Source organism: Anomaloglossus baeobatrachus, chromosome 7, assembly GCF_048569485.1.
Source record: "Anomaloglossus baeobatrachus isolate aAnoBae1 chromosome 7, aAnoBae1.hap1, whole genome shotgun sequence".
NCBI classification, from domain to species: Eukaryota; Metazoa; Chordata; class Amphibia; order Anura; family Aromobatidae; genus Anomaloglossus; species Anomaloglossus baeobatrachus.
The window spans coordinates 134979760-135123938 of record NC_134359.1 but is presented as its reverse complement, the minus strand read 5'-3'; positions in this window follow the sequence as shown (position 1 = coordinate 135123938).

Below are 144179 nucleotides of genomic sequence, written 5' to 3'. Positions count from 1 at the left end.
TGATGGGGACCTTGTGCCACACACACACACAATCATCCCTGATGGGGACCTTGTGCTACACACACACAATCACCCCTGATGGGGACCTTGTGCCACACACACAACCACCCCTGATGGGGACCTTGTGCTACACACACACACACAATCACCCCTGATGGGGACCTTGTGCCACACACACAATCACCCCTGATGGGGACCTTGTGCCACACACGCACACACACACACACAAAATCACCCCTGATGGGGACCTTGTGCCACACACACACACACACACACACATACACCTTTCACATCATTCCTCCCTGTGACCTCCGGTGGGCGCTCCAGGCAGCTGTGCTGCATGCCATCCTCCCCTGCGTCCGCTTACACTCACACATCCGATCGCTTACACTCACACATCCGATCACATACACTCACACATCCGATCGCATACACTCACACATCCGATGGCATACACTTACATACACTCACGATATCGCACATACCTGTACAATCGCGCGCACACACTCACAACATCCGGAGATATCACATGCTTCCCATGTGATCCTCTCGCAGGTCCTGGAAGCTCACTGCACAGCATCGCAAGCGCCGACACACACTCACAATCACCCCTGATGGGGACCTTGTGACACCAACCCACACACCCACACACAGCAGTGGCGGGCAGAGCTGGGGGAGCTGCGGCAGCGGGCAGAGCGGGGACTCGGGAGAATGGAGGGAGGGGAGTGTCATTGGAGACGGTAACGGCGGGGGGGAGGGGCGGCGGCAGTAGCTGGGGCAGAGCAGGGGCTGGGGAGAACGGAGGGATGGGTAGTCATCGGAGACAGTAACGAGGGGAGGGGAGGCAGCCCGTACTCACACATCCCGGCGAGTGACAGGGGTAAAGTGGAGCAAACAGCACATGTTGTGAGCTCCACAATAATGGCGCTGGTCTCCTCCCTCTGTTGTGTTCTGGACAGCCCAGGGGGCGCATCCAGGTCACAGCAGACGCCCACTGTAACGTATGGCATGGGGTCGGAGCCCGACTATCAGAGTCTATGCACAGGGGCTGCCATAAAGGAAGGAGTTACTGTCGTTACACAAACAGAAAATCCAGCATGGCAGCCCCCAGTGCCTCCAGTAAAATAAGAATTACATAAAAACTAAATAAGCTGTGATTTTCATTTTGTATTAGAAATACTTGATTTCATAACCACTAATTTTAATACAAAAATAAAAAACCACGATACCTTCCCTTTAACCACAGTGTTCCTCTATCTTACACTTGCAAGTCATCCTAGTAAATCTTGCAAAGGAATAAGGAGGAATACCTAGATCATCCAATGTTGGATTTTTACAGGCTGTAGAGAATAAATCTGCAAGTGTAAGTACTACACTTACACTGTCTGCTTAAGATGGATGTGTGGTGTAGAGCTGTGGTGCGTAAGCAGCTTTTCTCATGCAGGAAGGGGAGGACACAGACACATTCCTCACGGGGGGGGGGGTCTTATTTCCATAATATGAATCTTTTTTTAAAAACAAACCAAAACATCATTTATCCCGTGATGTGGTACATGTGAAGAGGCATTGCATACATGTAATTCATATATAAAACATGGTAAACAAAATAAAGTAAACAAAAACCTAACAATAACAGTTTCATACAGAGCGTAACAGGACCCTACCCTCAAAAGTTTACAATCTACAGACAAGGGTGTCACAGTTGAAGATTGTGGGGACAAGGGGTTCGCTGATCCCAGCACCTGCTTCAGCTGGATATGCATCCAATGGCACACATCCAACTTAAATGCATTGTAGTACAGAGACAGTATGGATCCCTGCGCTATAATATAAGCAGTCGGCCAAACAGTAGCCAGCAGCTGACATCGGCATGTATGTGACTGGGGATTCATGACAGTGACGTCATGAGCCATGGCACAAGCTGATGTCAGCTGCCGTCATTGCTCTGGCTACAGAGGAGGACATCCATGAACAATTAGCAGGATGCACAAGCTTGCTTCACTGCATGAAGTGTGCAGGCACCCCAGGGAAAGCCATTCACAGTCCTGAATGGCTTTCACTGCAGTCAAAATAAAGTTTTTGGATGTAATGTGTCAAATGACAAAACTCCTACATTCCCCTCCCCCTGGAAATTCTTTATTTATGGCTGGCTATATGTGGGCACAGAGCCAAACTGCCCAATCATTGACTTTCATTACACTCTTTACTAGAGTTGATCACTTACAGAGCATCTGACCTGTTCGACTCGAGTACCGAGCACCCAAGCATTTAGTGTTTGCCCATCTCTATGAGTAACCTCCTGACATACTGTTTTCTTCCCCAATATCCTGTATACAGTGGCATAACTAGAGTCCGAGGGGTCTTGTTGTAAAATTTGTGCCTTCCTCCCCACATGTTGGTCAAAAGTATTGGTCCTTGTAGCGTTCTAAATCCTACAAAGACAAATTAGTTGCTTCCCCTTCATTATGTAGTAATGTCCTCTACCCTGTTCTAATGTCCTCCCTCCTGGGCCCCTTCTCGGTAAATAGGTCCCCCATCCTGGTAAATATGTCCCCCATCCTGATATATATGTTACCTTCCTGGTATATATGTCTTCCATCCTAGGCTGCATCCTAGTAAATATGTCCCCCATCCTGATATATAAATCATTCATCCTAGGCCCCCATTCTGGTATATATATTTCCCATCCTGGTATATATGTCCTTATCCTGGGCCCCTTCCTGGTATATACAGTCCCCATTCTGTATCTAATGCATTAAAAAAAGCAAAAGTATTCTACCTCAAATCCCTCCGCTCCCACTTTGCTGTATTTTTCCTGCCAATAGATGCAGAAATGGTGCAGAGATTTCTGCATTAAAATACTCAATGTGTGCATATACCCTATATCAGACTAGGTCACTTGCTTTAAGTAGCACCTGTAGACAAGGGACAAAGAGTAATTTTAATAAACCTATAAGACATTGCATTTTTCTATTCTCATTACTGGAATTTAATTTTTTAATGCTTACTTTATCCTGTATAATTAACAGTCATTTTTATGCCAATTCCTAAAGATAATTAACTTTGCTAGTATCATTTTCAGGTTTTATGTTCTATGCACAAAGCCAGAAATTGATTCTTAACTTTGTTATCTTAAAGGACTAGATAAATGGCAATGTATTTCTTAATTTGGCTCGAATCTCCTGAGTCTCTGCTTTGAACCAGATTTCTACTCATCCTAAGAGAAACAGATGTTGAAAGACAAAGATTAGTTGAAAAAATAGCAACATTGAAAAGATTTTTATTGTAACTTCTGGTAAAGGTTAATATTATTATATTAGCCATTTAAAGCCTTTTTAGACCGTTCTTGATAAAATGAATATCACGCTTCAAAATGTATAGTCATTGCCAAAAATACTGAGTCTTACACAAATTTTGGTTTTCACGTAGTTTGCTGTTATAGTTTTTAAAGTCGCAATTTGTATTAACTCTACATTGTTATGAAGAGTTCAAAATTACTTCCCCTGAGAATCACCTTCAGCACAAAACCTCCATTTCCTCTGAATTTCAGCTCTGACACAAAATAACCTGCTTACATAATTTCAGCAATCTTCTTTTCTGCTCAAAAGAAAGTGTTAATGAGGACAAGGCATCTGATATCACTTTGTTAGGCCTCCGACACACTCATGTGAAAATCACGCATGTGCCGTGAGACACGTATTTACCCTGCGTGTTGCGTGTAGGTAAGTACGTGTCTCTGGTACGTGCGGGCCACGTGTGTTCTCCGTGAGCTATCCGCGATAACACACGGAGAACCGGTAATTTGCATACTCACGTGATCCTTCCTGCTGTCCGTGGTGCTGATCTTCGGCTCCAGCCCTGCCGTCTCCCCACTGCTGCTGTCGGCGCGGCGGTCGGCAGCAAGTGACAGCAGCGGCAGAGACAGGAGTGTTGGAGAAAGTGAGTAACGATTTTTTTTTTTTTTACTCTGACGTGTGTTTTCTCCGGCGCGTGTCACATGGGACCGCATCCACACTACATCCGTGTGGTACGGGTGCGGGCCGTGTGACACCCGTGCTGCCGGAGCAACACGGACATGTCAGCGTTTTTAACACACGGAGACACGTAAGTTCGGAACGGACACACGTTCCGTTCCAAAATACTTACGTGTCTCTTAACCATAGGGATTACTTAGGTCCCCGTGTGCACGTGTCTCCGGTCCGTGTAAAAAATGGCACACACGGCCCGGCGGCACGTGAGTGTGTCAGAGGCCTTAGACAGATTGCATTACAGGAGCAGACTGGTTCCTGTATAAGGAGGATTGTGCTATAAATCATCTTCTGTTAAACATGGTTAGCTCCAAGGACACACCTGCAGTCATCATTGCTTTACATCATAAGGATTTTACAGGCAAGGACATTGCTGTTTAAAAGATTGCCCCTAAATCCACCATTTATGTGATCATCAAGAACGTCTAAGAGAGAGGTTCACTTTCTGTGAAGAAGACTCTAGGGGCCAAAGAAGGTTCAGCATGTGCCAAGACTAAAGAAAATTAATCTACAGGATTTGTTCAACGCCAGTGCAGAGCTTGCTCAGCAAAGGCAGCAGGCAGCTGTCAGTGTATCTGCATGTTTGGAGCCCCTGAGGCTTCAGTCACCACAGAGTATTGCGGCTCATTTAAGTTGCAGTATTCGCCTCGAGGTAAGGAGGGGGTTAAACATGGGTGTTCCACATTCACACTTTACATATAGTTTAGGAGCCTTCTGATCAAAACGGTGCAACCTAAATAAGGGACTCAGCCACCTGTATCAAATGAACTGGCTTCCAGTGCTGATGACCTCCCCTGGCAGTGATGCAGGAGAACCCTGCTGCCACAAGTCCCTGACCGGTATGATGCCGACGGGCAACCGACCTGCCGGTGCTGCAATAAAGTTGGACACTTTGCCAGTGGGTGTGCATTGAGTGCCCAGTGCCAGGGGGTTGGGACCAGCCCTCTGGCACCACCAACTGCCAAGCAAGCATAACTGTTTTTCTTTTCCATATGCAAATGTTGATATTGATTGCATGATGATACTGCTGACCGGTAACTGTTGCAAATGCTTGAAACTGTTTATTGAAGGTGCCTCCCGTAAAGGGAAGAATGTTGTTTTATTTGTTTAATGCATACAAAAATATTGTGGTGTGCTAATCTTGTTTAGTTTCAGTCTGAGAGTGCTGCCATTTGCTCTGGGGGAATGTGGCGCCCCTGAGGCTTTAGTCGCCACAGAGCATTGCAGTTCATTTCAATTGCAGTACTTGCCTCGAGGTGAGGAGGGAGTTAATCACCGGTGTTCCACATTCACACTTTACATATAGCTCAGGAGCCTTCTCTCTGGGAAGCTGTGCTAGGGTAGGCAGGGGGTTGGTCATCACTAAGTATGGGAATTCCCTGGTCACTAGGACAACCAGCTGGGGGGTGGGTTCCACTTGGCATAGAAGAGGAGCAAACACACACAGTCTCTAGTCAATCTACACGGGACACCAGTTCTGGGACACGACACCTTCATCATTTTTTTCTCTCCTTTGGATGGGGCCTGGGGCTTGGAGCGGAGCACTCAGCCAGGTTCCTGATGGCAGGAAGGGCAACTCTGAAAAAAGACTTTCTTCTTTCAAACACCGGTGACTTCTCCTAACTTATCCGAGGTCGACGGAGCCCATCACAGCGGGTGACCAGTACTATCCGGGCGAGCGGCACAAGGAGTGAGTAAAAACACCTGGAACCGCAGCCACTGACTTGGACTCTTATTACCAGCACCGTCACCCGTGCCTCGACTAAACACCATCACTATTACCCTCATCATCCTCCTCGGGGCCAGCTCCACCTGTGGGAAGCGATACCATCTCTGGCTGCTACTACCAACCGCTTGGAGGACAGCGACAGCAGTGGCGGCTAAATCCCTGGCCGCATACCACAGGTGGCATCACAACATTCATCCTACTACTATCCCCATCATCTTCCCTCCTTATTGGTGTACACCTTGGGGCACAAAGCCGTGCAGGCCACCGTGACATCCCAGATCATCGCACCAGCCCGGTGCTGAGTAACACAGGTACGAGACATCTCGTGCTTGACGACCCCTTTGCCCCCTGGGTGCTACACATGCACAGTGAGGTTTAGGCTTTTGTAGACTGTCCTGGTGACAAGAGGGGTAACAAAGAAGTGACTTATTTGTAAGAAAAGCATGTAGGAAAGACTGACATTCTGCAGTAATTGAACTGCAAAGTTATTTTCTCTTATGAACTATTTGGGACATCTGAAAGAATTATTGGAGGAAAAAAGGTGAGAGATACCATAGATCCTGTGCCAGTCCAACAGTAAAGCATCCTGAGACAATTCATGTGTGACACATTGCAGACGTTTTGAAAAACAAGAGTCAGCTGTAAATTTTGAGTTTTTGCATAATACCTGGGTTAAAAATGTGTGGTGAATATATGTGAATTAGAGGAAGAAGAAAGTAACAAAATTTGGCTGAACTGACTAATTTTCAGAATTTGGCATTGTATGTGACATTGTTACATTGTAAAATAGGATACATGTGATATTACATACACTAGTTGTGCAACTTAGTGTTATATAGTATCTGCCTCTACTATTTGATGTTTGCCATGGACTTGTTGAAATATAACCTGATGTTCATTGGGTTACTAGTACCATAGTAGTACCATTACTTTATATCTAGCAATTTGGTATCAGAATCTCTCATGTCCCGACAATAAAGTATCTTTGATTAAAGTGGTAGCTGTTAGTTATTCGCTTTCAATTCCCTCATAATTTGTCAGCTTTCAAAAGCAGTTCACAATTTTTACTGCAAATTCCCACAGCACATTTTTTTTAACACAGTTCCATGTGCAATTAATGGCCTTACATGTGACCATCCATCTCTCAAATCTACTCATCTCTATCAGCTTGATTCTATGCTATGCAATACTATTCAACCTTTTATTCTTTTCAAGACTCCAGTGATTTGTGACCTACCAGCAGCTCCAGTGTTTTATGGATTATGCAGGAGGTCCCAACTCAATCCACCTCTATGACAGCCTTGTTCTAGACTCATTCTACCTAGAAAACACCCTCAAAGGTGTCCAAAAGGTGACAAACAACTCACAACACAACACAAACACATGGGAAAGTGACAAGGACATATACTAATGCGAAAACAAAAGAGCTGGACAAGGAAAAAGAGGAGGAGACACAGATATATGAGTATATGCAAGGAAACATCGATGCCATTACTGTGCAACTTGAGCCCTGCTCATGTTAGGCTTCCAATTTGGATAAATTGCCTGAGCTCGCCAAGAACGCCTTGGGGATCTTGTCGTGTCCTGCAGCCAGCGTTCTCTCGGAACCTGTCTTCAGTGCTGCTGGGGGTCTGCTGGTAGATAAGCACACGTGTCTGTCCACTGACAATGTGGACATGGCTCTCAGAGGACTTTTCTTCCCCTGGCTCATCCAGGGGAGGCGAAAGGCATGCGTATTTTTGAGAGTGCTTCATGCAAAGCATCTTTTTCATTTTGAAAAGGGGATCAACTGATGCCAGTCAAGTGGGGTGTGTGTGGCCCAATTAGTGGAAATGAGGGAGACTGTGGTTGGAGTCCCCTCGCTTTGTTTCTAAAAGAACCAAGATGAACAAGTCATGGCTCTCAGAGGACTTTTCTTCCCCTGTGTCAGCCAGGGGAGGCGAAAGGCACGCGTATTTTTGAGAGTGCTTCATGCAAAGCATCTTTTTCATTTTGAAAAGGGGGATCAACTGATGCCAGTCAAGTAGGGTGTGTGTGGCCCAATTAGTGGAAACAAGGGAAACTGTGGTTGGAGTCCCCTCGCTGTGTTTCTAAAAGAACCAAGATGACCAAGTCATGGCTCTCAGAGGACTTTTCTTCCCATGGGTCAGCCAGGGGAGGCGAAAGACACGCGTATTTTTGAGAGTGCTTCAGGCAAAGCATCTTTTTAATTTTGAAAAGGGGGATCAACTGATGACAGTCAAGTGGGGTGTGTGTGGCCCAATTAGTGGCAACGAGGGAGACTGTGGTGTGAGTCCCCTCGCTGTTTTTTATATGATTTTCGAAGTGCATGACATGCCTAAGAGGTTTAGTTTCAGCATCTCAAACTTGTTGGCTACAGAAATGCTGCCTTTACACCCTTTTGTCACCGAGGATTTTCGAGACCTTATGCCCATTGCAGTACCCCAAGAGCCGATGGCCATTTACCACTCCTTCTCCAAGAAAGGGGTGCCCGCGCTAACACAGCAGGTCTCACACAACATCACCGCTTCTTTGAGAAACTCTGTGTGTGACAGGGTGCATTTCACCACAGATACTTGGAACAGTAAGCATGGACAGGGGTGTTACATGTCGCTGACTGGGCACTGGGTAACTATGATGATAGATGGAGAAGTGTCTGCTGTACAAGTCTTTCCGTCCCCACGAGTTGTGTGTTTCAATCCTTCCTCTGTATGTACAAGTTCCTCCACTGCTTCTGCCTCATCAACCTCGTGTTGTTCCTGCACCTCAGCCCAAACCCTGTGTGGTCAGGCCACCCTTCCTTGTAACTGCGCCCAAGGAATCCCACACACCTCCTTACTGTGCTGGCAGCAGAGCTCAAGGCCATCAGGCGGTCAAATGTTTACTTTGAAATGTAGGGGAAATGTGAGACACCGCAGAGGAGTTGTGGACGGTTAGCTCTGTAGAGTGAGACCAAGTTTCATCAATGGATGTTTCCACTCAACAAGTAGCCAGGGAATGCCGGGTGCGACAATGATGCTAAACAGTCTGCGGCCCTTCTTCAGGGCAATGTGACACACGTGCCTTGTATGGCTCACGTGTTGAATCTGAATCTCCAGCAATTTTTAAAACACTATCCTGGCCTACATGTCCTTCTGTCGAGGGCACGGTGTGACGCCTGCCTTGATCGACACACTCAGACGGGCTGTAAAGGATAGGCTAGAGGGAACCCACTCACCAAGCTGGACCCCCAGAACCCTGAAACCCTTTAATCCCTATACAGTGATGTTGAATGACACAGGGCCTAAGTTGATCAATACCTGTGGAAGGCTGCAGTTCCAGAGAATAGTAGTCATGCAGGGTCAAAACATTAATTAAGGCAGAGGAACAGAATGGGAGGGACAGGACTTAATCAGAAAACAAGCAGAGGTGAAATGCAAATCGGCCAAAACCTAAACAGCAAGCAGGAAAAGTAGTCAGGTAACAAGCACACAAACTCATAAAACTAAACTGGGGGTAATAGTAACCAGAGGATCATAGCTATGTCTGGCAGTGGTCTTCAGACAGGAGGGGCCTAAAAAAGGGTGTTGTGTCTTCCCATTAGTTGTAGCTGAATGATGGTACTTCATCTGTGAGATACCCACCACCTGCATTCAGCCATTGGTTCTGCATATGTCAAGGTAACGCATCCCATTGGGTGAGCATAACCTGCGTCCACCTGCGCCACTGGCGTCGACTCCTCTCCCATCATCAGCACTATGAACGAAAGGAACACGTTGTCACCTTGCGACAGGAGTACAAACTGACGTAGCGGACTACATTGGTGACTTAACAGCTGTGTGCGGCAATGATGCAAACATGTCTGCGGGCCTTCGTCAGGGCAATGTGACACATATGACTTGTATGGCTCACGTGTTTAAGCTGATTCTCCAAAAAAATTTTAAACAACATCCCGGCCTACATGGCCTTGTACAGCGGGCATGCTTGCTATGTGCTCACTTCCATCGTTCGCACCCAGCAGCTCAATAACTTTCATCGCTCCTGAAGTCTTAAGGTCTGGCGGTTAAACGCCTGAAATGCGATGTTCCAACAAGCAGGAATTGGAATCTGCACATGTTGTAGCGTCTGTGGCAGCACCGCAGAGTCCTGCTAAAATGCGTTATAATGTATACCCTGGGCTAACTTGATCCAGAGGTGGTGCAGATCACGCTGCTGGAGTGGTGTCAGATCAAGGACCTATGCACCCTTCTACACAGTTTACAAATGTCGACGAAGATGTTTAACACTGGCGATGCCATTCTCAGCGTGACAATTTTGGTCATCTACATGATGGAGCACACTGTAAGCATTCTTCAGAGTCAGGTGTTGGTCCAAGAGGAAGGGAGGAAGTACTGGAGGAGTCATATGCGGAAGGGATAACAAGATCTACAAGGTCCAGACGGTCAGCGGCACCTTGGCGGCAGTCATGGTACGGTGGGGGAGAGGGATTATCAAGGTATAGTATCAGCAAAACAGTTGAGGAAGGTGCAGGAGCCCAGGAAGAAATGGAGGACGAACTGGTGATGCACATTGAAGACTCAGCAGATTAGTGAGAGCTTGCTCACATTTCGGTTGCACGAGGTTGTGGGGAGAGGGCAGAGGAAGGAGGCACGATTCTCACCTCACCGCCACCAAGACACCAAGGACTTGGTCCTCCTGGATGCTCAAGACACATGAGCGCCTTCTTGCTGCACTACCTACAACATGACCCTCGGATTGTGTGAATTCCAAGTCATGCTGGCTACTGGGTTGCCACACTGTTAGATCCCTGGTACAACACAAAATTTTGCGAAATAACTCCTGCCATAGAAAGGGACGCACGTATACAGGAGTATCAGCAGAAGGTGTTACGCAATCTTACATCTGCTTTTCCACTAAACACCAGTGAGTGAATCTCAACGCTTTTTCATCGATAGGAGGAAATAGTCTTACTTGTCCACATCTGAGGGACCGAGGGCTGGCTGCTGTGCTAAGACGGCGTTGAGTACGGTGTCTCTGCAGAGTTGCATTTTTGGTCATATACAAACTGAGTTGAAAAAGGACAGATGCTGGTGGAAAGGGGAACAGGTGTGTTGGAAAGGGTAAAAAAGTTTGTGTCCGATGGTTTGGTGGTTAAGCAACAGTAACATTTGCTGAAGAAACAACATCTGTTACGGTGGGACTGGCAGATTTGGATAAGGTGGTATATACTATGTTACCGCTATATAAAAAATATTAAGAAGAAAAGAAAGAGAAAGGTAGATATCCCAATCGCCATTCGGTGTCCACCGTGCTCACAGATGGAAAAGGAGAGGTTGGCAACTGGAAGGTTAGGTGGAGGATACAGAGCAGGTTGACTCTGAAACAAATAGTGGCCTGAACCGAGTTAGACGCCACTCGGATCTGGAGACTTGGAGCCCTGTTAGCGTGACAAGGTCCACACGACCACCCAGCCCCGGAACTCCCTGTTAACAACACAGGGGCCATTGGTTACGCTGTCCGTGTGCGTAGGGGACACACCTGTGGACAGCAGGTGCATCAGCAGCAGCAGGCCTGTTTATGCCACTGGGCTGCACTAGCAGGACTGGTAGGACAGGAGCTGTTCTTAAACGTTCTGCGTTACCAACTGTGGTGGCGGCCTGCATCGATGACCTATCCCTGCCTACCTCTGGCCTAAAGCCGCAATGGGTTCAACACATGGAGGTGTGCTCTTTCGGAGCATAATAGAACACTGGGCACCTTCTTGTTGGTTCCAGCCCCTTTTATAACCTGGGTCCGCCCCAAATCAGGGTGGACCATAATGCACCTCCTGGAGACAAAAGCAGAGTGACACGTCATGAGTGGCATAACTAGCGTCCTATTTTGAACCGCCACTTGAATGATGACCTCATGGCTGCCACAACCAAAACACCTCAACAGTTATCGTCTGACCAACAACAATGAGGTGACAAGTCATAGGGGCGGCCCTCTACAAGCCTGTTGGGAGTGGCCTGGCCAAATTGTCAGGACACCTGATGCCCTGTAGTCTATATAGGCCCCCCACATCGGGGGCAGGGCCAAAGAGTTCATTACCCGACCTAGCCTCTGATGCATTAAGTACCTGAGCATGCTCAGTAGCATGAAATACAGTTTCTGAAAAAAAGACTATCCGCTTCAGCATGCTGTCTAGGCACAACACAGGACTTAGACCCGGCACGGAGTGCAAGTACCTGTGCAAAGAGGCTTTTCTCAGTCAGTGAGAAGCCCCACAGGTGTTGTGTTGGTGCATTACCTTCAGGGACTCCACGTGGAGAAAGAGTCTGGTCACACTTAGGTTGCTTCTTCATATGTATTTTCGTGACGCCATTCTCGGTATTGCGGTCAGTGGGGACCGCCACTGCAGTGTAAGGGGCCCCCTTTGGCTGATGTTGGGTGCAGTTAGTTTTAGTGGCCTCCCGAGAGTGAGTCAAGCACCAGGGCCCTGTGTAAATGTGTTGAGCCGTAGGTCACAGAATGACTCAGGCACATTCCAAACGAGCATGCGCTGTAGCCCAAAATTAAGACTTTGCCTCAGGAATGACACAGACAGGCAGAGCATGCTCAGTTGGCGAAACACTGGAGTTAGGCTGCGGCTGGGGTAAATCGGCACACAGGAAGGAGCAACTGCGGAAACACTTTGTTCAATTGTGAGGGGAGTCATCTTGGAGTTTGGTGAGGAGTACCGTAACGCCAGTGAGCAGCATCCTGTGCCACAGACCAACATTCTTCCGGTGCTGTCTATACTGTTTACCATGATAGGAGCGTAAAGTCTGTATTTATGGCAACTGGACATCACATTACCCGGGTACGGTAGGCTGTGCCCAGACAGTAATGCGTGCAAGCAACACTTTGTTTTATTATGAAAACACATATCTGTTCTGGGTAGGACGACTATATAGACAATAAGACTTGCTGCCTCTGAACTGTCAAATTGTCACGTACAGTTTAAATCATAGAGGGACAGCGACACATGTTTGCATTGAAAGTTGCTTTTCAATATTTCCATGACTGTGTTGCAGAGCTGTGTGGTTTGCATTCACACTGTTATCATCTGCCTTATCTGTGAGGCTTCAGCTAACAAGGGTATTCAGGGGGGGTGATGTGTTTTGTCTATGTTTAGGTAGATAACTGGGAAGCTCTTGTGATGCACCACTAGTAAGTTGTCTTCGCACACACACACACACACACACACACAAACACACACAAACACACAATTACTGCTGCTACGGAGAGGGATTAGCAGGTAGTAGGCAACTGAATAGATTGTTCTATTATTTCAATTTAATGCATGGTTCTTATTGTTTGTTTTGGGAAAGTGAAAGAATCATTTATGAACCCAACTTTGTGACTGTGCGTCTGCTAGTGTGAACAGTGCTCTATGCAAGCCACCAGTGTGCAGTTTTACCATCCATCCATCACCTCCTCCATATTTGGAAGTGAGTGTGAATGGCTCCACCTGCACCTGTGTTGCCTCCACCTAGTGGGGGTTTAGCTGTATCCTGCTGGAGTAGTAGTAGTCTTTTGGCCTGAGCAATATACAGCTGCAATTCCATCTTGCTGTAAGTAAGTAATGATATTTTCTTTTTTGCTTTTTTATATTATATATAGTGTAGAGACCTACAAGCATGAGGTTCCCGTGACGAGGGTTGTAGGGTTACAACTTATGGCCATAACGCTAACAAAAAACCTCAAAAACTTTTTTGTACAGGATACAGCCAGGCCCCTTTTTGTTAGGCCTTGCTATCAGAGTTTCTGTCCCTACGTAGCGCGCAGTGGGGGTACGGCTTGGCAGCCCGCCTGATCTAATAGTATGGGCGTCACCTAAAAGGCTGCGGGTTTGTGACTGTGCGTCTGCTAGTGTGAACAGTGCTCTATGCAAGCCACCAGTGTGCAGTTTTACCATCCAGCCATCACCTCCTCCATATTTGGAATTCAGTGTGAATGGCTCCACCTGCACCTGTGTTGCCTCCACCTAGTGGGGGTTTAGCTGTATCCTGCTGGAGTAGTAGTAGTCTTTTGGCCTGAGCAATATACAGCTGCAATTCCATCTTGCTGTAAGTAATGATATTTAATTTTTTACAAATGGAGTACAACAGCCACTTTTTGTATGCCACTAACTGGCAGCATTTTTTGCTATTATTATAGCTTATTAAAAACAGAGCAGGAGGGTGTAATGCAGAGGTGCTGGAAATAGCTTGGCACCAGTGGGGCACAAATGGAGTACAACAGCCACTTTTTGTATGCCACTAACTGGCAGCATTTTTTGCTATTATTATAGCTTATTAAAAACAGAGCAGGAGGGTGTAATGCAGAGGTGCTGGAAATAGCTTGGCATCAGTGGGGCACAAATGGAGAACAACTGCCACTTTTTGTATGCCACTAATTGGCAGCATTTTTTGCTATTATTATAGCATATTAAAAACAGAGCAGGAGGTTGTCAAGCAGAGGTGCTAGAAATAGCTTGGCACCATTGAGGCACAAATGGAGTACAACAGCCACTTTTTCTATGCCACTAACTGGCAGCATTTTTTGCTATTATTATAGCTTATTAAAAACAGAGCAGGATGGTGTAATGCAGAGGTGCTGACAATAGCTTGGCACCAGTGGGGCACAAATGGAGTACAACAGCCACTTTTTGTATGCCACTAACTGGCAGCATTTTTTGCTATTATTATAGCTTATTAAAAACAGAGCAGGAGGGTGTAATGCAGAGGTGCTGGAAAAAGCTTGGCATCAGTGGGGCACAAATGGAGAACAACTGCCACTTTTTGTATGCCACTAATTGGCAGCATTTTTTGCTATTATTATAGCTTATTAAAAACAGAGCAGGAGGGTGTCATGCAGAGGTGCTAGAAATAGCTTGGCACCAGTGGGGCACAAATGGAGTACAAGAGCCACTTTTTGTATGCCACTAACTGGCAGCATTTTTTGCTATTATTATAGCTTATTAAATACAGAGCAGGAGGTTTTCATGCAGAGGTGCTAGAAATAGCTTGGCACCATTGGGGCACAAATGGAGTACAACAGCTACTTTTTGTATGCCACTAACTGGCAGCATTTTTTGCTATTATTATAGCTTATTAAAAAAAAGAGCAGGAGGGTGTCATGCAGAGGTGCTGGAAATAGCTTGGCACCATTGGGGCACAAATGGAGTACAACAGCCACTTTTTGTATGCCACTAACTGGCAGCATCTTTTGCAATTATTATAGCTTATTAAAAACAGAGCAGAAAGGTGTCATGCAGAGGTGCTGTAAATAGCTTGCCTCCAGTGGGGCACAAATGGAGTACTACAGCCACTTTTTGTATGCCACTAACTGGCAGCATTTTTTGCTATTATTATAGCTTATTAAAAACAGAGCAGGAGGGTGTCATGCAGAGGTGTTGGAAATAGCTTGGCACCAGTGGGGCACCAATGGAGTACAACAGCCACTTTTGTATGCCACTAACTGGCAGCATTTTTTGATATTATTATAGCTTATTAAAAACAGAGCAGGATGGTGTCATGCAGAGGTGCTAGAAATAGCTTGTCACCATTGGGGCACAAATGGAGTACAACAGCCACTTTTTGTACGCCACTAACTGGTAGCATTTTTTGCTATTATTATAGCTTATTAAAAACAGAGCATGAGGGTGTCATGCAGAGGTGCTAAAAATAGCTTCGCACCATTGGGCACAAATGGAGTACAACAGACACTTTTTGTATGCCAGTAACTGGCTGCATTTTTAGCTATTATTATAGCTTATTAAAAACAGAGCAGGAGGGTGTAATGCAGAGGTGCTAGAAATAGCTTGGCACAAATGGAGTACAAGAGAAAGTTTTTGTATGCCACTAACTGGCAGCATTTTTTGCTATTATTATAGCTTATGAAAAACAGAGCAGGACGTTGTCATGCAGAGGTTCTAGAAATAGCTTGGCACCATTGAGGCACAAATGGAGTACAACAGCCACTTTTTGTATGCCACTAACTGGCAGCATTTTTTGCTATTATTATAGCTTATTAAAAACAGAGCAGGATGGTGTCATGCAGAGGTGCTAGAAATAGCTTGGCACCAGTGGAACACAAATGGAGTACAACAGCCACTTTTTGTATGCCACTAGCTGGCAGCATTTTTTGCTATTATTATAGCTTATTAAAAACAGAGCAGGAGGGTGTCATGCAGAGGGGCTAGAAATAGCTTGGCACAAGTGGGGCACAAATGGAGTACAACAGATACTTTTTGTATGCCACTAACTGGCAGCATTTTTTGCTATTATTATAGCATATTAAAAACAGAGCAGGAGGTTGTCAAGCAGAGGTGCTAGAAATAGCTTGGCACCATTGAGGCACAAATGGAGTACAACAGCCACTTTTTCTATGCCACTAACTGGCAGCATTTTTTGCTATTATTATAGCTTATTAAAAACAGAGAAGGAGGGTGTAATGCAGAGGTGCTGAAAATAGCTTGGCACTAGTGGGGCACAAATAGAGTACAACAGCCACTTTTTGTATGCCACTAACTGGCAGAATTTTTTGCTATTATTATAGCTTATTAAAAACAGAGCAGGAGAGTGTCATGCAGAGGTGCTGGAAATAGCTTGGCACCATTGGGGCACAAATGGAGTACAAAAGCCACTTTTTGTATGCCACTAACTGGCAGAATTTTTTGCTATTATTATAGCTTATTAAAAACAGAGCAGGAGGGTGTCATGCAGAGGTGCTGGAAATAGCTTGGCACCATTGGGGCACAAATGGAGTACAACAGCCACTTTTTGTATGCCACTAACTGGCAGCATTTTTTGCTATTATTGTAGCTTATTAAAAACAGAGCAGGAGGGTGTCATGCAGAGGTGCTAGAAATAGCTTGGCACCAGTGGGGCACAAATGGAGTACAACAGCCACTTTTTGTATGCCACTAACTGGCAGCATTTTTTGATATTATTATAGCTTATTAAAAACAGAGCAGGAGGTTTTCATGCAGAGGTGCTAGAAATAGCTTGTCACCATTGGGGCACAAATGGAGTACAACAGCCACTTTTTGTATGCCACTAACTGGTAGCATTTTTTGCTATTATTATAGCTTATTAAAAATAGAGCATGAGGGTGTCATGCAGAGGTGCTAAAAATAGCTTGGCACCATTGGGCACAAATGGAGTACAACAGCCACTTTTTGTATGCCAGTAACTGGCTGCATTTTTGGCTATTATTATAGCTTATTAAAAACAGAGCAGGAGGGTGTAATGCAGAGGTGCTAGAAATAGCTTGGCACCAGTGGGGCACAAATGGAGTACAACAGAAAGTTTTTGTATGCCACTAACTGGCAGCATTTTTTGCTATTATTATAGCTTATGAAAAACAGAGCAGGACGTTGTCATGCAGAGGTTATAGAAATAGCTTGGCACCATTGAGGCACAAATGGAGTACAACAGCCACTTTTTGTATGCCACTAACTGGCAGCATTTTTTGCTATTATTATAGCTTATTAAAAACAGAGCAGGATGGTGTCATGCAGAGGTGCTAGAAATAGCTTGGCACCAGTGGAACACAAATGGAGTACAACAGCCACTTTTTGTATGCCACTAGCTGGCAGCATTTTTTGCTATTATTATAGCTTATTAAAAACAGAGCAGGAGGGTGTCATGCAGAGGGGCTAGAAATAGCTTGGCACAAGTGGGGCACAAATGGAGTACAACAGATACTCTTTGTATGCCACTAACTGGCAGCATTTTTTGCTATTATTATAGCTTATTAAAAACAGAGCAGGAGGTTGTCAAGCAGAGGTGCTAGAAATAGCTTGGCACCATTGAGGCACAAATGGAGTACAACAGCCACTTTTTCTATGCCACTAACTGGCAGCATTTTTTGCTATTATTATAGCTTATTAAAAACAGAGAAGGAGGGTGTAATGCAGAGGTGCTGAAAATAGCTTGGCACTAGTGGGGCACAAATAGAGTACAACAGCCACTTTTTGTATGCCACTAACTGGCAGAATTTTTTGCTATTATAGCTTATTAAAAACAGAGCAGGAGAGTGTCATGCAGAGGTGCTGGAAATAGCTTGGCACCATTGGGGCACAAATGGAGAACAAAAGCCACTTTTTGTATGCCACTAACTGGCAGAATTTTTTGCTATTATTATAGCTTATTAAAAACAGAGCAGGAGGGTGTCATGCAGAGGTGCTGGAAATAGCTTGGCACCATTGGGGCACAAATGGAGTACAACAGCCACTTTTTGTATGCCACTAACTGGCAGCATTTTTTGCTATTATTATAGCTTATTCAAAACAGAGCAGGAGGGTGTAATGCAGAGGTGCTGGAAATAGCTTGGCACCAATGGGGCACAAATGGAGTACAACAGCCACTTTTTGTATGCCACTAACTGGCAGCATTTTTTGCTATTATTATAGCTTATTAAAAACAGAGCAAGAGGTTGTCATGCAGAGGTGCTAGAAATAGCTTGGCACCATTGGGGCACAAATGGAGTACAACAGCCACTTTTTGTATGCCACTAACTGGCAGCATTTTTTGCTATTATTATAGCTTATTAAAAACAGAGCAGGAGGGTGTAATGCAGAGGTGCTGGAAATAGCTTGGCACTAGTGGGGCACAAATGGAGTACAACAGCCACTTTTTGTATGCCACTAACTGGCAGCATTTTTTGCTATTATTATAGCTTATTAAAAACAGAGCAGGAGAGTGTCATGCAGAGGTGTTGGAAATAGCTTGGCACCATTGGGGCACAAATGGAGTACAACAGCCACTTTTTGTATGCCACTAACTGGCAGCATTTTTTGCTATTATTAGAGCTTATTAAAAACAGAGCAGGAGGTTGTCATGCAGAGGTGCTAGAAATAGCTTGGCACCATTGAGGCACAAATGGAGTACAACAGTCACTTTTTGTATGCCACTAACTGGCAGCATTTTTTGCTAAAATTATAGCTTATTAAAAACAGAGCAGGAGGTTGTAATGCAGAGGTGCTGGAAATAGCTTGGCACCAGTGGGGCACAAATGGAGTACAACAGCCACTTTTTGTATGCCACTAACCGGCAGCATTTTTTGCTATTATTATAGCTTATTAAAAACAGAGCAGGAGGGTGTCATGCAGAGGTGCTGGAAATAGCTTGGCACCATTGAGGCACACATGGAGTACAACAGCCACTTTTTGTTTGCCACTAACTGGCAGCATTTTTTGCTATTTTTATAGCTTATTAAAAACATAGTAGGAGGTTGTCATGCAGAGGTGCTAGAAATAGCTTGGCACCATTGGGGCACAAATGGAGTACAACAGCCACTTTTTGTATGCCACTAACTGGCAGCATTTTTTGCTATTATTATGGCTTATTAAAAACAGAGCAGGAGGGTGTAATGCAGAGATGCTAGAAATAGCTTGGCATCATTGGGGCACAAATGGAGTACAACAGCCACTTTTTGTATGCCACTAACTGGCAGCATTTTTTGTTATTATTATAGCTTATTAAAAACAGAGCAGGAGGGTGTCATGCAGAGGTGTTGGAAATAGCTTGGCACCAGTGGGGCACAAATGGAGTACAACAGCCACTTTTTGTATGCCACTAACTGGCAGCCTTTTTTGCTATTATTATAGCTTATTAAAAACAGAGCAGGAGGGTGTCATGCAGAGGTGTTGGAAATAGCTTGTCACCAGTGGGGCACAAATGGAGTACAACAGCCACTTTTTGTAGGCCCTAACTGGCAGCATTTTTGGCTATTATTATAGCTTATTAAAAATAGAGCAGGAGGGTGTAATGCAGAGGTGCTAGAAATAGCTTGGCACCATTGGGGCACAAATGGAGTACAACAGCCACTTTTTGTATGCCACTAACTTGCAGCATTTTTTGCTATTATTATAGCTTATAAAAAAACAGAGCAGGATGGTGTCATGCAGAGGTGATAGAAATAGCTTGGCACCAGTGGAGCACAAATGGAGTACAACAGCCACTTTTTGTATGCCACTAACTGGCAGCATTTTTTGCTATTATTATAACTGACTAAAAACAGAGCAGGAGGGTGTCATGTAGAGGGGCTAGAAATAGCTTGGCACCAGTGGGGCACAAATGGAGTACAACAGCCACATTTTGTATGGCACTAACTGGCAGCATTTTTTGCTATTATTATAGCTTATTAAAAACAGAGCAGGATGGTGTAATGCAGAGGTGCTGACAATAGCTTGGCACCAGTGGGGCACAAATGGAGTACAACAGTCACTTTTTGTATGCCACTAATTGGCAGCATTTTTTTCTATTATTATAGCTTATTAAAAACAGAGCAGGAGGGTGTAATGCAGAGGTGCTGGAAAAAGCTTGGCACCAGTGGGGCACAAATGGATAACAACTGCCACTTTTTGTATGCCACTAATTGGCAGCATTTTTTGCTATTATTATAGCTTATTAAAAACAGAGCAGGAGGGTGTCATGCAGAGGTGCTAGAAATAGCTTGGCACCAGTGGGGCACAAATGGAGTACAAGAGCCACTTTTTGTATGCCACTAACTGGCAGTATTTTTTGCTATTATTATAGCTTATTAAATACAGAGCAGGAGGTTGTCATGCAGAGGTGCTAGAAATAGCTTGGCACCATTGGGGCACAAATGGAGTACAACAGCCACTTTTTGTATGCCACTAACTGGCAGCATTTTTTGCTTTTATTATAGCTTATTAAAAAAAAGAGCAGGAGGGTGTCATGCAGAGGTGCTGGAAATAGCTTGGCACCATTGGGGCACAAATGGAGTACAACAGCCACTTTTTGTATGCCACTAACTGGCAGCATCTTTTGCAATTATTATAGCTTATTAAAAACAGAGCAGAAAGGTGTCATGCAGAGGTGCTGTAAATAGCTTGCCTCCAGTGGGGAACAAATGGAGTACTACAGCCACTTTTTGTATGCCACTAACTGGCAGCATTTTTTGCTATTATTATAGCTTATTAAAAACAGAGCAGGAGGGTGTCATGCAGAGGTGTTGGAAATAGTTCGGCACCAGTGGGGCACAAATGGAGTACAACAGCCACTTTTTGTATGCCACTAACTGGCAGCATTTTTTGATTTTATTATAGCTTATTAAAAACAGAGCAGGAGGTTGTCATGCAGATGTGCTAGAAATAGCTTGTCACCATTGGTGCACAAATGGAGTACAACAGCCACTTTTTGTATGCCACTAACTGGTAGCAATTTTTGCTATTATTATAGCTTATTAAAAACAGAGCATGAGGGTGTCATGCAGAGGTGCTAAAAATAGCTTGGCACCATTGGGCACAAATGGAGTACAACAGCCACTTTTTGTATGTCAGTAACTGGCTGCATTTTTGGCTATTATTATAGCTTATTAAAAACAGAGCAGGAGGGTGTAATGCAGAGGTGCTAGAAATAGCTTGGCACAAGTGGGGCACAAATGGAGTACAACAGATACTTTTTGTATGCCACTAACTGGCAGCATTTTTTGCTATTATTATAGCTTATTAAAAACAGAGCAGGAGGTTGTCAAGCAGAGGTGCTAGAAATAGCTTGGCACCATTAAGGCTCAAATGGAGTACAACAGCCACTTTTTCTATGCCACTAACTGGCAGCATTTTTTGCTATTATTATAGCTTATTAAAAACAGAGAAGGAGGGTGTAATGCAGAGGTGCTGAAAATAGCTTGGCACTAGTGGGGCACAAATAGAGTACAACAGCCACTTTTTGTATGCCACTAACTGGCAGAATTTTTTGCTATTATTATAGCTTATTAAAAACAGAGCAGGAGAGTGTCATGCAGAGGTGCTGGAAATAGCTTGGCACCATTGGGGCACAAATGGAGTACAAAAGCCACTTTTTGTATGCCACTAACTGGCAGAATTTTTTGCTATTATTATAGCTTATTAAAAACAGAGCAGGAGGGTGTCATGCAGAGGTGCTGGAAATAGCTTGGCACCATTGGGGCACAAATGGAGTACAACAGCCACTTTTTGTATGCCACTAACTGGCAGCATTTTTTGCTATTATTGTAGCTTATTAAAAACAGAGCAGGAGGGTGTCATGCAGAGGTGCTGGAAATAGCTTGGCACCAGTGGGGCACAAATGGAGTACAACAGCCACTTTTTGTATGCCACTAACTGGCAGCATTTTTTGCTATTATTATAGCTTATTAAAAACAGAGCAGGAGGGTGTAATGCAGAGGTGCTGAAAATAGCTTGGCACCATTGGGGCACAAATGGAGTACAAAAGCCACTTTTTGTATGCCACTAACTGGCAGAATTTTTTGCTATTATTATAGCTTATTAAAAACAGAGCAAGAGGGTGTCATGCAGAGGTGCTGGAAATAGCTTGGCACCATTGGGGCACAAATGGAGTACAACAGCCACTTTTTGTATGCCACTAACTGGCAGCATTTTTTGCTATTATTGTAGCTTATTAAAAACAGAGCATGAGGGTGTCATGCAGAGGTGCTAAAAATAGCTTGGCACCATTGGGCACAAATGGAGTACAACAGCCACTTTTTGTATGTCAGTAACTGGCTGCATTTTTGGCTATTATTCTAGCTTATTAAAAACAGAGCAGGAGGGTGTAATGCAGAGGTGCTAGAAATAGCTTGGCACCAGTGGGGCACAAATGGAGTACAACAGAAAGTTTTTGTATGCCACTAACTGGCAGCATTTTTTGCTATTATTATAGCTTATGAAAAACAGAGCAGGACGTTGTCATGCAGAGGTTCTAGAAATAGCTTGGCACCAGTGGAACACAAATGGAGTACAACAGCCACTTTTTGTATGCCACTAGCTGGCAGCATTTTTTGCCATTATTATAGCTTATTAAAAACAGAGCAGGAGGGTGTCATGCAGAGGGGCTAGAAATAGCTTGGCACAAGTGGGGCACAAATGGAGTACAACAGATACTTTTTGTATGCCACTAACTGGCAGCATTTTTTGCTATTATTATAGCTTATTAAAAACAGAGCAGGAGGTTGTCAAGCAGAGGTGCTAGAAATAGCTTGGCACCATTAAGGCACAAATGGAGTACAACAGCCACTTTTTCTATGCCACTAACTGGCAGCATTTTTTGCTATTATTATAGCTTATTAAAAACAGAGAAGGAGGGTGTAATGCAGAGGTGCTGAAAATAGCTTGGCACTAGTGGGGCACAAATAGAGTACAACAGCCACTTTTTGTATGCCACTAACTGGCAGAATTTTTTGCTATTATTATAGCTTATTAAAAACAGAGCAGGAGAGTGTCATGCAGAGGTGCTGGAAATAGCTTGGCACCATTGGGGCACAAATGGAGTACAAAAGCCACTTTTTGTATGCCACTAACTGGCAGAATTTTTTGCTATTATTATAGCTTATTAAAAACAGAGCAGGAGGGTGTCATGCAGAGGTGCTGGAAATAGCTTGGCACCATTGGGGCACAAATGGAGTACAACAGCCACTTTTTGTATGCCACTAACTGGCAGCATTTTTTGCTATTATTGTAGCTTATTAAAAACAGAGCAGGAGGGTGTCATGCAGAGGTGCTGGAAATAGCTTGGCACCAGTGGGGCACAAATGGAGTACAACAGCCACTTTTTGTATGCCACTAACTGGCAGCATTTTTTGCTATTATTATAGCTTATTAAAAACAGAGCAGGAGGGTGTAATGCAGAGGTGCTGAAAATAGCTTGGCACCATTGGGGCACAAATGGAGTACAAAAGCCACTTTTTGTATGCCACTAACTGGCAGAATTTTTTGCTATTATTATAACTTATTAAAAACAGAGCAGGAGGGTGTCATGCAGAGGTGCTGGAAATAGCTTGGCACCATTGGGGCACAAATGGAGTACAACAGCCACTTTTTGTATGCCACTAACTGGCAGCATTTTTTGCTATTATTGTAGCTTATTAAAAACAGAGCAGGAGGGTGTCATGCAGAGGTGCTAGAAATAGCTTGGCACCAGTGGGGCACAAATGGAGTACAACAGCCACTTTTTGTATGCCACTAACTGGCAGCATTTTTTGCTATTATTATAGCTTATTAAAAACAGAGCAGGAGGGTGTAATGCAGAGGTGCTGAAAATAGCTTGGCACCAGTGGGGCACAAATAGAGTACAAGAGCCACTTTTTGTATGCCACTAACTGGCAGCATTTTTTGCTATTATTATAGCTTATTAAAAACAGAGCAGGAGAGTGTCATGCAGAGGTGCTGGAAATAGCTTGGCACCATTGGGGCACAAATGGAGTACAACAGCCACTTTTTGTATGCCACTAACTGGCAGCATTTTTTGCTATTATTATAGCTTATTAAAAACAGAGCAGGAGGGTGTAATGCAGAGGTGCTGGAAATAGCTTGGCACCATTGTGGCACAAATGAATTACAACAGCCACTTTTTGTATGCCACCAACTGGCAGCATTTTTTGCTCTATTATTATAGCTTATTAAAAACAGAGCAGGAGGGTGTCATGCAGAGGTGCTAGAAATAGCTTAGCACCAGTGGGGCACAAATGGAGTACAACAGCCACTTTTTGTATGCCACTAACTGGCAGCATTTTTTGCTATTATTATAGCTTATTAAAAACAGAGCAGGAGGGTGTCATGCAGAGGGGCTAGAAATAGCTTGGCACCATTGAGGCACAAATGGAGTACAACAGCCCCTTTTTGTATGCCACTAACTGGCAGCATTTTTTGCTATTATTATAGCTTATTAAAAACAGAGCAGGATGGTGTAATGCAGAGGTGCTGGAAATAGCTTGGCACCAGTGGGGCACAAATAAAGTACAACAGCCACTTTTTGTATGCCACTAACTGGCAGCATTTTTTGCTATTATTATAGCTTATTAAAAACAGAGCAGGAGAGTGTCATGCAGAGGTGTTGGAAATAGCTTGGCACTAGTGGGGCACAAATGGAGTACAACGGCCACTTTTTGTATGCCACTAACTGGCAGCATTTTTTGCTATTATTATAGCTTATTAAAAACAGAGCAGGATGGTGTAATGCAGAGGTGCTAGAAATAGCTTGGCACCATTGAGGCACAAATGGAGTACAACAGTCACTTTTTGTATGCCACTAACTGGCAGCATTTTTTGCTATTATTATAGCTTATTAAAAATAGAGCAGGAGGGTGTCATGCAGAGGTGCTGGAAATAGCTTGGCACCATTGAGGCACAAATGGAGTACAACAGCCACTTTTTGTTTGCAACTAACTTGCAGCATTTTTTGCTATTTTTATAGCTTATTAAAAACATAGTAGGAGGTTGTCATGCAGAGGTTCTAGAAATAGCTTGGCACCATTGGGGCAGAAATGGAGTACAACAGCCACGTTTTGTATGCCACTAACTGGCAGCATTTTTTGCTTTTATTATGGCGTATTAAAAACAGAGCAGGAGGGTGTAATGCAGAGATGCTAGAAATAGCTTGGCATCATTGGGGCACAAATGGAGTACAACAGCCACTTTTTGTATGCCACTATCTGGCAGCATTTTTTGCTATTATTATAGCTTATTAAAAACAGAGCAGGAGGGTGTCATTCAGAGGTGCTGGAAATAGCTTGGCACCAGTGGGGCACAAATGGAGTACAACAGCCACTTTTGGTATGCCACTAACTGGCAGCATTTTTTGCTATTATTATAGCTTATTAAAAACAGAGCAGGAGGGTGTCATGCAGAGGTGTTGGAAATAGCTTGGCACCAGTGGGGCACAAATGGAGTACAACAGCCACTTTTTGTATGCCACTAACTGGCAGCATTTTTTGCTATTATTATAGCTTATTAAAAACAGAGCAGGAGGTTGTCATGCAGAGGTGTTGGAAATAGCTTGGCACCAGTGGGGCACAAATGGAGTACAACAGCCACTTTTTGTATGCCACTAACTGGCAGCATTTTTGGCTATTATTATAGCTTATTAAAAATAGAGCAGGAGGGTGTAATGCAGAGGTGCTAGAAATAGCTTGGCACCATTGGGGCACAAATGGAGTACAACAGCCACTTTTTGTATGCCACTAACTTGCAGCATTTTTTGCTATTATTATAGCTTATAAAAAACAGAGCAGGATGGTGTCATGCAGAGGTGCTACAAATAGCTTGGCACCAGTGGAGCACAAATGGAGTACAACAGCCACTTTTTGTATGCCACTAACTGGCAGCATTTTTTGCTATTATTATAACTTACTAAAAACAGAGCAGGAGGGTGTCATGCAGAGGGGCTAGAAATAGCTTGGCACCAGTGGGGCACAAATGGAGTACAACAGCCACTTTTTGTATGCCACTAACTGGCAGCATTTTTTGCTATTATTATAGCTTATTAAAAACAGAGCAGGAGGGTGTCATGCAGAGGTGCTAGAAATAGCTTGGCACCAGTGGGGTACAAATGGAGTACAAGAGCCACTTTTTGTATGCCACTAACTGGCAGCATTTTTTGCTATTATTATAGCTTATTAAATACAGAGCATGAGGGTGTCATGTAGAGGTGCTAAAAATAACTTTGCATCATTGGGGCACAAATAGAGAACAACTGCCACTTTTTATATGCCACTAACTGGCAGCATTTTTAGCTATTATTATAGCTTATTAAAAACAGAGCAGGAGGGTGTCATGCAGAGGGGCTAGAAATAGCTTGGCACCAGTGGGGCACAAATAAAGTACAACAGCCACTTTTTGTATGCCACTAACTGGCAGCATTTTTTGCTATTATTATGGCTTATTAAAAACAGAGCAGGAGGGTGTAATGCAGAGGTGCTGGAAATAGCTTGGCACTAGTGGGGCACAAATGGAGTACAACAGCCACTTTTTGTATGCCACTAACTGGCAGCATTTTTTGCTATTATTATAGCTTATTAAAAACAGAGCAGGAGAGTGTCATGCAGAGGTGTTGGAATTAGCTTGGCACCATTGGGGCACAAATGGAGTACAACAGACACTTTTTGTATGCCACTAACTGGCAGCATTTTTTGCTATTATTAGAGCTTATTAAAAACAGAGCAGGAGGTTGTCATGCAGAGGTGCTAGAAATAGCTTGGCACCATTGAGGCACAAATGGAGTACAACAGTCACTTTTTATATGCCACTAACTGGCAGCATTTTTTGCTATTATTATAGCTTATTAAAAACAGAGCAGGAGGGTGTCATGCAGAGGGGCTAAAAATAACTTTGCATCATTGGGGCACAAATGGAGAACAACAGCCACTTTTTATATGCCACTAACTGGCAGCATTTTTTGCTATTATTATAGCTTATTAAAAACAGAGCAGGATGGTGTAATGCAGAGGTGCTGGAAATAGCTTGGCACCAGTGGGGCACAAATAAAGTACAACAGCCACTTTTTGTATGCCACTAACTGGCAGCATTTTTTGCTATTATTATAGCTTATTAAAAACAGAGCAGGAGAGTGTCATGCAGAGGTGTTGGAAATAGCTTGGCACTAGTGGGGCACAAATGGAGTACAACGGCCACTTTTTGTATGCCACTAACTGGCAGCATTTTTTGCTATTATTATAGCTTATTAAAAACAGAGCAGGATGGTGTAATGCAGAGGTGCTAGAAATAGCTTGGCACCATTGAGGCACAAATGGAGTACAACAGTCACTTTTTGTATGCCACTAACTGGCAGCATTTTTTGCTATTATTATAGCTTATTAAAAACAGAGCAGGAGGTTGTAATGCAGAGGTGCTGGAAATAGCTTGGCACCAGTGGGGCACAAATGGAGTACAACAGCCACTTTTTGTATGCCACTAACTGGCAGCATTTTTTGCTATTATTATAGCTTATTAAAAACAGAGCAGGAGGGTGTCATGCAGAGGTGCTGGAAATAGCTTGGCACCATTGAGGCACAAATGGAGTACAACAGCCACTTTTTGTTTGCAACTAACTGGCAGCATTTTTTGCTATTTTTATAGCTTATTAAAAACATAGTAGGAGGTTGTCATGCAGAGGTTCTAGAAATAGCTTGGCACCATTGGGGCAGAAATGGAGTACAACAGCCACTTTTTGTATGCCACTAACTGGCAGCATTTTTTGCTATTATTATGGCGTATTAAAAACAGAGCAGGAGGGTGTAATGCAGAGATGCTAGAAATAGCTTGGCATCATTGGGGCACAAATGGAGTACAACAGCCACTTTTTGTATGCCACTATCTGGCAGCATTTTTTGCTATTATTATAGCTTATTAAAAACAGAGCAGGAGGGTGTCATTCAGAGGTGCTGGAAATAGCTTGGCACCAGCGGGGCACAAATGGAGTACAACAGCCACTTTTGGTATGCCACTAACTGGCAGCATTTTTTGCTATTATTATAGCTTATTAAAAACAGAGCAGGAGGGTGTCATGCAGAGGTGTTGGAAATAGCTTGGCACCAGTGGGGCACAAATGGAGTACAACAGCCACTTTTTGTATGCCACTAACTGGCAGCATTTTTTGCTATTATTATAGCTTATTAAAAACAGAGCAGGAGGTTGTCATGCAGAGGTGTTGGAAATAGCTTGGCACCAGTGGGGCACAAATAAAGTACAACAGCCACTTTTTGTATGCCACTAACTGGCAGCATTTTTTGCTATTATTATAGCTTATTAAAAACAGAGCAGGAGAGTGTCATGCAGAGGTGTTGGAAATAGCTTGGCACTAGTGGGGCACAAATGGAGTACAACGGCCACTTTTTGTATGCCACTAACTGGCAGCATTTTTTGCTATTATTATAGCTTATTAAAAACAGAGCAGGATGGTGTAATGCAGAGGTGCTAGAAATAGCTTGGCACCATTGAGGCACAAATGGAGTACAACAGTCACTTTTTGTATGCCACTAACTGGCAGCATTTTTTGCTATTATTATAGCTTATTAAAAACAGAGCAGGAGGTTGTAATGCAGAGGTGCTGGAAATAGCTTGGCACCAGTGGGGCACAAATGGAGTACAACAGCCACTTTTTGTATGCCACTAACTGGCAGCATTTTTTGCTATTATTATAGCTTATTAAAAATAGAGCAGGAGGGTGTCATGCAGAGGTGCTGGAAATAGCTTGGCACCATTGAGGCACAAATGGAGTACAACAGCCACTTTTTGTTTGCAACTAACTGGCAGCATTTTTTGCTATTTTTATAGCTTATTAAAAACATAGTAGGAGGTTGTCATGCAGAGGTTCTAGAAATAGCTTGGCACCATTGGGGCAGAAATGGAGTACAACAGCCACGTTTTGTATGCCACTAACTGGCAGCATTTTTTGCTTTTATTATGGCGTATTAAAAACAGAGCAGGAGGGTGTAATGCAGAGATGCTAGAAATAGCTTGGCATCATTGGGGCACAAATGGAGTACAACAGCCACTTTTTGTATGCCACTATCTGGCAGCATTTTTTGCTATTATTATAGCTTATTAAAAACAGAGCAGGAGGGTGTCATTCAGAGGTGCTGGAAATAGCTTGGCACCAGTGGGGCACAAATGGAGTACAACAGCCACTTTTGGTATGCCACTAACTGGCAGCATTTTTTGCTATTATTATAGCTTATTAAAAACAGAGCAGGAGGGTGTCATGCAGAGGTGTTGGAAATAGCTTGGCACCAGTGGGGCACAAATGGAGTACAACAGCCACTTTTTGTATGCCACTAACTGGCAGCATTTTTTGCTATTATTATAGCTTATTAAAAACAGAGCAGGAGGTTGTCATGCAGAGGTGTTGGAAATAGCTTGGCACCAGTGGGGCACAAATGGAGTACAACAGCCACTTTTTGTATGCCACTAACTGGCAGCATTTTTGGCTATTATTATAGCTTATTAAAAACAGAGCATGAGGGTGTCATGCAGAAGTGCTAAAAATAGCTTGGCACCATTGGGCACAAATGCAGTACAACAGCCACTTTTTGTATGCCAGTAACTGGCTGCATTTTTGGCTATTATTATAGCTTATTAAAAACAGAGCAGGAGGGTGTAATGCAGAGGTGCTAGAAATAGCTTGGCACCAGTGGGGCACAAATGGAGTACAACAGAAACTTTTTGTATGCCACTAACTGGCAACATTTTTTGCTATTATAATAGCTTATTAAAAACAGAGCAGGAGGTTGTCAAGCAGAGGTGCCAGAAATAGCTTGGCACCATTGAGGCACAAATGGAGTACAACAGCCACTTTTTCTATGCCACTAACTGGCAGCATTTTTTGCTATTATTATAGCTTATAAAAAACAGAGAAGGAGGGTGTAATGCAGAGGTGCTGAAAATAGCTTGGCACTAGTGGGGCACAAAAAGAGTACAACAGCCACTTTTTGTATGCCACTAACTGGCAGAATTTTTTGCTATTATTATAGCTTATTAAAAACAGAGCAGGAGGGTGTCATGCAGAGGTGCTGGAAATAGCTTGGCACCATTTTGGCACAAATGGAGTACAACAGCCACTTTTTGTATGCCACTAACTGGCAGCATTTTTTGCTATTATTGTAGCTTATTAAAAACAGAGCAGGAGGTTGTCATGCAGAGGTGATAGAAATAGCTTGGCACCAGTGGGGCACAAATGGAGTACAACAGCCACTTTTTGTATGCCACTAACTGGCAGCATTTTTTGCTATTATTATAGCTTATTAAAAACAGAGCAGGAGGGTGTCATGCAGAGGGGCTAGAAATAGCTTGGCACCATTGAGGCACAAATGGAGTACAACAGCCCCTTTTTGTATGCCACTAACTGGCAGCATTTTTTGCTATTATTATAGCTTATTAAAAACAGAGTAGGAGGGTGTCATGTAGAGGTGCTAGAAATAGCTTGGCACCAGTGGGGCACAAATAAAATACAACAGACACTTTTTGTATGCCACTAACTGGCAGCATTTTTTGCTATTATTATAGCTTATTAAAAACAGAGCAGGAGGGTGTAATGCAGAGGTGCTGGAAATAGCTTGGCACTAGTGGGGCACAAATGGAGTACAACAGCCACTTTTGTATGCCACTAACTGGCAGCATTTTTTGCTATTATTATAGCTTATTAAAAACAGAGCAGGAGGGTGTCATGCAGAGGTGCTAGAAATAGCTTGGCACCATTGAGGCACAAATGGAGTACAACAGCCCCTTTTTGTATGCCACTAACTGGCAGCATTTTTTGCTATTATTATAGCTTATTAAAAACAGAGCAGGAGGGTGTCATGCAGAGGTGCTGGAAATAGCTTGGCACCAGTAGGGCACAAATGGAGTACAACAGCCACTTTTTGTATGCCACTAACTGGCAGCATTTTTTGCTATTATTATAGCTTATTAAAAACAGAGCAAGAGGGTGTCATGCAGAGGTGCTAGAAATAGCTTGGCCACAGTGGGGCACAAATGGAGTACAACAGCCCCTTTTTGTATCCCAGTAACTGGCAGCATTTTTTGCTATTATTATAGCTTATTAAAAACAGAGCATGAGGGTGTCATGTAGAGGTGCTAAAAATAACTTGGCACCATTGGGGCACAAATGGAGAACAACAGCCACTTTTTATATGCCACTAACTGGCAGCATTTTTTGCTATTAATATAGCTTATTAAAAACAGAGCAGGAGGGTGTCATGCAGAGGGGCTAGAAATAGCTTGGCACCAGTGGGGCACAAATAGAGTACAACAGCCACTTTTTGTATGCCACTAACTGGCAGCATTTTTTGCTATTATTATAGCTTATTAAAAACAGAGCAGGAGGGTGTAATGCAGGGGTGCTGGAAATAGCTTGGCACTAGTGGGGCACAAATGGAGTACAAAAGCCACTTTTTGTATGCCACTAACTGGCAGCATTTTTTGCTATTATTATAGCTTATTAAAAACAGAGCATGAGGGTGTCATGCAGAGGTGCTAAAAATAGCTTGGCACCATTGGGCACAAATAAAGTACAACAGCCACTTTTTGTATGCCAGTAACTGGCTGCATTTTTGACTATTTTTATAGCTTATTAAAAACAGAGCAGGAGGTTGTAAGGTAGAGGTGCTAGAAATAGCTTGGCACCATTGGAGCACAAATGGAGTACAACAGCCACTTTTGTATGCCACTAACTGGCAGCACTTTTTGCTATTATTATAGCTTATTAAAAACAGAGCAGGAGGTTGTCATGCAGAGGTGCTAGAAATAGCTTGGCACCATTGAGGCACAAATGGAGTACAACAGCCACTTTTTGTATGCCACTAACTGGCAGCATTTTTTGCTATTATTATAGCTTATTAAAAACAGAGCAGGAGGGTGTAATGCAGGGGTGCTGGAAATAGCTTGGCACTAGTGGGGCACAAATGGAGTACAAAAGCCACTTTTTGTATGCCACTAACTGGCAGCATTTTTTGCTATTATTATAGCTTATTAAAAACAGAGCATGAGGGTGTCATGCAGAGGTGCTAAAAATAGCTTGGCACCATTGGGCACAAATAAAGTACAACAGCCACTTTTTGTATGCCAGTAACTGGCTGCATTTTTGACTATTTTTATAGCTTATTAAAAACAGAGCAGGAGGTTGTAAGGTAGAGGTGCTAGAAATAGCTTGGCACCATTGGAGCACAAATGGAGTACAACAGCCACTTTTGTATGCCACTAACTGGCAGCATTTTTTGCTCTTATTATAGCTTATTAAAAACAGAGCAGGAGGGTGTCATGCAGAGATGCTGTTAATAGCTTGGCACCAGTGGGGCACAAATGGAGTACAACAAACACTTTTTGTATGCCACTAACTGGCAGCATTTTTTGCTATTATTATAGCTTATTAAAAACAGAGCAGGAGGGTGTCATGCAGAGGTGCTGGAAATAGCTTGGCACCAGTGGGGCACAAATGGAGTACAACAGCCACTTTTGGTTTGCCACTAACTGGCAGCATTTTTTGCTATTATTATAGCTTATTAAAAACAGAGCAGGAGGGTGTCATGCAGAGGTGCTAGAAATAGCTTGGCACCATTGGAGCACAAATGGAGTACAACAGCCACTTTTTGTTTGCCACTAACTTGCAGCATTTTTTGCTATTATTATAACTTACTAAAAACAGAGCAGGAGGGTGTCATGCAGAGATGCTGGAAATAGCTTGGCATCAGTGGGGCACAAATAGAGTACAACAGCCACTTTTTGTATGCCACTAACTGGCAGCATTTTTTGCTATTATTATAGCTTATTAAAAACAGAGCAGGATGGTGTCATGCAGAGGTGCTAGAAATAGCTTGGCACCAGTGGAACACAAATGGAGTACAACAGCCACTTTTTGTATGCCACTAGCTGGCAGCATTTTTTGCTATTATTATAGCTTATTAAAAACAGAGCAGGAGGGTGTCATGCAGAGGGGCTAGAAATAGCTTGGCACCAGTGGGGCACAAAAGGAGTACAACAGATACTTTTTGTATGCCACTAACTGGCAGCATTTTTTGCTATTATTATAGCTTATTAAAAACAGAGCAGGAGGTTGTCAAGCAGAGGTGCCAGAAATAGCTTGGCACCATTGAGGCACAAATGGAGTACAACAGCCACTTTTTCTATGCCACTAACTGGCAGCATTTTTTGCTATTATTATATCTTATTAAAAACAGAGAAGGAGGGTGTAATGCAGAGGTGCTGAAAATAGCTTGGCACTAGTGGGGCACAAATAGAGTACAAAAGCAACTTTTTGTATGCCACTAACTGGCAGAATTTTTTGCTATTATTATAGCTTATTAAAGACAGAGCAGGAGAGTGTCATGCAGAGGTGCTGGAAATAGCTTGGCACCATTGGGGCACAAATGGAGTACAAAAGCCACTTTTTGTATGCCACTAACTGGCAGCATTTTTTGCTATTATTATAGCTTATTAAAAACAGAGCAGGAGGGTGTAATGCAGAGGTGCTGGAAATAGCTTGGCACCAATGGGGCACAAATGGAGTACAACAGCCACTTTTTGTATGCCACTAACTGGCAGCATTTTTTTGCTATTATTATAACTTATTAAAAACAGAGCAAGAGGTTGTCATGCAGAGGTGCTAGAAATAGCTTGGCACCATTGGGGCACAAATGGAGTACAACAGCAACTTTTTCTATGCCACTAACTGGCAGCATTTTTTGCTATTATTATAGTTTATTAAAAACAGAGCAGGAGGGTGTAATGCAGAGGTGCTGGAAATAGCTTGGCACCATTGCGGCACAAATGGAGTACAACAGCCACTTTTTGTATGCCACTAACTGGCAGCATTTTTTTGCTATTATTATAACTTATTAAAAACAGAGCAAGAGGTTGTCATGCAGAGGTGCTAGAAATAGCTTGGCACCATTGGGGCACAAATGGAGTACAACAGCAACTTTTTCTATGCCACTAACTGGCAGCATTTTTTGCTATTATTATAGTTTATTAAAAACAGAGCAGGAGGGTGTAATGCAGAGGTGCTGGAAATAGCTTGGCACCATTGCGGCACAAATGGAGTACAACAGCCACTTTTTGTATGCCACTAACTGGCAGCATTTTTTGCTCTATTATTATAGCTTATTAAAAACAGAGCAGGAGGGTGTCATGCAGAGGTGCTAGAAATAGCTTAGCACCAGTGGGGCACAAATGGAGTACAACAGCCACTTTTTGTATGCCACTAACTGGCAGCATTTTTTGCTATTATTATAGCTTATTAAAAACAGAGCATGAGGGTGTCATGTAGAGGTGCTAAAAATAACTTTGCACCATTGGGGCACAAATGGAGAACAACAGCCACTTTTTATATGCCACTAACTGGCAGCATTTTTTGCTATTATTATAGCTTATTAAAAACAGAGCAGGAGGGTGTCATGCAGAGGGGCTAGAAATAGCTTGGCACCAGTGGGGCACAAATAAAGTACAACAGCCACTTTTTGTATGCCACTAACTGGCAGCATTTTTTGCTATTATTATAGCTTATTAAAAACAGAGCAGGAGGGTGTAATGCAGAGGTGCTGGAAATAGCTTGGCACTACTGGGGCACAAATGGAGTACAACAGCCACTTTTTGTATGCCACTAACTGGCAGCACTTTTTGCTATTATTATAGCTTATTAAAAACAGAGCAGGAGGGTGTCATGTAGAGGGGCTAGAAATAGCTTGGCACCATTGAGGCACAAATGGAGTACAACAGCCCCTTTTTGTATGCCACTAACTGGCATCATTTTTTGCTATTATTATAGCTTATTAAAAACAGAGCATGAGGGTGTCATGCAGAGGTGCTAAAAATAGCTTGGCACCATTGGGCACAAATAAAGTACAACAGCCACTTTTTGTATGCCAGTAACTGGCTGCATTTTTGACTATTATTATAGCTTATTAAAAACAGAGCAGGAGGGTGTAAGGTAGAGGTGCTAGAAATAGCTTGGCACCATTGGAGCACAAATGGAGTACAACAGCCACTTTTTGTATGCCACTAAATGGCAGCATTTTTTGCTATTATTATATCTTATTAAAAACAGAGCAGGAGGTTGTCATGCAGAGGTGCTAGAAATAGCTTGGCACCATTGAGGCACAAATGGAGTACAACAGCCATTTTTTGTATGCCACTAACTAATAGCATTTTTTGCTCTTATTATAGCTTATTAAAAACAGAGCAGGAGGGTGTCATGCAGAGATGCTGTTAACAGCTTGGCACCAGTGGGGCACAAATGGAGTACAACAAACACTTTTTGTATGCCACTAACTGGCAGCATTTTTTGCTATTATTATAGCTTATTAAACACAGAGCCGGAGGGTGTCATGCAGAGATGCTGGAAATAGCTTGGCATCAGTGGGGCACAAATGGAGTACAACAGCCACTTTTTGTATGCCACTAACTGGCAACATTTTTTGCTATTATTATAGCTTATTAAAAACAGAGCAGGAGGGTGTCATGCAGAGGTGCTAGAAATAGCTTGGCACCAGTGGGGCACAAATGGAGTACAACAGCCACTTTTTGTATGCCACTAACTTGCAGCATTTTTTGCTATTATTATAGCTTATCAAACACAGAGCAGGATGGTGCCATGCAGAGGTGCTAGAAATAGCTTGGCACCAGTGGAGCCCAAATGGAATACAACAGCCACTTTTTGTATGCCACTAACTGGCAGCATTATTTGCTATTTTTATAGCTTATTAAAAACAGAGCAGGATGGTATCATGCAGAGGTGCTAGAAATAGCTTGGCACCATTGGGGCACAAATGGAGTAGAAAAGCAACTTTTTGTATGCCACTAACTGGCAGCATTTTTTGCTATTATTATAGCTTATTAAAAACAGAGCAGGAGGGTGTCATGCAGAGGTGCTGGAAATAGCTTGGCACCAGTGGGGCACAAATGGAGTACAACAGCCACTTTTTGTATGCCACTAACTGGCAGCATTTTTTGCTATTATTATAGCTTATTAAAAAAAGAGCAGGAGGGTGTCATGCAGAGGTGTTGGAAATAGCTTGGCACCACTGGGGCACAAATGGAGTACAACAGCCACTTTTTGTATGCCACTAACTGGCAGCATTTTTTGCTATTATTATAGCTTATTAAAAACAAAGCATGAGGGTGTCATGCAGAGGGGCTAGAAATAGCTTGGCACCATTGGGCACAAATGGAGTACAACAGCCACTTTTTGTATGCCACTAACTGGCAGAATTTTTTGCTATTATTATAGCTTATTAAAAACAGAGCAGGAGGGTGTCATGCAGAGGTGCTAGAAATAGCTTGGCACCAGTGGGGCACAAATGGAGTACAACAGCCACTTTTTGTATGCCACTAGCTGGCAGCATTTTTTGCTATTATTATAAATTATTAAAAACAGAGCATGAGGGTGTCATGCAGAAGTGCTAAAAATAGCTTGGCACCATTGGGCACAAATGGAGTACAACAGCCCCTTTTTGTATGCCAGTAACTGGCTGCATTTTTGACTATTATTATAGCTTATTAAAAACAGAGCAGGAGGGTGTAAGGCAGAGGTGCTAGAAATAGCTTGGCACCAGTTGAGCACAAATGGAGTACAACAGCCACTTTTTGTATGCCACTAACTGGCAGCATTTTTTGCTATTATTATAGCTTATTAAAAACAGAGCAGGAGGGTGTCATGCAGAGATGCTGTTAATAGCTTGGCACCAGTGGGGCACAAATGGAGTACAACAGACACTTTTGGTATGCCACTAACTGGCAGCATTTTTTGCTATTATTATAGCTTATTAAAAACAGAGCAGGAGGGTGTCATGCAGAGGTGCTAGAAATAGCTTGGCACCATTGGAGCACAAATGGAGTACAACAGCCACTTTTTGTTTGCCACTAACTTGCAGCATTTTTTGCTATTATTATAACTTACTAAAAAAAGAGCAGGAGGGTGTAATGCAGAGATGCTGGAAATAGCTTGGCATCAGTGGGGAACAAATGGAGTACAACAGCCATTTTTTGTATGCCACTAACTGGCAGCATTTCTTGCTATTATTATAGCTTATTAAAAACAGAGCAGGAGGGTGTCATGCAGAGGAGCTAGAAATAGCTTGGCACCAGTGGGGCACAAATGGAGTACAACAGCCACTTTTTGTATGCCACTAACTTGCAGCATTTTTTGCTATTATTATAGCTTATCAAACACAGAGCAGGATGGTGCCATGCAGAGGTGCTAGAAATAGCTTGGCACCAGTGGAGCACCAATGGAGTACAACAGCCACTTTTTGTATGCCACTAACTGGCAGCATTTTTTGCTATTATTATAGCTTATTAAAAACAGAGCAGGAGGGTGTCATGCAGAGGTGCTGGAAATAGCTTGGCACCAGTGGGGCACAAATGGAGTACAACAGCCACTTTTTGTATGCCACTAACTGGCAGCATTTTTTGCTATTATTATAGCTTATTAAAAAAAGAGCAGGAGGGTGTCATGCAGAGGTGTTGGAAATAGCTTGGCACCAGTGTGGCACAAATGGAGTACAACAGCCACTTTTTGTATGCCACTAACTGGCAGCATTTTTTGCTATTATTATAGCTTATTAAAAACAGAGCAGGACGGTGTCATGCAGAGGTGCTAGAAATAGCTTGGCACCAGTGGGGCACAAATGGAGTACAACAGCCACTTTTTGTATGCCCGTAACTGGCTCCATTTTTGGCTATTATTATAGCTTATTAAAAACAGAGCAGAAGGGTGTCATGCAGAGGTGCTAGAAAAAGCTTGGTACCATTGGGGCACAAATGGAGTACAACAGCCACTTTTTGTATGCCACTAACTTGCAGCATTTTTTGCTATTATTATAGCTTATCGAAAACAGAGCAGGATGGTGTCATGCAGAGGTGCTAGAAATAGCTTGGCACCACTGGAGCACAAATGGAGTACAACAGCCTTTTTTTGTATGCCACTAACTGGCAGCATTTTTTGTTATTATTATAGCTTATTAAAAACAGAGCAGGAGGTTGTCATGCAGAGGTGCTAGAAAGAGCTTGGCACCATTGAGGCACAAATGGAGTACAACAGCCACTTTTTGTATGCCACTAACTGGCAGCATTTTTTGCTATTATTATAGCTTATTAAAAACAGAGCATGAGGGTGTAATGCAGAGGTGCTGGAAATAGCTTGGCACCAGTGGGGCACAAATGGAGTACAACAGCCACTTTTTGTATGCCACTAACTGGCAGCATTTTTTGCTATTATTATAGCTTATTAAAAACAAAGCAGGAGAGTGTCATGCAGAGGTGCTGGAAATAGGTTGGCACCATTAGGGCACAAATGGAGTACAACAGCCACTTTTTGTATGCCACTAACTGGCAGCATTTTTTGCTATTATATTAGCTTATTAAAAACAGAGCAGGAGGGTGTCATGCAGAGGTGCTAGAAATAGCTTGGCACCGGTGGGGCACAAATGGAGTACAACAGCCATTTTTTGTATGCCACTAACTGGCAGCATTTTTTGCTATTATTATAGCTTATTAAAAACAGAGCAGGTGGGTGTCAAGCAGAGGTGCTAGAAGTAGCTTGGAACCAGTGGGGCACAAATGGAGTACAACAGCCACTTTTTGTATGCCACTAACTGGCAGCATTTTTTGCTATTATTATAGCTTATTAAAAACAGAGCATGAGGGTGTCATGCAGAAGTGCTAAAAATAACTTGGCACCATTGGGCACAAATGGAGTACAACAGCCACTTTTTGTATGCCCGTAACTGGCTCCATTTTTGGCTATTATTATAGCTTATTAAAAACAGAGCAGGAGGGTGTCATGCAGAGGTGCTAGAAAAAGCTTGGTACCATTGGGGCACAAATGGAGTACAACAGCCACTTTTGTATGCCACTAACTTGCAGCATTTTTTGCTATTATTATAGCTTATCGAAAACAGAGCAGGATGGTGTCATGCAGAGGTGCTAGAAATAGCTTGGCACCAGTGGAGCACAAATGGAGTACAACAGCCACTTTTTGTATGCCACTAACTGGCAGCATTTTTTGTTATTATTATAGCTTATTAAAAACAGAGCAGGAGGTTGTCATGCAGAGGTGCTAGAAAGAGCTTGGCACCATTGAGGCACAAATGGAGTACAACAGCCACTTTTTGTATGCCACTAACTGGCAGCATTTTTTGCTATTATTATAGCTTATTAAAAACAGAGCATGAGGGTGTAATGCAGAGGTGCTGGAAATAGCTTGGCACCAGTGGGGCACAAATGGAGTACAACAGCCACTTTTTGTATGCCACTAACTGGCAGCATTTTTTGCTATTATTATAGGTTATTAAAAACAAAGCAGGAGAATATCATGCAGAGGTGCTGGAAATAGCTTGGCACCATTAGGGCACAAATGGAGTACAACAGCCACTTTTTGTATGCCACTAACTGGCAGCATTTTTTGCTATTATTATAGCTTATTAAAAACAGAGCAGGAGGGTGTCATGCAGAAGTGCTAGAAATAGCTTGGCACCAGTGGGGCACAAATGGAGTACAACAGCCACTTTTTGTATGCCACTAACTGGCAGCATTTTTTTGCTATTATTATAGCTTATTAAAAACAGAGCATGAGGGTGTCATGCAGAGGTGCTAAAAATAGCTTGGCACCATTGGGCACAAATGGAGTACAACAGCCACTTTTTGTATGCCCGTAACTGGCTCCATTTTTGACTATTATTATAGCTTATTAAAAACAGAGCAGGAGGGTGTCATGCAGAGGTGCTAGAAAAAGCATGGCACCAGTGGAGCACAAATGGAGAACAACAGCCACTTTTTGTATGCCACTAACTGGCAGCATTTTTTGCTATTATTATAGCTTATTAAAAACAGAGCAGGAGGTTGTCATGCAGAGTTGCTAGAAATAGCTTGGCACCATTGAGGCACAAATGGAGTACAACAGCCACTTTTTGTATGCCACTAACTGGCAGCATTTTTTGCTATTATTATAGCTTATTAAAAACAGAGCAGGAGGGTGTAATGGAGAGGTGCTGGAAATAGCTTGGCACCATTGAGGCACAAATGGAGTACAACAGCCACTTTTTGTATGCCACTAACTGGCAGCATTTTTTGCTATTATTATAACTTATTAAAAACAGAGCATGAGGGTGTAATGCAGAGGTGCTGGAAATAGCTTGGCACCAGTGGGGCACAAACGGAGTACAACAGCCACTTTTTGTATGCCACTAACTGGCAGCATTTTTTGCTATTATTATAGCTTATTAAAAACAAAGCAGGAGAGTGTCATGCAGAGGTGCTGGAAATAGGTTGGCACCATTAGGGCACAAATGGAGTACAACAGCCACTTTTTGTATGCCACTAACTGGCAGCATTTTTTGCTATTATATTAGCTTATTAAAAACAGAGCAGGAGGGTGTCATGCAGAGGTGCTAGAAATAGCTTGGCACCGGTGGGGCACAAATGGAGTACAACAGCCATTTTTTGTATGCCACTAACTGGCAGCATTTTCTTTATTATTATAGCTTATTAAAAACAGAGCAGGTGGGTGTCAAGCAGAGGTGCTAGAAGTAGCTTGGAACCAGTGGGGCACAAATGGAGTACAACAGCCACTTTTTGTATGTCACTAACTGGCAACATTTTTTGCTATTATTATAGCTTATTAAAAACAGAGCAGGAGGGTGTCATGCAGAGGTGCTAGAAATAGCTTTACACCAGTGGGGCACAAATGGAGTACAACAGCCACTTTTTGTATGCCACTAACTGGCAGCATTTTTTGCTATTATTATAGCTTATTAAAAACAGAGCAGGTGGGTGTCAAGCAGAGGTGCTAGAAGTAGCTTGGAACCAGTGGGGCACAAATGGAGTACAACAGCCACTTTTTGTATGCCACTAACTGGCAGCATTTTTTGCTATTATTATAGCTTATTAAAAACAGAGCATGAGGGTGTCATGCAGAGGTGCTAAAAATAGCTTGGCTCCATTGGGCACAAATGGAGTACAACAGCCACTTTTTGTATGCCCGTAACTGGCTCCATTTTTGGCTATTATTATAGCTTATTAAAAACAGAGAAGGAGGGTGTCATGCAGAGGTGCTAGAAAAAGCTTGGTACCATTGGGGCAAAAATGGAGTACAACAGCCACTTTTTGTATGCCACTAACTGGCAGCATTTTTTGCTATTATTATAGCTTATCGAAAACAGAGCAGGATGGTGTCATGCAGAGGTGCTAGAAATAGCTTGGCACCACTGGAGCACAAATGGAGTACAACAGCCACTTTTTGTATGCCACTAACTGGCAGCATTTTTTGTTATTATTATAGCTTATTAAAAACAGAGCAGGAGGTTGTCATGCAGAGGTGCTAGAAAGAGCTTGGCACCATTGAGGCACAAATGGAGTACAACAGCCACTTTTTGTATGCCACTAACTGGCAGCATTTTTTGCTATTATTATAGCTTATTAAAAACAGAGCATGAGGGTGTAATGCAGAGGTGCTGGAAATAGCTTGGCACCAGTGGGGCACAAATGGAGTACAACAGCCACTTTTTGTATGCCACTAACTGGCAGCATTTTTTGCTATTATTATAGCTTATTAAAAACAAAGCAGGAGAGTGTCATGCAGAGGTGCTGGAAATAGGTTGGCACCATTAGGGCACAAATGGAGTACAACAGCCACTTTTTGTATGCCACTAACTGGCAGCATTTTTTGCTATTATATTAGCTTATTAAAAACAGAGCAGGAGGGTGTCATGCAGAGGTGCTAGAAATAGCTTGGCACCGGTGGGGCACAAATGGAGTACAACAGCCATTTTTTGTATGCCACTAACTGGCAGCATTTTTTGCTATTATTATAGCTTATTAAAAACAGAGAAGGTGGGTGTCAAGCAGAGGTGCTAGAAGTAGCTTGGAACCAGTGGGGCGCAAATGGAGTACAACAGCCACTTTTTGTATGCCACTAACTGGCAGCATTTTTTGCTATTATTATAGCTTATTAAAAACAGAGCATGAGGGTGTCATGCAGAGGTGCTAAAAATAGCTTGGCACCATTGGGCACAAATGGAGTACAACAGCCACTTTTTGTATGCCCGTAACTGGCTCCATTTTTGGCTATTATTATAGCTTATTAAAAACAGAGCAGGAGGGTGTCATGCAGAGGTGCTAGAAAAAGCTTGTTACCATTGGGGCACAAATGGAGTACAACAGCCACTTTTTGTATGCCAATAACTTGCAGCATTGTTTGCTATTATTATAGCTTATCGAAAACAGAGCAGGATGGTGTCATGCAGAGGTGCTAGAAATAGCTTGGCACAAGTGGAGCACAAATGGAGTACAACAGCCACTTTTTGTATGCCACTAACTGGCAGCATTTTTTGTTATTATTATAGCTTATTAAAAACAGAGCAGGAGGTTGTCACGCAGAGGTGCTAGAAAGAGCTTGGCACCATTGAGGCACAAATGGAGTACAACAGCCACTTTTGGTATGCCACTAACTGGCAGCATTTTTTGCTATTATTATAGCTTATTAAAAACAGAGCATGAGGGTGTAATGCAGAGGTGCTGGAAATAGCTTGGCACCAGTGGGGCACAAATGGAGTACAACAGCCACTTTTTGTATGCCACTAACTGGCAGCATTTTTTGCTATTATTATAGGTTATTAAAAACAAAGCAGGAGAATGTCATGCAGAGGTGCTGGAAATAGCTTGGCACCATTAGGGCACAAATGGAGTACAACAGCCACTTTTTGTATGCCACTAACTGGCAGCATTTTTTGCTATTATTATAGCTTATTAAAAACAGAGCAGGAGGGTGTCATGCAGAGGTGCTAGAAATAGCTTGGCACCAGTGGGGCACAAATGGAGTACAACAGCCACTTTTTGTATGCCACTAACTGGCAGCATTTTTTGCTATTATTATAGCTTATTAAAAACAGAGCAGGAGGGTGTCATGCAGAGGTGCTAGAAATAGCTTGGCACCAGTGGGGCACAAATGGAGTACAACAGCCATTTTTTGTATGCCACTAATTGGCAGCATTTTTTGCTATTATTATAGCTTATTAAAAACAGAGCAGGAGGGTGTCATGCAGAGGTGCTAGAAATAGCTTGGCACCAGTGGGGCACAAATGGAGTACAACAGCCACTTTTTGTATGCCACTAACTGGCAGCATTTTTTGCTATTATTATAGGTTATTAAAAACAAAGCAGGAGAATGTCATGCAGAGGTGCTGTAAATAGCTTGGCACCATTAGGGCACAAATGGAGTACAACAGCCACTTTTTGTATGCCACTAACTGGCAGCATTTTTTGCTATTATTATAGCTTATTAAAAACAGAGCAGGAGGGTGTCATGCAGAGGTGCTAGAAATAGCTTGGCACCAGTGGGGCACAAATGGAGTACAACAGCCACTTTTTGTATGCCACTAACTGGCAGCATTTTTTGCTATTATTATAGCTTATTAAAAACAGAGCAGGAGGGTGTCATGCAGAGGTGCTGGAAATAGCTTGGCACCAGTGGGGCACAAATGGAGTACAACAGCCATTTTTTGTATGCCACTAATTGGCAGCATTTTTTGCTATTATTATAGCTTATTAAAAACAGAGCAGGAGGGTGTCATGCAGAGGTGCTAGAAATAGCTTGGCACCAGTGGGGCACAAATGGAGTACAACAGCCACTTTTTGTATGCCACTAACTGGCAGCATATTTTGCTATTATTATAGCTTATTAAAAACAGAGCAGGAGGTTGTCATGCAGAGGTGCTAGAAATAGCTTGGCACCATTGGGGCACAAATGGAGTACAACAGCCACTTTTTGTATGCCACTAACTGGCAGCATTTTTTGCTATTATTATAGCTTATTAAAAACAGAGCAGGAGGGTGTAATGCAGAGGTGCTGGAAATAGCTTGGCATCAGTGGGGCACAAATGGAGTACAACAGCCACTTTTTGTATGCCACTAACTGGCAGCATTTTTTGCTATTATTATAGCTTATTAAAAACAGAGCAGGAGGGTGTAGTTCAGAGGTGCTGGAAATAGCTTGGCATCAGTGGGGCACAAATGGAGTACAACAGCCACTTTTTGTATGCCACTAACTGGCAGCATTTTTTGCTATTATTATAGCTTACTAAAAATAGAGCAGGTGGGTGTCATGCAGAGGTGCTAGAAATAGCTTGGCACCAGTGGGGCATTAATGGAGTACAACAGCCACTTTTTGTGTGCCACTAACTGGCAGCATTTTTTGCTATTATTATGCTATTATTATAGCTTATTAAAAACAGAGCAGGAGGGTGTCATGCAGAGGTGCTAGAAATAGCTTGGCACCAGTGGGGCATAAATGGAGTACAACAGCCACTTTTTGTATTCCACTAACTGGCAGCATTTTTTGCTATTATTATAGCTTATTAAAAACAGAGCAGGAGGGTGTAATGCAGAGGTGCTGGAAATAGCTTGGCATCAGTGGGGCACAAATGGAGTTCAACAGCCACTTTTTGTATGCCACTAACTGGCAGCATTTTTTGCTATTATTATAGCTTATTAAAAACAGAGCAGGAGGGTGTAATGCAGAGGTGCTAGAAATAGCTTGGCACCAGTGGGGCACAAATGGAGTACAACAGCCACTTTTTGTATGCCACTAACTGGCAGCATTTTTTGCTATTATTATAGCTTATTAAAAACAGAGCAGGAGGGTGTCATGCAGAGGTGCTAGAAATAGCTTGGCACCAGTGGGGCATAAATGGAGTACAACAGCCACTTTTTGTATGCCACTAACTGGCAGCATTTTTTGCTATTGTTATAGCTTATTAAAAACAGAGCAGGAGGGTGTAATGCAGAGGTGCTGGAAATAGCTTGGCACCAGTGAGGCACAAATGAAGTACAACAGCCACTTTTTGGATGCCACTTAGTTTACTCAGTGTTTGCTAGTATAATGGCTTAGTAACAATGAGCTTGAGTGTGCAATGCAGAGGTGCTGCAAATAGATTTGCACTAGTGGGACATTAATGGAAGTCTAACAGCCACTTTTAGGATGCCACTAAGTTTACTCAGTGTTTGCTAGTATAATGGCTTAGTAACAATGAGCTTGAGTGTGCAAAGGGCAGGACGGTACAGTGGCAGGGTTGTGGGTCAGTGAACAGGAAAGGAAGCCTCACTTTCTATCCCTCCTAATGGGGAAATGCAGCGAGGAAGTCCCTGACCTTAGCTACACAGACGCTGTTATCTTCTGTAGCTGTTGACTGTCACCTATGGCTCTGAGCCTGCTGTTATTTGCCCTTACAAGGGCTAATAGAAACTTCTATCCCTATTCTGTACAGCGCTGCGTGTAGAGCGTACACAGCAGTATCGGAGACAGGAGCTACGCTAGCGGTGACTGACACCCAGACGCAGAAGAGATAATGGCGTCCGGACGGGCAGATACCCGTTTTTATAATGCAGGGACATGTGGCATGGACATCCTATCACACATGCCATTGCTTCTGTCACGGGCGGCGGGGCGCTGCACTCACCACGCTCGGGTCCAGCGCTGCTGCTGCTGCTCGGTGGCTCGAGCCGTGGGCCGGATCCAGGGACTCGAGCGGCGCTCCTCGCCCGTGAGTGAATGGGGGGTATTTTGGTTTGGGGATTTGGTCCGTGACGCCACCCACGGGTTGTGGTGAGGTTGGGCACCACCGCTGCTATTGACGGGGATCCCGGGAGCGATGGTAGGGAGCAGCTGGGATGTTTCTCTCCCCTCCGTGGGTAGGGGGTTAGTGGTCCCGGCGCCCGGTGAGGTGTCGGGGAGGCAGGGTTGGCAAGATTCAGGGTCGCTTGGACTGCGCAGCGTGGTGCCGGATAGCACGGTAGTACTCACTCAGCCACAAATGGATGCAAAGTCTCTGGTAAACCAAACGACTGGATGGACGGGTCCCGCAGCCGGCTGCTGTGGTTTCTCCCGGATGGTTGGTGGTGGCTGCCTTTCCATGCACCTTTGTGTATGTTCGGTCCCAATGGCTTCCCACCGGTAACCCGCTCCCCAGCGTGTATATGTGGCGTAGGAGCCCTTTTGCCCGCAGGTTCTGGCCCCGGGAACTCTAGCTGTGGCGGTAGCTGTATTTCCTTTTGCTGGTTGGACAGTTGCCTTCAATCGGGTCTTGGCTGTTAGGAAACCCCTGGGGTTCCGGTCACTGACGGATTTGACCTTTTTAACGGCGACTCCAAGCCTGGTCGGGGTCCGCAGGCCCTGCCAGTTTGTGCTGGCTTCACTTCGCTCCCCGGTTCGGTACCGGTGGGCCACCGCCCGTCCTCGGTCCTACGGTTCCGCGTCGATCTGCCTCTCCTGCAGACGGCCATCACCGTCTGCCAACCTTGCTATCGGTGCCCGGGCCACGTACCCGGACACAGTCAGTTTGCTCCTCTACTACCACTTTACTCCTCACTCTTCCACTTCCCTAACTGATCTCAACTAACTTCCTTTTCCTGCCTCCAGGACTGTGAACTCCTCAGTGGGTGGGGCTAACCGCCTGGCTCCAATCCACCTGGTGTGGACATCAGCCCCTGGAGGGAGGCAACAAGGATTTTGTGTCTGGCTGATGTGCCTATCTCGGGGTGGGGGTGCATGTTGTAGTACCTGTGACGACCTGGCTAGTCCAGGGCACCACACTTCTCTGGCTAAAAGTCCACTTAGCTGTGTGTGTGTCTGGGATTGGCTGACATGCTGGCCCACCCCACTACACGCCGCTTAGGGAAGGAAGACAAGGGAAAAAAAAAATGGCGATCGCCATTATCCCAGCAGCAGTGATCTGAATGCGCTGTTCCCGCACACTATACTGTTACACGTCGTGGCTCTCTTGTTGCAAGGAATGAGGTGGTCCCCCATTCCTTGTCTGCCACGAGCCCTCCTGGTCAGCAGCGCCAAAGGTCTGGGAGACTGCGCAGTCTGCAGGAGTTGCCTCCTCAGAGACACAGCAGAAGGGTGACACCTAGTGGTTCTCCCCTTGCAAGGAATGGAGCGGTCTCCCATCCCTTGCCTGCCACGAGCTCACCTGCTCAGCATCACAGAGGCTCTGGGAGGTTGCGCAGTGTGCAGAGAATAGATGCTCAGGGAAGCAGCAAGACTTCCCATGTCTCTGCACATTGTAAAACCGAGGATCCCGCCTTTATGACCCAGAGGCAGGCAGATGAGCATGTGCTCCACGTGACGTCTTCTGATTCGCTCACTGATATCACACGGGCCCATGACGAGGCTGGTGATGTGCTGAATCCTGACTGGCTGGGCCAGGACGTCACGAACCCTGATTGGGTCACGCCCGTCTCGCGCCCGCCCTTGGGTGGAGCTACACCTCCTTCAAAGCTCCCCCTGCCATCATGGCGGCGCGCGACCGTCCTTCTATGTTTGGATGTCTGGCAGCGTGCTGCCACGCCACTGTACAGACGTCATTGTATTTTGCAGGTCTCGCCCCTGCCTTGCTGCTCCGGCAGTATTCCGTTTAACAGGCTGTGTTCCTGTCCCAGGTGAGCTCCTTGAATCTCTGTTGGACTCACCTGATTTCTGAAGCACACGTGCGTGGGCACCTCTGTGCTACCCTTGTGCCATATTCCTGTGACTCCCGCTGGCACACGTGCGTAGGCACCTCTGTGCGTCCCCGTGCAACAGGTACACCGAGTTGTAAGCCCCGTGCCATACAACCCTCACGGGTTAGGGCGGACAGGTGTACGCAGATCGTCTGTGACATTCCAGACGATCGCTAGCAGCAACCCGCTCACTCTTCTCCCACCATAGCAGCGGTCCCCTACACCGCACAGTGGACCTTTACCGGCGGAAGCTGTCCATATACCATCTTGGCACGCTTCCCCGGGTCCCCCTCGTAACATTACGGTCGCGCCAAAGGTCTGGCTATGGCAGAAGAGCAGCAGCAGTTGCTGCGTTATGTGCAGCAGTTGGAGTCACGATTGGCAGCTGTGGAGCGGTCTTCCCCCGATAAGGCTGCTCTAGCAACAATTGCCACCCAAGCGGCTACTCAGGCTGTGGAATTGAGCGGAAAGTCGCCTCGCCTTGCGCTCCCAGAGCGCTTCAACGGGGACAGTTCCGAGTGCCGTGGTTTCATAAACCAGGTTACCACCTACTTGAGATGTCCGCCACTCTTTATGCTACTGAGAAGGCGAAAGTAGCATTCGTCCAGTCCCTGCTCACAGGGAAAGCGCTAAAATGGTCCACGCCGTTGTGGGAGCGCGGAGATCGGGTGGTGAATCACCTTCCAGTTTATCTTGAGGCCATGAGAAAGGTGTTCCTCGGGCCTCAAGTCACCCATGACTCCGCGCTGCGACTCCTACGCCTTCGGCAAAGGTCCACTTCAGTCGGGGACTTTGCGGTGCAGTTCAGGACACTCGCCGCAGAGCTGGACTGGCCAGATAAAGTCCTTGTCCCTGTGTTCTGGGAGGGTCTGGCAGGGTTCGTCAAAGACGCGCTGGCCACACGTGATGTGCCGACCACCTTAGAGGCCTTGATACGGCTTGCCTCTCGCATAGACATCCGCCACGCGGAGCGGAGGCTTGAGGTCTCTTCGGCACCCACGTCTACCTGGCCTACAGAACCTCTGACTCTCCTTCCCCACCAGACCAGTCTCCCAGCCAGTTCTGTTGATGACTCTGTGGAGCCCATGGAAGTCTCCAAAGTGGTCTCCTCTACCACAGGCTCTCGGCCGCCGGTCGTTTGCTTTGCCTGTGGGCAGAGGGGACATGTAGCTAGCCGATGTTCAAAACCATCGGAAAAGAGACAGTGTCTGGTTTCCATCAGAGGAGGAACCCTAGACGCTGCCTCTCCTTCTAAATTAACCCTCAGCGCCCAGTTGCAGTTTGGCACCACTGTCTTCCCTGCCCTGGCTTGCTTAGACACTGGCGCTGACGGCAATTTCATTTCAGCCTCCCTGGCAACTAGGTACTCTGTTCCCCTGGTCCTGTTGCCTAAACCAATCAGTATCCAGGTAGTCAACGGGTCCCTACTTGTCAAACCCATTACCCAGATCACCGTCCCTCTCAGGATGGCTGTACCACCAGGCCACCATGAGCAGGTGTCCTTTCTGGTGCTTCCAGAAGGGACGGATGAGATCCTACTAGGACTCCCCTGGTTGAAACGGCATGCTCCGAGACTCAACTGGACAACAGGGGAAATCTCATCCTGGGCAGGGTCATGTAAGGAACACCTCGGGACCACCGGGCCACCCACTCCCCTAGACCTGGTGCCACCTGGCCAGACCCTCGTTCCCCCTAGATTACGGAACGATGTACTTTCCTGGGACCATACCTCCAAGGTCGTGGGCCTCTTCAGGTCCAAAAGGACCAGAGTTCTAGAGGCCAGGCATGATTGGTGGCCGACGGCCAACTCCTCATCCGACAACCTTGAAGTAGCGAGGTTGGTTAAAACAAAAATCGTTCAGGGCAAGAGGTACTTCCTCGTGGAGTGGGTCGGTCGTGGACCGAAGCATAGGACCTGGGAATTGGAGGATCATGTCCACGCTCCGGGTTTGGTGGCAGCCTTCAAGCGCAGGCGGGGGGGGCCCTAGACGGGGGGGTAATGTTACACGTCGTGGCTCTCTTGTTGCAAGGAATGAGGTGGTCCCCCATTCCTTGTCTGCCACGAGCCCTCCTGGTCAGCAGCGCCAAAGGTCTGGGAGACTGCGCAGTCTGCAGGAGTTGCCTCCTCAGAGACACAGCAGAAGGGTGACACCTAGTGGTTCTCCCCTTGCAAGGAATGGAGCGGTCTCCCATCCCTTGCCTGCCACGAGCTCACCTGCTCAGCATCACAGAGGCTCTGGGAGGTTGCGCAGTGTGCAGAGAATAGATGCTCAGGGAAGCAGCAAGACTTCCCATGTCTCTGCACATTGGAAAACCGAGGATCCCGCCTTTATGACCCAGAGGCAGGCAGATGAGCATGTGCTCCACGTGACGTCTTCTGATTCGCTCACTGATATCACACGGGCCCATGACGAGGCTGGTGATGTGCTGAATCCTGACTGGCTGGGCCAGGACGTCACGAACCCTGATTGGGTCACGCCCGTCTCGCGCCCGCCCTTGGGTGGAGCTACACCTCCTTAAAAGCTCCCCCTGCCATCATGGCGGCGCGCGACCGTCCTTCTATGTTTGGATGTCTGGCAGCGTGCTGCCACGCCACTGTACAGACGTCATTGTATTTTGCAGGTCTCGCCCCTGCCTTGCTGCTCCGGCAGTATTCCGTTTAACAGGCTGTGTTCCTGTCCCAGGTGAGCTCCTTGAATCTCTGTTGGACTCACCTGATTTCTGAAGCACACGTGCGTGGGCACCTCTGTGCTACCCTCGTGCCATATTCCTGTGACTCCCGCTGGCACACGTGCGTAGGCACCTCTGTGCGTCCCCGTGCAACAGGTACACCGAGTTGTAAGCCCCGTGCCATACAACCCTCACGGGTTAGGGCGGACAGGTGTACGCAGATCGTCTGTGACATTCCAGACGATCGCTAGCAGCAACCCGCTCACTCTTCTCCCACCATAGCAGCGGTCCCCTACACCGCACAGTGGACCTTGACCGGCGGAAGCTGTCCATATACCATCTTGGCACGCTTCCCCGGGTCCCCCTCGTAACACTATACGCTGAAATTTCATAATAGTGTGAGTCACAGAGTGACTTACACTATTACAGCGGAAAGCCAGCTAGTAATTAGCTTGGCTTTTTGCTGCTAGAACCGTTCTCGAACGTAACTAGAACTATCAAGCTTTAGCAAAAAGCTCGAGTTCTAGTTCGATCTAGAACAGCCCCCAAAATCACTCGAACCACGAACTGGAGAACCACGAACCACGAAACGCCCTCAACTCTAGTTATAAAGAAAAAAGGTTAACATTAATAGGGGTGCCCAAACTTTTTCATATGACTGTATTACCATACAGTATTTCCTATTTTGTTTGTATACATGTTTGGTATCTACAAACTTGTACTAACTTGGGAAATCATTTCCCCTGGTCAGTTTTACCATATAGTGAATATGGAAAACAAAAAAATTTAAAATTATCATACAATTAAATTTTTTTTACCTTTTTTCAATTTCTTCACACTTAGATTGTTTTCCTGTTTTCCAGTACAATATGAGGCAGAATGATTGGTGTTATTTATAAGTACAACTCGCACCCCCAAAAAAATAAGCTCTCATAAGGCAATATTGGCAGAAAAATAAAAAAAGTTATGGCTCTTGCAAGAATGGGAGGAAAAAACGAAAAGTGGTAAATTGCCGGGTGTTGAAAGGGTTTAATCAGTTTTAAAGAATAATAAAATAAGGGTAAGTTCACATACAGCATTTTTTCAGCTTCTTTTTTCCAGCTTCATTTTTTCAGCCACTTTTTCAGGTTCATTTTTCCAGCATGTTTTCTGCAGGTGTCCACACCAAAATGCGCAATTACAATCTTCTTTGATTATTCCATTTTTGATGCATTTTCAGTTTTATTGATGCATTTTTAGCGCAGATTAGAAGCACTGTTGTTAATGTGATCTATTAGTACAGAAAAGCTGTGACTGTGCACTTGAAAAAGCAAATACTTGCATGTTTTCTAGAAGCATATAGAGAATAAATGCACCAAAATGTTCAGTCCATCAGTGCCTTCAACGTACAGGGGTACAGTTTTCATTATATGACATCCACTTTCCTTAGACAATATAAGGCAGCAGATTTTGCTTCTAAACCACTATATATATTTCTAACTCATTCAGTGGGAGCTATGCGTAGAGAATGCTGATGCTGAGAATAAACAGACATTGACAACAGTAGAAATCAATGCTTCTTTTGCTGCACTTGTAAGGTGGCCGGAGGGGTAGCCGTGAGCAATGTATTAATCTCCTACGCAGGGCTGCTACCAGAACTTTCGGGGCCCCATACTGGCAAAATTCTTGGGCGCCTTTGAGACTTTTCCAAGGCTCCACCCCAGCTCCGTCTTCCCTCCTCAAACCTTGCACAGTCCCACTGCCACTCTTAAAAAACTCCACTTCTACACTACAGCCCCACCAATCACACATTAAAAGTTCCCATCAAACACCATCTGCTGGCTGTACAATAGCTCACACACTGCCCCTCTGTATAATACACAACCCCACACACTGAACTTCTGTATATACACAAATTGGAAGAAAAATCCAGCGCTGGACATAAAATTTAAAAGTCCATCTTTTATTTGGGAAAATTATTAAAATCCAGCAGGTCAGATAACATCATAAGGAACCGTACAGAACAATGCGTTTCGACGCTCAGGTCTTAATCATATTCTTAAAGTGTTATGTTGTCGGTTTCCTTTTGAAAGATCCACTCGTATACCATTATTAGTAACACCTGAACAATCGTTCAAGACAACTCCAGAACTAGTGGTTGCGGGGGATCTGACAAACAGAAATAGGTAGATAAAAATCATAATAAAATACGGTACAGATTATAGTATACAAAAATCTGTAAACATTTGTGAATATAATCTTGTGGTGAGTTTAAATATATAAGTGGACCGTAAGTAACAAATATCATCGATACAGATAATGGTCAATATACACAACAATATTATAAGATCCTTTACAAAAAGACAATTTCCAATACAATCTACATGATATATGTAATTTCCCTACATTTACTGAGAAACTGTATGTTTCATATATTGCAAAACATTTTTTCTTTCTGTCTGTATATTATCCCCCACACACTTCCTCTTTGTATAATATCCAGCACACACTGACATCTGTATAATATACCCAAACACATTGCTTCTTTGTATAATATACCCCCACACACTACCCCTCTGTATACTAGCACACACACTGCAACTCTGTATAATATACGACCACACACTGCCCCTCTGTATAATATACTACCACACATTGCCCCTCTGTATAATAGCCCCCACACATGGCCCTTCTGTATAATGTACCTCCACACACTGCTTCTCTATATAATATACCCCCACACACTACCACTCTGTATAATAAACCACCACACACTGCCCCTCTGTATAATAGCCCCCATGCATTGCCCCTCTGGATAAGAGTCCCCACACACAGCCCCTCTGTATAATATTGAGTCTATTGTCTATTGAGTTTCTCCATGCTAGGGGTATTCTTCTGGCCCCTCCTGTGCTTCAGTCTCTAACACTGATTTTGGGCTTGGCTGAAAAAAAAATTAAATCTAACTCCTGAAAATGTTCTTAACTGTCCACTACCTCACCTCTGCTTTGCTAGGCAATCTCCAATACCCTGCTATGGAGCAGTACCTAAAACTGGCCACTAGATGGCCACATACATAAAATAAGCATTAAAGAAGTTGTCCAGTTACCAAAAGTTATTTTTTTTTTCTAATAAATCTTGCTAATATGTGCCTCTCTACACATCTATTATGTTTTTTTCAGCAATATTACCTTTTATCATGCTCTAGCAGCACATCCTCATTGCTGGCTCCAGCTCTGATGGGGTTAATCTCTCTTCTGACTTCCTGGGTTCAGTTCCTCCAACTCCCATAATTCTTTGTGGCTCTAGGGCTGTATCTAACACACCCACTGTATCTAACACACCCACTCAGCTCTCCTCTCCACCCAAAGACTCCTCCCTGCCTCTTCCCAGTGTGGAAGCACTGAGAGCAATCACAGCAGAGACAGCCGAAGCTCCCAGCTCTGCACAACCAGGGGAAGAAAGCGTCTATCTTCTGCTTGTTCTCATATAGTTCATAGTGTGTGTGTGTGTGTGTACAGAAATTATGATTATTGACCGGTGCAACATGTGAAAAAAATAATTGGGGAAAAAAAAAATGATGGGGTCATGAGTAGAGATGAGCGAACCGGTCCCGGTTCGGCTCGAGATCGGTTCGCCGAACGGAGGTCCCGTTCGAGTTCGGTTCGTCGAACGTTCGACGAACCGAACTCGAACCGCATAGGAAACAATGGCAGGCATTCACAAACACATAAAAACACCTAGAAAACACCGTCAAAGGTGTCCAAAAGGTGACAAACAACTCACAACACAACACAACACATGGGAAAGTGACAAGGACATATACTCATGCGAAAACAAAAGAGCAGGACAAGGAAAAAGAGGAGGACACACAGATATATGAGTATATGCAAGGAAACATCGATGCCATTATTGTGCAACTTGAGCCCTGCTCATTTTAGGCTTCCAATCTGGATAAATTGCCTGAGCTCGCCACGTACGCCTTGGGGATCTTGTCGTGTCCTGCAACCAGCGTTCTCTCGGAACCTGTCTTCAGTGCTGCTGGAGGTCTGGTGGCAGATAAGCACACGTGTCTGTCCACTGACAATGTGGACATGGCTCTCAGAGGACTTTTCTTCCCCTGGGTCAGCCAGGGGACGGGAAAGGCACGCGTATTTTTGAGAGTGCTTCATGCAAAGCATCTTTTCCTTTTTCAAAAAGGGGGTCAACTGATGCCAGTCAAGTGGGGTGTGTGTGGCACAATTAGTGGCAACGAGGGAGACTGGTTGGAGTCCCCTCGCTGTGTTTCTAAAAGAACCAAGATGAACAAGTCATGGCTCTCAGAGGACTTTTCTTCCCCTGGGTCAGCCAGGGGACAGGAAAGGCACGCGTATTTTTGATAGTGCTTCATGCAAAGCATCTTTTCCTTTTTCAAAAGGGGGGGTCAACTGATGCCAGTCAAGTGGGGTGTGTGTGGCACAATTAGTGGCAACGAGGGAGACTGTGGTTGGAGTCCCCTCGCTGTGTATCTAAAAGAACCAAGATGAACAAGTCATGGCTCTCAGAGGACTTTTCTTCCCTTGGGTCAGCCAGGGGACGGGAAAGGCACGCATATTTTTGAGAGTGCTTCATGCAAAGCATCTTTTCCTTTTTCAAAAGGGGGGGTCAACTGATGCCAGTCAAGTGGGGTGTGTGTGGCACAATTAGTGGAAACGAGGGAGACTGTGGTTGGAGTCCCCTCGCTTTTGAAAAAAGAACCAAGATGAACAAGTCATGGCTCTCAGAGGACTTTTCTTCCCCTGGGTCATCCAGGGCAGGCGAAAGGCACATGTATTTTTGAGAGTGCTTCATGCAAAGAATCTTTTTCTTTTTCAAAAGGGGGGTCAACTGATGCCAGTCAAGTGGGGTGTATGTGGCACAATTAGTGGCAACGAGGGAGACTGTCGTTGGAGTCCCCTCGCTGTGTTTTACATGATTTTCGAAGGGCATGACATGCCTAAGAGGTTGAGTTTCATCATCTGCAACTTGTTGGCAACAGAAAGGCTGCCTTTACACCCTTTTGAGACCGAGGATTTTTGAGACCTTATGCCCATTGCAGTGCCCCAAGAGCCGATGGCCAGTCGTCACTCCTTCTCCAAGAAAGGCGTGCCCGCGCTACCACAGTAGGTCGCACACAACCTCACCGATTCCTTGAGAAACTCTGTGTGTGACAGGGTGCATTTCACCACAGATACTTGGACCAGTAAGCATGGACAGGAGAGTTACATGTTGCTGACTGGGCACTGGGTAACTATGGTGAGAGATGGAGAAGTGTTTGCTGTACAAGTCTTGCCGTCCCCACGACTTGTGTGTCAATCCTTCCTCTGTATGTACAAGTTCCTCCACTGCTTCTGCCTCCTCAACCTCGTGTGGGTCCTCCACCTCGGCCCAAACCCTGTGTGGTCAGGCCACCCTTCCTTGTAACTGCGCCCAAGGAATCCCACACACCTCCTTACTATGCTGGCAGCAGAGCTCAAGGCCATCAGGCAGTCAAATGTTTACTTTGAAATGTAGGGGAAATGTGAGACACCGCTGAGGAATTGTGGACGGTTAGCTCTGGAGAGTGAGACCGAGTTTCATCAATGGTTGTCTACACTCAACCAGCAGTCAGGGGAGGTCGGGTGCGACAATGATGCAAACCAGTCTGCGACCCTTCTTCAGGGCAATGTGACACACGGGCCTTGTATGGCTCACGTGTTGAATCTGATTCTCCAGCAATTTTTAAAATACCATCCCTGCCTACATGGCCTTGTGCAGCGGGCACGCTGCTATGTGCTCACTTTCATCCTTCACACCCAGCAGCTCAAAAACTTTCATCGCTCCGGAAGTCTTAGGGTCTGGCAGTTAAACGCTGGAAATGCGATGCTCCGACACGCAGGAATTGGAATCTGCACATGTTGCAGCGTATGTGGCAGCACCGCAGAGCCCTGCTGAAATACGGTATGACGTATACCCTGGGCTAACTTGATCCAGAGGTGGTGCAGATCACGTTGCTGGAGTGGTGTCAGATCAAGGACCTATGCACCCTTCTACACAGTTTCCAAATGTCGACGAAGATGTTTAGCACTGGCAATGCCATTCTCAGCATGACAATTCTGGTCATCTACATGATGGAGCACACTGTAAGCATTATTCGGAGTCAGGTATTGGTCCAAGAGGAAGGTGAGGAAGTACAGGAGGAGTCATATGCAGAAGGGATAATAGGATCTACAAGGTCCATACGGTAAGCGGCACCTAGGCAGCAGTTATGGTGGGGGATAGGGATTAACAAGGGCGCATAGTATCAGCAAAAATTGTTGATGAAGGTGCAGGAGCCATGAAGAAATGGAGGACGAACTTGCGATGGGCATGGAAGACTCAGCAGATGAGTGAGAGCTTGCTCACATTTCGGTTGTTCGAGGTTGGAGGGAGAGGGCAGAGGAAGGAGGCACGATTCTCACCTCTCTGCCACCAACACACCAAGGACTTGGTCCTCCTGGATGCACAAGACACATGAGCGTCTTCTTGCTGCACTACCTACAACATGACCCTCAGATTGTACGAATTCGAAGTAATGCTAACTACTGTACTGGGTTGCCACACTGTTAGATCCCCGGTACAAGACAAAATTTGGTGAAATAATTCCTGCCATATAAAGGGACGCACGTGTACAGGAGTATCTTCAGAAGGTGGTACGTAATCCTCGATCTGCTTTTCCACTAAACACCAGTGCTGCACAGAGTGAATCTCAACGCTTTGTCATGGATAGGAGGAAATGGTCTTTTACTTGTCCACATCTGAGGGACCGAGGGCTGGCTGCTGTGCTGAGATTGCATTGAGTACGGTGTCCCTGCAGAGTTGCACTTTTGGTCATATACAAAATGAGTTGAAAAAGGACAGATGCTGGTGGAAAGGGGAACAGGTGTGTTGGAAAGGGGAAAAAAGTTTTGGTCCGTGGGTTTGGTGGTTAAGCAAAAGTAACATTTGATGAAGAAACACCATCTGTTACGGTGGGACTGGCAGATTTGGTTTGGTTTGGTATAGATTAGCGTCACAGGGTCCACACGCCCACCCAGCCCAGGAACTCCCTGTTAACATCACAGGGGCCATTCAGTACGCTGACCGTGTGCATTGGGGCCACACCTGTGGACAGCAGGCGCATCAGCAGCAGCAGGCCTGTTAATGCCACTGGGCTGCACAAGCAGGACTTGTAGGACAGGAGCTGGTCTTAACCGTTCTGCGTTACCAACTGTGGTGGCGGCCTGCATCGACGCCCTATCCCTGCCTACCTCTGGCCTAAAGCCGCAATGGGTTCAACACATGGAGGTGTGCTCTTTCGGAGCATAATAGAAGACTGCGCACCTCCTTGTTGTCTCCAGCCCCTTTTATAACTTGGGTCCGCCCCAAACCAGGGTGGACCACAATGCACCTCCTGGAGACAAAAGCAGAGTGATACGTCATGAGTGGCATAACTAGTGTCCTATTTGGAACCGCAACTTCAATGATGACCTCATGGCTGTCATGACCAAAACACCTCACCAGTCATCGTCTGACCATCAGTAATGAGGTGACAAGTCATAGAGGCGGGCCTCTGCAAGCCATTTGGGAGTGGCCTGGCCACATCGTCAGGACACCTGATGCCCTGTGGTCTAAATGGGCCCCCCACATCAGGGGCAGGGCCAAAGAGTTCATTACCGGACCTAGTTTCTGATGCAGTAAGTGCCTGACCATGGTCAGTTGCATGAAATACAGTCTCTGAAAAAAGACTATCAGCTTTAGCATGGTGTCTATGCACAAGACAGGACTTAGACCCGGCACGGAGTGCAAGTACCTGTGCAAAGAGGCTTTTCGCACTAAGTGTGGGAGCATGCGCTGTAGAATGAAATGAAGACTTAGCCTCAGGAATGGCACAGTCAGGCTGAGCATACTCACTAGGCGAAACACTGAAGTTAGGCTGCGGCTGGGGTAAATCGGCACACGCATGCGCACTAGCTGCCTCTCCACACTTAGACGTGGAGGAGAAAGCAGCCAGCTGGACAACCCGAGGCACAGGCCTAAATGGCAGCTGATGCCTGACCGCAACTGAAACCGCAGCAGGCTGCTTGCGTTTTAGGCGTCACCGTTTTGTAACAACAAATACCATCCAAAAGAACAGGTGTACTTCTTCCCATGGATAATCTGATATGATCCTTTTTTTCATGGACACGACCATCGCTAACAAATGTAGATGAGGCCAAATCAGCAGCTGCTTCAATGGATCTGAAGTGCTCCATAAAGTGGTCTCTCCTCCACCCCAATTTTAAGATCCCAAATACTCCATTCCTTTGTGGTGTCAATCCAATCGCACTTGCTTCCTAACAGCTCTCAAGTTTCCACCAGCCCTGCTGAGTATGAGGTGACAGAGATGGTTGAGTTTGCATAGCTGTTCAGTCGCACTATAGCCTGGGAATCAGAGGTCTGCTCCAAAGCTGCAATGAGTACAAACAAGGAAGTTATTATTATTTTTATTATTATTGATTTATAGAGCACCATTGATTCCATGGTGCTGTACATGAGAAGGGGGTTACATACAGAATACATATACAAGTAACTATAGACAGACTGGTACAGAGGGAAGAGGGCCCTGCCCTTGCGGGATTACATTCTAAAGGATTTTTGGGAGGAGACAGTAGGAGTGGTTTAGGTTGAGCGTCAAGTACATATGGTGGTGGTGTCATTGAAGGTTATAGTCATTTCTGAACAGATGAGTTTTCAGATTCAGTTTGAAGCTTGCGTGTGTAGCAGATAATCTGACGTGTTGAGGTAGCGAGTTCCATGAGACAGAGGAAATGATCTGCGCAGATGGCCAGAAGCTTTGTGAGTGGGATCCAGGCCCCGATGAAGAAGGTGCTGAGCCTAATCTACACCCTCATTTCCAAAAAGTAAATCCTCCTGGTGGAGACAATGGGGAACATGATGAGGAGCACAGATACCTGATTGGAAGGACAACTTTACTATTCGGTCAGGGCAGGAAGAGGTTGTCTCGGAGGACTCAGGACGAGGGGAATGAAAACACACAGGGTTATTGATGAGGTTGGAGACCACACTTACTGTCAAACCAAAGTCAGCCAGTCGATGAGGTCAGCAGAGGAGGTGGAGGAGGATGCTACTGACAACGAGGTTACGTTGCGTCTTCCTGGCCAGAGACAAAGTACTGGAAGCACGTCAACAACTGAATCCTGGACCACAACTTTGACTCTGAGCAGAAGTCGTGTTGGCTATGCAGGTCGCATGGGCTGTAAGCCTTTCCTAGCCTGTGAATTTTTGGACATCGCAAAGGATCACCCAAGTCATGGAATCTGTAAGATTTGTCAACAATCTGTAAGTAGAAGGCAAAAACTCACACTTTTGAGTACTTCCTCCATGAAGTATCACATGGATATGAATTGACAGCGTGAAGGTGTATTGCTCAGCTTTAGCAACTGTCAACGCAATATGCTTATTTGCCGTTCATTGCATGCATTGTTGCAGACTACACACAAGGGGCTGCTGTTTTTTTGGATCTGCCTTTGGTCACTATAGCAATAGAAAATTGCTCTTCGGGTGTGGACTTGGAGATGCTGTCTATGAACAGAAGGAAAAGCTAAAGGTGTGTGTTACAGCAAGGAGCCACCGCGGAAACACTTCGTTCAATTGTGAGGGGAGTTGTGTTGTACTTTGATGATGAGCAATGTAACGTCAGTGAGCAGCATCCTGTGCCACAGACCAACATTCTTACGGTGCTGTCTATACTGTTTACCGTGAGAGGAGCGTAAAGTCTGTATTTCTGGCAACTGGACATCACAGTACCCGGGTACGGTAGGCTGTGCCCAGACAATAATGCGGGCACGCAACACTTTGTTTTATTAGCAAAACACATATCTGTTCTGGGTAGGCCGACTATATAGACAATAAGACTTGCTGCCTCTGCACTGTCAAATTGTCACGTACAGTTTAAGTCATAGAGGGACAGCAACACATGTTTGCATTGCCTGTTGCTTTTCAAGATTTCCATGACTGTGTTGCAGAGCTGTGTGGTTTGCATTCACACTGTTATCATCTGCATTATCTGTGAGGCTTCAGCTAACAAGGGTATTCAGGGGGGGTAATGTGTTTTGTCTATGTTTAGGTAGATAACTTGGAAGCTCTTGTGATGCGCCACTGGTAAGTCGTGTTCGCACACACACACACACACACACACGCACAAACACACAATTACTGCTACACAGAGGGATTAGCAGGTAGTAGGCAACTGAATAGATTGTTCAATTATTTAAATTGTATGCATGGTTCTTATTGTTTGTTTTGGTAAAGTTAAACAATCATTTATCAACCCAACTGCCTAGAGTCCTTTTCCTGTTGCCTGGTTTTGCTGCATACTGGGGAGCCCACCCTGTACACGACTTAAAATGAAGCATAAGTCACAATGTGAATTTCACTGTGCTACAATGCGGCCTAGCGTGCCTGTGCAACCACCGCCTGCCCCATCAAGTGCATCTGCGTGCTCTTCATCCTCTGTGACTGTGGGGACAGCAGTCACACATGGTTTTTCACACTGAACTTCCACTCCTTTACCCGCAACAGGGAGTGTGATTGGCAGATTATCACTTGTTTTGGAAGTGGAAACAGAAGGTATTGTTGAGCTGTCAGACATCGAGAGAACCATCATTGGATGCAGGCTACATTATATCCATGCCTGCACCTTCGTCACAGATTGCCTGGACTACCTGCAGTTAATAATTGCATTCCAGAAATGGAAAGGAGTGTAGAATGCACATGTGTTGTACCTTGCTTGGCAGCAAAGGAACACTAACTTAGTATTCCAGACAATTTTAGGATGGCAGAAAAAGTGTCAGCTCTTTGGGCAAATTAAATAGCGTGGCAAAAGTGGACAGATGGGTACAGTGGCCGTGTTCTGTGGGTACCAGGACAGTAAAAGAAGCCTCACTTTCTATCCCTCCTAATGATCAAATGCAGCAAGGAATTCCCTGAGTTTGCTATAAAATTAGCATAGCAAAATGTGCATGAGGGTAGAATGCAGAGGTGCTTGAGATTGCTTGACACAAGTGGCACAATAAAGGAGTCCTACAGGCATTTTTTGTATGCCACTAAGTTGCAGTTTTTTTTGCTATCATTATAGTGTGGCGCCCCTGACCTGGTCAGGCACCACTGAGTACTGCACCCATGCTGGGGACAGTACAATACAGGTAATCCAGAAGGCTGACCGAGGTGTGACTACACAGGCGCATAGTGATCAGGTCTCACACATGTACCTATGAGAGGACCCCTGGGGATCCCAGGAGGGGGCAAAGCCTTCACCTCCACTGGAATAGTGGAGGGGGCCAAAAGCCTCCATCTCCTCTCAAGGGGTGTGGTAAGAGAGCCTGGTTGCTAGGTGGCGTAGGCAAGAACAGGAGAGGAGGAGCAGTGAGCCGGTTCAGTGCAGAGTCCAGGGAGCTCCGAGGAGAGCAGACCCCTACCCCTGGGGCTGTTGCAGTCTGACAGCGTCCGCGCAGTGGCTACCGACGGGGGAGAACGGTCACCTAGGAGTGCTACCCGAAACCCATCTCCAGCTAGAGAGAGAGCACAGAGTGGGAAGTAAGGAGACTGCTAGGGAGTACCAGGCCCAAACGGGCGGCAGATCCCGGAGCGGGGATAGATCCACCTTTCCCTGCTAAACCTGCCGGTGTGGGGCCCTCAAAGCCCACACCACAACACCTAAAAGCCGCAGCCACGTAGCCACAGTTAGGGCCCACAGTTCACAGGAGGCAAGCAGCTGGAGTGATCTGGCCCAGGCAACAAGCAAACGGCAAACGAAGGGGAGAGAGGCTTCAGCAACTTCCCTGGGTGACCCCCATAGGGACTAAAAGTCGGGGTTACCCCAAACCACTAAGGGCTAAGGAAGGCGAGTTGGTAGTCACCATCAGAAGTCAGCCTGAAGGATACCTGGTTCCAGCCTGGTTCATCCCAGCTACGCCCGGGTTACTCACCCTGCCATCTGAAGTGAGTAAAACCCCTGAAAGACATTCTGCGTGTGTGGAGTTATTCTGCGCCTTGTGGTACTACGCACCTACACAGGGCCCTGGGGCTTGCCTCACTCTCAGGAGGCTATTCCAACTAACTGCACATATCATCAGCCCCAGGCGTCCCTCAACCTGCAGTGGCGGTCCCCACTGACCGCAATACTGAGAGTGGCGTCACGACAAATAGAAGATTCCCTACCTGTGACGAGATCCAGCCGAGTGGAGTCCCTGAAGGTAATGCACCGACACTACACCTGTGGGGCTTCACAATAGCTTATTAAAAACAGAGCAGGAGGGTGTCATGCAGAGGTGCTGCACATAGCTTGGCACCAGTGGGGCACTAATGGAGTACAACAGCCACTTCTTGTATGCCACTAAGTTTCCTCAGTGTTTGCTAGTATAATGGCTTAGTAACAATGAGTTTGAGTGTGCAATGCAGGCAGACGTGCTGCAAATATCTTTGCACTAGTGGGACAATACAGAAGTCCAACAGCCACGTTTAGGATGACACTAAGTTTCCTCAGTGTTTGCTAGTATAATGGCTTAGTAACTATCAGTTTGAGTGTGCAATGCAGGCAGAGGTGCTGCAAATATCTGTGCACTACTGGGACTATACAGAAGTCCAACAGCCACGTTTAGGATGACACTAAGTTCACTCAGTGTTTGCTAGTATAATGGCTTAGTATTTATCAGTTTGAGTGTGCAATGCAGGCAGACGTGCTGCAAATTGAGGGGCAATGCAGCCAAAATTTGAGATGCTGCCACCTGACTGCAGGCCCTCTATGCTAATTTTAGGAGGTTCTCCCCCTAAAAAGACACTCACCAGATACCCCTGCTCCTGTGGTATGACCTGCTCTTAGCCCCGCCTCCCAGATATATATCACGGCACTGCCCAGCTTCCGGTCTCTCTGTTCCTGGACCCGGACCTGTTTGGGCGGCCGGTGGCGTATACCCGCTTCGTAAGGCGGTAAGAGAGCTATCAGCAGGGAGGGAAGAGTTTTGCCCATGACGCTTTAGCTGTGAGCGGCTCCCTCCCTGCTGAGGCACAGGTGACATGTGCCGGCGAGCGGGGTTCTCAGGGAAATACCCGCCCGCCGGTCCGCCTGTGCTCGGCGTCTGTCACAAATCCCCCATCAGCAGGGAAGCAAGCGTCCTACTCACAGCGCTGTTAGTTGTGAGCGGCTTCCTCCCGGCTGAGGCTCCAGCTAGGTGTGCCGGCGAGCGGCGTTCTGAGTGAACTACCCGCCTGCCGGTCAGCTGGAGCCCGCCCCTCAGTTTGAAAAGAGCGCGAAAGCGCTCTTTGCTTATGGCGCCGCCCACCCGCCGCCCTGCCTCCGCCAGCGGTGGGTGCGAGTGCAGGCTGTGAGCCGGCGCTGTCCCTGATGCAGCGCAGCTACCCCACCGCCACAAACTTTTTTTCCCTTTCCAATACGCCTGTTCCCTTTTCCACCAGCATCTGTCCTTTTGTCACTCATTTTGTTTGTGACCAGATTGGACACTTAAAATGTGGTAGCAAAAATGGAGAGATGGTGTACAATTCAGAGGTGGTCTAGCTTTATTGATAGCTGAAGAACCAACACTGACTATCCCTGACAATGAAACTATGGCCCTAAAACTGGCAGCACGTTTTGCAATTTAAAATAGCTTAGCTAAAATGGAGATATGGTGTACAATGCAGAGGTGGTATAGCTAAATTGTCAGCAGAGGAACCCTAACGTAGTATCCCAGACAATGAAAGCATGCTCCTAAAATTGGCAGCCCTTTTGGCAATTAAAATTGCGCAGCACAAATGGACAGGTGCTGTACAATGCAGAGGTGGTATAGCAAAATTGTCAGCAGAGGAACCCTTATGTATTATCCCAGACAATGAAAGTGTGCCCCTAAAAATGGCAGCCCTTTTGGCAATTAAAATTGCGAAGCAAAAATGGACAGGTGGTGTACAATGCAGAGGTGGTATAGCTTTATTGACAGCTAAAGAACCAACACTGACTATCCCTGCCAATGAAACTATGGCCTTAAAAGTATCAGCACTGTTTGCAATTAAAATTGCATAGCAAAAATGGACAGGTGTGTAGAATGCACAGGTGCTGTAGCTTGCTGGTCAGCAAAGGAGCACAAAGTTAGTATCCCAGACAATTTTAGTATGCCAATAAAAGTGTCAGCACTGTTTGCAGTTAAAATTGTGTAGCAAAAATGGACAGGTGTGTAAAATGCACAGGTGCTGTAGCTTGCTGGTCAGCAAAGGAACACTAAGTTAGCATCCCAGACAATTTTAGAATGCCACTAAAAGTGTCAGCACTGTTTGCAATTAAAATTGCGTAGCAAAAATGGACAGGTGTGTACAATGCACAGGTGCTGTAGGTTGCTGGTCAGCAAGGGAACACTAAGTTAGTATCCCAGAAAATTTTAGTATGCCACTAGAAATGTCAGCACTGTTTGCAATTAAAATTGTGTAGCAAAAATGGACAGGTGTGGGGGGCGGAGCGATGTAGCAAGGAGAGCAGTCGCACGGTGAAGGAGCTCCTGCAATTCTGCTGCCATCCTACAAAGATCTGACATCTCAGAGTCTCACCTGATCCTGGACGCTTTTCCCCGGGTGTGCGGTAATCCCCTCGGGCATCAGAGGAGCTGATCTGGGTGATCCGGCCTGTCGGGACCCGCAAGCAGTGTGGTGGAGTGAAGGCCACCTAAAGCCGGCGGCCATCTTCCTGCACGCTGCAGAGACGCCACAGCCTGTGCGGCCGGCGTCTCCTCTCTTCTCCCTGCTTCCTGTGCCTGAGGAGCTGATCAGAAGTGTCGGTGCACAGAAGGACGCCTGCAGAACCTGAGGTAAGGCAGTGTGTGCCCTGAAAGACGGGCCCCGCACTTTCCCACACACTAGTAAAGACAGCCCGCCGGCCATCTTGCTGATCCTGCCTGCTGCACTTCCCCCCCCTTCTGCTGTTTTCTCCGGCTCCTGTGCCGTTCTGGGACATTCTGAGGCTGTGTAGTGAGAAGCCCGGACAACGTGACACTGAGAGGGGGCCCTGCGGTAGAGAGAAAGCCCGACCTCACAATTTTCTGAAGAGAAAGTGATTATTCCCTGGCTTGCAGTCTGTGACACACAATATAAAGAGGAGATAATAATCTGGAAGTTACATTAACCCCTTGGGACCGCTGGACAATCTGCAAGGGGATAGAAATCACTCTGTGGACTGTGACATATGGTGAGGAGATAATAGTCTGGTGGCTGCATTAACCCCTTGGGAGTGCTGAACATTCTGAAAGGAGATAGAGATCACTCTGTTGACTGTGACATATAGTGAGGAGAAAACCTGCAAACCAGCTCTCCCTGCTGATTTGTGAAGAAAGGGTAGACTCACACTCTCCTGGTATAACAGTACCACCAGATATACCTGCCTATATTAGTCGCTGTATTGTGGCCGCAGAGCGCCACACGTCTCCTCCTTTCTTTTACTTCTCCTTAGGCTCTCCTGCTCATATACAATATGTGCCCAGCTAAAAATCCCTCTGCGGTGGACAAGCTGAAGGAGTATGCCAGAGGGGACCCCTCGGAGTCATCCCGGACCTTGAGGGGAGGTACCCCCGCTAAGAGTAAAGTGAACCCCTCGACTGATGAAGAACCGGAGGGTGAAGATCTAACTCTCCAGCAGGTGTCTGAACGACTACTTCACGCTATATCCTCCTGCAAATCCTCCCTGTCGGGGAAAATAGACGAGGTGCACTCGGAGGTCGGGCTTCTTCGGCAAGATATGCAGGCCCTGAGGGGGTGAATTGTGGAGGTTGAAGGTAGAGTCTCTCATCTGGAAGACACTGTGACCCCTATGTCCACCAAGCTCATCAAGGTGGCTGGGTCGATGAATGCATGGAGGCAAAAAGCAGATGATCTGGAGAACAGAATGCGGCGTAACAATATACGCATTATTGGCCTTCCAGAGCACTCAGGGGGTCAGCAACCGGAACCCTTTCTGGAGGATTGGCTGAAAACCACCTTGGGCGACGCCTTCTCCTTGACGTTCACAGTGGAAAGAGCCCACCGAGTTCCTACCCGACCTCTCCCTCCGGGGGCCCCCCCCAGACCCTTCCTGGCACGACTTCTTAACTGCAGAGACAGAGATACAGCACTGCGTCTTGCCAGACAGAAGAGCCCATTAAAGATGGAGAATGCCACAAATTCCATTTTTCCTGATTTTTCGGTGGACCTCCAGAAGCAGAGGGCCCAATTTATGGAGGTCAAGAAACTGCTCAGAGACCGTAACATTCTATACTCAATGATTTACCCAGCTCGCCTCCGGATCATCAATGAAGGCAAAACGCTTTTCTTTTCCACACCTGGTGAGGCCTGCGAGTGGCTCCAACAGCACCGAGGAAATAAAGGGAAGTTGTTACGGTTGCTGCGAGCACTGGAGACTATGTCCAGATTTCTTGCTACTGCACATGTGCGAGCGCTGGAGACTAAGTCCAGATTTCTTGCTACTGCACATGTGCGAGCGCTGGAGACTAAGTCCAGATTTCTTGCTACTGCACATGTGCGAGCGCTGGAGACTAAGTCCAGATTTCTTGCTACTGCACATGTGCGAGCGCCGGAGACTAAGTCCAATCTTGGAGCCATTGCACATGTGCGGGTGACATCATCGCTGACACGAGGTCACATGTCTCTGACACCTTCTATGCCGATTGGTCGCTGGTCATGTGCTTGTGACGTCTTGCTCGGTGATAGGCCAGCATGACGTCACTCCTGTCGTTCTGGCAGCGGATTGGCTCTGGTGTCCTCCATCTTGGATGAGGCACAGAGTCTATATAAGACCCTGACACACGCCGCATGGTGCTCAGTCCTCTTGGTTCATGCATATGAGTAGACGCTCTGTGCGCGTTCCTCTAGGCATTCCTCTGTCTATGCTAGGTGAGCGCTACCGGCAGGGTAGCGTTCTTATACCTTACAGCTTCGGCTGCTGTCCGTATCCTTACCTCTTAGGGGAGCGGACATAGGCAGGTGCCTGAGGCATATGGTCTGGCTGGGCCTTGTGATTCTACTCGTAGGTGGACGTTGCCGCTAGGGTAACGTTCCTTATACTGCGTCTGGCAGTTGTTCGTATCCTCGCACACTATGGGAGCGAACAGAGGTAGGAGCTTTGTGCGGCTTACGCTGCTGTTCGTCTCTTTTGCACCACTAGAAGAGCGGACCTAGGCAGGTGCCATATCTAGTGGTTCGTGTCCTCGCACACTAGTGGAGCGAACGCAGGTAGGAGCTTTGTGCGGCTTATGCTGCTGTTCGTCTCTTTTGCACCACTAGAAGAGCGGACCTAGGTAGGTGCCATTTCGCACACATTGCCTTTGTCTCTGTGATTATTAACAGAGATCATTCCACACACCCTCCAAGTAAGGGAGGAATTGCTTTACTTACTTATTATATTTACTTACTTATTATATCCTTCTGTGAGTTAACAGAGGTATTGCACTCTGCCATAGTCTGCAGCAAAGTCTTTGCACGGTGGACCCTGACTGTCTGATACTCCTTTCGGTTATTATCAGACAGCCCCCCGTAACATTAGGACTGAGCCAAGGGTCTGGCAGTTATGGCAGAATATCAGCAGTTACACCGTTACATACAAGTACTTGAGTCACGGCTCAAGAGTATAGAGGATAAACCTCAGACCATGGTGACATCTGCACATGATCCTCGACTTGCTCTGCCAAACAGATATTCTGGCGATGCCAGATCATGTCGTGGTTTCATTAGTCAGTGTCAGATACACCTAGAGGTCAACTCTTCTCGCTTCTCTACGGAGAGGTCCAGAGTAGGCTTTATCATCTCCTTACTTCAGGACAAAGCCTTAGAATGGGCGACTCCCCTATGGGAGCGCTCTGATGTGGTTACTCTGAGACATCAAGACTTTCTTGATGCTCTTAAGGCGGTATTCATGGGTCCGCAGGTTACCCATGATGCGGCCCTGAGACTGTTAGATCTATCTCAGGGTTCGTTATCCACTAGTTCTTATGCCATTGCTTTTAGAACTCTGGTGGCAGAACTAGATTGGCCAGAGAAGGTGTTGATTCCTATCTTCTGGAGAGGGTTGGCAGGCTATGTCAAGGATGCCCTTGCTACTCGTGAGGTCCCTGCTTCTCTGGAGGACTTGATCACAGTAGCAACGAGGATCGATGTACGCCATAAGGAACGTAGACTCGAGGTCTCTTCCTCACGCCCTAAGCATCGGGCTATTCCAGTTGTTGAGGGTCCACTACCATCTTCCTCAGCATCTGAAACATCTCCCACTCCTATGGAGTTAGGTCATACGTTCTCCAGACTACGCAAGTCTGGTCCTCCTATATGTTACGTATGTCGTCAGGCTGGGCACTATGCCAACAAGTGTCCTAGTCGTCAGGGAAACTCCCTGGCCTAGTAACCATTAGAGGGGGGTTACTAGAGACGTCTTCTGCACCCTCTAAGTGTTGTATCCCAGGTCAGCTCTCGTTATCTGAGAATACATGGCCTATTATGGCTTTTGTGGATTCCGGAGCTGACGGGATTTTTGTGTCCTCAGGATTTGTAAAGGGACACAATATTCCCTCTATCATGTTAGAGGCGCCTATTCCTGTCCGTGTTGTTAATGGAACTATGTTGTCTGACTCCATTACATTGAGGACAGTTCCCTTGCGCCTTTCCCTGTCTCAGGGTCACATAGAGGAGATTTCTTTTCTTGTTTTGCCTGAGGGTATAGACGACGTCCTTCTGGGTCTTCCATGGCTTCGGACTCATGCTCCTCACATTGACTGGGAGTCTGACAGCATTATTAGTTGGGGTTCGAAATGTCAGTCCCGATGTCTTCCCTTACCACCTAAGGTCGTTGCGGTTGCATCAACTGATCTCTCTCCCATACCTACACCCTATTTGGATTTCGCTGACGTGTTCTCCAAACAGGGTGCTGAGGTTCTTCCACCCCATAGGCCGTATGACTGTGCCATAGACCTTATCCCAGGTTCGGTTCCACCTAAAGGCAGGGTTTACCCCCTGTCGATACCTGAGTCGGAGGCCATGTCGACCTATATAAGAGAGAGTTTAGAGAAGGGGTTCATTCGTAAGTCTGTCTCTCCCGCGGGAGCTGGGTTTTTCTTTGTTCGGAAGAAAGAGGGTGATTTGCGTCCCTGCATAGATTACAGGGGTCTCAACGCAATCACAATAAAGAACAAATACCCATTACCTTTAATTTCGGAGCTCTTTGACAGACTGAGAGGAGCTCAAGTTTTTACGAAGTTGGATCTGCGGGGTGCGTATAACTTGGTACGAATTCGAAAGGGTGACGAATGGAAGACCGCTTTTAACACCCGAGACGGTCACTATGAATACCTCGTCATGCCTTTTGGGTTATGTAATGCACCCGCAGTATTTCAGGACTTCGTAAACGATGTGTTCAGGGATTTACTGTTATCCTCAGTAGTGGTGTATCTAGACGACATCCTGATTTTTTCCCCTGATCTGGAGACTCATCGTCAGGATGTCGTTCGTGTCCTTTCCCGTTTAAGGGAGCACTCATTGTTTGCTAAACTCGAGAAATGTGTATTCGAGCAGTCCTCATTGCCTTTTTTGGGTTACATTATCTCACAAGAGGGTCTGGCTATGGATCCTGCGAAGCTCTCTGCTGTCCTGCAATGGTCCGAACCTCATTCCTTGAAGGCGGTGCAACGCTTCTTAGGATTCATAAATTATTACAGGCAGTTCATACCCCATTTTTCTACTTTGGTGGCCCCTTTGGTGGCCTTGACTAAGAAAGGTGCTAATCCCAAAGCCTGGTCTACTGAGACATCTCAGGCTTTTGAGGCAGTAAAAAGACACTTTTCAACTGCTCCCGTTCTTCAAAGACCCGATGAGAATAAGCCCTTCCTCTTAGAGGTTGATGCCTCTTCAGTGGGTGCTGGTGCGGTCTTGTATCAAAAGAACGGTGCAGGTAGAAAAAGGCCGTGTTTCTTCTTTGCTAAAACCTTTTCACCGGCAGAGAGAAACTATACCATTGGGGATAGGGAACTGCTCGCCTTAAGATTAGCCTTGGAGGAGTGGCGTCACTTGCTGGAAGGAGCGAAACATCCTTTCCAGGTCTATACAGACCATAAGAATCTGACGTACTTACAAACCGCTCAGCGTCTGAATCCTCGCCAAGCCCGCTCGTCCTTGTTTTTCTCCCGCTTTCACTTCTCCATCAACTATCTGTCTGGGAGTAAGAATAACAAGGCAGACGCCCTGTCTCGCTCTATGCTTTCTACCCAGGAAGAGATTGACGAACCTCGTCTTATCCTTCCCTCCAGGGTTTTTCATACGCTCTCCCCTGTGACGTTAGACCAAATCCCACCGGGCAAGACCTTTGTTCCGCCTGATCGACAGAATGATATACTGTCATGGGCCCACACCTCAAAGGTGGGTGGGCATTTTGGTATTAGGCGGACACGAGAGTTACTGGAGAGGTGGTATTGGTGGCCACACTTAGCCAGCCACGTCAAGAGATATGTCGGTTCCTGCTACTCGTGTGCTCGCAACCGTCCATTACGGCAGAGACCGGCTGGGCTCTTGCATCCTTTACCAGTGCCAGATAGACCATGGGAGGTGGTAGGCATGGACTTTGTGGGTGATCTTCCATGTTCACAGGGACATAGATTTGTGTGGGTCATTACGGACCATTTCTCCCGGATGGTTCATCTCGTACCGTTATCGAGAATCCCATCTTCCAGGGTACTAGCCAAACTATTCCTCAAGCATGTCTTTAGGCTTCACGGGATGCCAGATCGTATCATTTGTGATAGAGGCCCGCAATTTACTTCCCGTTTCTGGCGAGATCTTTGTAGCCTTCTGCAAATTGAGTTGAATCTCTCTTCGGCATACCATCCGGAGACTAATGGTTTGGTTGAACGTACCAATCAATCTATGATTATATACCTTCGACACTTTGTTGCTGAGAACCACGATAACTGGTCCTCCCTCCTACCCTGGGCAGAATTTGCCCTTAACAATTCGCTGGCTGAGGCCACTGGGCAGACACCGTTCGTACTCAATAATGGGCAACACCCTAGGGTACCGGTACCGTTTCCCGCTGCTGCACCTCCTCCTCTTGTGGCCGACTGGGCAACTAATGCCAGAGAGGTTTGGGATCAGACTCAAGAGTCGATCCAAGCAGCTAAGGACCGTATGAAGACGGTGTCCGATCGGTTTCGTCGCCCGGCTCCTGTCTTTTCTCCAGGGGATTTTGTGTGGCTCTCTGCAAAACACGTGAGACTTAGAGTGAGCTCTGTCAAATTTGCTCCTCGCTTCCTCGGTCCTTATGAGGTTCTTCGACAGGTAAATCCTGTAGTATACCAATTGAAGTTACCTGTCCATCTTAGGATTCATGACAAATTCCATGTCTCACTGCTAAAGCCGGCTATTTTACCTCACGCTCGTGAAGTGCACTCTCCTGCCTCTGATTCCTCTCGCTCTAGCTATGAGGTACGAGCCATAGTTGGTTCTAAGATGGTTAGAGGGCGCAGGTTCTTCTTGATAGATTGGGAGGGCTATGGCCCGGAACATCGCTCTTGGGAGCCTGAGGAGGCTGTCCATGCTCCCGACTTAGTTGCCGATTACCTGCGTCGCCGGGAGGGGGGCCCTTGAGGGGGAGGTACTGTTACGGTTGCTGCGAGCACTGGAGACTATGTCCAGATTTCTTGCTACTGCACATGTGCGAGCGCTGGAGACTAAGTCCAGATTTCTTGCTACTGCACATGTGCGAGCGCTGGAGACTAAGTCCAGATTTCTTGCTACTGCACATGTGCGAGCGCTGGAGACTAAGTCCAGATTTCTTGCTACTGCACATGTGCGAGCGCCGGAGACTAAGTCCAATCTTGGAGCCATTGCACATGTGCGGGTGACATCATCGCTGACACGAGGTCACATGTCTCTGACACCTTCTATGCCGATTGGTCGCTGGTCATGTGCTTGTGACGTCTTGCTCGGTGATAGGCCAGCATGACGTCACTCCTGTCGTTCTGGCAGCGGATTGGCTCTGGTGTCCTCCATCTTGGATGAGGCACAGAGTCTATATAAGACCCTGACACACGCCGCATGGTGCTCAGTCCTCTTGGTTCATGCATATGAGTAGACGCTCTGTGCGCGTTCCTCTAGGCATTCCTCTGTCTATGCTAGGTGAGCGCTACCGGCAGGGTAGCGTTCTTATACCTTACAGCTTCGGCTGCTGTCCGTATCCTTACCTCTTAGGGGAGCGGACATAGGCAGGTGCCTGAGGCATATGGTCTGGCTGGGCCTTGTGATTCTACTCGTAGGTGGACGTTGCCGCTAGGGTAACGTTCCTTATACTGCGTCTGGCAGTTGTTCGTATCCTCGCACACTAGGGGAGCGAACAGAGGTAGGAGCTTTGTGCGGCTTACGCTGCTGTTCGTCTCTTTTGCACCACTAGAAGAGCGGACCTAGGCAGGTGCCATATCTAGTGGTTCGTGTCCTCGCACACTAGTGGAGCGAACGCAGGTAGGAGCTTTGTGCGGCTTATGCTGCTGTTCGTCTCTTTTGCACCACTAGAAGAGCGGACCTAGGTAGGTGCCATTTCGCACACATTGCCTTTGTCTCTGTGATTATTAACAGAGATCATTCCACACACCCTCCAAGTAAGGGAGGAATTGCTTTACTTACTTATTATATTTACTTACTTATTATATCCTTCTGTGAGTTAACAGAGGTATTGCACTCTGCCATAGTCTGCAGCAAAGTCTTTGCATGGTGGACCCTGACTGTCTGATACTCCTTTCGGTTATTATCAGACAGCCCCCCGTAACAGAAGTGACTGCACTATTTTCATTGTCATCTCCGCCTGGACCGATTATGCTGTGCGTCAGGATGGTGAGACGGAAAGACTCTTATATATCAAATGTTAGTTAAAGCTTCAGGAGCCTCTCCTTGCCATAAACTCCATACCAACTATACCTACCACTGATGTCAGTGACGGTATCCCCTTTATGGCTGGATAGGATGGGCATTGGACGCTGCCTTTATTTTTCCGCGATTTTATGTGAAGAGAATTATCCGTACAATGTGTGTTTGTTATGTTACTGTTCAATTTTTGCTCTGCTGATATCCTTGATGCTAACCCTTCTTTGTTATAGGTTAAGAAATAGCAGGAAAAGTGCTGGGGAGATAACAGTCTCACTGGGTTGGGCCCATATATCTGAGTTCCGATATGGGTTCTGATTTTAAGTGTCTAGTGTGGAATGTGCGAGGTCTCAGGACCCCAGGAAAAAGGGCAAAAGTTTTTTTGCAGGTTAAGTGCTATGGCTCCTCTCTGGTGGCATTGGTGGAAACGCACTTGACCAGAGACACAACCAGGTTTTTGCTGAAACCTTGGATCCAGTGGTCAATCCATGCCTATCACACCAGCTACGCCAGAGGAGTCTCCCTGCTTATTTGTAAGTCGTTGCGCTGGGATCTTCGGGTAGCTCGTAGAGACCCTGAAGGGAGATTTGTTTTTGTGCAGGCTGCCATTAATTCTCAGGAATATGTTATAATATGTTTCTATAACCCCCCTCCAGCTAATTTGGCGATAGTTAAAAGTGCGGTCAGCTTTGCGCTCAGCTATCCGGATGCCCACGTGCTTTGTATGGGAGACTTCAACTTAGTTATGGACAGTAGACTTGACAGACTCTGGCTAGATGACACCTCCCATACGACTGAGTCGACCCTCACTACTCTTTCTACCTACATGCAGGGCAACGGTTGGTTAGATCTCTGGAGACTCCGGCATCCGGAGATACGAGAGTACACCTGTCATTCCTCCACTAGGCGCACACTTTCCCGTCTGGACTATTTCTTTGGGACTAGCGGACTGGCCCTATGGGTGGAGGGGGTACAGCATGGCAATAGAGGCATTTCAGATCATAGTCCAGTGATATTATCGCTCAAGTTTGATCACTCAACACACCGCCCTATCTGGAAATTGAACACATTCTGGTTGAAACTGATCGGGCCAAATGACAGAATCCCTGACCAACTAGACTGCTTCATTAGTGAACATGTGGAACCCCGACACACCAATATCTTTTGGGACACCCAGAAAGCCTACTTACGAGGTTGTCTCATGTCGACGATCTCTTATATTAAGCGGACTACTTCACAGAAAGATGACATGGCGGAGAGACAGGTCGGAGAGGCGGATAAATCTTATATTGCTAATCCATCTAACGACAACAGACAGACATGGCTCACTGCACATAGAAGGTATACACAGCACCTAGATACTAAGTCAATACGTAAATTATTCTTCACAAGACAACGATATTTTGAACTGGGGAATCAGTCTAGCAAAGTCCTGGCTTTTATGGTTAGGCAGCATAACTCCTCTAACACTGTGCTTCAAATCCGTAGGCCAGACAGCAGTATGGCCACTTCCCCCACTGACATCCTTCAATGCTTTTGTAGCTTTTATGACTCGCTATATCAATCTAAAAGTGGGGCGACTATGACAGACTGCCTGACGTATTTGGAAGATGTGGACTTCCTGGGGCTTACTACCGCTCAGCAGGCCTTTTTGGATTCTGAAATTACTCTGGATGAGCTGAAATCTGCACTGGCAGACCTGGCTGTGGGCAAGGCTCCGGGCCGGATGGCTTTCCCGTGGAGTTATATGGGAAATACCAAGAGTTAATGCTGCCACCTTTGTTGGAGGTGTTTGTTCGGACTACGCAGGAGACCTCCCTCTCGGACTCCTTTTACGATGCTAACATCATAGTGCTCCTGAAAGAAGGAAAGGACCCATCAGAGTGTGGATCCTACCGCCCCATCTCCCTTGTAAACGTGAATTATAAAATTTTTGCCAAAATATTGGCCACCAGACTGAATTCTGTCATATTGGATCTGGTTAACCCTGACCAGACGGGGTTCATGCCAGGGAAGAGTACTTCCATTAACATCAGAAGAGTTCAGTCGGTGGTCCAATCAAGCACATTGGTGATGGACAATAAGTGGGCCTTGGCCTCACTGGACGCGGCCAAGGCATTTGACTCTGTGGAGTGGAGTTTCCTGCGGGCCTGCCTTCAAAAGTTTGGATTTGGTCCTAAATTTTGTAATTGGATCCAGTTGTTGTATCATGCTCCCCGGGCTAGGGTGGGGGTCAATGGTATTCTCTTAGACTCCTTCCGTTTGGGAAGAGGAACTCGACAGGGATGCCCCTTGTCCCCGCCTATTTTTGCTCTGGCCATCGAAGCCCTGGCGATCAAGATTCGATCAGATAGACAGAATCAGGGCATACGCATAGCAGATCGGGTAGATACCATCGGACTGTGTGCGGATGACATGATTATATTCATGGAGGATGTGGAGCGGTCTTTGCCTCGGGTGGTTGACGTTATTGATGAATTCGGCAAATTTTCAGGACTTAGAATAAATTGGGACAAGTCCCATTTGATGCCCCTGTCCCTCAGCCCGATTTCTGGCCTGGGGGCGCTGTCTCCGCTGCCGCTGGTCTCTAGCTTTAAGTATCTGGGGATTATAATAAATCAAGATAGCCGACAGGACCTACAGTCTAACATTTATCCTCTATTGACATTGGCCAAAACTAAGTTCTCGTTATGGAGCAAGCTGCCTCTATCAGTCCCGGACCGTGTCAATTTGGTAAAAATGATCTTACTTCCCAAACTCAGTTATTTCCTCCAGCACAGTGCGGTTCCAGTTCCTAAATCCTTCTTCCCTTCCCTGAATTCGTTATTATCTGGGTTCATCTGGGGCAACACACGACCTAAACTGTAACTGACCACACTACACAGATCTAAGCGACAGGGGGGACTGGCTCTTCCGGATTTCTACTTATATTACTTGTCGGGCCAGCTGAGGGCGCTGTCCTTGTGGTTGCCAGGATCTGACGTTCTGAACTCAGAGAGTCACCTTGCACACGCTGCTGGAACAAGGTGCTTACTTGGGTTTCTGGAACTGGATGGAACTGGCCTGTCTAGGATGCTGCCACTACTCAGGTTCTCGCAACGGGTTTGGAGACAGGTTAAAAAGGTGGTGAATTTTTCAGACATTATCGCCGAGATGCCCTTATGGCAGAACTCATATTTTCCTATGCTATTAGAACACCCGTCCTCCATCTTTTGGAGCTCACATGGCGCACTCACTCTGAGTAATATCTATGAACAAAATGTTCTGTTATCCTTCGAGCAAATTCATTCCCAATTCAAAGTGGCTAGATGTCACTTCTTTAGATATCTGCAACTTAGATCAGCAATTCAACATCATATGCAGAGCAAGCCGGGAGCTACCCTTATATCCTCTTTTCCCTTAATTGAAATTCTGCGGTCCCAAGGCCCTAAAGGACTGATCTCATCTCTATATACCCACTTACTGTCTGTGGGAAACGAGTCCCATTCACTGGCAGTTAGAGGGAGGTGGGAACTGTTAACCCCGAACATACAGGAGGAGGACTGGGAGGAGATTCTTGAATCCCCAACTAAGATATCACCCTCGGTTAATAATAGAATGACCCAACTATATATCATACATCAAGCGTATTTAACTCCTTCAAGGTTATACAAAATGCATCACCGGGCGAATCCTCACTGCCCACGGTGCCGTGGAGGGGATACTGATTTCCTTCACATGGTATGGGACTGCCCGGTGATTGCAACCTGTTGGAAGGAGGTTATCTCGGTCTTGTCCTCTCTGGCTCTTTATCCTATACCCCTTGAACCACCTCTTTGCCTGTTTGGGATTATGGACGAAGGGACATGGTCACACTATCACAAAATATTTCTGCGGGAATCCCTTTTTATGGCCCGGAAACTCATAGCCATGCGGTGGATGGGCAGTTCTCCTCCTACGGTGCGAGCATGGATAGAATTGGTGAACAAAATGCTCCCGTATGAGCAGACAGTATATCAAAACAGAGGGTGTCCGTAGAAGTTCAACTGGATATGGGAAATGTGGAATTCCTCCCCTTTGACTCTGACTGATTGATAATAATATCTCCACATGTCTCTACCAGCACTGAATACAACAACAGTGATTATAGAAGGGTACAAATTCAGAATGTGTGGGATAACGTTGTCAGCAGAGCTAGTTAATAGTTGTTTTCTGGTTCTTTGTTTGTCTGTAGAATTTATTATACACTCAAATGCAATGTAATCAGCTTTTTTCTTTGATCGTAAGACACTATTGCAGTTTTGAAGTGAACATCGGTTTAATAATACAGTACTATGTCTATTTAGTGAGCCTATTTGAGCGACTCACAGCCAATTTATATGTGCATATTTTGTGTCTTTTGCTCTGTATTTGATAAATGTTTTCTACTGTTTAATAAATGAATTTAAAAAAAATAAAATGGACAGGTGTGTAGAATGCACAGGTGCTGTAGCTTGCTGGTCAGCAAAGGAACACTATGTTAGTATCCCAGACAATTTTAGTATGCCACTAAAAGTGTCAGCACTGTTTGCAATTAAAATTGCGTAGCAAAAATGGCCAGCAAAGGAAGCCTCACTTTGTATCCCTGCCAAAGAAACAATGCCTCAAGGAATTGCCTGAGGAGATGTAGCCAGACGCTGTGATATAAACCCCTGCACAGCGTTTGCACAGACCTGACTAGCAGCAATGGCTATGAACGGCTGTAATGCAGCCCTAAAAGGGCTGAAATTACAAGTAATCCCTAATTCCTAAAGCGCTGTGTAGATTGCATTGTATGTCTATAGCGCAAACAGCAGCAGCAGCGGGAGTGGGAGCAGTGACTGTCACCCACCCGCAGCAGACAGATAATGGCAGCGACGATAAAAATGGCCGGGTCTTATAGGGCAAGGACATGTGACATGCACAGCCTATGACACATGCCCTTGCTTGTCTGGCAAAAATCCGCTTTGCTGGGTGTGTGTCTGTGATTGGCTGACAGCCTGGCTTGCCCCACTGTACGCGCGGTTAGGAGGACTGATCTAAACCCCGTCCCCCTCGCACACTATATGCTGAATTTTGATATCATAATTCACAGTGACTCACACTATTACAGTGAAAAGCCAGCTAGTAACTAGCTACGCTTTTTGGTGATCGAATTGTTCTTAAATGTAACTAGAACTGCGGAGCTTGAAGCAAATCTTTCGAGTTCGTCGAACGACTCGAACACTCCCCAAAATCACTCGAACATGGAATTGGCGAACCGTTCGACTCAAACATCGCTCAACTCTACTGGAGAGTGCCAGCATTCAAAGGAGATCAGCATTTCTGCTGATCAGCAGAAGTGATCGCACAATGCAGGCATAATGTCCCCTAAGGGGATTAAAAAAATCATTAAAATAATGTAGACAAAAAGCTTCAAAAATGTGAAAAAAAAAACAATTAAAAGTTCAAATCGCCCCTCTTTTTGGTCCATTGAAAATAAAACAATAATACAAAAAATACACATTTTGTATGGCTATGTTCATTAATGCCATTCTTGTAATTCTTTGTTATTTTTATAGGAAGAAAAATATTTCTTTTGTTCAACGTCTAAAATAGAGGAACATATACATATACTGCTATATACAGATGTATCTCTATGTACCAGTATATTCTGCCTGTGGGTCAGAGCCTGCAATGTAGTTTCAAGGTCACCAAATTCTCCCATCTCCTTCAGTGTGGGCTGTGGCACAAAGTTAAAGCTACTGCCTGCAAACATAGAGGTTCCAAGTTTTATTCTCGGTGAGGCCAGATCACAATAGAAGAAGGAAGTTATTTAATTTATGCATGCGCAGAGACAAGCTGGAAGAGCTACAAAGTGAACACAGCCCTGACACGGAGGTAGAGCTTAGGACTCAGTGAAGAGAGTGAGAAAGTCTGAATGAAGCATTGATATGCCTGGACAGCGGGGCTTAGCCTTCAAATCGAGACAGTCCTGCTGAATGCAGGACTGGATTTGGACACAATTTTTATTTCAGATGTAACTTTCTACTCTATGTCTTCAATAACATTTGTCATCCCTCTCTGATTTGCACTCACCCCTCAGAGTTTAACAGATTGAAAATATCTAAAAAAATATTTTAAGGAACTAATAGGAATTTTTAAGATCATAAAATTGGGTTTTCCAATGAACGAACCTAATGACTTACTAATTTGATATTTTATTACTGGCTAAAGAAACAGCCAATTGTGTGATGAATGTGTATGTGCTGCCTCTTCTCTGCACTGGTTGGATAATGCTAAAAGTCATAATTTGTGGGAGCTTACCTACAAGGATACCAAATGATTACAGAAATGCCATATGAAATCAATATGCCATAGAAAATGTCTATTGGAAATACCCTTTAAATCTTATGTGCTACAGCTCTTGCGTCTGTAACTTCGGCTGCACTGCATGTTTGTGAGTGCATTGATGCATTAAAGCTGCTCATTACACATTTCCATTAATTATTTAAAGACCTGGATAACCCAGCAGGAGAATCGACCTATTTTACAAAAAGTAGAAGAGCGTCTTATCATTGTATATTTCGATAATATTGTAAATGAATACTGGATAATGCATTTTGTAATTGTCAGAACATCACCATGTAACGAGAAACAGATCACAGAGAAGAGGAATTATTCCATTTCTAAGATACTGTCTCATTAATGCACTGGATTTTATGCATTCTCACAGACTTTATGACTGGCTAATGGAGAATAATCAATGAAAGAACAAAAGGCATATATCTGTTGTATAGTGGGGCAAAATGTTTTCAGTCTACAAAAATATCCGCTAAAGTTTTCCATTTCTAGCTATTTATTAGGGAATCCTTCATATGTAATAATGCATACATTAGATTTATGATTGGTATGAAGTGCTTAAGTAACCTAATGAGGAAATTCCTGACCGAACATATGGACATAAGGGTCGCATTAACCCCTTCACCCCCGGCCACTAAAACACCCTAATGACCGGGCCATTTTTTGCAATTCTGACCAGTGTCACTTTGACAGGTTATAACTCTGGAACGCTTCAATGGATCCTGGCGATTCTGAGATTGTTTTTTCGTGACATATTGTACTTCATGTCAGTTGTAAATTTAGGCCGATATTTTTTGCGTTTATTTGTGAAAATTTAGGAAATTTGGCGAAAATTTTGAAAATTTCGCAATTTTCAAACTTTGAAAATTTATGCCCATAAATCTGAGAGATATGTCACACAAAATAGTTACTAAATAACATTTCCCACTTGTGTACTTTACATCAGCGCAATTTTCGAAACAAATTTTTTTTCCGTTAGGAAGTTAGAAGGGGTCAAAGGTCATCAGCAATTTCTCATTTTTCCAACAAAATTTACAAAATAATTTTTTTTAGGGACCACATTACATTTGAGGTGACTTTGAGAGGCCTAGGTGACAGAAAATACCCAAAAGTGACCCCATTCTAAAAACTACACCCCTCACACTGCTCAAAACCACATCCAATAAGTTTATTAACCCTTTAGGTGCTTCACAGGAACCAAAGCAATGTGGAAGGAAAAAATGAAAATTTTACTTTTTAACACAAAAATGTTACATTAGCCATAAAATTTTCATTTTTACAAGGGAGAAAAGAGAAAGTACACAATATAATTTATTGTGCATGTTCTCCTGAGTACGCTGATACCCCATATGTGGTAAAAATCAATTGTTTGGGCGCACGGCAGAGCTTGGAAGGGAAGGAGCGCCATTTGAATTTTTGAACGCAAAATTAGCTGCACTCATTAGCGGACGCCATGTCGGGTTTGAAGACCCCCTGAGGTGCCTAACCAATGGAGCTCCCCCACAAGTGACCCAATTTTGGAAACTAGAGCCCTCAAATAATTTTTCTAGATGTTTGGTGAGCACTTTGAACCCCTGGGGGCTTCACAGAAGTTTATAGCGTTGAGCCGTGAAAAGAAAAAAAAAATTTTTTTACCACAAAACGGTTGCTTCAACTAGGTAGCTTTTTTTTTCACAAGGGTAACAGGAAAAAATGCACCATAAAATGTATTGTGCATTTTCTCCTGAGTACGCAGATACCTCATATGTGGTGGAAATCAAATGTTTGGACACACAGCAGTGCTCGGAAGGCAAGGAGCGCCATTTGAATTTTTGAGTGCAAAATTAGCTGCACCTGTTAGCGGACGCCATGTCGGGTTTGAAGACCCCCTGAGGTGCCTAAACAATGGAGCTCCCACACAAGTGACCCCATTTTGGAAACTAGAGCCCTCAAATAATTGTTCTAGATGTTTGGTGAGCACTTTGAACACCTGGGGGCTTCACAGAAGTTTATAGCGTTGAGCCGTGAAAAGAAAAAAAATTTTTTTTACAACAAAACGGTTGCTTCAACTAGGTAGCTTTTTTTTTCACAAGGCTATCAGGAAAAAATGCACCATAAAATGTATTGTGCATTTTCTTCTGAGTACGCAGATACCTCATATGTGGTGGAAAGTAATTGTTTGGGCGCATGGCGGGGTTCAGAAGAGAAGGAGCGCCATTTGACAGCAAAATTGGTTGGAATCATTAGCGGACGCCATGTCACGTTTGGAGACCCCCTATGGTGCCTAAACAGTGGAGCTCCCCCACAAGTGACACCATTTTGGAAACTAGAGCCCTCAAATAATTTTTCTAGATGTTTGGTGAGCACTTTGAACACCTGGGGGCTTCACAGAAGTTTATAGCGTTGAGCCGTGAAAAGAAAAAAAATTTTTTTTTTACCACAAAACGGTTGCTTCAACTAGGTAGCTTTTTTTTTCACAAGGCTATCAGGAAAAAATGCACCATAAAATGTATTGTGCATTTTCTTCTGAGTACGCAGATACCTCATATGTGGTGGAAAGTAATTGTTTGGGCGCATGGCGGGGTTCAGAAGAGAAGGAGCGCCATTTGACAGCAAAATTGGTTGGAATCATTAGCGGACGCCATGTCACGTTTGGAGACCCCCTATGGTGCCTAAACAGTGGAGCTCCCCCACAAGTGACACCATTTTGGAAACTAGAGCCCTCAAATAATTTTTCTAGATGTTTGGTGAGCACTTTGAACACCTGGGGGCTTCACAGAAGTTTATAGCGTTGAGCCGTGAAAAGAAAAAAAATTTTTTTTACCACAAAACGGTTGCTTCAACTAGGTAGCTTTTTTTTTCACAAGGGTAACAGGAAAAAATGCACCATAAAACGTATTGTGCAATTTCTCCTGAGTACGCAGATACCTCATATGTGGTGGAAAGTAATTGTTTGAGCGCATGGCGGGGCTCAGAAGAGAAGGAGCGCCATTTGACTTTTCAAACGCACAGACGCAGTGCACTGATCGGCCGCTGCAGGACGCACGGTCGGATGCGATAAAAAAAAGCGTCGGGGATACGTAAAAAAAAAAGTCACGCCAAAAATTGACCATGGATGCAGATACGTTATGTGCATCCCTGATCAGCGCTTGGCGGGATGCACGGACGGATGCGATACAAAAAGCGTCGTGAATACGGAAAAAAGTCACGCCAAAAATTGACCATGGATGCCGATCCGTTATGTGCATCCCTGATCAGCGCTTGGCAGGACGCACGGACGGATGCGATACAAAAAGCGTCGGGAATACGGAAAAAAGTCACGCCAAAAATTGACCATGGATGCCGATCCGTTATGTGCATCCCTGATCAGCGCTTGGCGGGACGCACGGACGGATGCGATACAAAAAGCGTCGGGAATACGGAAAAAAGTCACGCCAAAAATTGACCATGGATGCCGATCCGTTATGTGCATCCCTGATCAGCGCTTGGCGGGACGCACGGACGGATGCAATACAAAAAGCGTCGGGGATACGGAAAAAAGTCACGCCAAAAATTGACCATGGATGCCGATCCGTTATCTGCATCCCTGATCAGCGCTTGGCGGGACGCACGGACGGATGCGATACAAAAAGCGTCGGGGATACGGAAAAAAAAGTCACGCCAAAAATTGAGCAGGGATGCCGATCCGTTATCTGCATCCCTGATCAGCGCTTGGCGGGACGCACGGATGGATGCGATACAAAAAGCGTCGGGGATACGGAAAAAAAAGTCACGCCAAAAATTGAGCAGGGATGCCGATCCGTTATCTGCATCCCTGATCAGCGCTTGGCGGGACGCACGGACGGATGAGGTGTAAAAATGGACAGGGGATACGGAAAAAAAAAAAAGTTATACTCACAGTACCCAGAGGACTAGCAGGAGGATCACTGACCAGAAGAGCTGCAGAGGAACAGATGGCAGAGAGATGGACAGCTTTACAGGAGCAGCAGGCAGATCAGCAGAATGCCCAGGAAGGACCCAGCGATGGACGCAGATGTGATCAGGCCGGTGAAGACAGGTAAGAGGACGTCGGGGGAGAGCAGAGGGGGAGAGGGGGGGTTGAGAGCAGAGGGGGGGTTGAGAGCAGAGGGGGTTGAGAGCAGAGGGGGAGGGGGGAGAGCAGAGGGGGAGACCGGAGAGGGAGCTGCAGAAGCAGAATAAAGATAATGGGGGAGGCAGTCAGATCGCGGGGGGAGCAGATCGGGATGTCGGGGGGGGGGGTTGGGGGGAGCCGATCGCGGGGGGGGGGCACGGCAGGGGCTATCACGGCAGCGCGCAGGGGCACCACGGGAGCGCGCACGGGCTGCAAAGTGAGCACAGTACTCACGTGCAGCAGCAGCAGCGGTGACCTCAGCGACGGCGGCGGCGGCGGCAGCAGCAGCGGTGGTGTGGTACCACAAGTACCAGCCACTGCACGCTGCAGCCATGTTGGGGGGAGGCTCCCCAGACCAGCACAGGCCTGGGGAGGGAGGCCACCGGCAGATCAGACCGCCCCACTGCACACTGATTGGAGCGATTGCGCGTCATAGCACGATCGCTCCAATCAGTGCTGCAGGGGCTGGGGGCGGCATGTTTGAGGTCCACCTATGATATGCTGCAGCAGCTGCGGCATCTCATAGCTGGATCTCACAGGATCGCACTAATTCGGGCATTATTTTTGCCGAAATTAGTGCGATCGATGTGGTTGGCGGTTCAGATTTGAACAGCCAATCACATCGATCGTCGATAGGGGGTGGCGATGCCGCCCCCCCTGGGGTCAAGCAAAGGTCCCCTGCTGTAAGAAACAGCAGGGGACATCATTTGAAAGCCGTTGCTATGGCCACGGCAATCAAATGAAGTTTAGGCCGTAAAATTACGTCCCTGGTCGTTAAGTCACGTTAAAATAGGACGTAATTTTACGGCCCGCGGTCGTGAAGGGGTTAAGACATCTATAACTCAGATACATGTTCTATCCAAGAACACATACCCATTCTAGTCTATGTAGCTATCCATGTCAGTGTTTTTTTCAGGGTGAGTGGTCTACAAAAAAAGGAGACGTCAATTAATGAGCCAAGTCACTGATCAAACTTACCAATACAAGTCTGTGGATTGATGAAAAATCACTGACAGAACACATTGCCACCTCTGTACAATCCTTGTGCTGTCTATTTTTAACAGTTTAATGTATAGGAGAAGCTTTGTAATATACAGTACTGGCCTAAAGTATTGGAAGTATTGGCACCCCTGCAATTCTGCCAGATAATACTCAGTTTCTTCTTAAAAATTATTGCAATCACAAATTATTTGGTATTATTATCTTCATTTACGTTTTCTTCAATGAAAAAAAAAAAATTGTCATAAAGCCAAATTGGATATACTTCCACACCAAACATAAAAAGGGGTGGACAAAAGTATTGGCAATGTTTGAAAAATCATATGATGTTTCTCTAATTTGTGTAATTAACAGCACCTGTAACTTACCTGTGGCACCTAATAGGTGTTGGCAATAACTAAATAACGCTTGCAGCCAGTTGACATGGATTAAAGTTGACTCAAGCTCTGTCCTGTGTCCTTGTGTGCACCACATTGAGCATGGAGAAAAGAAAGAAGATGAAAGAACTGTCTGAGGACTTGAGAATCCAAATTGTGAGGAAGCATGAGCAATCTCAAGGCTACAAGTCCATCTCCAAAGACCTGAAAGTTCCTGTGTCTACAGTGCACAGTGTCATCAAAAAGTTTAAAGCCCATGGCACTGTGGCTAACCTCCCTAGATGTGGAAGGAAAAGAAAAATTGACAAGAGATTCCAACGCCAGATTGTGCGGATGGTGGATAAAGAACCTTGACTAACATCCAAACAAGTTCAAGCTACCCTGCAGTCCGAGGATACAACAGTGTCAACCCGAACTATCCGTCGGCGTCTGAATGAAAAGGGACTGTATGGTAGGATACCCAGGAAGACCCCACTTCTTACCCCGAGACATAAAAAAGCCAGGCTGGAGTTTGCCAAAAATTACCTGAGAAAGCCTAAAACGTTTTGGAAGAATGTTCTCTAGTCAGATGAGGCAAAAGTAGAGCTTTTTGGGAAAAGCCATCAACATAGAGTTCACAGGAAAAAAAAAAGGCATTCAAAGAAAAGAACATGGTCCCTACAGTCAAACATGGTGGAGGTTCCCTGATGTTTTGGGTTTGCTTTGCTGCCTCTGGCACTGGACTGCTTGACCGTGTGCATGGCATTATGAAGTCTGAAGACTACCAACAAATTTTGCAGCATAATGTAGGGCCCAGTGTGAGAAAGCTGGGTCTTCCTCAGAGGTCATAGGTCTTCCAGCAGGACAATGACCCAAAACACACTTCAAAAAGCACTAGAAAATGGTTTGATAGAAAGCACTGGAGACTACTAAAGTGGCCAGCAATGAGTCCAGACGTGAATTCCATAGAACACCTGTGGAGAGATCTCAAAATGGCATTTTTGAGAAGGCACCCTTCAAATCTCAGGGACCTGGAGCAGTTTGCCAAAGAAGAATGGTCTAAAATTCCAGCAGAGCATTGTAAGAAACTCATTGATGGTTACCTGAAGCGGTTGTTCGCAGTTATTTTGGCTAAAGGTTGTGTAACCAAGTATTAGGCTAAGGGTGCCAATACTTTTGTCTGGTCCATTTTTGGAGTTTTGTGTGAAATGATCAATGATTTGATTTTTGTTTCATTCTCTTTTGTGTTTTTTCATTGCAAGCAAAATAAATGAAGATAATATTACCAAAGAATTTGTGATTGCAATTATTTTCAAGTAGAAACTGAGTATTATCTGACAGAATTGCAGGGGTACCAATACTTTTCGCCAGCACTGTATCTACAGTCATGGTCGAAAGTGTTGGCACCTTTGAAATTGTTCCAGAAAATGAAGTATTTCTCCCAGAAAATTATTGCAATTACACATGTTTTGCTTGAAATACATAACTGTAATTAATTGCTTCTTATAACCATCAACAAGCTTCTTACACCTCTCAATTGGGATTTTGGACCTCTCTTCTTTTGCAATCTTCTCCAGGTCTCTCATATCTGAAGGATGTCTTCTCCCAACAGCAATCTTAAGATCTCTACACATGTGTTCAATTGGATTTTGATCAGTACTCATTACTGCCACTTCAGAAAACTCCAGTGCTTTGTTTCCATCCAATACTGGGTACCTCTTGAAGTTAGTTTGGAGTAATTGTCCTGCTGGAAGACTCATGACCTTGGACGCAAGCTTTCTGATCCCGGGCACTATATTGCAACCTAAAATCCTTTTGTAATCTGCAGATTTCATGATGCCTTGCATATATTCAATGCACCCAGTGCTAGAGGCTGCAATACATCTCAAAACATCTTTGAACCTCCACCATATTTGATTGTAGGTTCTATGTTCTTTTCTTTGTTCTTTCCGTAACAGTAAAATACTGTGCTTTACCAAAAGCTCCATCTTGGTCTCATCTCCCCACAAGACACTTTCCAAGAAAGGTTTTGGGCTTACTCATTTTCATTTTGGCAAATTGCAGTTTAGCTTTTTTATGTCTTTGTGTCAGAAGCGGGGTCCTCCTGGGTCTTCTGCCATAGTATTTAATTTTATTTAATTGTTGAGGAATAGTTTGCACTGACATGGATGCACTGGAGCCTGCAGAACAAATTTAATTTCTTTGGAACTTAATTGGGCTGCTTAACCACCATCCAGACTATCCTGCATTGCAACCTTTCATCATTTTTTTCCTGCTGTCCACATTCAGGGAGCATAGCTATTGTGTCATGGGTTGCAAACTTCTTGGTTAGATTGCACACCGAGGACAAAGGAGCATGAAGATTTATGAAGATGGACTTATGTGACGCCCTGGCATAACACATTCCCTCATTAGGAAACACACAGCCAACCCTAGTTACCCCCCTTAGGGAAAGATAGACACACCAGTGGGCGTTACCAGGCGGTTGTGACACGCCCACCCAAGGGTCCAGACAGCCTGGGGGCGGGAAAATGAGTCAGTTTTGTCTTAGAGTTCAGTTTGGAAAGAAGTGTGGGTTGGAGCTAAGGGTAGCTCTAGCTGTAAAGTCCAAGTTGAACGGTACCAGGGTAGGAGCCCTGGTGCCTTGGCTAGGAGGCAGACGGTAGTCTCCATCAACAGGAGATGGGAAGACGGCTCGGTGGAACCGAGGTGGACCGGGCCAGGGTTGGAGCCCGCCGGTACCAACACGGGGAACCGACCCCGAAACCATAGCATAAAGGGGGGAACTCTGACCCTGAAGCCAGGAACCAGAAACAAGTGGAACTGGTTAATTAACCGATTGAGGCAAGGACTAGAGGTCCTGTCCCACCCAAAGTCCCTCATAGAAGACAACAGCCCACCGATTAGGGATAAGAGGTCACTGCCAAGGCCCATAGATTCCATGGGCCAGCGTCTGCGGGCACAGCTCCTTAGGCCACATCCAGCTGGGAGCAGACTCCTGAGTTTTATACTGGGAAAGTCCATCTTTACACAACAGTGCAGGAAAAGGATAGAGAACACCAGCCGGGTGGGGGATCCCGAATGCAACTGGCCGTGGCACCGGCCACCATCAACTTGGTTTACCAGAGACTCGTGTGTGTTTACTAACAGTGAGTACCCCAGCACCCCCTGCAGTCTTCATCTCCCCTGCACCAGAGCCACCGGGTCCTGGGGCAACCATCCCTGCCCACAGAGGGGTTAACAACTTTCTCCCCCGGGTGCCCCGTAACAGCAGCGATGGTGTCCCACCTCACTACACACTGTGGGTGGGGTCACGACCTTATTACAGCCTAGCCCGTACATCTACGTCCCCCATTTTATTCAGTGTGTCCGCGAGACCCCCGGGTCCGGAGACCCTCGAGCCACCCCTGAAGGTCCGGGCCCAGAACAGCACCCGGCTGCTTGCACAGGGGCGGCACACCCCGAAACTTGGTGTCACAAACAGGATACTTAACCATCCACTTACCTTGTGGAAGTGCGCTTTGTATTGGACAGTCAGCGGTGATCCGTTGCCAAATTTTCTGAAGTCGCCATTTTGGTCGCCATTTTGGCGCGAAAAACTACAGCCCAGCGTCTTCTTCCCCGCGAAAAGGGCGCAAAAGCCAAAGCCCCGCCCCTTGGAACACAGCCGGAAAGCAAGGCCGGAAGTCGCAAAACAAAACTTACAGGCCTGAATTAGGAGTGCCAGCAAAAGACCAAGGGGGAGCAGGAAGATGTCCGCGCCTAATCCCGATGGTGGAGTGGTGCCGGCCGCTGGAGCGGCAGCGCCCGTGGATGATGCAGATGACGGAAATGTGGTGGCTCTCGCTCCGGTCGAAGGAGCGGGGGAAGCTGTGGCCCCGGCGGTCACCCAGGTAATGCCGATCTCCTTGCCATACGTGCCCGGTGCTGCCTGGCTACCCCAGTATGACGGGAAACCCGATACCCTGCAGATGTTCAGTAAGAAAATTTGTACTATCCTTGATTTTTATGCCATGACCGGCAAGCAGCGTGCATCTGTGGTACTCGGGCAGCTCACCGGGGCCACTGAGCAGGAGGTGGAGACCTGGGCATAAGCCGACCGGGTCTCGGTAACCGCCATTTTTGACAAACTGCAAGTCGCTTTTGAGACCCGTACTGAAGCGGAGCTGCAGATGCAGTTTTATAATTGCCAACAGCGCCTGCATGACAGCATCCGAGACTACGCCCTGAGGCTGAAGACGGCCGTATGCACCCTGAAGCAGGTGGACATTATTAATGAAGCTGAAAGCAACAAAATGAGGGTGGAACAGTTCCTGCAAGGACTGGGGTCCGCCGAAGATCGTAAACAACTACGGCTGTGGTCTCTGGAACACATGGACTTGAGCTTTGCGGTTCTGAAAGAAAGAGCCATTAAAGTGCTGCAGACGGTCGATGCCAGTACCGCTGACCCGCCACCTTGGCCGGCTGACACTGCTCCCGTCTCGGTGGCGCCCCCCTTGTTGGCCCTGCCAGCTCCTGCAGCAGCAGCCGGGACCCCAAAGGACCTGTTGTTGCAAGTACAGCGCCTGAGTGATGACATCGCCAGGATCCTCGCCGCCTTACAGCTACCACCGAAAGCCAAGCCAGCAGAGAAGATACAGCTCGCCGACAGCCCGGAGGACGTCCCGTGGATGCAGCGGAGGAGGAACAATGACAGCCGGTATGGACCACCCGTTTGCTACAAGTGTAACAAGACTGGTCACTACTCTCGCCGGTGCACTTTAAACGAGCAACACCTGAGGCCAAGGGCCAATCCTCAGGAATAGACCCTCAAGGCCCAGCCGACTGGCGTGATCGATACGTTGGAGGCCGCCCCATCATCTCCCTTGCTGTGGATGGTATACCGACCTACACCCTTCTCGACACCGTAACAACTATGCCTTATATACTGTACAAGCAATACTGGTCTGATAGCGAGCTCACCCCCCCGGACCACAGTTTGACCATCATTGCAGCTAATAAACTCCCTATGACCCAGGTGGGGTTTAAGGAGGTAACCTTGAAGATGGGGCGGGTAGAGCTGAAACAGTAAGGGCTAATTGTGGTGCAAAATGACCCTAGTGACCGTACCCCAAAAATGGTCCTAGGGACCAACGTGATCGAGAACTGCATGGGGAAAGTGCTGCACCTATTGCACAAACTGTCCATCACAGCAGGAGGGGGATAGCAGAGGGCTATGCAACGTGAAATCCGGGCCCTACTGCAGCGGCAGCAAGTGAACATGTCAGGTGGAGAGATTGGTGGTGTGCGAGTGATGGATGTGGCGCCTCTAGTGGTGCCTCCGCGGAGCAAAATGATGATCTGGTGTAGGGTGGCAGTGGGACCCCGTGGACAGGATTACCCGGCAGTGGTGGAGCCTCTGCCCTCCGAGCATTGGCCCACAGTGATGGCAGCCAGATGGGTGAATGATGTCAAGAAAGGACCGTGAGAGTGATGAATTGCAGAAAGGAAGAGGTTAGGCTACCCCGCTACGCCACCATTGCTAAGTTATTTACTGTAGATGCAAACGCCATCCACGCAGCAACCTCCACTATGACCGCATCCCAGCCAGGCAGTGATATCGCATCCAGACAGCTAGAGGAGTGGTGCCAGGAGTTACATGCAGGCACTGAATCTACCTCCACACATCACAAGGAAGGGGTGTACAGGGTAGTGCAAGAGTATGAGCAGGTATTTAGCAAACACCCGTTAGATTTTGGGAGGATTAAGGGGGATCAGCACCATATTCCTACCGGCATACACCCACCTATCAAAGAGAGCTACAGGCCAATCCCACCTGCACATTACCAGTGCGCGAAAGATATGTTGAGGAACATGAAGGAGGCAGGAGTCATCCGTGATAGTTGTAGTCCCTGGGCGGCTCCGTTGGTCCTGGTAAAGAAGAAGGACGGTACTATGAGAATGTGTGTGGATTACCGGAAAATTAATCAGATAACGCATAAGGATGCGTACCCTCTCCCCCGCATTGAAGAGTCGTTGGCCGCGTTGAAGACAGCTAATTATTTCTCTACTCTTGACCTCACTAGTGGCTACTGGCAGGTGTCGGTTGCGGAGGAAGACCGCGAGAAGACTGCGTTCGCTACTCCGATGGGCCTCTGCGAGTTCAACAGCATGCCTTTTGGGCTGTGTAATGCCCTGGGAACGTTTCAGAGGCACATGGAGTGCTGCTTGGGACATCGCAACTTCGAGATGGTCTTGTTGTACCTGGATGATGTTATTGTCTACTCAAAGACATATGAAGCCCATCTAGAACACCTCATGGAAGTGTTTGAAGCCCTCTCCAAGTACGGGATGAAATTGAAGCCCTCTAAGTGCCACCTGTTGAAGCCCAGAGTGCAGTACCTCGGACATGTGGTGAGTGCCGAGGGTGTGGCCCCGGACCCTGAGAAAATTACTTCCATCCAGAGTTGGTTGCAGCCTGCCACGGTTAGAGAGGTGCGGCAGTTCCTTGGCCTGGTGGGTTACTACCGTCGCTTCATCAAGGGATACACCAAGATGGCCGCACCTATGCAAGACCTCCTCGTGGGACAGACCAAGGGTGGCAGAACTCCTGGACCCCCATTTGCCTGGGGTGAGAAGCACGAGGAGTCCTTCCAACAACTGAAGTCGGCCCTCACTGGGGAAGAAATCCTGGCCTATCCCGACTATGGTCTCCCGTTCATTCTCTACACAGATGCCAGCAATGTGGGCCTGGGTGCTGTCCTGTCCCAGATGCAAGATGCCAGGGAGAAGGTGATTACCTATGCAAGGAGGAAGCTCCGGCCGACAGAGAGAAACCCCGAGAATTACAGCTCTTTCAAGTTGGAGTTCTTGGCACTCGTCTGGGCGGTAACGGAGAGGATCAAGCATTACCTGGCGTCGGCGAGGTTCACCGCCTATACGGACAACAATCCTTTGACACACCTGGATACGGCAAAACTGGGGGCCCTGGAACAGCACTGGGTGGCCCAGCTAGCCAACTACGACTTCACCATTAAGTACAGAGACGGTCGTAAGAACATCAACGCGGATGCCTTGTCCCGGATGCCGCATCTACCTGATGAAGGGGTGGATGAAGATGGGTTGGAGGCAATCGAGCTGCCCGCGTTCCACCAACCAATGGATGAAAGGCCTTATGTTGGCCAGCAGCAGGCAAACTTTGACCCGTTACCCCGCCATGGGTGGCGAGAAGCCCAAGATCAGGAACCCGCGGTCCGGTTAGTCAAAACAATGATTTCTCAAGATGCTTCTGTGACGCCCTGGACTAACCAGGTAGTCACAGATAGACCCCCGCACTACACTTGTCCCCCAAAAAGGTGTCATCAGCCAAGCATTAAAACCTAGTCACCTCTCTTAGTGCTTGATGGACACACCAGGGGGCGGAGCCAGGCAGTTGGCCATGCCCACCGAGGAGTTCAGAGGGCCTGAGGCAGGAAGCACACAGACAGATCAGTTTGAGTGTTGAGCAATGGAGGGGCTCAGGCCTGTAGGACAGGCCTGTGACAGTCTGACAGGTGACGGGGTTGGAGCCTGGGCACCTTTGGCTAGGAGGCATACGGTGGCCTTAACCTGCAGGAGCCGGGTAGACGGCTCGGTGGAACCGTGATGGACCGGGACAGGGTAGTGGCCCGCCGGTACTGACCCGGGGAAACGACTCGGAAACCGGAGTACACAGGGGGGTACTCAGACCCTGAAACGAGGTCCAGAATTCACTGGACTGAGTTAATTAACTGATTGCGGTCTGGACTATAGGTCCTTTCCCACCTAAGTCCCGACTGAAGACAACAGCCCACCGAGGGGGATGGAAAGCCACCGCACAGGCAGAGAGATCCCACGGGCCAGAGTCTGTGGGCAAAAGGGCTCTCCCGACATTCACAAAGCCGGGGAGCGGACTCCCGTCGCTGAAGCGCAGACAGTCTAAATACACAACACGGTGCAGGACAAAGGCCAAGACCACCGAACCGGGTGGGGGACCAGACGCAGCCGGCTGCGGGCACCGACCATCAACTTGGTTTACCAGAGACTTGTGTGTGTCAATAAAAGTGAGTAAAACAGTGCCATCCAGCCGCGCACCGCCCTGCACCGCCCAGCTATCCCCAACGGCCCCGGGGCCACCATCCCTGCCCACGGAGGTGTTAACATCTTGCTGCACTACCATCTCCCCTGGGTGCCCCGTAACTGCAGTGGTGTCTACCTTCACCACATCCCGTGGGTGGCGTCATGAACTCAAGGGCGGCTCCGGCCGTGCACCTACCATATTCCCCACCAAAAGCGCCAGCATCCCCTTTCAGAGCGAAGTGACCCCGGGTCCGGAGGCGCTCGAGCCACCCACCAAGGAGCCCGGACCCGAGCGGCTCGGCTGCAGCCAAGCGTGGGGCTGTACACATCGACTCTTCTGGTGTCACGAACAGGATACTTACACATTCACTTTCCTAGTGAAGTGCGCCTTGAAGTGAAGTCAGCGGTGATCCATTGCGAAATTTTCGGAATCCGCTATCTTGCCACCATCTTTTGGCGCAAAGATTCTCGCCGGAGTCTTCTTCCCCGCAGAAAGGGCGCGAACTGTAGCCCCGCCCCCTGAGAACACGGCCGTGCAGAAAAGTGAGAGGTCGAAAAGCGAAACTGACCGGCAAAAGAAGGGAGTGCCATGAAAAGACCAAGGGGGGCGGGTGAAGATTCAGCGACATGTGACCGAGCTGATAAAGGGAAGGGACTCAAGGACTAGAAATGAGCGATGTTCGAGGTTCGTCAATTTCATGTTCGAGTGATTTTGGGGGGGTGCTCTAGATCGAACTCGAGCTTTTTGCTAAAAGCTTGACAGTTCGAGTTACATTCGAGAACGGTTCGATCACCATAAATGTGGCTTTTCACAGTAAGGCTACGTGCACATGTTGCTATCTGCATGCGTCCTGCGTCCCCAGCACAATCCCTCTCCCTTTCTTACTCACCGATCACGGGCGTCTCGCTCCACGACTGTCACAAATCTGCAGTGTCTTTTCCTCTTTAGAAAATGGCTGCCACTTCATTAGTCAATTAATTATTCCGTGCTTTCCCCACCCACCGGTGCCTATGATTGGTTGCAGTCAGACAAGTCCCCAAGCTGAGTGACAGCTGTCTCACTGCAACCAATCACAGTCGTCAGCGGGCGGGTCTATATCGTGCAGTAAAATAAATAAATAAATAATAATAATAAAAAAAAAATGCGGTTCCCCAATATTTGATACCAGCCAGGATAAAGCCGCACGGCTGGAGGCTGGTATTGTCAGGATGGGGAACGCTACGGTATGGGGAGATCTCCAGCCTAACAATATAACCCAGCAGCCGGCCGGAATAGCCGCATCCACTAGATAAGACAGTCCCGGACTCTACCGAGCTCATCCCGAATTGCCCTGGTGTGGTGGCAATCAGGGTAATAACGGGGTTGATCATGCCAGGCGTCTCCCCGAGACACCTTCTATGATCAACCTGAAAGTGAAAATAAATAAACACACACAGCGAAAAATCCTTTATTTGGAATAAAAGACAAAAAAACACCCTGTTTCAGCCCTTTATTAATCACCAAATACCCCTCCAGGTCCAACATAATCCACACGACACTGTCAGCTCTGCTACAGAACACGAGTGCTCTGATCAGCTCCACGTAGCAATCAAGTGAATCGCGCGTTCAGCAGAGACTTCAGCAATGCAGAAGTCAAGAATACCAAATACGCTTATCTTTATCATTAGGTCGCGAGTTCTAGTCCCGGTAAATAATTATTTATTTATTTTTTTTAATTTTAAATTATATTTATAATATATTTATAATTATAATTTAATTATGCACTCAGGGGAGGAGCCGGACATCAGCTGTGAGCTCGCTCTCTCCTTTCTCTCTCTCCTTTCTTTCTCTCTCTCCTTTCTTTCTCTCTCTCCTTTCTCTCTCTCCCCTTTCTCTCTCCTTTCTTTCTCTCCTTTTTCTCTCTGCTTTCTTTCTCTCCTTTCTCTCTCTCTCCTTTCTTTCTCTCCTTTCTTTTTTTTTTTTCTTTTCAATATTCTGTTTTATTATAGTGAAAAATAGCATATGAAACACAATGCACACCTTCCAAGTATTGTTCAGAGCAAAAAATTAATATAACGTAACATAAAACAATGAATAAATGTTAGAAAATATAAGGCACTCGAATCCTGGAGGGAAGGATTTAGATCCAAAGTTCGGTCCACAGTTCTGGATAATTTTTCTTCCCTTATCGGAAGTAGCTCAGTTAGGTGTGTTTACCATTGCAGTCCATGTGAAATCAGCAATAAACTTTTGTGAATAATTAACATTAGTGAAATGAACATATGTAAAACATGTCAATAGTAGGATGGGGATGTAAAGAAAGGTAAGGATGGTTTCAAGAAGATATTGAGAGACAGGTGGTGTGAGTGGGGTTTAATCTAGATGAGAAATATATCATGGATGGCTCAGGGGAAGGGGGTGGGAGCACGGCAAGACACCACCAATTTAAAGTACTCGGAGGATTCTCGGAAATTCAACCAGGGGGCCCAGATGAGTCTAAATTTATCTTGAGAGTGATAAGCTAAAGCTGCCAGCTCTTCAATATGATATATCGTATTTTTCAGACTATAAGACGCACCGGACTATAAGACGCACCCTTGTTTTGGAGGAGGAAAAAATAGAAAAAAAATAAAATGAAAGTAAAAGAATGTGGTCATGACACAGTTATTTTACTGCTGACAGTGTTACTGAGGTAATAATATCCCTAAATTCTGTCCTCATATCCTCCATTCTGGGTACCTTCCAGGTATATATGGCCCCCATCGTTGAATATGTATGTTCCCCATCATTATATGTGTGATCCTCAAATCTGGTGTGTGTGTGTGTGTGTGTACATATATAGTTATATAGTGTGTGTGTGTGCGTTTGTGTGTGTGTGTGTATATAGTTATATAGTGTGTGTGTGTGTGTGTGTGAACATAGTTATACAGTTGGTGTGTGTGTGTATAGTTATATAGTGTGTTTGTGTGTGTGTGTGTGTGTGTGTGTGTGTAAATATATATATATATATATATATATATATATATATATATATACAGTTAGGTCCAGAAATATTTGGACAGTGACACAAGTTTTGTTATTTTAGCTGTTTACAAAAACATGTTCAGAAATACAATTATATATATAATATGGGCTGAAAGTGCACACTCCCAGCTGCAATATGAGAGTTTTCACATCCAAATCGGAGAAAGGGTTTAGGAATCATAGCTCTGTAATGAATAGCCTCCTGTTTTTAAAGGGACCAAAAGTAATTGGACAAGGGACTCTAAGGGCTGCAATTAACTCTGAAGGCGTCTCTCTCGTTAACCTGTAATCAATGAAGTAGTTAAAAGGTCTGGGGTTGATTACAGGTGTGTGGTTTTGCATTTGGAAGCTGTTGCTGTGACCAGACAACATGCGGTCTAAGGAACTCTCAATTGAGGTGAAGCAGAACATCCTGAGGCTGAAAAAAAAGAAAAAATCCATCAGAGAGATAGCAGACATGCTTGGAGTAGCAAAATCAACAGTCGGGTACATTCTGAGAAAAAAGGAATTGACTGGTGAGCTTGGGAACTCAAAAAGGCCTGGGCGTCCACGGATGACAACAGTGGTGGATGATCGCTGCATACTTTCTTTGGTAAAGAAGAACCCGTTCACAACATCAACTGAAGTCCAGAACACTCTCAGTGAAGTAGGTGTATCTGTCTCTAAGTCAACAGTAAAGAGAAGACTCCATGAAAGTAAATACAAAGGGTTCACATCTAGATGCAAACCATTCATCAATTCCAAAAATAGACAGGCCAGAGTTAAATTTGCTGAAAAACACCTCATGAAGCCAGCTCAGTTCTGGAAAAGTATTCTATGGACAGATGAGACAAAGAGCAACCTGTACCAGAATGATGGGAAGAAAAAAGTTTGGAGAAGAAAGGGAACGGCACATGATCCAAGGCACACCACATCCTCTGTAAAACATGGTGGAGGCAACGTGATGGCATGGGCATGCATGGCTTTAAATGGCACTGGGTCACTTGTGTTTATTGATGACATAACAGCAGACAAGAGTAGCCGGATGAATTCTGAAGTGTACCGGGATATACTTTCAGCCCAGATTCAGCCAAATGCCACAAAGTTGATTGGACGGCGCTTCATAGTACAGATGGACAATGACCCCAAGCATACATCCAAAGCTACCCAGGAGTTCATGAGTGCAAAAAAGTGGAACATTCTGCAATGGCCAAGTCAATCACCAGATCTTAACCCAATTGAGCATGCATTTCACTTGCTCAAATCCAGACTTAAGACGGAAAGACCCACAAACAAGCAAGACCTGAAGGCTGCGGCTGTAAAGGCCTGGCAAAGCATTAAGAAGGAGGAAACCCAGCGTTTGGTGATGTCCATGGGTTCCAGACTTAAGGCAGTGATTGCCTCTAAAGGATTCGCAACAAAATATTGAAAATAAAAATATTTTGTTTGGGTTTGGTTTATTTGTCCAATTACTTTTGACCTCCTAAAATGTGGAGTGTTTGTAAGGAAATGTGTACAATTCCTACAATTTCTATCAGATATTTTTGTTCAAACCTTCAAATTAAACGTTACAATCTGCACTTGAATTCTGTTGTAGAGGTTTCATTTCAAATCCAATGTGGTGGCATGCAGAGCCCAACTCGCGAAAATTGTGTCACTGTCCAAATATTTCTGGACCTAACTGTATATATATATATATACATATATGATCCAACCCCATCCAGGTGTACAGTAATGCCTACACTATATTATTTATTGCCTTACTTTTATCACCATGCTTCAGTTTGGTCCTGGCATTACAAACAAAGTTTCCCATATCTCAAGGACCTGCAGTGATGTAATGAAAAGGCAGGGCACTGTGCTGTTCTGTGCTGCTCTGGCCCACCCCTCTTCATTGCATCACTGTAGATCCTTGTCAGCTAAGGGAGACTTTGTTTCTAGTGCAGAGGAAGGATAAAAGTGAAAGTAATTTGAGCCCTCAGCACAGCGACTGCGGCTGTGCTGTGAAGGTATGCCGTGCTCTGGCCCGGACACTGCAGTGATCTGCACTTCCCCCGGGCCAGATATGACTGCAGCGGCACCCTACTCCTGCCTCCTAAACAGCGGACACAGTCTCCCCAGCCGCTGCAGGAAGCCGGCGTCTGGAGCTCCCACGTGTGACCGCTGTTTACATTACACAAGTATTCATGAGCTGCTCCTCACATCCACTGACTGCAGAAAGAGGTGGGAGGGGAGCAGTTAATGAATATTCGTTTACTTTAAGAAGCGGGCACACGTGGTTTCTCCAGCCGCCAGCATCCTGCAGCAGCGACCCTCCCTGCCTCCTGTGATCCCACTGCATAGCGCTGACTCCCCACAGCTCCCTATCCCGCAGCTTCAGACCATAAGACGCACCCCACACTTTCCTCCCAAATTTGGAGGAAAAAAAGTGCGTCTTATGGTCTGAAAAATATGGTAACTGGTCGATTTTGAGCATCCAATTTTGGATAGTAGGTATACTTGTCGAGCGCCAAAGGGGGGGGAAGATGAGCAGTTTGGCCACTGCTAGTAGAAATAGGAGGAGAGTTTTGTTCGGAGTGTTTTGTGGGTTGCTGACCAAGTTCAGGAAGATTAGGCTGGGTTGGGGGTTAAAGGACAATTTACAGATCCGCTTGGTGTAGGTAATTACATTTTCCCAGAAGGGCTGCATCTGGTCGCACTGCCACCAAATGTGGAAGTATGTCCCCCGTTTCTATTGCACCTCCAACATGACTCTGAAGAGGAAGGGAACCATGTGCTAGTTTGAGAAGGTGATACATACCATCTGGTAACTAATTTGTATGAGTTTTCCTGTACCTTCACGCAATGTGATGGGCCAAAGGATCTCTTATAAATTTGGATCAAATCTCCTTCTGTATCATTACTGCCTAGATCTTTTTCCCATAATGATATGAATGCCCTTTTCTGCAGGAGCCTATTTAAGAACAATATTTGATATAACTTAGACAGGTCTTTTTGAGGGCATTTTGTTTGCGTAATCATAGATTCAAAAGTGGAAAGGTCCCTTCGGGGCAGCCCATTTGGTAAGTGATCCCGTACCGCTAACTTTAGTATTTCATATTGAAGGAAGTTGAATGAGTTTGGGGCTATGATCTTATTAAGCTGAGTCAGGGGTGTTAATGTTCCATAATCTAACACTAGTTCCACTGGCGTATTGAGTGTATGAAGCTGATCAGGAGTGCGTGATTGTGTGCTATCTGAGTACAGCCCGGGCAAATCCATTATTCGGATTATCGGGGAAGGTGGGGGAATAAGATAATCTGCATGTTTTGTCCAAGTTTGAAGCGCGTTCTTAAAGATTGAATTACCCGTCGTCGGTAGAGATGAGCGAACCGGTCGTGGTTCGGCTCGAGGTCGGTTCGCCGAACGGAGTTCCCGTTCGAGTTCGGTTCGTCGAACGTTCGACGAACCGAACTCGAACTGCATAGGAAACAATGGCAGGCATTCACAAACACATAAAAACACCTAGAAAACACCCTCAAAGGTGTCCAAAAGGTGACAAACAACTCACAACACAAACACATGGGAAAGTGACAAGGACAAATTCTCATGTGAAAACAAAACAGCGTTACGAGGAAAAAGAGGACGAGACACAGATATAGGCATGGCATGCCCTTCTAAAATCATGTAAAACACCGCAAGGTGACTCCAAGCGGAGTCTCCCTTTTTTCCAAAAATTGGGCCCCACACACACCCACCCCTTCAGTGGCAGCAGTTGAGCCCCAGTTGTACACTTCACAGCTAGATTTGCATCAAGCACATTCAAAAATACGCCATACTTAACCGTCCCCAGGATGAAACCGGGGTAGGTAGCAAAGTCTTTCCTGATCCCAGCTCTGTTCATCTTGGCTTCTTTTAAAAACAATGTAAGCAAGGGTTACTCCAAGCGGAGTCTCCCTTTTTTCCAAAAATTGTGCCCCACACACACCCACCCATTCAGTGGCAGCACTTGTGCCCTAGTTGTACACTTCACAGCTAGATTTGCATCAAGCACATTCAAAAATACGCCATAATTAACCGTCCCCAGGATGACACCGGGGTAGGTAGCAAAGTCTTTGCTGAACCATGACTTGTTCATCTTGGCTTCTTTTAAAAACAATGTAAGCAAGGGTTACTCCAAGCGGAGTCTCCCTTTTTTCCAAAAATTGTGCCCCACACACACCCACCCATTCAGTGGCAGCACTTGTGCCCTAGTTGTACACTTCACAGCTAGATTTGCATCAAGCACATTCAAAAATACGCCATAATTAACCGTCCCCAGGATGACACCGGGGTAGGTAGCAAAGTCTTTGCTGAACCATGACTTGTTCATCTTGGCTTCTTTTAAAAACAATGTAAGCAAGGGTTACTCCAAGCGGAGTCTCCCTTTTTTCCAAAAATTGTGCCCCACACACACCCACCCATTCAGTGGCAGCACTTGTGCCCTAGTTGTACACTTCACAGCTAGATTTGCATCAAGCACATTCAAAAATACGCCATAATTAACCGTCCCCAGGATGACACCGGGGTAGGTAGCAAAGTCTTTGCTGAACCATGACTTGTTCATCTTGGCTTCTTTTAAAAACAATGTAAGCAAGGGTTACTCCAAGCGGAGTCTCCCTTTTTTCCAAAAATTGTGCCCCACACACACCCACCCATTCAGTGGCAGCACTTGTGCCCTAGTTGTACACTTCACAGCTAGATTTGCATCAAGCTCATTCAAAAATATGCCATACTTAACCGTCCCCAGGATGACACCGGGGTAGGTAGCAAAGTCTTTCCTGATCCCAGCTCTGTTCATCTTGGCTTCTTTTAAAAACAATGTAAGCAAGGGTTACTCCAAGCGGAGTCTCCCTTTTTTCCAAAAATTGGGCCCCACACACACCCACCCCTTCAGTGGCAGCAGTTGAGCCCCAGTTGTACACTTCACAGCTAGATTTGCATCAAGCACATTCAAAAATACGCCATACTTAACCGTCCCCAGGATGACACCGGGGTAGGTAGCAAAGTCTTTCCTGATCCCAGCTCTGTTCATCTTGGCTCCTTTTAAAAACAATGTAAGCAAGGGTTACTCCAAGCGGAGTCTCCCTTTTTTCCAAAAATTGTGCCCCACACACACCCACCCATTCAGTGGCAGCACTTGTGCCCTAGTTGTATACTTCACAGCTAGATTTGCATCAAGCACATTCAAAAATACGCCATACTTAACCGTCCCCAGGATGACACCGGGGTATATAGCAAAGTCTTTCCTGATCCCAGCTCTGTTCATCTTGGCTTCTTTTAAAAACAATGTAAGCAAGGGTTACTCCAAGCGGAGTCTCCCTTTTTTCCAAAAATTGTGCCCCACACACACCCACCCATTCAGTGGCAGCACTTGTGCCCTAGTTGTACACTTCACAGCTAAATTTGCATCAAGCACATTCAAAATCCACAAGCATTTACTCTCCCCAGGATGACACAGAGGTAGTAAATTCCTGGTGGATCCATGACTTGTTCATTTTGATTAACGTTAGTCTGTCCACATTGTCACTGGACAGATGCGTGCGCTTATCTGTCAGCACACACCCAGCAGCACTGAAGACACGTTCAGAGACAACGCTGGCAGCTGGACACGACAAAATCTCCAAGGCGTAACTGGAGAGCTCTGGCCATTTTTCTAGATTTGAAGCCCAAAATGAGCAAGGCTCCATTTGCAAAGTCATGGCATCGATGTTCATTTGGAGATACTACTGTATCATCCTCTCCAGCCATTGACTATGTGTCAGACTTGTTGTCTCTGGTGGCCTTGCAAAGGAGGGTCTAAAAAAATTATGAGAAGATTCCATAAAATTGCTGTTACCAGCACCAGATACAGTCCTACTGGTACGGGTAGACTGTTGAACATGACGAGACCGTCCCATGTTTCTCAAGTTACAACTGGGAGATTCACTCCCTGCACATGCACGGTTGTTTGGTGGAAAAGCCGAGCTAAGATCGAGTAACACCTTCTGCTGATACTCCTGCATACGTGCGTCCCTTTCTATGGCTGGAATTATGTCACAAAATTTGGACTTGTACCGGGGATCTAATAGTGTGGCAATCCAGTAGTCATCATCACTTCTAATTTTGACAATACGAGGGTCATGTTGGAGGTAGTGCAACAAGAAGGCACTCATGTGTCTTGCGCAGCCATGCGGACCAAGTCCACGCTGTGTTTGTGGCATAGAGGTGCTACCCGTTCTTTCTTCCTCTGACATCTCCCCCCAACCTCTTTCAACTGAAATTTGACCAAGGTCTCCCTCATCCGCTGAGTCTTCCATGTCCATGGACAGTTCGTCCTCCATTTCTTCATGTTCTCCTGCACCTTCCTCAACATTTCGCCTGCTACTATGCGCCCTTGTTGATCCCTGTCCACCATGGTCCCATGCCTGCTGCGTTGGTGATGATGAACGTCTGGACCTTGGTGATGTTGTTGTCCCTTGCGCATATGAATCCTCCTGTAGTTCCTCCCCTTCCTGTTGTCCCACCCCCTGACTCCGAATAGTTTTTTAGCGTGTGCTCCAGCATGTAAATGACTGGAATTGTCATGCTGATAATGGCATTGTCAGCGCTAAACATATTCGTCGCCATGTCGAAACTGTGCAGAAGGGTGCATATGTCCTTGATCTGAGACCACTCCATCAGGGTGATCTGCCCCACCTCTGCATCTCGTTGGCCCAGGCTATACGTCATGACGTATTGCACCAGGGCTCGGCGGTGCTGCCACAGTCGCTGTAACATGTGGAGAGTCGAATTCCAGCGTGTCGCCACATCGCATTTCAGGCGATGAATCGGCAGGCCGAAAGACTTCTGGAGCGATGCAAGTCGCTCAGCTGTGGTGGTTGAACGGCGGAAGTGAGCAGACAGTTTTCGTGCCCTGGTCAGAAGGCCATCTAGGCCGGGATAGTGTGTTAAAAATTGCTGGACAACAAGGTTCAACACGTGAGCCATACAAGGCACGTGTGTCACCTTGCCCAGGCAAAGGGCCGCACCCAGGTTTGCAGCATTGTCGCACACGGCCTTACCAGGCTGCAGGTTGAGTGGAGACAACCATTTATTAAACTCGGACCGCAGAGCTGACCACAACTCCTCAGCTGTGTGACTCTTATTCCCAAGACATGTCAAGCTAAAGACCGCCTGATGCCGTTGCGCTCTGCTGCCAGCATAGTAATGAGGGGTGCGTGATTCATTGTGCGCAGTGAGAATGCTGGTGGCCTGACCAGGCAGGCTTGGGGCGGAGGTGGAGGACCCAGATGAGGTGGAGGAGGCAGAAGCAGTGGCGGAACTTGGACAGACAGAGGATTGACACACAAGTCGTGGGGATGGCAAGACTTGTGCAGCAGACCCTTCACCATCTATCACCATAGTTACCCAGTGCCCAGTCAGCGACATGTAACGTCCCTGTCCATGCTTACTGGTCCAAGTATCGGTGGTGAAATGCACCCGTTGACACACAGAGTTTCTCAAGGAAGCGGTGATGTTGTGTGCGACATGCTGGTGTAGCGCAGGCACACCTTTCTTAGAGAAGTAGTGGCGACTAGGCATCTGGTACTGGGGCACAGCGACAGACATAAGGTCTCTAAAATCCTGTGTGCCCACTAGGCGGAAAGGCAGCATTTCGGTAGCCAAGAGCTTACAGAGGGATAGAGTCAACCTCTTAGCTTTGTCATGGGTCGCAGGGAATGGCCTTTTATTTGACCACATCTGAGGGACAGAGATCTGGCTGCTGTGTGTAGACGGTGTTGAGTAGGGTGTCCCTGTAAAAATGCAGGTTTGTGAGGAAAGTGCAGGCGGAGACATGATGTTGCCTTCATCCAACGTTGGTGCTATCGATGTCTGAGAGAGCTGTACACACTCACTTGTTTCCCCTTCCAAACCAACTGACGACCTACCAAGCAAACTGCCTGTTGCGGTTACAGTGGTGGAAGTTGTGCGTGGAAAACCAGGTGTGACAGCTGTCCCCACAGTCCTAGAAGATGAAGAGCGCGCGGATGCACTGGAAGGGGAAGACCGTGGATGGTTCGCTCCGCAAGGCCGCATTGCAGCACGGTGAGCTTCCCACCGGGACCTATGATATTTATTCATGTGACGATTCATGGAAGAAGTTGTCAAACTGCTGAGGTTTTGACCTCTACTAACAGAATCACGACAAATTTTACACATCACATAATTTGGGAGATCTTTTTCTATGTCAAAAAAGGACCAGGCTAGGCAAGGCTTAGAGGGCATGCGACCTGCTGAGCCCCCCCGACTAGTGCTCAGAGGCAGAGTGGTGGCTGATTATGCAGTTGTAGACGTGCTACCAGTGCTCCGACTCTGTCCAGGAAGGCGCAAGGTAACTTTGTCGTCGGTTGTATCCTCCTCCACCGCCTCTGTTGACTTCCTCGAGTGCCTGACTGGGGGTTGACAGTAGGTGGGATCTAGAACTTCATCATCAATTGTTGTGTTTGCACTCCCCTCCCCCTCAGACCGAGTCTCTTCTTGCCCTGTCCGAATATTTAAGTTGTCATCCCAATCTGGTATCTGCGTCTCTTCGTCATCAGTATGTTCCTCATTGTCTATAACCACAGGTGTTACAGTTTGTGACAAAGGGTCAACATTATGCTCAGAAACTTGGTCCTCACGGCCTGAGTCAGAGTCACAAAGGTTCTGTGCATCACTGCAGACCATTTCCTGGTCTGTACTCACTGTAGCTTGGGAGCAGACCTCTGATTCCCAGGCTATAGTGTGACTGAACAGCTCTGCAGACTCAGCCATCTCAGTTCCACCATACTGTGCAGGGCTGATGGAGACTTCAGAGCTGGGAGAAAGCAAGTTTGATTGGGATGACAACTCAGAGGACTGGTGTTTTTTGGATGCGGTACTTGAAGTGGCTGAGAGGGCACTTGTTAGACCACTTGAGATCCATTCAAGCATTTTCCTTTTTTGGCCATCATCTACCTTTGTTCCTGTTGTTCGTGTCCGTAAAAAAGGGAGCACATCGGATTGTCCACGGTAAGTAGTAGACATCTTACTTTTGCTGGTAGATGGTCTATCTTCAGCAGATGATAATGGACCTTCCCCACGGACAAACCCTTTCTTTCCTTTTCCACCACGCCTCTTCCCCTTTCCACCAGCATCTGTCATTTTGCCACTCATGTTGATTGCGACAAGATTGTGCACTGAAAATGTGGTAGTAAAAATTGAGAGGTGGTGTAGATTGCAGCGGTGGTCTAGCTTTATTAACAGCAGAATAATAAAGAATAAATATCCCTGACAATGCAACTGCGGCCCTTAAACTGGCAGCATAAATTGCTAGTATAATGGCTTAGTTATAATGAGTTTGAGTGTGCAATGCAGGCAGACGTGCTGCAAATATCTTTGCACTAATGGGACGATACAGAAGTCCAATAGCCACGTTTAGGATGCCACTAAGTTCACTCAGTGTTTGCTAGTATAATGGCTTAGTTATAATGAGTTTGAGTGTGCAATGCAGGCAGACGTGCTGCAAATATCTTTGCACTACTGGGACTATACAGAAGTCCAATAGCCACGTTTAGGATGCCACTAGGTTCACTCAGTGTTTGCTAGTATAATGGCTTAGTTATAATGAGTTGGAGTGTGCAATGCAAGCAGACGTGCTGCAAATATCTTTGCACTAGTGGGACTATACAGAAGTCCAATAGCCACGTTTAGGATGCCACTAGGTTCACTCAGTGTTTGCTAGTATAATGGCTTAGTAACAATGAGTTGGAGTGTGCAAAGGGCAGGAGGGTACAGTGGCAGGGTTGTGGGTCTCTGTGTAGAGGAAAGGAAGCCTGCCTTTCTATCCCTCCTAATGGGGAAATGCAGCGAGGAAATCCCTGACCTTAGCTACACAGACGCTGTCATCTTGTGTAGCTGTTAAACTCTGTTTTCAGGACCTGTCACCTATGGCTCTGACCCTGCTGGTATGAGCCCTTAAAAGGACTGATAGAAAGTGCTATCCCTAAGCTGTCCAGCGCTGTGTATGGAGCGTAATACAGCTGTATTGGCGATAGGAGCTGCGCCAGTGATGTCTAACACCAAGGACGCAGACGAGATAATGGCGTCTGGACGGTCAGATACTCGTTTTTATAATGCAGGGACATGTGACATGGACATCCTATCACACATGCCGTTGCTTCTCTGGCTAAAAGTCCACTTAGCTGTGTGTGTGTCTGGGATTGGCTGACATGCTGGCCCTCCCCACTACACGCGCACGCTTAGAGAAGGAAGACAAGAAAAAAAAAAAAAAATGGCGATCGCCATTATACATACAGCAGTGATCTGAATGCGCTGTTCCCGCACACTATACACTGAAATGTCATAATAGTGACTTACACTATTACAGCGGAAAGCCAGCTAGGAATTAGCTGTTTTTTTTTGCTGCTAGAACCGTTCTCGAACGTATCTAGAACTATCGAGCTTTTGCAAAAAAGCTCGAGTTCTAGTTCGATCTAGAACAGCCCCCAAAATCACTCGAGGCGCGAACTGGAGAACCACGAACCACGAACCGCGCTCAACTCTAGTCGTCGGGTCTCGAAGAAAATATTTTGCTGAGTGAAGGATGGGTCTGAAGTTCATCGGACTGATGGAGTCTGCGATTAAGGTCCAAAGTTTGTTTGAAGATTTGCGAGTCCAATCTATTATGATTGATAGTATTGCTGCTGTGTGATATTTTTGTAGGTCTGGTGTCCCCATTCCTCCTTTGGGCCTAGGTAGTACTAGGGTATTATAGTTGAACCTCGGGCGCCTACCCTTTCAAATATAGTTGATGAATAGGGTTCTAGCTTTATCGAAAAAGGTCTGTGGTACCTGAATTGGTAACATCTGTGATACATACCTAAATTTTGGTAACACAAAGCTTTTTAATAGGTTTTTACGTTCCATCTATGAGACAAATGGGTCTGACCATGAGGCTATTACTTTTAACGAAGATTTTAATAACGGGAACAAGTTTAACCCCTTCACCCCCGGCCACTAAAACACCCTAATGACCGGGCCATTTTTTGCAATTCTGACCAGTGTCACTTTGACAGGTTATAAGTCTGGAACGCTTCAACGGATCCTGGAGATTCTGACATTGTTTTTTCTTGACATATTGTACTTCATGTTAGTGGTAAATTTAGGCTGATATTTTTTGCGTTTATTTGTGAAAATTTAGGAAATTTTGCAAAAATTTTGAAAATTTCGCAATTTTCAAATTTTGAAAATTTATGCCTATAAATCTGAGAAATATGTCACACAAAATAGTTACTAAATAAAATTTCCCACATGTCTACTTTACATCAGCGCAATTTTCGAAACAAAATTTTTTTTCATTAGAAAGTTAATAGGGGTCAAAGTTAATCAGCAATTTCTCATTTTTCCAACAAAATTTACAAAAGAATTTCTTTTAGGGACCACATCACATTTGAGGTGACTTTGAGAGGCCGAGGTGACAGAAAATACCCAAAAGTGACCCTATTCTAAAATCTGCACCCCTCACTCTGCTCAAAACCACATCCAAGAAGTTTATTAACCCTTTAGGTCCTTCACAGCAACCAAAGCAATGTGGAAGGAAAAAATGAAAATTTTACTTTTTAACACAAAAATGTTACTTTTGCCATAAAATTTTAATTTTCACAAGGGAGAAAAGAGAAAGTGCACCCTACAATTTATTCTGCATTTTCTCCTGAGTACGCTGATACCCCATATTTGGTAAAAATCAATTGTTTGGGCACACGGCAGAGTTCGAAAGGGAAGGAGCGCCATTTGAATTTTTGAACACAAAATTAGCTGCACTCATTAGCAGACGCCATGTCGGGTTTGAAGACCCCCTGAGGTGCCTAAACAATTGAGCTTCCCCACAAGTGACCCCATTTTGGAAACTAGAGCCCTCAAATAATTTTTCTAGATGTTTGGTGAGCACTTTGAACCTCTGGGGGCTTCACAGAAGTTTAAAACGTTGAGCCGTGAAAAGAAAAAAAAGTTTTTTTACCACAAAACTGTTGCTTCAACTAGGTAGCTTTTTTTTCACAAGGGTATCAAGAAAAAATGCACCATAAAATGTATTGTGCATTTTCTCCTGAGTATGCAGATACCCCATATGTGGTGGAAATCAAATGTTTGGGCACACGGCAGGGCTCGGAAGGCAAGTAGCGCCATTTGAATTTTTGACTGCAAAATTAGCTGCACTCATTAGCGGACGCCATGTCGGGTTTGAAGACCCCCTGAGGTGCCTAAACAATGGAGCTACCCCACAAGTGACCTCATTTTGGAAACTAGAGCCCTCAAATAATTTTTCTAGATGTTTGGTGTGCACTTTGAACACCTGGGGGCTTCACAGAAGTTTATAACGTTGAGCCGTGAAAAGAAAAAAAAAAAAAATTTTATCACTAAACTGTTGCTTCAACTAGGTAGCTTTTTTTTCACAAGGGTATCAGGAAAAAATGCACCATGAATTTTATAGTGCATTTTTTCCTGAGTACGACGATACCTCATATGTGGTGGAAAGTAATTGTTTGGGCGCATGGCGGGGCTCAGAAGAGAAAGAGCACCATTTGACAGCAAAATTGGTTGGAATCATTAGCTGACGTAATGTTGCATTTGGAGACCCCCTGAGGTGCCTAAACGATGGAGCTCCTCCACAAGTGACCCCATTTTGGCAACTAGACCCCTCAAGGAATTTATCTAAATGTTTAGGGAGCCCCAAGGGGCTCCACACAAGTTGATAATGTTGAGCCATGAATACAATTTTTTTTTCACCACAAAACTGTTACTTGAAGCACGTAGCTTTTTTTTTCAAAAGGTTATCAGGAAAAAATGTACCATAAAACGTATTGTGCAATTTCTCCTGAGTACGACGATACCTCATATGTGGTGGAAAGTAATTGTTTGGGCACATGGCAGGGCTCAGAAGAGAGAGCGCACCATTTGACAGCAAAATTGGTTGGAATCATTAGCGGATGCCATGTCATGTTTGGAGACCCCCTATGGTGCCTAAACAGTGGAGCTCCCTCACAAGTGACCCCATCCCCTCAAGGAAACTATCTAGATGTTTGGTGAGCCCCTTGCACCCTCAGGAGCTCCACAGAAGTTGATAACATTGAACCGTGAATTTTTTTTTTTTTTTTTACCACAAAATTTTTGCATATACCAGGTAGCTTTTTTTTTTTTTACAACGGTATCAGGAAAAACTGCACCATAAAACGTATTGTGCAATTTTTCCTGAGTACGCGGATACCTCATATGTGGTGGAAATAAATTGTTTGGGCGCATGGTGGGGCTCAGAAGAGAAGGATTGCCATTTGACTTTTCAAACGCACAGACGCGGTGCACTGATCGACTGCTGCAGGACGCACATTCGGATGAGATACAAAAAGCGTAGGTGATACGGAAAAAAAGAAAAAGTCACGCCAAAAATTGAGCAGGGATGCAGATCCGTTATCTGCATCCCTGATCAGCGCTCGGTGGGACGCACGGACAGATGCAATACAAAAAGCGTCATGGATACGGAAAAGTCACGCCAAAAATTGAACAGGGATGCAGATCCGTTATCTGCATCCCTGATCAGCGCTCGGTGGGACGCACGGACAGACGCGATACACAACGCATTGGGGATACGGAAAAAAAAAAGTCACGCCAAAAATTGACCACGGATGCATCTGCATCCGTGATCAGTGCTCGGCGGGACGCACGGACAGATGAGGTGTAAAAATGGACAGGATACAGGGAAAAAAAAAAAGTTATACTCACAGTACCCAGAGGAGTAGCAGGAGGAACAGAAGGCAAGCGAGATAGACATCTGTACAAGAGCAGCAGGCAGGACGTTGGACAGATCAGCAGAAGACCCAGGAAGAAGGACCCAGAGATGGAGGCAGATGTGATCGGGCCAGTGAAGAAATCGGACGACCCGGTGAAGGCAGGTAAGAGGACGTCAAGGGGAGAGGGGAGGGGGAGAGCAGAGGGGGGCGTGGGAGAGCAGAGGGGGATACCGGAGAAGCAAAGAAGGAAGGAAGGAAGCAGAATAGAGATGACAGAGGAGGCAGGCAGATCGCAGGGGGAGCAGATAGGGATGTCGGGGGGCAGATCGGGACGTGGGGGGGCAGACCGCGGAAGGCATGGGTAGGGGCTTTCATAGGAGCGCGCAGGGGCCATAACGGGAGCGCGCACAGGCTGCAAGGGGAGTGGAATACTCACGTGGAGCAGGCGCAGAAGCGGTGACATCAGCGGCGGCAGCTGTGGCGTGGTACCACAAGTACCAGCCACTCCATGCTGCAGACATGTTGGGGGAGGGCTCGCAGGCCAGCACAGGCCTGGGAGGGTGGCCACCTGCAGATCAGACCGCCCCACTGCACACTGATTGGAGCGATTGCGCATCATAGCACGATCGCTCCAATCAGTGCTGCAGGGGCTGGGGGCGACATGTTTGAGATCCACCTATGATCTGCTGTACCTTCTACGGCATCTCATAGCAGGATCTCATAGTATCGCACTAATTCGGGCATTATTTTTGCCGAAATCAGTGCGAATGATGTGGTTGGCGGTTCAGATTTGAACAGCCAATCACATCGATCGTCGATGGGGGTTGGCGATGCCACCCCCCCTGGGGTCAAGCAAAGGTCCCCTGCTGTAAGAAACAGCAGGGGACATCATTTGAAAGCCGTTGCTATGGCCACGGCAATCAAATGAAGTTTAGACCATAAAATTACGTCCCTGGTCGTTAAGTCACGTTAAAATAGGACGTAATTTTACTGCCCGCGGTCGTGAAGGGGTTAAAGAGACTAAAGAAGGCCAATGTGAGCATATCTTTATTCCCAGGTAGGTAACAAACTTGGGGGCCACTTAAAGGGGTATTTATTTCTTAGGGTATCCATTGTTGCTTGAGGTAGCTGTATACCCAAAGCCTCCGATTTGTCCAAATTAATTTTGAAATTTGACAGTGAGCCAAAATGTTCGAAGATTTCCAAGATAGCCGGAAATTCTTTGAGGGGTTCCGTCAACAGGAGAAGAAGGTCGTCGGCGAAGGCTGCCGCTTTATGTGTAGTTCCAGCTATGGAAGCCCCTTTTATGTCCGGATGCTGTCGGATTCGTTGAATGAGGGTCTCCATCACTAAGATGAACAGAGATGGAGAAAGCGGGCAGCCCTGCCGAGTTCCATTGTTAATGTTGAATGGGCTAGAAAGATCTCCATTTATCCTAATACGCGCTGACGGGTGTGTATACATCTGAAAAATTGCCTCTATGAATGGGGTAGAAAAGGCAAAGCGCCGTAGTGTTTCTCTCATGAATATCCAATCGATCCTGTCAAAAGCCTTTTCCGCACCAGTGCCTAATAGCACTAAGGGTCTGCGGTGAGTAAGGGCATGCTGCATTAGATGGAGTATGTGTCACAGGCGGAGGAGCCGCACTCGCTAAGCTCGGGTCCGGGGCTGCTGCTGCTCGGTGGCTCAAGCGGTGGGACAGACCCGGGGACTCGAGCAGCGCCCCTCGCCCACGAGTGAAAAGGGGGTGGCTTGTTTGGGGAGATAGTTCGTGACGCCACCCATGGGTCGTGGTGATAATGGGCACCACCGCTGCTGGTGATGGGGATCCCGGGAGCGATGGCAGGGAGCAGCTAGGATGTTGGTTCCCCCTCCGTGGGTAGGGGTTGGTGATCCCGGGGCCCGGTGGCGGTATGGGGAGGCAGGAAGGCTGGGATGCAGGGTTGTAGGGACAGCGCGGTGCGGTGCCGGATGGCACTGTTGTACTCACTCAGGCACAGATTCACAGAGTCTCTGGTAAACCAAACGGCTGGATGAACGGATCCCGCAGCTGGCTGCACTGTCTTTGCTCTCCCCGGACAGGTTGATGGTGGCTGTCTTTCCCTGCACCGTTGTAGAGTGTATTGACTCCGATGGTTTCCCACTGGTAGTCCGCTCCCCGGCGTGTATGTACCGAAGGAGCCCGTTTTGCCCACAGGCGCTGGCCCTTGGATCTCTAGCCTATGGCGGTGGCTTTTTATCCTCACTGTGTGGACGGTTGCCTTCTATTGGGTCTTGGGTGTGAGAGAACCCCTGGGGTCCCGGTCACTATCTGATTTGACCGTTGTCGGCGGCTCCTAGCCTGGTCGGGGTCTGATGGCCCTGCCTTTGTGCTTGGTACAGATCTGCTCCCCGGCTTGGTACCGGTGGGCCAAGGCCCGTCCCCGGTCCTACTGTTCCGCTGACTTGCACCACCTCCTGCAGACAGCCACCACCATCTGCCGACCTTGCTCACAGTGCCTGGGCTCCTACCCAAACACCAACAGTTGCTGTCCTCTCACTTTCAACTCCCAAAACTGAACTCCTCCACTCAACTACTCCACTTCAACTGAACTAACTGCTTTTTCCCGCCTCCAGGCCTGTGAGCTCCTCGGTGGGTGGGGCCAACCGCCTGGCTCCGCCCCACCTGTTGTGGACATCAGACCCTGGAGGAAGCAACAAGGATTTTTTTTGACTGTTGTTGACTATTTAGGGGAGGGGGTGTGTGTGATGTTGTGTTTGTGACTACCTGGCTAGTCCAGGGCGTCACATTCCCCCTTGGTGAAATGCAGACCGTCCGCGAGCTGCCCATCCATCACCGGTTTTATTTCTGAAAAATATAAATTAACATGGAAAACATATAACAATAAGCATACTTTTAATTCTTCCCTTACGGGAGCTTTTCTCTTAAAGGTTACTAATGGTATAAAACATTTTTATTAATAACGGACGGGTCCATGTTCCTCCGCTTCCCCACCCAAGCAACCTACACCTTGATGCTGCCCCTAAGAAACGGGCAGGACCCCTCTTCCCCAGTCCGGAAGGAGGAACTTGGTTCCAGGTCACCTAAGCAGGAACGGGTACGGTGTCTCGCACCCGGCTGTCATTTCAGCGGACCCCACGTCCGGAGGATGGTTGCCGGTCCTGGTGGTGACCGGAACCCAGCCTGCTTTGCTGCGGGTCCTTCCTCCAATCTGCCTCTCCGGAGGCGACAACGGAATACAGCCCACAAATTATTTACAAGGCCACAAATTCGTGGTTGGCCTGCAAGTTCTCGGCCTTGTCTCTGGAAGGGGGTTAGTGGGAACACATAAAGTCCCCACGGGGGAAACTTTCTTCTTTTACGGACGGCAATCAGGTGAGGTATTCGGGTAATTGGGGTTCATTCATTCAGATGAAAACTTAAAACAAGAACAAGGTGCTGATGGTTCCAACGGGGACAACTGGGTTGCAACGGAGGACCGCTGCATTTATTGCTCATTTCCGTACTCCTCGCCCGGCTCCAGGCGAAGAAATACAGGGTCCATCCCTTCCAGCACACGGCAGGCGTGATGGGGAAGGGCCGCCCGGCATCCATTATTTCCACTCCGAGGGATGTAGGTGGCCTCCATATCATACAAGCCAAAGACTCCTTCTTCCTCTGAAACAGGCTCTGTGTCAGCCCCTGAGCCGCTGTCATCTGACTCCAGGGGGCTGATGGTGGGATTCGGTAAGACAGGTATGGTTTCCAGCTGAGCCCAGACCTGTGGCTCCTCGGTGGCAGGCGATTCGTCATCAGTCGGGGCATGGAGGACCACCATCGGTTTTTCTGAGTTACCCGCTCCGGCATTTGGTTGGCCGGCGTCCTCTCGGGCATCCTGGCCCTGGCGGGGCATCAGCGTGGACTCCGCCGTCCCCATCGGGGGCGGTGGGCTGAGCGGGGCAGTAAGGGCGGCCAGCACGGGTGATGGAGCGGGCCCTGCAGGGGCCGGGGGTAGACCGGGTTCTTCAGCCGCAGCGGCCGGTCCCTCGGGGACATAAGGGCGTGGGTCACTCACCAGCTCCTCCAGCATGGCCTCTATTTCATGCGCCCGCACGACCGCAGCCAGCTCCTCCACTTCAGCGGTCCAGCGATCCAGCAGATCACGCACCTGGGCCCGGTTGCGACAGCATAGCAACATTACTTGGGCATTCAGCCACGCCGCTGTCCCGGGCGCAGGCTCCGGGGACTCGGGGCTTTCAGATGGGGTGGACATACTGGCGCTTGTGCTTCCAGGAACCGGATGTGTAGCAGAGTCCTGGCGTCCCTGCTCTTCATACCTTCGGTTACATCAGGTACACCTGCACCCGCCCCCCCTTGTTTCTTTCTAGCACTTCCTTCTTCTGGGGGCGGGGCTTCACTTTCGCACCCTCCCTGCTCGGGGAAGACGCTCGAGCGGGAAATCTTCGCGCCCAAGATGGCGGAACTTCAAATTTTTCGGCCGGACACCGCCGGCAGGGCCTGCAAGGCGCACTTCTACCGGTGGGTAAATTGGTTCTAATCCTGTTCGTGACACCAAGTTGTCGCGGGCGGAGGGGCCACGCTCGCTACGCTCGGGTCCGGGGTGGCTGCTGCTCGGTGGCTCAAGCGGTGGGCCAGACCCGGGGACTCGAGCAGCGCCCCTCGACCACGAGTGAAAAGGGGGTGGTTTGTTTTGGGAGATAGTTCGTGATGCCACCCACGGGTCGTGGTGATAATGGGAACCACCGCTGCTGGTGACGGGGATCCCGGGAGCGATGGCAGGGAGCAGCTAGGATGTTGGTTCCCCCTCCATGGGTAGTGGTTGGTGATCCCGGGGCCCGGTGGTGGTACGGGGAGGCTGGAAGGCTGGGATGCAGGGTTGCAGGGGCAGCGCGGCGCAGTGCCGGATGGCACTGTTGTACTCACTCAGGCATAGATTCACAGAGTCTCTGGTAAACCAAACGGCTGGATGGATGGGTCCCGCAGCCGGCTCTAGTGTCTTTGCTCTCCCCGGACAGGTTGATAGTGGCTAACAAGGCTATTGTTGCAAAAATATCCAAATTTTTATTATACAAAATTCATATTATATTAAAATCGTTACGATCAGTATAGAAAAGGTACATATACGGTGCTTACATAGAGAAAAAGGTGAATTACCACACATAAATGGGAGAGCAAAGGTGATAACACCCCAAATAAGCATGAAGGGACAAAGGGTCATAAGTGAATATAGATGGCTGGCTAGTGACTATGGCGTCTCTGTCTTGATAATAACCATAATTCTATGTAGCCCAATCAGCATAGATCTATAAGGCAGGACAGAGATTTGCCAAATATCAAGCTAAACATGACAAAAAGTCACAGAATGACCAACAAGTATGGCGCCCTCACCCTGGCTGGACACATAAAGTAGTGTAGCCAAATCGGTATATGTCCGTTTTATGCCGGATAGGGATCGCCGGAAAAAAGCCAGTCACATGAAAAAGACCCTAAGAACCCATAACTTACACATGGTTAAGAAAAGGGGCAAGCACCAGAGCGTCCCAGGACAGTGCCACGAGCCTTCCTACGCGCGTTTCGCACGGATTACATCTGCTGGCTTCATCAGGGAAGGTGTACGGCAATTGCCGTTCAAGGACCTTATAACGGAAGTCGCTAGACTTCATTGGGCAGCCCATGACCTGGAAAATGCGTCCCAGCCAATCGGATCCCCGCCGACGTGCACGCGCACCGCGCGCCCCACATCACACGCCCCTCAGCCGCCCAATGGGAGAGGGAGCCCGGAGCAGAAGAACACGTGCTCCAAAGCCACCCTCATCCACAGAGGACAGCCAAGGGGCGGGCAAGGAAGGCGAGCGGCGCGCGCGGGTCACGGAAATCAGAGGGCGGGACACAGCTCCCAGCTAGAGTCCGTCAATCAGCCATCAGGTTGCCATGGTGGCGCGCACGCCAAAGCACGGCAAGAGTCCGCACCACGCCCCCGGCAGTCCAGTGAGGGGGGACGCGGCGGACCCCCGGGCCCAGGGGTCCGCAGCATCCGCCCCCACCATAAGGGACGCCGGGCTGGCAGCGAGGACACAAACCGCGCGATGGGAGCGCGCACAGCAACCAGAGGGCGGGACAGACTAATAGCTGGAATTGAAAAATGTGAACAATACATAAGTATCCTTGCCATCCTATAGATAAAACCACAGGAAATAAGATAACAATGGCATCAAGCATATTACATAAAACCAGAGGGCAGGAGATTATTATGAAAGGATCTTCTTAAGATGACAGTACGTCCATATCATAAAGGAATCATATACAAACAATTTCTCCAAGAAAATCGATGTCTGGTCCAAGTCCAAAATGTCAACCACAATGGGTAATAACTAAACAAGGTCCTATGAAGGCAAAAGAATTAAATTAGGAACACTGAAAATTAAAAACAGGGCCATAAAGAGGAAATAGATAAAAATTAATTAAAAAAATTCTAAATTAAAAAAGAAAGAAAGAATGGTGCAGTACATAATGAGAGCCACTCATAGAAACGGGGCGAAGTTTAGAGCCTCATTGAGGCCCTTTGGTGTGACTGTGTCCAAAATGGTAATCCATTTCAGTTCACGTTGGGCCAAAAGTCTTTTGACATTTACCCCCCTAATCCCACAATGAATCACGTCGATACCCCTGACCATAAAAGATCTAGGGCTGCATCCATGGACCAATTTAAAGTGGCGCGGTATAGTTTTTAATTCTGCCACATTGGTCGCTGTGGTTGCCGCCCGAATGTCCCTCACATGCTCCCTTACTCTTACTCTTAATTCCCTTGATGTCATCCCTATATAGATCATATTACAATCACATGTTGCATAATAGATGACATTGATGGTAGTACAGGAGATATGTTCTCTTATAGGGAAATTTCTTCTCCCATCACTAGTATGGAAAGAAGAGCAGCGAGAGACATTCGGGCAGGAAACACAGCGGCCACAAGGGAAGCAACCTTTAATAGGTCCAGATGAACCAAAAGAACTACTGGTCACTGGTGGTATGTAATGACTTTTGACCAAGTAGTCCTTAAGATTTCTACATCGCCTGGCAGTCATCAAAGGTACAGGGGGCAGACGTGACTTCAAAGTGGGATCAGATTGAAGGATCGGCCAGAATTTAGTCAAAATTTCTCTCATCTCCTGCCATCTAACATTAAATGTTGAGATGAACCTGATATTTTCCACAGGCTTGGCTTCACCTCTCCTCCCGTGAAGCAGATCATCCCTAGACACCGATCTTGCTCTCTGATAAGCTTGTTTCAGGGTACGGTTCCCATACCCTCTGTTTTTGAACCTCATCCTCAAATCATCTGCCTGTTGTTTAAAAACGTTGTCCTGAGAGCAGAGTCGTCTCATCCTGAGATACTGGCCAATTGGGATGGTGCGTACAGTGGAGTTGGTATGGGCCGAAGTGGCATGGAGTAGGGAATTTACAGACGTCGGTTTCCTGTACACATCCGTCTGCAGAGCCCCAAACTCATCTGTAGTGATTTTAATATCTAAAAACTCAACTCCACTGTCGCTAAAACTATATGTCAATTTGATGTTATAATCGTTTGTGTTGAGCTGGTCCATGAAAAGTTTGAGTTGAGAGATGGTACCCTGCCAGATCATCAATAGATCATCAATGTATCTCACCCACATTGACACCATGGGGGCGGCCCATGCACCTCCGTCAACAAACAAACCCCTCTCCCAAAAACCAAGAAAGAGGTTTGCGTACGAAGGCGCACAGGCCGTGCCCATAGCGGTCCCCCGCCTCTGCAGATAGAATCTATCTTTAAAGACGAAGAAGTTGTGGGTAAGTACATAGTCAAGAAGTTCCAGGACCAGCTCACAAATCCGTCCATCCCAATTACTCATACTCAAGAAGAAACGAGCTGCTCTCAGGCCATCGTCATGGCTGATACACGTATATAAAGATTCTATATCAGCCACCACCAAGAGGGTCCCTGGGTCCACATGAACCCCATCAAGTCTATTAAGAACCTCGGTCGTATCCCTAACATAGGATGGAAGGGTCTCCACCAGGGGTTTTAAATAATAGTCAATAAACTGACAGATGGGACTACACAACCCCTCCATCCCTGAAACAATGGGCCGACCGGGTGGATTGATGGGGTCCTTGTGGACCTTGGGTAACAGGTAAAAAGTTGGAATTTTTGGATATTTTACAAATAATCCATCAAAAACCCCCTTGGTAATGATCCCTTGATCTAAGGCATCATTGAGGATGAGGTACAATTGGGCAGAGAATGAGATCAGAGGCGACGAATCCAATCTACTATATGTCTCTCTATCTCTCAGCTGCCTGTGGGCCTCCCTTTCATAAAGATCAACCGGCCAGACCACGACATTACCCCCCTTGTCTGCGGCCTTGAATATGACATCCTTCATATCGCCCAGTTCTTTCAAGGCTCTCCTTTGGACTGCAGTTAAATTGTCCCGTGATCGGCGAGTGGAGATATCACGAAGATTTTCACTAACCAAACGGGTAAAAATCTCCACCGCCGGGCACAGAGACAAGGGGGGGAAAGTCACGGATCTAGGCCTCAAGGAGGTGGGAAACTCACCTGGCAGCTGGGATGATGGTTCTTCTGAGAGATCCTCCAAAATTTGTGTCGCACTCTGTCCCATAGCAAGATCAGTGTCTCCTGTCGATGATTTAGAATGTAACTTATGAAGGATCAGCTTCCGGGAGAAAAGGTGAAGATCCTTCAGAGCTGTAAACAAATCAAAGGTGTTAGTGGGGGAAAATGTCAAACCCTTGCTCAACACCTGTAGTTGAGCCGTAGACAAAGTGTATTTTGACAGGTTAATTACCTGGGGGCCTTCGCCCGAACCAATATCTTTAGGTCTGCCGACACCCCTCTTTTTAGGTTGACGTAATCTATTATCCCAAGACATTTGGCTCTGATTGCCCCTTCCAGATGTCGTAGTACTGCCGGATAAACCACTTTCTTCGCCTGATGTATAGGAGGAGATGGAACCTGATCTTGATCCCCCAAACCGTGGGCGTTGATATGGTTTAAATCTATCACTACCCCTCCATTTATACATCTTATTCTGACGTCTGTCATCCAGATCTCTCTGTAGTTTCCGTATCTTAGTGTCTTGAACCTCTTTACTCAGTTTCTCAATTTCCAAGTCAAGACCCTCATTAAACTTATTAATTGCTGTAGTTGTCATGTTTTTTTCTATATCGATCTGCAAGGAGTTGATATCACCTTCTAAGGTAGCAAGGGTCTCCTTATTCAACCCAATTAAGAGTTGAAGAAATTGTTTGGAGCAGTCAGAGGCAGCGGTCTCTCATTTGCTTTTAAACTCATCATTTTGGATGGGGAACGAGGGAAAGACTTGAACTCGTAGTCCCCTCGGAATTAAACCGAGTTCCACATATCTCTCCAAAAAGGTACAATTAAGCCAAATCCTCGTCCGTTTCTTAAGTTTACTTTTTACCTGTTACCCAAGGTCCACAAGGACCCCATCAATCCACCAGGTCGGCCCATTGTTTCAGGGATGGAGGGGTTGTGTAGTCCCATCTGTCAGTTTATTGACTATTATTTAAAACCCCTGGTGGAGACCCTTCCATCCTATGTTAGGGATATGACCGAGGTTCTTAATAGACTTGATGGGGTTCATGTGGACCCAGGGACCCTCTTGGTGGTGGCTGATATAGAATCTTTATATACGTGTATCAGCCATGACGATGGCCTGAGAGCAGCTCGTTTCTTCTTGAGTATGAGTAATTGGGATGGACGGATTTGTGAGCTGGTCCTGGAACTTCTTGACTATGTACTCACCCACAACTTCTTCGTCTTTAAAGATAGATTCTATCTGCAGAGGCGGGGGACCGCTATGGGCGCGGCCTGTGCGCCTTCGTACGCAAACCTCTTTCTCGGTTTTTGGGAGAGGGGTTTGTTTGTTGACGGAGGTGCATAGGCCGCCCCCATGGTGTCAATGTGGGTGAGATACATTGATGATCTATTGATCATCTGGCAGGGTACCATCTCTCAACTCAAACTTTTCATGGACCAGCTCAACACAAACGATTATAACATCAAATTGACATATAGTTTTAGCGACAGTGGAGTTGAGTTTTTAGATATTAAAATCACTACAGATGAGTTTGGGGCTCTGCAGACGGATGTGTACAGGAAACCGACGTCTGTAAATTCCCTACTCCATGCCACTTCGGCCCATACCAACTCCACTGTACGCGCCATCCCAATTGGCCAGTATCTCAGGATGAGACGACTCTGCTCTCAGGACAACGTTTTTAAACAACAGGCAGATGATTTGAGGATGAGGTTCAAAAACAGAGGGTATGGGAACCGTACCCTGAAACAAGCTTATCAGAGAGCAAGATCGGTGTCTAGGGATGATCTGCTTCACGGGAGGAGAGGTGAAGCCAAGCCTGTGGAAAATATCAGGTTCATCTCAACATTTAATGTTAGATGGCAGGAGATGAGAGAAATTTTGACTAAATTCTGGCCGATCCTTCAATCTGATCCCACTTTGAAGTCACGTCTGCCCCCTGTACCTTTGATGACTGCCAGGCGATGTAGAAATCTTAAGGACTACTTGGTCAAAAGTCATTACATACCACCAGTGACCAGTAGTTCTTTTGGTTCATCTGGACCTATTAAAGGTTGCTTCCCTTGTGGCCGCTGTGTTTCCTGCCCGAATGTCTCTCGCTGCTCTTCTTTCCATACTAGTGATGGGAGAAGAAATTTCCCTATAAGAGAACATATCTCCTGTACTACCATCAATGTCATCTATTATGCAACATGTGATTGTAATATGATCTATATAGGGATGACATCAAGGGAATTAAGAGTAAGAGTAAGGGAGCATGTGAGGGACATTCGGGCGGCAACCACAGCTACTAATGTGGCAGAATTAAAAACTATACCGCGCCACTTTAAATTGGTCCATGGATGCAGCCCTAGATCTTTTATGGTCAGGGGTATCGACGTGATTCATTGTGGGATTAGGGGGGTAAATGTCAAAAGACTTTTGGCCCAACGTGAACTGAAATGGATTACCATTTTGGACACAGTCACACCAAAGGGCCTCAATGAGGCTCTAAACTTCGCCCCGTTTCTATGAGTGGCTCTCATTATGTACTGCACCATTCTTTCTTTCTTTTTTAATTTAGAATTTTTTTAATTAATTTTTATCTATTTCCTCTTTATGGCCCTGTTTTTAATTTTCAGTGTTCCTAATTTAATTCTTTTGCCTTCATAGGACCTTGTTTAGTTATTACCCATTGTGGTTGACATTTTGGACTTGGACCAGACATCGATTTTCTTGGAGAAATTGTTTGTATATGATTCCTTTATGATATGGACGTACTGTCATCTTAAGAAGATCCTTTCATAATAATCTCCTGCCCTCTGGTTTTATGTAATATGCTTGATGCCATTGTTATCTTATTTCCTGTGGTTTTATCTATAGGATGGCAAGGATACTTATGTATTGTTCACATTTTTCAATTCCAGCTATTAGTCTGTCCCGCCCTCTGGTTGCTGTGCGCGCTCCCATCGCGCGGTTTGTGTCCTCGCTGCCAGCCCGGCGTCCCTTATGGTGGGGGCGGATGCTGCGGACCCCTGGGCCCGGGGGTCCGCCGCGTCCCCCCTCACTGGACTGCCGGGGGCGTGGTGCGGACTCTTGCCGTGCTTTGGCGTGCGCGCCACCATGGCAACCTGATGGCTGATTGACGGACTCTAGCTGGGAGCTGTGTCCCGCCCTCTGATTTCCGTGACCCGCGCGCGCCGCTCGCCTTCCTTGCCCGCCCCTTGGCTGTCCTCTGTGGATGAGGGTGGCTTTGGAGCACGTGTTCTTCTGCTCCGGGCTCCCTCTCCCATTGGGCGGCTGAGGGGCGTGTGATGTGGGGCGCGCGGTGCGCGTGCGCGTCGGCGGGGATCCGATTGGCTGGGACGCATTTTCCAGGTCATGGGCTGCCCAATGAAGTCTAGCGACTTCCGTTATAAGGTCCTTGAACGGCAATTGCCGTACACCTTCCCTGATGAAGCCAGCAGATGTAATCCGTGCGAAACGCGCGTAGGAAGGCTCGTGGCACTGTCCTGGGACGCTCTGGTGCTTGCCCCTTTTCTTAACCATGTGTAAGTTATGGGTTCTTAGGGTCTTTTTCATGTGACTGGCTTTTTTCCGGCGATCCCTATCCGGCATAAAACGGACATATACCGATTTGGCTACACTACTTTATGTGTCCAGCCAGGGTGAGGGCGCCATACTTGTTGGTCATTCTGTGACTTTTTGTCATGTTTAGCTTGATATTTGGCAAATCTCTGTCCTGCCTTATAGATCTATGCTGATTGGGCTACATAGAATTATGGTTATTATCAAGACAGAGACGCCATAGTCACTAGCCAGCCATCTATATTCACTTATGACCCTTTGTCCCTTCATGCTTATTTGGGGTGTTATCACCTTTGCTCTCCCATTTATGTGTGGTAATTCACCTTTTTCTCTATGTAAGCACCGTATATGTACCTTTTCTATACTGATCGTAACGATTTTAATATAATATGAATTTTGTATAATAAAAATTTGGATATTTTTGCAACAATAGCCTTGTAAGCTCCATTTTTCTTCTTCTTAATATTATGTGCCATATGGAGTGGCGTTGATTTGTGATGCGAGATGTGCCTTGGTTCAATGTTCTTGTGTCTTAAGGTTGATAGTGGCTGTCTTTCCCTGCACCATTGTAGAGTGTATTGACTCCGATGGTTTCCCACTGGTAGTCCGCGCCCCGGCGTGTATGTCTCGAAGGAGCCCGTTTTGCCCACAGGCGCTGGCCCTTGGAGCTCTAGCCTATGGCGGTGGCTTTTTATCCTCACTGTGTGGACGGTTGCCTTCTATCGGGTCTTGGGTGTGAGGGAACCCCTGGGGTCCCGGTCACTATCAGATTTGACCGTTGTCGGTGGCTCCTAGCCTGGTCGGGGTCTGATGGCCCTGCCTTTGTGCTTGGTACAGATCTGCTCCCCGGCTCAGAATTGGCGGGCCACCTCCCGTCCCCGGTCCTACGGTTCCGCTGACTTGCACCACCTCCTGCAGATGGCCACCACCGTCTGCCGACCTTGCTGACAGTGCCTGGGCTCCTACCCAGACACCAACAGTTGCTGTCCTCTCACTTTCAACTCCCAAAACTGAACTCCACCCCACTACTCCACTTCAACTGAACTAACTGCTTTTTCCCGCCTCCAGGTGTGACGTCCTGGGCAAGCCAGGGGTCACAGGTCACCACACCACCACACCCTACACCCCAGTTAGGAACATCAAGGCTACCAAAATCCTTGTTGCCTTCCTCCAGGGGCTGGTGTTCACACCAGGGGGTGGGCCAGGCGGTTGGCCCCACCCACCGAGGAGTTCACAGCCCTGGGGGTGGGAAGAACCAGGCAGTTAGAGTTTGGAGGGAGAAGTGGAAAGAACAGAGTTTAGCTCAGGCAGAGCTTGAGTAGAGTTCAGGGGAGTGAAGCAGAAGGAAGTAGTAGTGGAGCTAAAGAGGAAAGCTGAAGTAACAGAAAAGGAGTAAAAGTGAGAGTAGTAAAGCCTGAAGTTGGTCCGGCTGTGTGCCCGGACAGTGACAGCAAGGTCAGCAGACGGCGGTGAGAGTCCGCAGGGGAGACTGCTCGGAGGTTGCTGGAAGGACCGCGGATGGGTAGTGGCCCGGCGGTCTGGAGCAGTATACGAAGAACAGTCAGCACCAGGGCAGGGGCCTCTCGGACCCCGGCAAGGCTAGGAGTCGCCATAATTTGCCAAATCCGTCAGTGAAGGGGACGTCTGTCTCCAAACAACCAAGTCCCGATTGAAGGCAACAGTCCGACCGTAACGGAGAGACACCGCCACCGCCAGGGCACCAGTTTCTCAGGGCCAGCGCCTGCGGGCACAGTAGGGCTCCTCCGGCCCATATCCAAGCCGGGGAGCGGGTTACCGGTGGGAACCCATCGCTACCAACACAGAAACATCAGGTGCAGGAAAAGGGACATCACCGTCACCTACTGGGGAAAGCAAGTGCAGCCGTCCGTGGGAACCGTCTTTCCAGCCGTGTGTTTTACCGAGAACTGTGTCATCGTCTCAGGCTGAGTGAGTACCACAGTGCCGCAAGGCACAGCGCTGCCCCCGCGTCCCTGCGCCCACCAAGCCCTGCATCTCCCACCTCATCACTGGGCCCTGGGATCACCAACCCCTACCCACGGAGGGGCAACACAACAACTGGCTGCTCCACACCATCCCTCCCGGGATCCCCATACAGAGCAGCGGTGGTGTCAACAAATCACCACAACCGTGGGTGGCGTCACGGACAATAAACAATCCCCACACCCAACAACCCCCTTTCACTCACGGGCGAGGAGCGCCGCTCGAGTCCCCGGGATCCGGCCCATCGCTCGAGCCACCGAGCAGCGGCAGCAACAGGCCGCAGCAGCCGCAGCGGCAGCCGGACCCGAGCAGCAGTAGGGAGAGCACGGCGTCCCCTCCTCCGCCCGCGACAACTTGGCGTCACGAACAGGATCTTACTGCTCTGCCGTTGGGTAGAGGTGCGCCTTGTGACCGCCGGAGGTATCCGGCTGAAAAATTTCGGAAGTCGCCATCTTTGGCGCGAAAAGTTCCCGCTCGAGCGTCTTCTCGAGTAGCAGAGGCGCGAAGGCCAAAACCCTGCCCCAATAGAGGAGGGGCCGAAAAGAAGCTAAGGGGGACGCGATGGCGGCTGGCTGCATGTAAGAGCAGCTATAAAAGCAGGGACGCCAGGACTCTGCACACATCTTGTTCCTGGGAAAAGCCGCCAGCAGCATGTGGATGCCGTCCCGCAACACCGTAGCCCCCGCGCTTGGAACCGCGGTGTGGGTGGAGATCCGGACCGCGCAGCTCTACCAACGGCTGCAGGTTAAGATGCAGCTCCTCATGGAGGAGTGGGAGACCGACATGGCGGACGTTATAGCAGCCGTGCGGAGACGCGAGGAGGAAGCGGAGGAAGGGAGGGTGAGTGACCCATGCCCCGATGCCCTAGAAGGGCCGGTCATCGCGGCTGCGGGACCCGGTCCGAGCCCTCTCCCCCCACTGCGTCCCTTGCCACCCGTTTCGGAGGCCGTGACCCCACCACTAGGCCTGCTACCACCGCAACCGGTAGCATTACCCAGCATGCCCGCCCAGGCGGGCCGACCTGCAGCCGGAGCCCGCAGTCGACCGGAGGTGCTGCCTTGGAAGGCTCCGAAAACCGCACCGGAGGCGTCTCCAGAGAAAGTCCCCGAGCCGGAGCTGATGAGCCGTTCCGAGCCGGAGGCCCAGCTGCGGAAAGCCCCTGTGCCCATTCCCCATACCTCGGCTGAGGTAGCGCCGGGTTGTCGCTGCAAGGTGGCGCCCAAGGCCAAGACACCGCGGGACTTGCCGCCCAGATCTCTGACAGTGGGCAACGTTCAGAATGTCCCGCGGGGCCCGACCCGTGCGCCGGAGATCGCAGCAGCGCCGTATTGGGACAGGGAGCCGGTACCGCTGGGCCTGGAGATCGGTGAGAGAGAGAGGAAAAAGGCGGAGCTGGTGGCCCGAGCAATTAGAGAGAAAGAAAGCCTCCGTCAAGCAACATTCCGGGTCCGGGGCCCGCTGTACGAAGGACAGGTGAGGCGGTTTGATGTCCGCCGGGGCTATGGGTTTATATATGAACCAAGCCTGGAGGCCGAAGTGTTTGTAGCCCGGCGGGATGTGAATGCCCACCTGCCCGAGGAGCACCCCGGCCTTAATCTGATGCCGGTTGATATTGTGCAGTATACCCGGCACTGTGGAGAGAGGGGGTGGTTTGCCCTAGATGCAAAACTGAGGGGCAGCCAGGAGAGCCGAGTGAGTTCTGCACCCCCTCCCTCGGATGAAGCTGAATATCCGGAGTAAGGGCAGCGGAGCACCGTTGTCCAGTCCCCGTTGGGACCACCACTGAGTTGTTTGTTTGAAAAAGTTTGCAAATGAAAATGATCAACTGATGGAGTTACCTGATTTACCGTGATTGAGAAAACCAGCCGTTGCCGGCACCGTTGTCCCCGTGGGGACCGTTTAAAGAAGTTTTGCATGGAGGACTTTCCATGGACAAGCCCGTGAACTTGCAGGGCAACCACAGACGTTAGTGGCTTGTAAATAAGTTGTTTTACCGTTACCGTTTCCGCAATTACCGCCTCCGGAGAGGCAGGTTGGAGGGAGGGCCCACAGCAGAGCAGGCTGGGGCCCAGCCACCACAGGAACCGGTGGCTACCCTCTGGAGGGGAAGGACAGATCCCGCTCGGGTGACTTGTGCTGGACTTGGGTCAAGGGGTGCTGCCTGGGTTTTAGGGGCAGCATCAGGGCCAGGTTGCTTGGGTGGGAGAGAGCGGAGACCGTAACCGTAAACCGTTAGTAACGTTTAAGAAATGTGCCTCCCGTTGTGGGATGTTGTCATAATTTGTATTATGTTATCGTTTTATTCTTTTTACCTTTTTCAGAAAATAAAACCGGTGTTGGACGGGCAGCCCGCGGACGGTCTGCATTTTGCTAAGGGGGAATGTGACGCCCTGGGCAAGCCAGGGGTCACAGGTCACCACACCACCACACCCTACACCCCAGTTAGGAACATCAAGGCTACCAAAATCCTTGTTGCCTTCCTCCAGGGGCTGGTGTTCACACCAGGGGGTGGGCCAGGCAGTTGGCTCCGCCCACCAAGGAGTTCACAGCCCTGAGGGCGGGAAGAACCAGGCAGTTAGAGTTTGGAGGGAGAAGTGGAAAGAACAGAGTTTAGCTCAGGCAGAGCTTGAGTAGAGTTCAGGGGAGTGAAGCAGAAGGAAGTAGTAGTGGAGCTAAAGAGGAAAGCTGAAATAACAGAAAAGGAGTAAAAGTGAGAGTAGTAAAGCCTGAAGTTGGTCCGGCTGTGTGCCCGGACAGTGACAGCAAGGTCAGAAGACGGCGGTGAGAGTCCGCAGGGGAGACTGCTCGGAGGTTGCTGGAAGGACCGCGGACGGGTAGTGGCCCGGCGGTCTGGAGCAGTATACGAAGAACAGTCAGCACCAGGGCAGGGGCCTCTCGGACCCCGGCAAGGCTAGGAGTTGCCATAATTTGCCAAATCCGTCAGCGAAGGGGACGTCTGTCTCCAAACAACCAAGTCCCGATTGAAGGCAACAGTCCAACCGTAACGGAGAGACACCGCCACCGTCATGGCACCAGTTTCTCAGGGCCAGCGCCTGCGGGCACAGTAGGGCTCCTCCGGCCCATATCCAAGCCGGGGAGCGGGTTACCGGTGGGATCCCATCGCTAGCAACACAGAAACATCAGGTGCAGGAAAAGGGACATCACCGTCACCTACTGGGGAAAGCAAGTGCAGCCGTCCGTGGGAACCGTCTTTCCAGCCGTGTGTTTTACCGAGAACTGTGTCATCGTCTCAGGCTGAGTGAGTACCACAGTGCCGCAAGGCACAGCGCTGCCCCCGCGTCCCTGCGCCCACCAAGCCCTGCATCTCCCACCTCATCACTGGGCCCTGGGATCACCAACCCCTACCCACGGAGGGGCAACACAACAACTGGCTGCTCCATACCATCCCTCCCGGGATCCCCATACAGAGCAGCGGTGGTGTCAACAAATCACCACAACCGTGGGTGGCGTCACGGACAATAAACAATCCCCACACCCAACAACCCCCTTTCACTCAATGGCGAGGAGCGCCGCTCGAGTCCCCGGGATCCGGCCCATCGCTCGAGCCACCGAGCAGCGGCAGCAGCAGGCTGCAGCAGCCGCAGCGGCAGCCGGACCCGAGCAGCAGTAGGGAGAGCGCGGCGTCCCCTCCTCCGCCCGCGACACAGGCCTGTGAACTCCTCGGTGGGTGGGGCCAACCGCCTGGCTCCGCCCCACCTGGTGTGGACATCAGACCCTGGAGGAGGCAACAAGGATTTTGTTTGGCTGTTGTTGACTATCCAGGGGAGGGGGTGTGTGTGATGTTGTTTTTCTGACTACCTGGCTACTCCAGGGCGTCACATATGCGTATGGAGTTGTCTCGTCCCTCTCTTCCCTTCACAAAACCCACTTGTTCGGGCGAGATAACTGTAGGTAGAATGGTACTTAAACGGTGTGCTACAAGGCTCGCAAATAATTTCAAATCATTATTCAACAGTGAAATCGGTCTGTAGTTGCTAAAGATTTCAGGGTCTTTTCCCTCCTTATGTATGAGGGTAATATGTGCTTCTAATGATTGTTTTGGAAAAGGGGAGCCCTGTAGCACAGCATTAAAGAGGTGAAGGAGATGAGGGAGTAGAGTTTCTTTAAAGGTCTTGTAATAAGAGATCGGTAGGCCAGGGCTTTTCCCTGTGGGGCACTTTGACAGGATCGACTGGAGCTCCTCAATAGAAAATGGCCTGTTCAGATTTGTTATTTGGGTTGTGTTGACTGTTGGAAGACGTAGTTCTGACAGAAAAGAGATTATGTCCCGTTGTCTTTTATCTGCTTGTTCTGGTGTCTCATGCTCTCGAATGTGATACAAGGAGGAGAAATATTTGCTAAAGGCATCAGCAATAGCTTCAGTGTCTGCAAGTTTTTTGTTATTTGAATCTTTTAAAGAATAAATTTACGTACATGCTTTCCTTTTTTTGATCAGGGAAACCATAAGCTTAGATACTTTGTCTCCATGCACAAAGAGGCGATTCCTCCAGTTCATGTAGAACTTTGCAGACTGTTTGTTTAAGGCTGTTTTCACACCTCCGGTTTCTGCAATGCGGCACAATCCGGCACTTTGCAGGAATATCGCAACCGTTTTTTTTTGCTGCCGGTTGCGTCTTTTCTGCATAGACTTTAATTAGTGCCGCATTGTGCCGCAAGGCCTTGCGTTCTATCCGGTTTTTGCCGCATGCTGCAGATTTAGCCGATGCGGCGGCCGGATGGAACGTTGCCTGGCACGTTTTTTCGTGCGGCAAAAAAAAACGCATTGCGCTGCATTTTTCAATGCATGCCTATGGCGGCCGGATGCGGCGCGATGCGGCAATAACCGCATCCGGCCGACGCATGCGGTTTTTGCCACTGCGCATGCTCAGTAGCATGCCGCAAGCGGCAAAAACCGGACTGGCCGCAAAGGAAAAACTTGTGCAAAGGATGCGGTGTGTTCACCGCATCCGTTGCATAGCTTGCACAGCCGGATTGAGCCGCAGAGCTCAAGCCAAATGTGTGAAAGCAGCCTAAGATATCTCTGAGTCTTTGTCTTAATTGTGTTAAGGGACTGAGGATGTTTGGTGACTGAGAGGTTTTATGTTGCAGTTCCATTTTTTGTATCTCGGAATGCAATGATGCCACCTCATCTTTTCTGGATTTATTTAAGAACAAGGATATGGAGATAAACTCTCCGCGTATTACTGCCTTGTGCGCTTCTCACACTGTAGGAAAAGGGACTGTATCTTGAGTGTTAATATCAAAGTAAATTTTCAGCGCTTTCGTAACACGTGTCTTATACTGAGATTGAGACAAGAGAGATCCATTCAATCTCCATGTCCTCTTCCGGACCCTCTCCCCAAGTGTGATTCCCAGTTTTAAGATAGAATGGTCCGAGTGGATGCTAGTAATAAGTTTGGCATGTTGTATCATGGAAAGAGCTAAGAAAGGAACAAATATGTAGTCCATTTGGCCATATGAATTTTGTGCAGGTGCGTAATGAGAATAATCTCTTTCTGTTGGGTGGAGGTGTCTCCAGGCATCGACCAGTTGGGCTGAATGCAAGGATTTATGTATACGCATCAGCGCCTTTTTAGGAATAGAGGATCTGTTTGTGGAGGAATCAAGTTCCGGATTAAGGCCCACATTTATATCACCTCCCAGGATGAACGTACCCTCAATAAAACATTTAGCTTCCTTCAAAACCTTCGATATCCAGACATCCTGCTTAGTGTTCGGGGCGTAGATATTTCCTATTGTTACTGGTGTATGTGCTATTTTCCCTTTGATAAATACAAATCGGCCCATATTGTCTGAAAAGGTATCCAGCAATTGAAAGGGTGTGTGTTTTGAGAAGGCAATGGCTTCTACCCTGGCTTTTTTCGTAGTTGAGTATGAGTGGAACCATATGTTGTAAAATGCTTTATCAAAGTTCGGTGACTTCTCTAGCATTAAGTGCGTTTCTTGTAGCAGAAGTATGTCTATGTTTTCTTTTTTAAGGTGGGCTAGAATTTGTGAGCGCTTGACGGGAGAGTTAAGGCCTCTTACATTGTAAGAGGCGAGTGTCAGCAGGTTGTGTTGTTTAGCCATAGTTAAACTGTGTGGATGCCCAGCTCAACCCACTCCAACCTTGGATCTCGAGCCAATGTAAAAGTGATACACAGAGAAAGGCAAGAGAGAGAGTGTTAAGAGAAGGGGTATAGAAGGGGGAAGGTGTGACATAGAAGGAGAGGAGAATGGTGTGTATAGCAGTCTTGTCCTTGTGAACCGTAACCATAGGGGATTTCTTGGGGTTCATTAAAATAAGCGGACAATTTTGGTCTGCCAGGGAGAACCCAATAATTAAATATAACAATACATGCAGAAGTTCAACCTAAATGAAAAACATTTTAAATCTGTAGGATGATAAGAGGGAGAGAACAAGAGACAACAGGTCAAATATTCAAATTTGTCAGAGGTATATTCATCCCATATGCAGTCTTTATTCAGATGGAACAGGCGCCTTCCGTCAAACAGCCTCGTGTCTGGTTTCAGACAGAGGTGGTCTGGTAGGTCTTGGTCTGGGGCGTTGACTTTTCAGATATTCCACGGTTTCCCATGGCTGTTGCGTGGGGAGTGGTGGAAGATGTAGAGCAGGTTGGAGGAGATTCAGATCTGGAGTAGATCCTAGTGGGATGTCCAGTTCCACGCAAAGGTTGAAGGAGTCCTTGGGAGATCTTGCAGTAAACTTCTTCCCCTTGGCCGAGACCAAAATACCGAAGGGGAACAGCCAACGGAATTGGAATTGTTGTTTCCTCAGTTCGTCCGTGAGAGGTTTAAGGAGGCGCCTCTTGGCTAATGTAGAAGGGGCTATGTCTTGGAAGATTGTAATGTTAGATCCTTCATGTTGGATGTTAGGGTCTGATCTGGCTTTTTGGAAAATGTTGTCCTTTCTTCTTTCTCTCCTTTCTCTCTCTCTCTCTCCTTTCTCTCTCTCCTTTCTTTCTCTCCTTGCTCTCTCTGTCTCTCTCCGTTCTCTTTCTTCTTCCTTTCTCTCTCTCTCCTTTCTTTCTCACTCTCCTTTCTTTCTCTCTCTCCTTTCTTTCTCTCTCTCCTTTCTCTCTCTCCTTTCTCTCTCTCCTTTCTCTCTCCTTTCTTTCTCTCTCTCCTTTCTCTCTCCTTTCTTTCTCTCTTTCTCTCTTTCTTTCTCTCATTTTTCTCTCTCTTTCTCTCATTTTTCTCTCTCTCTCTCCTTTCTTTCTCTCCTATCTCTCTCTCCTTTCTCTCTCTGCTTTCTTTCTCTCCTTTCTCTCTCTCTGCTTTCTCTCTCTTTCTCTCCCTCTTTCTCTCTCTCTCTTTCTCTTTCTCTCTCTCCTTTCTCTTTCCTTTATATCTCTCCATTCTCTCTCTACTTTCTTTCTCTCCTTTCTATCTCTTCTCTCTCTCTTCTTTCTCTATCTCTTTTTTCTCTCTTTCACTTCTTTCTCTCTCTTCTTTCTCTCTCTCTCTTCTTTCTCTCTCTCTCTCTTTCTCTTCTTTCTCTCTCTCTTCTTTCTCTCTCTCTTTCTCTCTCTCTTCTTTCTCAGACCTGGCGATGATCAGCGGATGCGGTCACCTGACGGAATCAGCTGACACTATAATTTGAGTGGTGAGGCCAGCTTTTTACCGCCCGGCTGGCTAAACTATCAGCTGATGCCGTCGGACATGAATCTACACTAAAGTGTGTAGTTTGTTTGGCTTTTTTTGCACTGATACATCAGCTGATTGTATAAAAGCCGTTTATACAATCAGCTGCTGTGTCATGTGATTCAAGCCCTTGAACCTGACACATCATCTGATTGCTTTGCCTTCCAGCAAACCGATCAGATGATATTGGATCCGGATTGGATGGCGCGGGACCCTTGACCCAGGATTACTGCGGAGGGGGGTTCTTTATTTCAATAAAGATGGAGTAACTAATTGTGTTGTGTTTTATTTATAATAAAAATATTTTTCTGTGTGTTGTGGTTTTTTTTATCGATACTAGAAATTTATGGTGGCCATGTCTAATATTGGCGTGACACCATGAATTTCCCGCTTAGGGCCAGTTGATAATATACAGCTAGCCCCAACCCCATTATTACCCATCAAGCCACCAGTCACCAGGGCAGCTGGAAGAGTTGGATACAGCGCCAGAAGATGGCGCTTCTATGAAAGCGTCATTTTCACAGCAGAGGGGCCCAGAAAGCTCAGGCCAACCTGTGCTGTGGATTCCAATCCCCAGCTGCCTAGTTGTACCTGGCTGGACACAAAAATAAGGCGAAACCCACGTCATTTGTTTTTTAATTATTTCATGTAATAAGTGAAATAATTAAAAAAAAACAGGCTTCCCTATATTTTTGGTTCCCAGCCGGGTACAAATAGGCAGCTGGGGGTTGGGGGCAGCCCGTAGGTGCCTGCTGTACCTGGCTAGCATACAGAAACACGGCGAAGCCCACGTCATTTGTTTTTTAATTATTTCATGAAATTCATGAAATAATTAATAACAAAAGGGCTTCCCTATATTTTTGGTTCCCAGCTGGGTACAAATAGGCAGCTGGGGGTTGGAGGCAACCCGTAGCTGCCTGCTGTACCTAGCTAGCATACAAAAACATTGCAAAGCCCACATAATTTTTTGGGGGGGGGGGGAAAAAACTCCTGCATACAGTCCTGGATGGAGTATGCTGAGCCTTATAGTTCTGCAGCTGCTGTCTGTCTGTATGGAGGAGAGCAGACAGCAGCTGAAGAACTACAAGGCTCAGCATGCTCCATTCACTAGTGTATGCAGGAGAGCAGACAGCAGCTGCAGAACTACAAGGCTCAGCATACTCCATCCAGGACTAGTGAAACAGGTTTTTTGCCCAGCTCACCTGTGCAATGGAAGCCAGTAATCCTGGGCTGTGCACGGAGAAGAGATTTGGAGAGCCAGTCCATGTACATAGAAGGTAATTGAAGGATTTCACCAGCACAAAACTCCAGGCATCTTGTACTTTAAAATAAAAACTTCTTTATTTTCTCATCATTAAAAAGTCCATGCTATAATGGTAAAGCCCATGTCAGAGAGGACGCGTTTCGAACATCCAGTTCTTATTCAGTCTCTAAACCATCTAGTCACAGAACTGTTTAAAAAGGGCTGAACCCAAACATGTGATCAAATGCAAGGAGAGAGCAAGACAATTACAAAAACATTAACCCATTAGGTTGGATCAATACATATAGTGCCATAACACTTATATACATACATAGTATTTAAGCAAGATTAATATGCAAACATCAATTCATTTCTTTTATTTAAACCCTTAGGAAATCTTGTGCCCATTAAAAACATCCATTTTATTTCCCTCTGAAAAAGGATATCTTTCAAGTTCCCACCTCTTCTAGGTAGTTTCATTTTTTCAATGGCATTAACTTTCATGCCTTTCAAATCACCTGCATGTGCGTCACGGAAATGTTGAGACACTCCTGATAATTTTCTCGTGGTAGCATTATTTACATCAAAGATGTGTTCAGATATCCTCTTTCTGAGGGAACGACAAGTGCTGCCTATATATTGTAACTGACAAATAGTACAAGATATCAAATAAACCACATGGTCTGAACTGCAGTTCATAAGTGACATTATTTTATAAGTTTTTTTATCAGTGAATGAAGAAAAATCCTTTACATTTAACATATAACCGCATAGTCCACAAGATTGATGTTTGCATATTAATCTTGCTTAAATACTATGTATGTATATAAGTGTTATGGCACTATATGTATTGATCCAACCTAATGGGTTAATGTTTTTGTAATTGTCTTGCTCTCTCCTTGCATTTGATCACATGTTTGGGTTCAGCCCTTTTTAAACAGTTCTGTGACTAGATGGTTTAGAGACTGAATAAGAACTGGATGTTCGAAACGCGTCCTCTCTGACATGGGCTTTACCATTATAGCATGGACTTTTTAATGATGAGAAAATAAAGAAGTTTTTATTTTAAAGTACAAGATGCCTGGAGTTTTGTGCTGGTGAAATCCTTCAATTACCTTCCATCCAGGACTGTATACAGGAGTTTTTTGCCCACCAAAAAAATGACATGAGCTTCACCATATTTTTGTATACTAGCCAGGTACAGCAGGCAGGTACGGCTGCCCCCAGCCCCCAGCTGCCTATTTGTACCCGGCTGGGAACAAAAAATATAGGGAAGCTCGTTTTTTTAAATTATTTCATGAATTTAATGAAATAATTAAACAAATGACGTGAGCTTCGGCCCATTTTTGTGTCCAGCCAGGTACAACTAGGCAGCTGGGGATTGGAATCCGCAGCACAGGTTGGCACGAGCTTTCTGGGCCCCTCTGCTGAGAATTGCAATTTGCAGCCACCCCAGAAAATGGCACTTTCATAGAAGCGCCATCATCTGGCGCTGTATCCAACTCTTCCAACAGCCCTGGAGCCGGGTGGCTTGCTGGGTACTTATGAGTTAATACTAGCTTTGTTTTACTAGCTAGTATTAAGTCAGAGATTCTTAATGTCAGGCAAGTTTGACCCAGCCATTAAGAATCTCCACTAAAGGGTTAAAAAAAAATACACCACAGCGAGAAAAAATACTTTAATAGAAATAAATACACAGACACACTTAGAGACTCCATGTTTATTACTCCCTTTCAGCCCTCCACGATCCTACTCTTCTGTCTTCTTTCTCCTTCAAACCATGCAGCACTGCTACATCAGCAGCGCTGCATGGGGGAGGACGCTGCTGTTCTCGTGCAGTCTTTTCACTCCATGAGTGACCAGATCCTGCTGCCTGTAAGCGGTGACATCACCGCTGACAGGCGCGTTGCTATAGCAATGGTGATCTCCGTTATTGACCGGCTGTGGTAGCCGGTGAATAAAAGAACAGGGAAGCAGAATGGGGAGTCGACCGTGTGCCAGAGCATGTCGCCGGTACACGGAGATACACAAACGATCACCGCGTACTGGAGAAATGCACTGACAGGTCCTAGCATGACGTCAAAGCCATGTGACCAGTCTGTAGCCAATGAGATAATAGACACGTGACTGGTTACATGGCTATGTTGACATCACGATAGGTCCTATGCTGATGCTCATTACCGGGAGGAAGCAGAGATTATCGGAAGAAAAAGCGGCGGGAGACAGAGTGCAGGACGCATCGCGGGGATAGGTAAGTGTTATGGCAAAGTTTATTAACTGTATGTGTACATTTATAATGTGTTTTTATGTGTTTGTGTTTGCCTCCCATTGGTTTCAATGGGGTTCGATAGGTTCGTCGAACGGCTTGCCGAACCAAACTCTAACGCGGCCTCCGTTCAACGAACCGAGTCGAACTCGAGCCTCTAGAGGTTCGCTCATCTCTATACAGGACCTTGCCACACTTCTGGTACCTGGACCCCGTGAGAGCGCCATGGCCGACCCATCCCACAAGCCCGCAGCACCGGAGCCCGCGCCTGGAACAGCAGCGTGGGTGGAAGCCCAGACGACGCTGATGTGCCGCCATCTGCAAGCCCAGGTGTGCTTCCTGATGGAGTGGTGGGTGGCCAAGATGGAGGAGATAGCTGTAGCTGTGCGGGTACAAGAAGTGGAGGCAATTTTGGAGGAGTGGGTAAGCGGCCCACGCCCCTGTGTCCCCGAAGGATCGGCCGACACAGCTGAGGGACCCGGTCTGCCCCTGCCCTCTATGTTGCCTCCCTCACTGCCCGTACAGGCTGCTGCTGCTCCCCCACTCAGTCCGCTACCCCCGACACTGGCAGTGGAGCCTTTCCAATCCGCCCGCGAGGACCCGCCGGTGGAAGCAGCCCGCGGACGGCCAGTCATCTGACCGGCACCAATACCGCTTCCTTGGAAGACCCATCTCCAGAGGATGCCCGCTCCCGGTGTGGACCCACCAGTCCCGGAAGTGACCGCGCCCCAAGAGATCCAGGCTCCAACAGTCTGCCTGGCCAAGATGGAGGTGGCCGTTGTCCGGAAGCCAGCCCAGCAGGTAAAGCTGGCCGCTCCCAGGTTACAAGCCTCAGCTGAGGCGTCACGGGGTTGCCGCTGCGAGGCAGCTAAGCAGGCCACGACACAGCGGGGCTCCCCAGTGCAGAAGGTGCCAGTCGTAGCCGGCACGAGGGAGCTCTGGCTGGGCCCGACCCCCGCGCAGAGGGAACCAGACCAGCACGACGCTCCGTATTGGGAGCAACAGCAGCACCAGCTGAGCCGGGAGATTGTGGCCCATGAGAAGCAGAAGGCGGAGGTGCTGGCCCGGACGGTCCAGGAGAAGGACAATCTCCGCACCGCCACCTATCAGGTACGGGGCCCGACGTATGAAGGCCAGGTCCGGCAGTTTTACCCCTGGCGTGGATGGGGGTTCATCTTCGAGCCAGGTCGGGAGGCGGAGATCTTCGTGTCCCGAAGGGACATCTACCCACACCTGCCCGTTGGTCACCCCGAGCGGGACCTGGAGCCCGGAGAGCTGGTGAACTACACCCGGCATTGTGGGGAGAGGGGATGGTTCGCCCTCAATGTGAAGAGGAGGGTGAGCTTAGTCCCCTCCCCCGCCATACAGTCACGAGGAAGTTGAAGACTGTTGAGTGAGGTAGTGGTTCCCGGCTACCGTACTGCCCGTCCCCGTTAGGACTTTGTTTGATCCCCGTTAAATAGCCCGTTTTAAAATAGACATGGCCGAGAACTTGCAGGCCACCCAAAAACTTTTGGGCTTGTAAATAATCCCGGACCACCCTGTCAGGTTCTACAGTCTCTGGAGAGGCTGGTTGGAAGAAGGGCCTGCGGCAGAGGAGGCTGAGGTCCTGTCACCATGGAAACTGGTGACTACCCTCCAAGTCAGGGGTCCCCTGGACGTGGGGCCTGCCGGGTAAGGAACTTATTACCCCACCCGTATGGGCAATAACCGGACATGAACCCGATTCCTGGACTGGGGAAAAGGAGTGCTGACCTGTTTTTAGAGGCAGCATCAAGGTTTAGGTTTGCTTGGGTGGGAAAATGAAAGGACCCGTTCCCGTTTAATAAAAATGTTTTATATGTTTGCAACATTTAAAGTATAGTGCCTCCCGTCTTGGGATGAACCAAAAGTAACCATACCTGTAAATATGCTAGTATGCTTGTTAACTGTTTTTTATCTTTTCCAGTTACAAAATAAACGGTGGTGGCCGGACAGCTCGCGGACGGTCTGTAGTTAACCAAGGGGGAGTGTGAAGCCCTGGACTAGCCAGGTAGTCACAGATAGACCCCCGCACTACACCTGTCCCCAAAAAGGTGTCATCAGCCAACCATTAAAACCTAGTCACCTCCGTTAGTGCTTGATAGACACACCAGGGGGCGGAGCCAGGAGGTTGGCCATGCTGACCGTGGAGTTCAGAGGGCCTGAGGCAGAAAGCACACAGTCAGATCAGTTTGAGTGTTGAGCAGTGGAGGAGGTCAGACCTGTAGGACAGGCCTGTGACAGTCTGACAGGTGCTGGGGTTGGAGCCCAGGCACCTTTGGCTAGGAGGCATACAGTGGCCTTAGCCTGCAGGAGCCAGGAAGATGGCTCGGTGGAACCGTGGTGGACCGGGACAGGGTGGTGGTCCACCGGTACCGACCCGGGGAACCGACTCGGAAACCGGAGCACACAGGGGGGTACTCAGACCCTGAAACGAGGTCCAGAATCCACTGAACTGAGTTAATTAACTGATTGCGGTCTGGACTATAGGTCCTTTCCCACCTAAGTCCCGATTGAAGAGAACAGCCCACTGAAGGGGATAGAAAGCCACCGCACAGGCAGAGAGATCCCACGGGCCGGTGTCTGCGGGTAAAGGGGCTCTCCCAACATTCACAAAGCCGGGGAGCGGACTCCCGTCGCTAAAGCGCAGGCAGCCTAAATACACAACACGGTGCAGGAGAAAGGCCAAGTCCACCGAACCGGGTGGGGGACAAGACGCAGCCGGCTGCGGGCACTGACCACCATCATCTTGGTTTACCAGACTTGTGTGTGTCAATAACAGTGAGTACAACAGTGCCATCCGGCAGCGCACCGCCCTGCACCGCCCAGCTACCCCCAACGGGCCCCGGGGCCACCATCCCTACCCACGGATGGGTTAACATCTTGCTGAATTACCATCTCCCCCGGGTGCCCCGTAACTGCAGCGGTGATGTCTACCTTCACCAAATCCCGTGGGTGGCGTCACGAACTCAAGCGCAGCTCCGGCCGGGCAACTATCTAACCCCCACCAAAAGCGCCAGCATCCCCTTTCAGAGCGAAGTGACCCTGGGTCCGGAGGCGCTCGAGGCACCCACCAACGACCCCGGACCCGAGCGGCTCGGCTGCAGCCGAGCGTGGGGCGGTACACTCCCAGGCTAGAGCCTACTGCTCCCTCTGAAGTGCAGCGGTTATGGAAAGAGAGGGACCACCTCTACTTGCAACAAGGCAAGCTGTACCGGGGATTAATCAACCCGAAGACGCACGAGAAAGTCTGACAGCTGGTGGTACCACACGCATATGTACCTATTGTCCTGAAGGCTTATCATGACGGGGCCGGACATTTCGGCTGGAAGAAGCTGGAGATGCTGCTGAGTGAGCACTTCTACTGGAGCGGGATGAGAGAGTCCGTACAGGCCTTGTGCAGAGAGTGTGGTCCCTGTGCGCTGAGAAAACGGGACGAAAACAGTCAAAAGGCCCCACTGCAGCCAATTGTTACTCGCCAGCCGTTGGAGCTGGTTGCCTTGGACCATGTGAAGCTCACGCCTAGTCGGAGCAGATATATGTACGCCTTGACCATCGTAGACCACTAATCCAGGTTTATGGTGTTAGTCCCTGTCAAGGATTTAACAGGTCGCACTGCAGCAAGAGTCTTCCAGGCGTACTTCTGCCGACCGCACGGGTATCCGGAGAAGGTGCTTACGGATCGGGCCCGGCCTTTGAGGCAGAGGTTTTCCAAGAATTCTGCAACCTATACGGGTGCAAGAAAATGAGGACCACGGCCTACTATGCCCAGACTAACGGAATGTGTGAGAAAATGAATCATCTGGTCCTCAATCTCCTCAAGACCTTGCCTCTGGAAGAGAGAAACTTATGGCCCGAGAAACTGCCCGACCTAGTGGACATGTACAATAATATTCCCTGCGGTTCCATGAAGTGCACGCCTGCATACCTGATGAGAGCCCGGCCTGGGAAGTTGCCGGTGCACCTAGAATTGGACATTGAAGTGCCTGACACTATCTCCCCCACTGCCAATTGGGACATCAAGTGCCAGAAGCAGTATCGGCAGATTCAGGAATATGTAGAGAGGAACCTGCACCAGAACAGAGAGAGGCAAGAGCAGCGTTTTAACAGACGGGCTCGGGCTGCTCCCTTTGGACCCGTGGATGTGGTTCTGAATAGGAAGAGAAGGACGCACAAGCTGGACGACCAGTGGGAAAGAACTCCTTACATTATCCAACCCACTGGATGGGAAGACCAGAAAACATACCTTGTCAGTCGAGATCGGGGAAGAACCACGGCCACTGTTTCCAGGGACCACCTGAAGAAGTTCCCGGAACCCCTAACGGGGGTGGAAGAGGTCCTCCCTCCTACACCGAACGTGGAGCAAAAGAAAGAGGTGATCCACACCGTGATGGGTGATTTTCCAGCTGATTGGCCTATGCAGAATGGAGCGGGGATTATCCCCGTTATCATGTTCTTACAACCAGTGGAAGAAAGCGAGCCAGAAGAGTCTGTCAGTAGTGTACCCACACCAGCGCCCAAGGATACACCTACACCTCGACCCCGTAGGTCTCTGCCAGCCATACCTAACGTTGGGGAAGAGGGGTCTGCACCCCCAGCTCTCCCACTGGTTCCATGTGAACCTAGAGGGCCCAGAAGGTCCACGCGCCCTAATTTGGGCCAGCCACCACTTAGGTACAGGGAGACCGCAATCTAGTGAGTGGTGTCTGTGCATTGTGTAAATACGAGTGTGAATGAGTACCAATCAACCGAGGCTGTCACCAGATTCGGATGTTTAGATAGTGGTTCCCGGCTACCCACAGTTCAGTTCCTCATTGGGACAGTGTGTCTTTAAAGTTTTCCGGTCTATAAGTTAAACCAAATACAATGGCTGAGAACTCGCATATTCGTTACGAGTAGCGGGCACAATGTAAGTCAATGGGAAATACTCGCTAAGTAGCGAGTAACTCAACAGCCGTACTATTCGCTACTTGCATGAAAAGTACAGCTTTTGGGTTACTCACTAGTTAGCGAAAATTTCCCATTGACTTACATTGTGCGTACTACTCGTAACAAATATGCGAGTAGCGGACAGTATTCGCTAACAGCAGAGTGAGTACAAATAGTTAACTACTTGCTCAAAACTAATGGACACGTGTAAGCCTGCACTAGCCACCAATACTGGTGATTCTTGCATAACATATACTGTCATCATCAAAAGTCTGCAGTCACATACCTTTATCAGAAGATGGAACCACCCCTTTAATGCATAAAAACCCACAAAAAACTGAAAAAATGGCAGGTAAAACAGTATACTCTGGTGTATTTACATATGTTTTTGGTTTTAAAAAATAAGTGTAGATAAAATAGCTTTATAATGTGTCTAGACGGTAGTATTTCAAGGTCTGAATACCAACCACTATGCACGGATTCTCTGTGGGATTCAAACCTAAACATAACTCCTCATAGGCATATATGAGGCTGAAAATTTGGGTCAGGAGATGGTCAATTGCATTTGGACTATGAAACGTGGCTGTCTAAACCCAGCCCTACAGAGATACTTTCAGATCAGTAATATGAAAACTAAATATCTGCTCATCATCATAAACTAAAGCAATGTGTTTAAGTCTACAGCAGACGGAATTGCGGTATGATTTGTATTTTCTAAAATAAATGTGGCTGTCAGTCAAACGCATGGATCACAGCACGAAGACCCAAAAGTGTAACACTTGGTGAAAGTGAATGGTCATTTCTGGAAAAGTAGGGTTTGAATTGGACTAAAGGCTGCTTTACAAACAACGATATCGCTAGCGATCTCGTTAGCGATGTGACACGTCCAGATCGTTGTTACGATTTGCCGAGATCGCTCATAGGTCGGTTTGTAGCGGTCACACGTACACATCTCACAAACGACGCTACATCGTTCAGCGATATATTGCTTGACCAAGGCGGTCGTGTGGATGTTGTTCGTCGTTGGCAGGGTGTCAAACGTAGCAATATGTCTGCTGCGTTCCAAACGACAAACAATATTTTGAAACTGAACGACGAGTCAACAATCAACGATTTTCACATTTTCACCCTATTTGAGATCGTTCGGAGTTGCACGTAGGTGTCACACGCAACAACGTTGCTAACAATGATGGAAGTGCGTCATGAAAACCGTGACCCCGACGACATATCGTCAGATAAATCGTAGCGTGTAAAACGGCCTTAAGTTTATAGTGTCAGAAATTGTACCCAATATTCCTTTAATACAATACACTATATCCTACTGATCTAGCCATTCTGAGAGCCGTGTATGCTGGATACCTCTAGGAAATGGGCATGGTAAATACAGCACAAGCTCTAAAGACAAAATAGCAACATGAAATAAATGACATTATAGCATTCATCACATTCTGCATAAAAATCCCGGAACCGTGTTTACATACACAGACAAATTTCCTTCTCTTTATAAAAAAGTCGATTATAATATGTATTATTTATATGCAAACATATTATTTTATATATTACTGTAAGCGCACCCTTTTATGTTTCTAAAATTGCACAGCTTTTGTTATAATGCAGTCTGCACGTTAATGCTGTCAGCACAAATGTTTAGCTGCCATAATCTAGTTTAACGTTTTAGTAAGCAGCTCAAGTCTTATAATCTCATCATCAAAAATGTTTATGTATTTATGATGCGAGAAGTTGTCTAATCCATAAATTCTGCACACTTTAGAGTATTTTCTGCCAATTCTGCAAATACACAAAGGCCATCCTGGTAAAAGTTGAGATGGGAAATGCCAAGGTGTAACATAGACAAAGATACTTAAAAGTATTTTACACTCTGTGGATATTGTAACAAATACATCAAAATGTTTAGGAGACACAAATGAGCATCACCGTGGTTATTACTATCTTTACAATAGAGCGATCGGTCCAGTGTCTAATCCAGAATGAATAAAAGAGTAAATGACAGTCGGAGCAATATATACTGTGTATAGGGAAGTCATTATTAGTGGAAATGATAATAGCTCCTGTGGGATCCTCTAATGTTTCTACAACGTCAGTGAAACTTCTTGTGATTTCATCATTTCGAACCCATTCAGCTGTGGTAATGAAATATCCAAAAAGTTAAATTGTCTTCATGTATCCAGCAGTATATTATGTTTATCTTGAAAATCATTTTAAATATATAGTTAACTTACATAACAATTAATATCTTTGAAAATACATTAAATAATATATATTGCCCTGATTTTTTGTTAGGCTTCATTCAGACGTCCCTGTTGCACATACGTGTTGTATCTATTTTTTATGGATTCAACATGTAGCCATTATAATTTATGAGTTGTTTACATGTTCGGTTTTTATCAGTATCACGGATAACATGGGCCAATGTGAGATTATGGGTCTATGAAAATCACTTAAGGATGACCTTAGTGTTAGCAGATAGCTTAATATGCAGATTTTCACTCAACAGAGTGTAAGGCCACATGCACACAGTAAGTATTTGGTCAGTTTTTTACCTCAGTATTTGTATTTGTAAATAGTGATGGGCGAACCCGAACTATAAAATTTGTGGTTTGTACCAGATGCATACTGTCCATGCACAGACCCCAGATATGGACTTATTAGGGAAGTCCATGTTACTGTTTGGGTTCGGCCGCTCAGGTAGAAATAAATTTAAAAAAAGGACAAGGAATCAAAATGGGGCTTAAAGCAGGACAATCATAGTTACCGAATCGCCGTTCAGCTGTCACAATGCTTTCGGGTTTGCTCATTAAATCTTATGAATATTCACTGTTTCCCCCGCCCTCCCTCTGTGATGGCATCTGGTTGCAGTCATACTGCGGAGCCTAATTTGTTTTACTATAAAAAGCTTGTTGCATTATGATGGGCAGTTTAAGGACAGCTAAATCTGCATGCTGATGTCTATAATATTACTGACCAAGTGCATAAAAAGCAGCAGATATTGTGGATACCTTTAACAGAAGGATAATAATGGTAATGAGGAGTGGTGAGCGACATATAGCAAATTACTGTTTCATGGTTTATTAAGTGTTATATAGCAAATTTTGATGTGGCTGATGTTAATACCACGAATTATAGTCCTCATCTACTAAATCTTTGTACTATTTATCAAAGAGTCTAACAAGTTACACCTATGGACTAATCTACCAATATAATGTGCCTTTTGGATGAGGAATTGCATGTGAATGACTGTATTATTTAATACTGTACCCTACAAGGGGACTAATACCTTGTACATGTGCTTTTTCTAATTATTGTGAACCCACAGGAATAAGTACTGTAAAATTTGGGTCATTGTTATGTATATTTTGTACAAATATGTATCTGAATCTTCTATTATTTCACTCCTTTCACTTCAGTACTATCCCTTACTATCTGGGACATTGTTCATGCTGATAGCATGCTGGTTATAGGGAGATGAGAGGAGACTTTTCTGATAGTTAATAAAACTGGTTGGGATATTTATTGATATTTCTATGCGTATATTTTTCTATATGTATATTTATCTAGAGTGATAATTTATCATCAGAATGTCCTAATTTGGTGATTTGTTAAATTTTTCATAGGTGTTATTTATATGAGTAATAAAATATTGAAGAAAATCATATTGTAATGAGTTGGGGTAAAGATTTTTGAAAAACACACCCTCTGTGCCAGAATCTGTGATTGGTAGCCCTCATATAAGCTGTCTAGGTCTCAGAAGTGGAGTATAAAAATAAAAAAAATAATTTGAAAAAATGGCGTAGGTTCCCCTGTATTTTTTATATCCAGGGCATATAAAGCAGACAGATGGAGGCTGTAACACTCAGCTGTGTGCTTCATCTTGGCTGTGTATCAAAATACAAGGGACCCTAAGGGGCTTTTTTTAATTATTCAGATTAAAAAATATTGTGAATTCCCCCCAATTTTGATATCCAACCACTATAAAGGCAGCTGTGGGCTGGTATTCTCAGGCTGGGGATGTCCATTGTTATTTTGCCTTCCCATCCGAAAAATAACAGTCCACAGATGCCCCAGAATTCACCCATCTATTAGTTGCCCCAATCTTAGAACTG